The sequence below is a fragment of the Esox lucius genome, chromosome 10 (genome assembly GCF_011004845.1).
Source record: "Esox lucius isolate fEsoLuc1 chromosome 10, fEsoLuc1.pri, whole genome shotgun sequence".
NCBI classification, from domain to species: Eukaryota; Metazoa; Chordata; class Actinopteri; order Esociformes; family Esocidae; genus Esox; species Esox lucius.
The window spans coordinates 12,893,023-13,037,201 of record NC_047578.1 but is presented as its reverse complement, the minus strand read 5'-3'; the positions used below and the strand labels follow the sequence as shown (position 1 = coordinate 13,037,201).

At 42.6% G+C, this 144,179-nt stretch overlaps 3 protein-coding genes across 8 annotated transcripts; all 3 read left to right on the top strand.

Annotated features, from left to right (window-relative positions):
• Nucleotides 1-18,075: 18,075 nt before the first annotated feature.
• Nucleotides 18,076-33,009, top strand: tmem170b (transmembrane protein 170B). Its single transcript, XM_010873531.4, has 3 exons — nt 18,076-18,675; nt 23,830-24,000; nt 27,564-33,009. The coding sequence occupies exons 1-3, from the start codon at nt 18,504-18,506 to the stop codon at nt 27,692-27,694; spliced, it is 474 nt and encodes a 157-aa protein (XP_010871833.2). The 5' UTR covers nt 18,076-18,503; the 3' UTR covers nt 27,695-33,009.
• Nucleotides 33,010-56,773: 23,764 nt separating this feature from the next.
• hivep1 (HIVEP zinc finger 1) lies at nt 56,774-110,336 on the top strand. 6 transcript variants are annotated; one of them, XM_020050118.3, is made up of 10 exons: nt 56,784-56,860; nt 60,014-60,115; nt 60,205-60,369; nt 94,884-94,940; nt 98,980-104,792; nt 104,979-105,118; nt 105,235-105,410; nt 106,388-106,486; nt 107,943-108,493; nt 109,123-110,336. In XM_020050118.3, exons 3-10 carry the CDS (start codon nt 60,330-60,332, stop codon nt 110,320-110,322), a joined length of 8,076 nt encoding a protein of 2,691 aa, XP_019905677.2. In that variant the 5' UTR covers nt 56,784-56,860; nt 60,014-60,115; nt 60,205-60,329; the 3' UTR covers nt 110,323-110,336. The 6 variants fall into 6 exon arrangements, with proteins under 6 accessions (XP_010871838.2, XP_010871834.2, XP_010871837.2 ...); XM_010873536.4 differs by lacking the exon at nt 60,014-60,115 and having other exon boundaries at nt 56,774-56,860; nt 107,946-108,493; XM_010873532.4 differs by lacking the exon at nt 60,014-60,115 and having other exon boundaries at nt 56,774-56,860.
• Nucleotides 110,337-113,160: 2,824 nt separating this feature from the next.
• On the top strand, nt 113,161-118,378 carry edn1 (endothelin 1). Its single transcript, XM_010873540.4, has 7 exons — nt 113,161-113,499; nt 113,615-113,744; nt 114,014-114,465; nt 114,805-114,964; nt 115,054-115,194; nt 115,566-115,682; nt 116,295-118,378. The coding sequence occupies exons 3-7, from the start codon at nt 114,405-114,407 to the stop codon at nt 116,413-116,415; spliced, it is 600 nt and encodes a 199-aa protein (XP_010871842.1). The 5' UTR covers nt 113,161-113,499; nt 113,615-113,744; nt 114,014-114,404; the 3' UTR covers nt 116,416-118,378.
• Nucleotides 118,379-144,179: the final 25,801 nt, after the last annotated feature.

Genomic DNA, 144,179 nt, shown 5'->3' with positions numbered 1-144,179 from the left:
GTGGTCTCCGTGAGGCCACTGTGCCACATCAAACAGAAGCGACGGTGCCGTAAGCGTCTGCCTCTGGAGTGTCTCATTACCTGATGGTGTTGAGAGAGGGTGAACGTGTTTCGATGGGGCCGACGCTGGCTGGGTCTGTGTGCGTGTAGGGGTCCATTGTCTTGTGTGTGACAGAGGCTGACATGTTAAACACGGTTCTGTTAGGTCAAGAAAAGATTCCATCGTTGTTTCAGGACATGCCTATCCAAATGCTGTACAGGAATAATACAACTTTTATATATATTATTTTGAAACATTAACTATGTTTTTTTTTTACTGTGTAAGAGTTTTTTAAGGTTTTAATTGGCATATGTAAACTTTATAAGTGAAGTTTAAAAGTGAGTACACACCTCACATTTTTATAAATATTTGATAATATCTTTTCATGTGACAACACTGAAGAAATGTGAATTGCTAAAGTGTAAAGTAATGAGTCTACAGGTTGTATTCCAGTGTAACAGCTTGTATAACAGCTTTTATCTAAGTGAAAATGTCCAAATCAGGGCCCTAATTGTCAATATTTTGTGTGGCGACCATCTTCTTCCAGCACTGCCTTAACCCTCTTGGGCATGGAGTGTGTTTAGTTATTTTGACAGCAAATTTGCACTGTTATACAAGCTGTACACTCACTACTTTACATTGTAGCAAACTGTCATTTCTTCAGTGTTGAGATATACACAAATATTTACAAAAAATATTAGATAATAAGAAAAATTAGATAATAAGAAAAATATCCAACATTTATTCTAAATGTATATATAGCTTGGCATTATCGCCACATCACAACATCATCAAAGCAGCATTATACTATATTCTGGCAATTATTTTGAGATATTATCAGCATATATCTGGCCAAATGATTTAAGATGTTATTAAAATAAAGAACTACAAATTCATTGAGAAGGATGTTACAGCACCATTATCAGATTGTCTTGTTATTGGCTGAAAATGCACGGTTAAAAATTTTGTTTTCTCATTATCAATTTGGCTTAGCAGTAGCAAGCATAATCGCCTCTCGGTTGGATGCCATGAAGACAGCTACTGTGTCATCATAAGAGAAAATAAATAACCCGCAATACGTTAGTTCACCAGGCCAGGAGTGGTTGCTGCCTCTTTGCCTCTGAGGGATTGAGACAGTACAGGAAAAATATGTCCAGGACAAGACAGAACGAGAAGGAAAATGAATTCTGGTGTGAACCTCTTTGTGTGTTTCTGAATGACATCACAGAGCATGTTTACCTGTTATTTCTACAGGCGTGTGAGCGTGTCCGCGTTGTTGAGGTCAGACATGAGCAGTACAAGCGTAATCTAAAGTCTAGACACAAAGCTACAGAGAATCAAAACCACACCATTCAGCACAATGCTGTGTTCTCCCCCCAGAGGCTCTCGATTCTCCTCCGTCTCTCCTTCAGATCTTCCCAATCTCCCTCTTCTCCCCTCACCTCCAACTCTCCCCAAAACCCTCTCCTCTCCTCCAACAGACTCTAAACCCACCACCTCCCCTCTAACCCTCCCTAATCCCCCTCATCTCCTTTCACCTCCCCTCCAACCCTCCCCCAATACTCTCCTCTCTCCAACAGCCTTCACATCATCCTTTTCTCCAAATCATCCCCCACTCCCCTCACCGCCCCTCCAAACCTCCCAAATCCACTCCTTCTCCCAATTCCCCTCCCCTCCAACCCTCAATCTCCCTCCTGTCCCCCAACTCTCCTCCAATCCTCTCCAATCCTCCTCCTCTCCCCACAACTCCCCTACTCCCTTTCTAGCCTCCAACACTCAGTTTCTTAACCCTTATCTCCCACATAGCTCTTCTTCCACACAGACATGCCCTGGGGATCTGTCTCTCTGTCTCAGAAAAACAGACTGACAGCACAACATGTTCCCATAACCCCTCCAGGACCCACACCGGGCATTTTTATTTTATTTACTTTGTTAAGCTGACTGACAAAATAGGTTATCTGACTCCAAAACGGAACCCTATTTCTCAATATAGTTCATTACTTTTTAAATACTTTTTGAGGTTCTGTTCAAAGGTAGCACACTATGTAGATTAGAGGCTGCCATTTTATGACACAAATAGTTTTCTATCTGATTTGTTCTTCTGTAAAGTTCAGCAAGGTCAGGTTTCTGCAGATGTTGTCACAGTGATGAGGGGAACAAGTCTGATATGGCTGTCAGTCATATTCCGCAGCTGCACCATGTACAAGCTGTAGGTTAAGCTTAGTGTAAATTAAAAACGGTTTACAGTTGACCTGCTTACAGTGTGACATAAATATTGATTGGTAACCCTGACCAAATACCTCTCAGAAATTTTTGACAATCTGTTTCCTTTACCTTTGAAAAAATACACTAGTACAGCAGACTAGGAATCAACATTTAGGCTTGCATTCTTGCAGCTCAAGAAATCAAATAAAACTGAATGATTTGTTTGAAGATCTGCACAGACGTTTTGAACATTAGGACTCCAAAAAACAGACGATTCCTGGCTGGACACAATCTGCACAGGTATCCATTCTCTCAAACACGCCCAGGATGAGAACATGTTACCTTCATTATTCTACACCTACCTTCAGAATGCACCACTCATCTTCCGATACAGCAATTTTTCTATTTTGTATAGACGTTTGTTTCTCCAGGAGACACAACCCAGACCATTGTAATTTATGATTCGACATGGTTTGGGCTGTCCCGCTTTAGGAGATTTACTAGTTTCATTGCTCCTCTGCTTCGAGGGGACCTGTCGTTTAAGGGGATGCACTCCGAAACCCGGACAGAACCACGGGACCGGTTGAGGCCAGTGGGTCGGCATTGGAAATTGGGGGCTGATTCTATATTCAGGCTGGAATTTGAAATAAATGAGTGGAAGTAGTGTAAAAGGGAATGGCTCTTCATTGTCTTTATGTCTTCTTTTTTATTTGCTTTCATTGTCCTGAAGAGAAGTTGGAGTTGCTTAGGACCTAAGGGTTCAGCTGGGATAGGATGGGAAGAACAGGAACCAAAACCAAATTCTGGGTGTGTATTTGCGATGGTGCAAATAGGTGAATTAAGGACCGCAACAGAGATCTCTTTTATCATGTCCTCTATTTTTGTACTTCTGTTTTTTTATTCACTGTCTTGGTATTGAACACTAGATGACCGGCTGTCTTCCTCTTTGATCTAAATGTTTCTTTGGTCTCGTATCAGCCAATCATCATGAGGGTTAAGACAAACCCAGACAAAATGGTGGTCAGACAACTCGGAAACCAATTAACCAGAAGACCAACAGTTCCTGACCAGTCACAGACCACCCATGGGTCCGACTCATCTCGCTAGCTGTTTAGGAAGGATTAGCTCGCTCCCCTGCTGTGGGCGAATGTGTTTCTCATTGTCGGATTGGCCCACCTGTTTCTCTCTCACTGTGGGAACACAACCCTGGCCTGAAGTACAAGGAGGAGCAGGAGCACAGTGGCCCCGGGGAATGACTGGACTGCGGGTGGAGTGAGTGACTGGGCGGCTGGATGGGTGGATGGCAAGGGAAAAAATCTGTTTCTGTCTGTCTTCATGACACAATGGCTATCTGGGGTTCCACCTGAGCAAGCAAACCCCAGCCATTAGAATCACAGAAAGACTATCTGTCTCTGCAAGACCTTGTGAATCGCCTGTCTTAACATGGTTGACACAGACAGAGGTTTTGTCATTGCCATGTACCAGGCCGAGGACAAGTACACGGCAAAAGTCATGCTTTATCATTGGATTTCAGGCATTTCTTCCAAGTTCTGGTACAGAGATATTCATAATGGTGGCTGGGTTTAGATCTCTGTTTCACCTCTGTAGACTAGGCTAGATTTGCTCCTAATCGAACTTGGCAAGACAGTGCAGACATATGGTATGTTCCTGACATTGTCCTCTTTTGCTTGAAAATGCTAAATGCGGCTATGATATTGTTTACCTCTCCTGAAACTCCATAGTGAAAACATTTCCAGTATTCCTAAAAAACTGTCTGAATTAATCAAAGATACATAAAAATATAAATCTTTAATTATTTTTATGCTTTTTAAAAGACATATTTGTTTCATTTAAAATATAACTATGATGTTCAGGCAGTTTTTTTAAGTAAAAAATCCTCAGGTGGATTCTCACTTCTCCATAGTTCCTTCCTTTTCCTACTGGGACTAATCATGTTGACCAATCATGACAAAGGGGCACAGATGTCAGCGTAAAAAACATTGATTTGCATCAAGAAATGTTTTAATGTGGGAAAACAACTGAAAAACTGCCATGTCAACAAGCAAAAGCAAACAAAAAAAATTCCTACCGCATGTACACACCAGTTCAACTGGGAAGGATAGAAGCAGCGTTATGTACACAATCTCATACATTTTATGTGATCTTAAATGAATCGAATCGAGACAACATTTAAAGCAAGGTGAAATCCTGCATTGCAGCTACACAAGTAAAAACATTTAAGCATCTCATGCTTAAGAAAGGCAAAGAAATGTGCCTCTCTCACAACGTTCTGCTTCTTTTCCCACCAATCGTCCAACCAGAATGCTAGTCGAATGGACTTGTGTACCGTAACTTTCAATCAGACTCACTTTCACGTACCCACACCCCATCTGCATGGGGTGAAATGAGTAGAAGAAATCCCTGCCGACAATGCCTCCCCCAACCCAGGTGACACTGTCCAATATAAGCTGCCCCAGGGGACTCCTGGGCATACATTTGGCAGGTTGTACAGTTAAAGCCTAATCCTAGACTGACTCTCAATGACTCACTTCATTTCACATGTTGATTGCACATAGGAAAACGTCATTTTTCTATAATGGGTGGGTCTAGTCTAAACAATCTTAAGCTAATCTGCTAAATGCCCCAGAGAATCACATTTCATCAAGTTTACTTTCCCTAAGCCAGGCTAATGACCAGCTAATGGGCTCACCCTCTTGGTGCAAAAAACTAATTGGGTATGTATAAGGATGTGTGTGTGATCTCAGATGTTGTGGAAAACTGTCCATTCCTATTTGTTCTGAGTGGTTCCAATAGAAGCAGGGGGCGTGGGCAGCCTATTGGATTCATTGACACCGCTGTGCTTTGAATACCAGCCCACCGCACCACTGACCTAATTACAATGCTGATTTGCATTTCAAATTGGATTTTCTCTCAACTAAAGACAAATTACTTTCACATATCTCGTCCCTGCCATAAACAATTTCACATCAGCCTCCTCAGACGGCTGCATAATTACATGCTAATGACTTCATCTAAGGAAGGAAGGTTAGGAGAGGAGAAGAAACAGATTTGAGAGAAACAGGAAAACTCAACACTGGAAGCTTTAGCTGGGGTTTGATTTGCTAAACTTATCCAAAATGCCATCCTATCCTTTACATAGTGAACTACTTCTGACCAGGGCACACTGAGTACTCTGTTGGGAATAGGATGTCATTTGGGACGTTTCTTTACTCATTCAGATTAGACAAATATAGTTTCTGGGCTTTGGTCCCTTTTTGCCAAAGAAGCAGACTCCAACTGCTCATAATCCCCAGCTACACATCCTCCAGTACATTGGATGTATCTCCCAATGGATGTATCTCCCAGAGGGTTTGTTGAGGGACTGTTCTAGTTTTCCTTTCACAGCCTGGATCCAAAAACCAAAATCCAAGAAAGGTACAAATACTTAGCGGAAAAGCATTGAAAAATACAAGTGAAAAAGCAGAAGTTGGCATTCAGACTCCTTTTAGGAGTATAGGTCCTACACTATTTTAAATTGTCTTTAAACAGAGCACAGACACACAAAAGCACACAAGTACTAAGAGCTGGTGATAGGCCTTTATTGACTTTTCTCACTTCTTAGGAGCACCCCTGTAGATTCAAGACAGGAACAACTTCAATCAGTGCATAGATCCCCTGAGTCTTAAAATAAGGGTCAAATGAATCTGTTATCCCAAAGGACACGGCTAGGAAACAAGATGTGTGACTTCTGCCTTGTAAACTGACTCTCGTCTCCTGTCACTCAAGGCGCTCTCACAGAGAGAACTGGCAGGCAGACAAGAAGACAGATCAGTAGAGACAGGAAGGCAGACAGACAGGAGGACAGTCAAACCAGGATAAACTGACAAGGAGAGAGAGGCCGGCAGGCAAAAAGGAAAACAGAAGATAGTTCAGGCAAACAGGCGGCTTTAGCTCAGTAATCAGCTAGTCTGTCATTAATAAACAACTCTGTGGACGTCACTGGTGCTGCCGCTCCGCACTGATGAATGTCCTTTTTCATCCTCTGGTTTAATCCCTGAGCCTTGGACAGCATAGTCAGATTCAGAGGAACAGAATGTGCCCTGGGATTCCTGAAAACCAACCCCACAGACGGCCTTATTCTATCTCCCTCTCTCCTTCCTTCTAGGTCTGCCTCTCTCAACCTTGCTCTCTTTCTCTTTCAGTCTCTCTTCCTCCCTTTCTGTCTATCTCTTTCTCTTACTCACTCACTCAATCTCATCACCCCTCTATAATAAAATAGCCTGTGGTGCGGGCTGAATGTTTATCCAATCTCATTCCTCCTTTATCCTGCAAAGACACGCTTCCCCGCGGTGTCCAGCGTGATTTTTCCAAGAGGCGATCATTGTCGCGATGAAAGCTCTGCGGCCTGGGGTTCACGGTGTCACAAAGTGAAGTGCTTCGTCCCAATTGGCACCCCATTCACTACATAAAGTACATCGCCGCATGGGGCACCCGTCAAAAGTAGGGCACAAAATCGGGAATAGGGTACAATTTGGGAGTGAAAGAAGATTTGATGGCTAGAGTGTGGAGCAGAGGAGTGAAGTGGATCCCTCAATGCATGCTGGGAATTTGTGATGGAAACCCTGTTATTACGGGCATCTGGCTCCGAGGTGGTTCTGCTTGAAACAGATGTCATCTATGAAGTAACGGTTGGCCCTGCACCTCATCCAGCTCATCGGATGTCACTAGACCCTGAGTAAGTGATCCCTCTGGTGAAATGTAGTAGCCGCTGATGGGAAGCAATGGGTGCCTGAGTGGCCTTCAGGGTGGACAGTGGGGGGGGTCCCATACTACAGGGTCTCAATCTGTGGGGAAGCATACAGAGACACGCCAAACCTCGGCTGGGACTCTTTACCCTTTATAGTGCAATACCTTAGACCGGCCTGTAACGAGCAGCGTGTCATCTGGAGCAAAACTGTTGCATTTCTTAAAGGTTGAGTCACTAATGCCCCAAGGGGATCTGCCCCCACCCCAGATGCACCCCCCCCCATACACACACGTGTACACTTTGACAGGACACACACACCTCACCTGGGTGTCCGTGCCCTGGGATACACAGCAGGTTTAAGCCATGACCCTGGGGTCAGCTCCTGCATGCCTTCCGTCTGACTCACACCAGATCAGGAGAAAGCTCAGCATTCTGCAGGCTTGGTGGAAGGAGGCAGGCCTTCCTGTCTGCTAAACAAATCATATGAGGAGGATGGGGGAAGTCGGGAGTTTCACTCCTTGGAATGCTTCTATTCCTAAACACAAGTACACACACACACACACACACAAACACACAAACACACAAAGCATCCCCCAGTAGAAATGTTTCCAATTCTAACCTTGAACTCTTTTGATTTGTTTTTAAGATGTTTCTTTTGAGGATAGTGTTGGTGTGTTTCAATAGCAGTTGGCTTATATCAAAGCAGTGCTTGTATGCGTACACCTGATGCACCATCTTAGACTGCCTGACCATCCTACCTGACCATCCTGCCTGACCGTCCTGCCTGACCGTCCTGTCTGACCATCCTGTCTGACCATCCTGCCTGATCATCCTGTGAGACCATCCTACCTGACCATCCTACCTGATCATCCTGCATGACCATCCTACCCGACCATCCTTCCTGACCATCCTGTCTGACCGTCCTGCTTGGCCATCCTGTCTGACCGTCCTGCTTGCCCGTCCTGTCTGACCCAACTCACTTGATTAGTAGTCAGCTGAGGGTAAGGAAGGACTGTCATGTTGCAAATATGTATCCAGAACCACACAAAACACACATCTCTTTTTAGGATCAAGGAAGTGTATAAAACAAATGTGTAATAAGGAATGCATCCAAGCTTAAAAACAAAGATTTCCAACAGAATACTTAAACTGTTCAAAAACACTGCCGTGGCAAGTATGGGGTGCTGAGAGAGGTGTAGCCCCTCTAGATGAGAAGGCTAGGCAATATTTAAATTCAGCTGCCTCCGTGACTCATACTACTGATTGTCTGCTTCCGTGACTCATCCTACTACTGATTGGCTTCCTCCTTGACCCATACTACTGAGTTGTTGCCTTTGTGAGTCATGCTACCGAAACAGGTGTTTGCGTCACCCACCCCTCCTTAGATTAGCCATCAGCCAGCAGCCCCTACTGCTTCAACCAGACTGGTCAGAAAGGCAATGCATGTGTGTTTTTTGGGGCTATGGGTGGCTTAAGCCAGCTATATTGGAGTGCAGATGTGTTCAGTTCAGCTGTGGAATACAGAAAAAGAGAATGCAATAACATACAACTTAATATATTTTCTTGATCAAGCAAGATGCAAAGTCGTTCAATCAGGATCCTAAGTGAATCAAATTCAATACAAAGTCATTCAAACAAGAATAAACGTAGAATCGGTGCAATATTTTTTTTTTTTCAGGGCTTCGTTACCTACTCAATTAATCTCAACACAGAAGAATCTGTCCTTTTTTGGTAGGTATATAAACCCAAAGTACAGTCAGCTGCTCTGTCCAGGTCACCATCAGACCATCAGAGAGAGAGGCTAAGCCATGAACGCCTTTGAAGTGGAGGGAATTAGTCTGACAGATGGGTGGCGGTGTGAGTGCGGCGGTGTGATTGCGGCGGTGTGAGTGCGGCGGTGTGAGTGCGGCGGTGCACTGCGGTGTGTGTTTACACAGGAGAGAATAAGCGTACCTATCTATACCTGTGGTCTAGGACGGTCCAGAGGTCCAGAAGCCTGTACCTGCACACTTACTCCTGCAGCCACTTTCTCGGTCAATAAGGAAATACTACTGCATAGTCTATTCAAGAGTTAAAAAGGCCTCTGATTCTTCGACTCATTTCCCCCAACTAAGAAGACGGATCAGCCCCCTTACGAACAAATTCAGTTGAATTAATAACCCTTAGAACTATTCCCTTTTCCTGCAGCTTTAGGATGACATTGTGCTGCTGTAACAAACAGACTCATACTAAGCTACATCATATGATGCTTGATAACAAGGTTTTGATAAACGGCAGCTTACTCGATTTTAGCTGTTTATACCAAAATGTTGTCGCTTTGGATTAAGGTCATATTTTAGTGCTTGTCCTGGCAAGCCAGAGGAATTCCACAAATAAATGTGTAAACAAATGTATGAATTAATATCACATTATACAAACATTACCGCTGCAGATTACTATGACCCTGTGCCCTCTGTACATGAACAACTCCCCTGTAAACCAAAAACACATAGGTCATTTACCACACATCCCAGTAACATTTGCGTTATTATTACACCCTGACAGTACTGTTCGGTCATAACATTGCATCAACGCGCCAGAAATGTCAACATGCTGTTCAGTTCAGTCAAACTCAACATAGAGTGGATCATGGAAAGAACAAAGTGTTCATTACTTAGTGACAGATCTCATCAGCCACAAATGTTCTCTGTTTGTTCACGCGCAGACTGTACTCATGCCACGAGTGGCTTTGCTTTAGAGATGCCCTGTAATTTGTCAGTTAGGCTGGCACCGCCCACTATTACATAATCTCTCTCCCAGGATGCATCAAATGCTCTGGAAATGCATACTGAACGACCACCCTATTCCTTGTATGGTACACTCATTTTGATCCAAGAGCTACAAAAGCTGGTGCACTATCAAGAGAATTGGCCGTTTCTTGGGATGCAGGACATGCTTCTGTAACTCATGGAACAACACAGAAATGTAATATACATGTATGTATTCAATGAACAAAGGTAAGAAACACCCTAACCCTTTTGTGTTATGCACAATCACCGCAACCAAACACTTCCATTCATTGTTGATCTGTCTGGAACTTCGCTGTGGAAGACTTTGGAACTTTCTTCCGTGTAGAACTGCTTCTAACTCAGCAACATTTGCAGGTTTTTGAGCGTTAGCTGTCCTTTTCAGGTTGTGCAATCACATTTCAATTTTGTCTGGAATGCTCTTCTAATTTTAGGCAAACAGCATTCTGGTTCCTATTTCGGCAAAAGAGCAAGCCTCATTGGAACAAGCCTTATTAACACATACATTTTGATGAACATAGTCTAATGTGGGATTTGGCAGCACCTCTTTAGCCCAAGTCAAGTGTTGGTTTTGGGTAATTGACTTGATGCGTGCCCAGGTGGGCTTTAGATTGAATTCCTAGGCAGATTTCCTCCAATACTCTTTTAGAATTATACATACAGATATGATACAGAGAATTATTTATGAATCCTTAAATTACAGCATGTCTTCTAGTATTTTATGTAGCAAATCACCCCCAAAACATTACACCACCACCACCATACTTGACCTTTGATATCAAGTCAATATTGTGGAAAGATTAGGCCAGGTCATCCCTGGAAAATAAAAGCAATGGTTGGGTTTCTGAATAGGGACAAATCCAAGGGACTGTAAAGTCATTAGGAACATTTAACAGCAGCACTGACCTTGGTGTTGGGTCTTTACCTTAGTTAACACATAAGCGGAAAAATTACAAGAAACCATAAACCAGTGTAAATCAATGTAAACCAGTTTTAATCAATATAAACCAGTGTAAATCAACATAAACCAGGGTAAATCAATGTAAACCAGTGTTAATCAATATAAACCAGTGTAAATCAACATAAACCAGGGTAAATCAATGTAAACCAGTGGAAATCAGTGTCATTTGGTCAGTTCAGTGTCAGACATTTTGACCTTGAAATTAGTTTGCTTTAGCTAACCTGGATCCCTAATCTGTTTGTATTGTTTTGATTTCCAATAACATCATCAGTCTGATTCCTCCCCTCAGCCACAGAAACGAGGGCAAAGACTTTGCTGGTGTACAATATAGTCTTCCAATCAGGAAATGTTATGACGTTGCCCAAAATAGTTGCTGTTGTTCAGAGACCAAGACGTTTGCTGGTGTCTTTTTGCATCATTAAGACTAACAGTAGAATAGTATATCAATGGGTAGCCTGGCACAACTTCATGGTCAACAGAGCACTTTAAATAATGTTTCAGCAGCCAAGTCAGATCATTTGTTGGTTAAACCCTATTTTTCAGCAGCGTCCTAAAAGTCACAATGAATCTTTATATCCACAGGTGCAAAAACTGATAAAACAAAATGTACTATCTTCTCATTAACACGATTATTAATTTATATAAGTATAATCTCCTTCTTTGTGCTTGTTCCAATTTCCTTACAATAAGTCAAAGTTGGCTGTATTTAATTTCATGTTGGTTTCAAAGAATAAAAGTTTCAAAAGGAGTCTTTATCTCTGTTGAAGTGAAAACTTAAACCTGAGCCCGGCAGGCTTTCATTTTGATTTCTGGTCCAATTGGCTGGGCATGAAAAGAAAGTCCATCAGATCTGTAATAAAGAGTATACCTGTGTTCCAAATGGCAGCCTTTTCCCTATGTAGTGCGCTATGCAAATGGCACGCTATTCCCTGTGTAGTGCACAATGTAGGACATTGGATGCCATTTGTATCCTTAATCTGTGGATAGGAAGGCGTATGTGAGATTAGATTGTTGCGGTGATGTAGGTAACGTGTTACCGCATGGGTTCTGTGTTGATGTGTAAACACCACTGAAATCTAATACGGGAGGTGTGTGAGGGCATTCATTAACAGGCTCATAGTAACCTGGGCCCCAGGCTACGCCTATACAAGACTGGGATATCAAACATTCAGTTTTCCTTAGTGGGAATTGCGTGAAGCTGTTGCAGCTGATGACTGGATGGTAGATTAAGCTGGTTAAATTGCAGAACGTCTGGAGTTTCTCCATGTCCACCTGTATTGACGAATTATGGCCAAGTTTGAAACATCGGTCCACTAGACTTTTACTTCAAGTGTCCAATTGTGGGGTAGTTCGTTGTTTGGGAAAATTAATAGGAAAGTGCATGTGAATAGAGAAAGGCTTCATGAAATGATTTCAGTCCCACACACATTGCCTTTGTTTAGTCTGACGCTCCATCCATCCAGCTCTGGCTAGAATATGAGTCACTGTCCCTTAATGTCGTCATGCATTCAGCTGAACAACGCAAGACTCTACTTAGTCTAAATATTACTCGGATATGTTATGATTACATTCTTCTGGTTATGCATACACAACCACATACTTTACAGTAGATTAATTATAAGAGCCAGTGTGGTCACTGTTCACACAGAAAAGGTGTGTGTCATGAAATGCGTATGTGCTACATTCTGCACAACACAAGCATAGTCTGTGACAGGTTCATGCCCAAGTCGGGGAATAAACTCATTAAAAAATACAGATCAATATCTCAACCTCTGGGTATTATGTCTAAGACAAGAAGTGTTCTCTGACAGAAGGCCACTATTTGCTCTGATGAGAATCTCTCAGATATTGTCAGTGGAGGGCATCGTCTAGCTGCGGAGACAGTCAATTTACTGACAGTCAATTGACCCTGCTGCAGAAATGTTGTCCCAAATTGAACCTTAAGTCCTTAATGGTGCATTACTTTTGATCAAAGCTTATATGGCTCTGGTCAAAAGCAGTACACCCTCGAGTGAATGGGGCGTGATTTGGGACAAAGTCGGCAGGGCTTCCTACTGTATTCCCCCGTACTCCAGATGCTAGACGCTGATAGGTTATGCTGCAGGTTACAACTGGATTACCTGCTCTTTGGTGGATTACGGGAATGTTGACTCAAGGTGGAAACTTTTACGTTTCTGGGAAATCCTGCCTCCGGATGGTTTACAATCTACAGTATCTACACTCTTTTCCCGGGGTCCACTGGGACTCAAACCTCTCACACTTCACCACCATTAGGTTGGGCCAGTCAAAATGAAACAGGTCCTTCATTGGTTTCGTGTTGAGCAAGTTAACCATTAAAATAAAGTCCAAGCTTTTTAACTGATCGCTTTAAGGAATTTATTGTTGCATGTCTTAAAGGAGTCCATTACTATAAACCTATTTGTGTATGCTAAGTAAATCAATTATTACCATGTCATATGATAGAGGTTGGAGAATGAAGTCATGCTTCTTTGACATTGAATGTTACTGTACTCTTCCAGGTAGGCTCCTTTTGAAAATCTATACCCTCGGGGTGAACAATTCCCTCAGCGAAAGACTGGATTTCCCTCACATGTTGAAACTTGAAAAGCCTTGGTGCTTTGTGTTACTCAGTTGAGTCATTCTAATGTCATATAGGCCCAGGTCAACGCTTAACAGTACCTAGGGGTTTTTTTCCCTTTCACTGAAGGGAACACAGAGCCCCAAGCTACTGTGAGGACTGGAACTAAGATTCCCACATTGGACTGATGCTGTCAGAGGGTGTCTTTTTGATGTGACCTCTCACAGGAATCCCTTTAATCACAGACACACACACACACACACACCCACACACACACCCACATCCATGGAACCGATCATTTTATTCACGTCACTGTAGCTTATCTTCCTTATCATTAGCCAAAGGCAGTAAACTGTAATTGGAATTCCCATAGGAACTTTCCAGTAAAAGGTAAAGCAAAAATTAAACATTTGCCATATCCAGGTCAACAAAGGAATACATAAAGAAGAGCTAACAGGGTTTTACAGTTTTACAGAAGGGGGGCAAACAAAGGGCGAATTGTGACCTTATCCCAATAGATCCCGGGGGTATGGTGTGTTTGTCCAAGGCAGGTGTGTATGGGGGCAGGCCAACCTCTCTGAAGCAGGTGCTGATATTCATACAGAAGCCAAAGAGAGTTGAGGAGATTGAGAACTGATGTTCTTCCTCAGTAAGACATAGATAACCACATCAAACGCTCTTCAACCTCAACCAGTGATTTGCTTTGGAGGAACTCATGGACACCTGCCTTTAGAAATCATCAAACGTGAGCCGCAGTGTCTCACTGCTACTGATCCTGAGGTAGTGAGCTAGCTGGTTGGCTGTTTTACACACAAAATAAACTCTTGATTGTTTTAACTCCCTGGCTATTTGGCTTTTATTGTGCCTCTCTTAGCCTCGTCCCAGTTCTGTTTATGCAGTGCATGACAATGACCATAGCAGTTGGCAAGACGGCACAAACTCAACAGGAAACAAGCAGTGCTGTTATTACCAAAACATGAAACAATACAACCAGTTTAATGTGTTCCCTGTTGCTGGTTTTAGTACATTTCATTTGATTGTTCTTTCTGAATGTTACCAACCAAAGAGCCTTGAATAAACCGATAAACAAACCAAAAAGGACAAGAATTTAATGTATAATAGACTGAAGACACAAGTGGTTCTGTCCTAAAATGCATCCTATTCCCTACATAATTCACAGGGTGGACTACTTTTCAGCAAAGCCCTTTGGGCCCAGATCAAGAAGTAGCAGACATGTTCCCATTTGGGACACATTTTTTGACTCGTGCTCTTCAGTCAGTTGATTTGAAATAAGGCAACAAGGGATCCAGGTGAAGAGCCTCTGCCGCCAATGACTCACCTGTGCCAGTGTCATTTGTTTGCAGCGAAGGAATGAGAGAAATGCCTTCGCCCTTTACCTGAATAGGTGAATGTGAGTGAAAGCATTTTGGCTGATATGTCACCTCGCAGATTAAATTACACAGGAAAAAGAAAAGGGCTCCTATGAAAGAGATCAAAGGGGTTTTTGTGTAATAAAAGTGTCCAGAATGGGGCTGGGCTGAACTGTACCAGAGGCTGGCATTGTGGATGGAGACAATGCTATGGAGAAGCTGTCTAGGACAATACTTCTAAAATTGCCTCAAAATCCCACTAGGGAGGTTTTCTAATGGGAAAATAGACTTAGATGGGACTGGAGTTTACTCCTAATGTGTAACAATGGAAACAAGTGCTCAATATTCAAAATAAAGATGACTACTGTACTGGTGCACTGTCAAATACATTTGTTTAAACCAAAAATCTGGTCTGGGTTCACGTTTTTCGGAATCATTGATTATTTCGTTATTGTTGTTCAAGTGTCTGCTGTGTGTTTGAATGGTACAGCAAATAAATAAATCATAGACCCTCAAATGTGATTAAGGGTACAGCAAAGTAACTAGACCCCCCAAAATGATATGTGACCTCTTCGTAAATTCACATCCTAATGCAAGAATGGTTTGTCTTACTGAGCTGGAGTGTGGAAAACTACAGCAGTGAATTAGAGGAAAACTGGTATAAGACTACACCTAGTGGCAATCTCTGTTAACAGCAAAAACATGCAGTTACTAGGCACACCTTTTTCTGGAAGTTGGCCTTTAGGTCGAAGCTCATTAACTATCAACCTGACCTAGTTCTTAGAGTTCACCAGTTAACAGCAGCTTCATTAAACCATCTTTTCTAAACAAGAACATGGATCTGGCTGTTATGTTTGATATGTTAATGACTTGTTTGTTTTCTTCAAGAGATTATTCCAATATCAGCAAAACAGAGAATACATTAATGAGCTAAAAATATATAATAATTCAGATAAATATGCTGTTCTATGATCAATGCTCAATTCTAGGCTGCATTACGGAATAGTTAATGTGACTGGACCTTTTGGTTTTACCCAGATAGACCATGACCTGGTCAAAAGAAGTAAACAACTATGTGCCTTTGGTGATACACCAACAGTTTCATACAGTTGAGATATTGAAGGAATGTAGATCAGTTTAGAAGAATCACAGAGCACTTTCATCTCAAAAACTTGAACTAAATTGTCAAAAGCTATCAAGGTTAGTACTTAACTATAACCCCCGGAAATGGCTGTCCCTTAATATTCTAAATGCCCCATCCACACAAGTCACCCATCTATTCTACTCCATGTTTCACTCAACCTTACCTGGGACACTCCTATGCAGTTGACAGGTGAGAGGGAACGTCCACTTCTACTTCCTGTCACGTCTCTACTTGAATTCCTCACTACATGTTATGAGTCAGGTACACCACAATTCCAATGCCTGCTTATTTCAATAAATGCTATCACAGCCAAACAACAGGGGCACCTGTCGCTGTGTATCGGTGCTTTGTATGATCTTCCATTATGTAGCGGGATGGCAGGCTATGGATGATCTGTTACCGAGCCTAGTTCAAATACATTAATTGGTGGGGGATGATGATATGTTTACAGTAGAAGATGAAAGAGAGGCAGCTTCAAAGCAAAACCTTCCAACCACAGCAGAGAACTCAGGGTTGAAAAAGACAAAGGTGTCCGCAGCATGGCTTTGATACAGCCAAGCTTAAACTTTCTGCTACACAGCTTTTTCTATGGGGAAATATGGTGTAGATAGTGCCTCAGAGAGTGATATTATAATGTTTAAAAGCCTAAAAGATAAATGCTTTTTATTGTACCCTTTACTGTATCTTATTATGACATGTTTGGATTTCCTCCAGGAATTAAGTGGCTTACCGCTGAGCTAGAAAAGTGTTTGTATAAAAATGTTTGCACCTGTTCTTTTTGTTTTGTTATTTTGAATAAAACATTAATGGATGAGCACAAGTATACTAGAAAAGGAATATGGTCTCAAAAAGGTGAATAAATTAAAGAAAAATAAGTATTATGATTGGAATCTTTTTTTCCTCACATTGTCCTCTGGTGCTGGTTGTTTTGTGGTTTTCCTGGAGCGTGAACCCTCACATCTCCCAGATATAAAAGCAAGGGACGACACACCACTCACAGAGTATTGTGTTTGTTTTTCTTTTTTTCTTTTTTTGGTGTGAGGTTGTGTGATCGAGAGTAAAAATATGCATTAGAAAAAGAAATGAAAAGGAATAAATAGGGGGTGCAGAAATGTTGCAAATAATTCACCATTGACTTGGTTGACATAAATTACTAATCTGTGCAAAATTTATATTATTACTGGATTCTTTTTCCTCACATTGTCCTCTGAAGAGAACTGGAGCCGAAGCTCAGTAAATCTAACGCTAGGCATTAAACACTGCAGTGATCCTCTTCTGATGGACACAACCAGAAATCTCCCAAATCATATCAACGTCTTTCACCTCACTGAGAATTCCTGACAGAATGTGGAAGGTTTACTCTTGACATGTCAAAGGTCAGATATTTCTTCTTTATATTCATACCTTGTGAACTGGGACACATCTGAAAATACTTCTTCCTTAGAGATTTGTTTCAGAACATTTAGTTGCCATACCACTTTGCTCTCTCTATCTTTCTCTCTCTCCCACACACACACACGCATATATCACACTAAATCTCCCTTTTTCTTTTTGTGTCTGTCACACTTTATCTCTCTCTATTTACTCTATCCCTGTCTTTATTCCTCTCTGTCAGTCACTCTCCCTCTGTCTTTCAATTCATTCTTTCTTTGTCTCTCTTTATTCACTCTCTCCATTTCGTTCACTCATCTCTGTCACTCCCTGTCTCTAATAACTATCAGACTATGAAATGTAAACACAGGCCATACTTAACATTTGAATGAATCTTCCAAAACAAACTTTGACTTTACATGTTAACGATCTGCTAAGTTCTTAATCATCAAACGAAATGTCAAAGTTGGAATCCAACAAATAAAAAGTATCTTATATGCCTTCTCATTCACTTTCATTGTCTGGAATGTTTGCTGATAGGCCTAATGCCTTCCAGAACGACGACCATAATATTTACCGACGGTCTGATCACAGTAAGCCTAATATAGAATATGATTCGTTGCATATCTTATATTGTATTTATATTACAACATCAGATTATGATTACTCCATTGTTGTCAGGCGTTTTAAGATTGACGCCGAGATAGCGAATCAGCACTATGGACAGTACCTGCATCGACGAGACGTCACGGACAACGCCCTGCGATACCGAAACGCTTCTTTTTGTTGTACATTGCAACAAAACAGTATTTAGATTGCAAAGCAAACGCTTTGCACATGTCATATTAAACTGTTCCCCGACATATTTTCACAATTTCAGCTCTCAAAACAACCGCATGTGCCAAGTGAATACCACGTTTTCGGCGTAGGCTTATACGCTCCTGTACTAAGACCTACTCATCTTTTCTTTACTGCCATTCATATGCAGCTACAAAATCTAACGCGTCGTAGGCTGCTGTAGACTCCCCTTTAACCGGTCACTGCCCCTTTAAGGGTTACGCAGAGAAACCGGCCGATGTAGGACGACTCCTCCGTGTGTCGCTGCGCTCTCTCGCGCTGCCATCCTCATCATGGCCTCCAAACAGCCGCGGCTCCGACCGAGAATGAGCACGAGCAAACGAGCGGTTCGCCCTTTCCTTCCCCGCGAGGAGACGAACAACGTCAAGCCGAAACAGAGGCACCGGTAGAGGGGTGCGCGCCGGGGGATCAAGCCTCCGAGCTCATGCCACCCCGGTCTCCTCGATGTCTTCGTCAAAAGCCACTTACAGCCATTTGACAAAGAGTGGTGCGAACCCGGGCGGTGGCAGTGCCGGCGGCAGAAATATGAACACGAACAGGGATTATTCTATCAATCTATCGGTGCAGCAAGTGCTGAGCCTCTGGGTGCAAGGCACGACGCTGCAACATTTCACAGGTAGGCTAGGTTAAGTCAGATTATTACTAGGCTGCAGTGTACAACCCATGTTGTGTACCTGGCAGCGTTTCAACCTCTGTGTTGGCTCGGTACAACCAATTGCCTGTGTTGTAGGCTACACACAGATATGCCGTTATTTACTAGCCTTCTGGGCTGTTTGATGAAAGGGGCGACATGGGCAGCTGTGCGCGTCCATTTTTAAAGGGGAGTATATCCTCGGCACGACATAAGCAATAGCCTGTACCGGGACTCGGGAACTGCCCTAAAAGTGTGTTATCTGTCGATCTCTATACCCAGTCTACCCGTACCTCACTTTGAAGACGCATTAATCCGTCAAGGCGTTGGTTTCATCACTCTGCCGTGCTTGGAGTCATCGAACGAATACCAATCTATTGTACTGGTTAATTAGTCTTAGTGCTGGGTGAATGCACTTAGCACTGTGAAATGAGCGGTTATCGTCTCTGATGCAGACACACACAGCCCCCTTCCTTTGTCTTGCGGTCTGGTAATCATGGGTAATTAGTGTCGTCCTCTCCAACTCCTGAATAGGCTGACTGGGCTGTTTCTATAAAACACCCCAGATGGCATATCCATCCACGCCTTCATACTGTTGTGCATGATCAAGGCCCCAGCCCCTGTATCATGCCTAGCATTCTGCATGGTGCGCGGCACTGGGTAGCTTCCACGTTACTGTGAGTGTTGGGATGAAAACAGTGTTGATATTAAGGAGACAACCAGTCTCCTAGGAGACAACTTGAGTGACAGGATTATAGAAGAGTGTTTAAGAGGTCATTACGATTAGGCCCAGGTTCCATCCATGGATCTGTCTGTCGGTCTGTGTCTTTTGTCATTTATGGGATATAATATGAGCGCACTGTTACTGTACTGTGTATTGGTGATTGTGCTTGTGGTATTTTTTTTAAATGCAGCATAAGGACAATAACCCAAGAATGTCATGGAATTTGTTTTTCCTGCCAAAGAAAGCTGGACTTATATGGGCATCATAGCTGGCGTGGACAAATAACGAGAGAGAGCAGACATCCTGTGCTGAGAAACATTAAAAAAGAAGAGATACAACCTGCAGCCCAAATTGCTTCCTATTCCCTTCACAATACACGTAACTTGATAAGAATCAAACCTTCGAAGGGGATATGATGATTTTTGGACACAGCCATGGATGCTCCATCCTGCTGACTGGACAGAGAAGGGACCTGTACACAAGTGTTGCAAATGGAAAGTTGCAGCGCTGTCAACAAGTAAAGCAGAAGGGAACCAAGTTGTGACGTCCAGATGTGGTCAGCAGTGGCCGCACACCATATCCGCTCCATGGTTGATCAGTGATATGGAAAACGAGGCAGTTAGTTAAGTGAAGAGAAGTGGACAGACAACTAAATGGCCTGTCCTTCTACTCCTGAGGCATAATACTTCAACAAACGACGTAAACTGGCTTGTTCTTCTACCTAGACTTTAGAGGCACCGTGTTGTAAAATGGTGTTTCCTGTCTGCGTATTCTACCAGTGCTTTCATTTCCTTGTCAATTCTCAATAAAAAAAAAAAATGCTTCCGTTCCGCTTCTGTTCAGAATCTACAGTGTGATGAAATAACCCAGCCTAGAAATTGCACTTTGTCTTCGGACAGTTTTATTTTTGGTTTGATGGTAGGGTCCTGTGGCTGAGTTGGCAGAACATGGCTCTTGCAATGCCAAGGTTGCGCGTTTGATTCCCATGGGGGACCACTATGAAAATGTATACTGTAATACTGTCCGGATAAATGCTTAATTTGGCATTTACCAGTAAGCAGTTTTATAATATATACATTTATTTGCCAGTGTCTCATGGTTTTTCCCACTTCTGTCCCATGTTATTAGCATGTTTTTTCCAAATGTTTCACGTGTGTTTATGTTATTAGCACCTTATTACATGTGATGACAAAGTTGACATGTTTTTTGCAGTACTGTTCTTCGGCTTTTCTCTGTCATGGGGCAGTCTTTCATATGTGACCAGGTTGTAGCAGTGACCATGACATTACCTCAGGAGTCATACCCCCCAATACCTTGGAAGATAGGCCTTTCCATTTCCCCCTTAGACCCAGCGTTTGAGGGCACAGTTCCCTGCGGCCCTCTCCCTCCACACGTTTTCCTGGTTCTCCTTTATCTCTGGGTTCTGTGTCCCTGTGAACCGTAATTTTTCATTATTTTATTCCCATTCTCTCCTCCGGTTCAAAACACTGATCTCAGGGTTATGGGTGCCCGTGTTCCACCTCTCTTCTACCTCTGTGCCACGTGGGCTCTTGAACCCTCTGGCCAATCAAGGCAAAGCAGATAATTTAATCCCAAATGGCACCCTATTCCCTATACAGTGCACTACTTTTGATGAGGGACTATAGGGCTGTGGTCAAAAGTAGTGCACAATATGGGAAATATGGTGACATCAGGATGCAAATAATTCCTGGCAGCGGGTCCTTTGTAATCGAGGCTACACCGTCCAAAAGTCTGAGCCCATATCAGTGGAAGGGCCACATAATGCCTTCACCATTCAGGCTTTGTTTGCATGAGTGTTGGAGGCCATCCGGGCCCCACCCTGTGTCAGGAAAGCTGCTGACGGGGGGGACCCCCAGCTGGCGCTAGGGGATTAGTGGCATAAAACACATTTATAACACTGGTCCTGATGGAGGTGGACGGGCAGAGATGTCTGGTTGAGGTTGCATGGCTGAAGATGACACAGCATACAGCGGATGAGCTGGTCCACTCTCAACACCTCACAGGCGCTTGTACGAACACACACACACACACACACTCCTGGCGTTATTGTACACAGTGGTTCAGTGCACAGTGTTTCCCCTGAGGGATTTATGTTCCAGTGGCGTGCCGCGTGACAGACCAGAGGTGTGTGTTCTGGGGACATGTCCCCGTGTGCCCCTGTTTCTCCCCGTGGAGCGTCCCGTTCTGCCAGGCTCAGGGTCGGAGCGGCAGATGCTGGGCTGGCAGCACACCGGGTTGTGTGTGGAATCCTTATGAAGTTGGCTGACGTTGGCGTGCCTCTCTGGCCCCAGCCTGGCCTTGACCACAGCTCCTGTCCATCCGTCTGTCTGTCTCTATTTCTCTCTCCACACTACTGTCTCTGCCTCTGTCTGCCTCTGCCTCTCTACCTATTTCCATTGGTCTCTCTCTCCAGTTGTCTCTCTTTGTTTTTCTTTCTGTCTGTCTTTACAGTATCACCTAAAGGCCCGTCTGGTCCTTTCAATCTATCCATATCAATTCAATTTGAATGGCATAATCCCCTCCCCCCCTCTCCCTCACTCTCTCTCTCTTTACAGTACCTCGTCCCATCCCTGTCTTCCCCTGATATATCACGCCACTGCCAGATGGGAGATGAGCGTAGATAGGAGCTGTATTGTGGCTCGTCACAGCCACCGTGAGCTCAGCTGACAAAGGGCCCTGTGTCACCCCCTCCCCTGCAATGTCCGCCTCTGTGCCTGGCGTGACAGCTGACTGCTGGATCGATACTTTAAGAGGTGGGCGCTCAGTGGACTGTGGAACCAGGTTACGTGGATAGCCTTTACAGACCCTTAGCTCCACACTGGCCTTATTCTGATTGGGGGGATGTTACATCTCCACGATGGCAGTTATGGGTCAGATTTTGTCTTGCAGACGTTCTGGACATTCGGGTCAATGGTGGATGTGTTCCAATTATGTGATAATGTGTATCATGAATATCAACATCAACACTCTCCAATGCTTCTTTTGGCCCCCGGTCATTCTCTCCACACCACCACCCCATTTTCCACCCTGCCAGGCTGTCAGTGGAGCTGATAGTGTTTTGGCCTTCAGGTCAGGGCTCTATGCTGAGTCTGTCTCCTGGAGCACGTGGAGCAGAAAAAGAGGTCCAGGAAACGAAGGATGACGGGAGGGAGAGAATGAGAATTGGTCTCTGTAGGGACCTCAGGGGATGTCTCTGGGACATCATGGGTTAGGGTCTAATCCTCTGCAGATTCGTAATAGTCTCTTCATGTTCTTACATTCTGTCCATGTGTACCTCATCTGGTGAGAGGGTTGCGCTTGCAATGCCAGAGTTGTGGGTTCGATTCCCATGGGGAGCCAGCACGAAAATTGGTGCACTACTTTGTTGCCCTAGATAAGAGGGTGGATGAGAGGCTAAATGACTTCAATGGCCAGGCTGTCTTTGTCTTGTACTGGGAACACCAGATAGGTGATGGAACATAGGTCATTTAATCACGGTGTTGAAATGCCCCATATGTCTGGTAGAGCTCTTTGTGTAATTGGATAATTGTTATGGAATTTCTGTACAGAATGTACCATATGCGTACCATTTTAATCGCTTGTTGCTAATTCTGTGTGTCCAAGGTTTATAATAGTTAGGGTTTTCGTTTGGGTAATGTAGATTAGTATGAGTTGTGTCAACCAAAAATTTGTTGAATCCACTTTGTTTCTATTTCATTTCAGAATGTTATATCATGATGTATTTAAGTGCTTTAAAGCCTTTACTTTAATACCTTAAAATGGCCGACTACAGCCTGTTTCCCAGATTGCATTCCTTAAAGCACACTACCTTTGACTAGAAACATATTTGACCTGGTGAAAAGTAGTGCGCTACATAGGGAACGGGGTGCCATTTGGGGAAACGTAGTTAGACTGTAGCAACCCTTGGAGTCCTTTTTGATGGACCTTGGCACAATAGTTTGCTTTAATGTGTGGTGCTGCTGCTCCCGTCCATACCCAAGTCTTCCATACCCGGTTCATGATGTGTTCAACCCAAACAGGTTTCCTTGGTAGGAAGTTCTCTGTTTGTTTTTTTTAAAGTATGGGGATGCCATGCGCTCTCACACGTTGCTAGGGTTGAAAGATCAGAGGAATATGTTTTCTTTAACTGATCTGTATATTTTCCATTCAGAGTTGTCTTTCAACACTTTTTTTTGTTGAGCTGTGTCTAACCCATCGTCTATAGTGTTGTGATTGACAACTCATTAAGGTTGTCGGTTCAGACTCTTGTTTCCTACCACCCAACCAAGGTTGTTGCTTCATACTTTGATTCCAACCACCTAAATAAGACATGTTTGTTTCCACATTGGTGTAAGTTACAGAACTGTGTCCAGCCATTGACTCTGTACTCCATGCTCTCTCTCTCCCTGTCTCAGAGATGTGGTACTGGGTGTTCCTGTGGTGCCTCTTCTCCTCCCTCTTCGTCCATGGGGCGGTGGGCCTGCTCATGTTGGTTATGCTGCAGCGTCACAGGAGGGGCCGTGTTATCACCCTGGTTCTGGTCAGTGTGGGCTTCCTGGCCTCCCTGGCTGGAGGGGTCATCACCAGTGAGTCATCACCTGTTCGGTGTCTGTCTGTGTGCCTGTCTATCTGTGTCTGTCTGCGTATTGTAGGGCTGCGACAACTAAAATCAATCACGTTGATAATAAAAATAGTGGGCAACAAATTAACTTAACGTTTGCAGTATCAGTGTTAAATCGATGGGTTGCGTGTACTTGAGGAGTGGCTAGCATGCTAAGCATCCCCCAACTTCCAGCTGATGGATCATGCCATGCGTGTCATAGAAACTACAAGCAAAATGCTTCCCTAGTCAAACTCCATTTGTTTAATTATAGGGATGTTGTCTGTGTGCTTTATTATTCATTATTTATTTAAACTAATGAGTATAACAGCTTCGTGAGAACCCGTTGCTATACTATAGTGAATGCATTGAAAACATTTCTGTTTGTTTTATTACTGCTATGTGAAGTTGTCAAGATGAGGAAAAACACACATTTAACATATAAATAATATAACACCTGCATTTGTTTCGGTGTTTGTTTATCCTATTAATCAATAATCAAAATAGTTGTAGGTGCAGCCCTAGTGTCTGTCTAATGATCTGATTGTATAGATATTTTCATGTCTCTATCAGCTCTATAACATGTCCATGATATTCATCCCTGATTTCATCACAGTGGCACGTAGTACTGAATCTATCACTGTGGATCTGTCACAGTGGATCTATTACAATGCTACATAGTACTGGATCTGTCACAGTGGATCAATTACAATGCTACATAGTATTGGATCTATCACAGTGGATCTGTTAGGGTGCCACATACAGTGGATATAAAAAATTTACACAACCCTGTTAAAATGCCAGGTTTTTGTGATGTAAAAGAATGAGACAAAGATAAATCATGTCAGACCTTTTTCCACTTTTAATGTGACCTATAATGTGAACAATTCAATTGAAAAACAAACTGAAATCTTCAAGGGGGGAAAATGAAAAATAAAAACCTTACAATAACCTGGTTGTATTAGTGTGCACACCCTTTTATAACTGGGGATGTGGCTGTGTTCAGAATTAACCAATCACATTCAAACTCATGTTAAATAGAAGTCATTACACACCTGCCATCATTTAAAGTGACTCTGATTAATCACAAAGTTCAGCTGTTCTAGTAGGATTTTCCTGACATTTTCTTAGTTGCATCTCAGAGCAAAATCCATGGTCCGCAGAGAGCTTCCAAAGCATCAGAGGGATCTCATTGTTGAAAGATATCAGTCAGGAGAAGGGTACAAAATAATTTTAAAAGCATTAGATATACCATGGAACACAGGGAAGACAGTCATCATTAATTGGAGAAAATATGGCACAACAGCAACATTAAAGGAAGTGCAGGAATTGTGTGCTACATGTGACAACAATCTCCCGTATTCTTCATATGAATAGGCTATGGGGTAGGGTGGCAGGACGGATGCCTTTTCTTACAAAGAAAAACATCCAAGCCCGGCTGAAGTTTGCAAAAACAATCATCAAGTCCCCCAAAAGCATGTGGGAAAATGTGTTATGGTCTGATGAAACCTAGGTAGAACTAAAAGGTATGTTTGGCGCAAAAACAACACTGCACATCACCCAAAGAACACCATACCCACAGTGAAGCATGGTGGTGGCATCATCATGCTTTGGGGCAGTTATTCTTCAGCTAGAACCAGGGCCTCAGTCAGGGTGGAGGGAATTATGACCAGTTCCAAATACCAGGCAATTTTGGCACAAAACCTTTAGGCGTTCGTTAGAAAGCTGAAGAAGAGGAAGAAGTTCACCTTTCACCACGACAATGACCCAAAGCACACATCCAAATCCACAAAAGCATGGCTTCACAAGAAGAAGATTAACGTTTTGGAATGGACAAGCCAGAGCCCAGACCTGAATCCAATTGAACATCTGTGGGGTGATCTGAAGAGGGCTGTGCACAGGAGATGTCCTCCCAATCTGAGAGATTTGGAGCGCTTTTGCACAGAAGAGTGATGTGCAAGATGTGCGAATGCTAATAGACTCCTACCCAAAAAGAGTGCTGTAATAAAATTAAAAGTTTCTTCAACAAAGTATTAGTTTAAGGGTGTGCACACTTATGCAACCAGGTTATTGTGAGTTTTTGTATTTTTCCCCCTCAAAGATTTCAGTTTGTTTTTCAATTGAATTGTTCATGTTATAGGTCACATTAAAGGTGGAAAAAGTTTTGACATGATTTATCTTTCTCTTCTTCTTTTACATCACAAGAACCTGGCATTTTAACAGGGGTGTGTAGACATTATATCCACTGTATTACTGGATGTATCAGGGGATCTATCACAGATCTATTAGTGTGGCACATAGTTTTGGCTCTATCACAGAGGATCTTTTCCAGTGGTACATAGTACTAGTTCTATCACAGTGGATCTATTTCAGGTGCACATAGTACTGTATCAATTATCTTTGCTACGTAGTACTGGATCTCTACACTGTGTGGGAAATAGTCCGTGGCTCTGGTCAGTAGGAGTGAGCTATGTAGGGAATCGTGGACCATGTGACGATAAGCGTAGACTAGGAGCTCACGGCTGAATGACAGAACAGGAGGACATGGCTGAATGAATCACACTCAATCATACAGAGCCAAGCCAGGCCATAAATAGCTAGACCACTTTATTATTGATGTGGAAGCTCACTGAGAGAGAGTGCAGTCTATTGGCTGCTGTGCGTTGCCCCATGTGTATGGTAAAATGGCTAAAGCTAACGCTGTGTTTTGGCATCGGCGAGCAGCACTCTTCCCAGGGGGCTGGAAGGTGAGGTTACTCAGCGGTCGACTGGTAAAAGACAGACGTCAACAACTTTGAGCCAGATTATGGGAAAATCTCTTGCCTTGTTTTTTCTCTTTTGTGAATAATATTTTTTTACTCAGACAATTGTACTTCAGGGAACTTCCAAACACATGGTTTCCATGGTGATAGTAATAATGTTGCATTGTATGGGAGGTGTGACTAATGTGAAGGAAGACAGAGAGAGATTACAGACTACAGGGGGCGATTTGGCTCGCAGCCAGGAAGTAACGCTGTAGACGAGTAGATACTCAATCACCTTCCCTCTGTACATGTGGAGCCACATATTTATACATCCAGCTTTAAAAGGGTCATATTTTACTGCTTCTAAAACTGTCCAGAAGATTCCACATAGATGACTTTAGATTCAAGCCGAAAGCTTTGAGGATGACAACTAGAAGAAAGAGAAGTCGTTTGTTCATAATTGTCTCTGTGGGCCTTCATTGGTACGTTAACGCGTTCAACAATCTGGGGCTGTTTGATAAGGTTCGGCTGTCCGGTCTATGTCAGGAAGCCCATTGTGTGTATTCATATTTGCCTTCATGTCCTACGAGATGAGGGGAATAAAAGGGGTTCTTTTAAAACCTCTTTCCAAATTCTAAATTAGTTTGTTTAATTTGTAAACAAACAAATATAAATACACTTAGATGAACACACCTCATTGCTGGGGGATTCCATGTCATTTTTATCATGGGTTCTCAATGCATTTCACAACAATAATGTGTGTGTGACTGTCTGTGTGTATCTGTGTGTGTGTGTGTGTCTCCAGGTGCGGCGGTGGCGGGGGTCTACAGAGTGGCGGGGAAGGACATGGCCCCCCTGCAGGCCCTGGTGTTCGGAGTGGGTCAGACCACACTCTCCGTCATCATCTCCTTCTCACGCATACTAGCCACTCTCTGAACAGATGACCCCTTCACACAAATGGACTACCGACACACGACAGACATGAGAGGAACGGGAAAAAGGACGGTCCTACAGCGTGAGAGCGACATTCCCATCCGGCCAGTTACAGATGCAGTAATGAACAGAACCGCTAGGTGAACTGCTGCCACGGTTGAGTAGTATTTGAAGGAGAAAGATATACAGTAATTAGGGTGAAGATGATGATGATGGAACATGTTCCAGAAACGTTGAGATGCAGAAGAGTGCTCACCTGTGTCCTTTGCCTGCCACAGCTGGCCCTTTCCCAGAATTCCCTCTGCTATGACAAGTGATTTCTCCATGCAGGCGTCTCTCCTCTGTGTCCAACTGTACTCCATGAGGCTCCCCACCAGGTGGCACTGTGCTCAGCCTCCATCAAGTCAGTGAGGCCACATCTTGGAATGAGACCCATTTATTTTTCGGTCTGTTCTGCCAGTGGCTGCAGGGACCTGTGCTGTAGAGGGAGATGGTTTTGTCCCAACAGACTCTAGAAAGTTTTCTGTTGCACTTGGGAAAAGTATGGAAAACAAAAATGTACTTAATTGTAAAGTTCATAGTTCATGGTTCTTTAAGAGCCGTGGTACACCGAGGACCATTGCCAGAAGATAAGATGGACCTCTGAAGACCCTGTCTTCATATTGAGGTACCAGAAAGGTGGTTGACTGAACTAGCTTTCAGTATTAATGAACAAACCAACCACTGACCGTGGAAATCCCAATAACCATTCCTTCTTGTAATCTTTCAACTACATCAGCATTGTTTTTGGTTTAATGCACACTCCATGTGTTGTTTTCTTCAAGCGGAAGAGAGAAAATTATGAATGATTTTTACCAAATATTTTTTCATGTTCATGGAATGTTGTAGAAGGTTGTTTTGTTTCATTTGGTTTTTAGAAACTTACCACACCTGCAACAGACTTTCTTATTGCTGGTTCTGCAGCATTTCTGGTTCTGCAGGCTATAGAACAATGTGAACAGGGAACAAAGGCTCCAAAACCCCCAAAATATACCTGTATGTATATATGTATGTTTTGGGGTGTTTGGAGCCTTTGTTCCCTGTTCACATTGTATATACAATGTACAATGTACTATATGCTTATTTCCCCCAATGCTCTCCATACTGTGGTACGAGCAGTGAGAAACTCTGTTGGGGGCGCAGATAGTTTCTAGAAACCAAAAAAGTTACAACTCTAAGAACGTGTCTGGACCCCTGTTACATGCCACTTACATAAAAAAGACAGAATGAGTTAAACAATTGTGAACCAGTCTTCTAAGCTTTGCACTTTCTAAATGTTGGTGATCCTCCCTTACTGAAGAGGTGTCCGGATAGGGAAGGTAGATAACCATTATCCCTGTTAGATATTTTTCCCATGCAAGTTAGACCAGTCCAGGTTGTCCAACATGCTGATGCAATAGCGACTCTGGCCCACAACCCTGACTGGGTCAGAGATGAGATATCTTTTGCTACTTGGTTTTTACAGGGTGTTATAGAGGTAAACTTATGTATTGACCAAAGTAATAGGGAAGAATTTGACTGGGAGTAGATTCATTTCTGCTTGAGAAAGAGCTTGAGTAGGTATCTGTAGTTATGGTTTAAATGTATTAGTAAAGGGGTATTTCAGGGTTTTGGCAATGATAATTTTTATAAACTTTTACAGTCAGATGAAATTGTGAATATTATTATACATCTGCTGCAGTTTGAAAGGAGTTGCTAACTAGCACTAGCACGATTGCTAATTATCATTGCTAGCAGATGGGCTACTCTAGACTTTCAGTAATTGGGTTTACGCTAGTTAGCATTGGCCTGTGAAACTACCTCTACCTTCCTTTCAACAGGACAGAGAGAAAAAATATATATATCTGATTCTGTAGAACAAGATTGTTGCCAAAATCTTGATGTATCCCTTCAAGGTTGAGAGGTTGGAATCCTGCCGCTACTTGGCTGTTGTGGCAACAATGTTGTCTGGACCCTATAAATCTTTCTTTATAGCGCAATGCCCGGGGAAGGTCAGATACTCAGGTTGCTTCCTAAATGGCGCCACATTCTTTATATAGGGCACTACATCGATACAGGCTCAATTGGGGCTCTGGTCAGAGGTAGTCCACTATATAGTGTATGGGATGCTATTTGGGAGGTGTCCTCTGAGTCAGACGGATACTGTTTTTGCTGAGATGGCCATTTTATATGGCTCTTTGCCTGCCTGTTAGGACTTGCCAATCCACTGTGTATGTTTTATGTGGTTTGTTTAACTAAGTTTGACTTTGCATATTGCACTTACAACTATCTGCCTTTTTTTCGCAGTGTTGTTTTATGATGGTTCTGGTCCCTGGTGGGTGACCCGTAGACCCATAATGGATGTAAATCTAGCGGATAACTCATTCACCCCCCAGTGATGCCTGTGGGCAGCTACCCAAATGGCACCCTATTCCCTACATAGAGCACTAATAACTATAGCCCTGTAAGCACCAGTCCAATGTAGTGCACTACAGTGGGGTTCCAATAGGGTTCTATTCAGGATGCGGACAGGTTGTAAAAGGGCTGCTATACTTTTCCTAGTAATGTTTTGAGTAAGAGAGAAAGGGTGCAGCTTCTCTTTGAAAGACAATTTGTTTGATGATTAAAATGTGAAATGTGCTTAGTGGGGCCCCACGGCCTTAACATACCAGACACACTGAGTTATCATCTCCATGGCACCCTATTCACTACAAAAGTGAACTACTTTTCCCCATGGGTACTTTATGAAATAGGGTGCCATTTGAAAATCATTAATTCCCTCCTGGTATTTAAGGTTTGCAGCTGCCGGTGGTTTTTGGCTTGCATTTTAATTAACTTTTAAAAGCTGTCAATATCCCATCGCTTACTCACTTTCATTGGTCAGTAAATTACCATGGGCCAATCAAACAAGGTCCTTGGCTGCACCCTGGTAGACTGTGGGTGAATACCGCACCGGGCTGGATGGAAACAAAGGGTTTATTTTAATGCCAAAGGACTTTGTTCTCTCACTGGTTAGCTTTATTTATTATGGATTTCTTACTTTTTTGGTTGTTATTAATGCTGAGAAAATATGGGTTTTAATTTCAGAACTGTTATTTTTGCACAATGGTCTAAGCTGTACTAAAATCATTTTTAAATCCCAAGCCTCCCCCAAAATGTTCACATTTGCTTCATTTTTGGAAAATAATACTGTCCTTATTGTGTGAGCTAATGGAGCGATCTGACAGTGTTTTCTAGGTAAAGAAATTGCTGTTTGTTCTTTTCTTCCATATATTATTTATGTAATTGGCCCCATTAACCTTCAGTACCCAGTCAGACCACCAGAGGACACTAGTGTGCTGAGTATTCAATAAGCAACTGTACAGCAGCTAGTGTGGTAGGGTGACAGTGGATTTTGTATGGAAAATGTTTTTATATGGTTACTTCATATTGCAGTTGCATTTATCTTTATAAAGAAATGGATTGGAAACTCCTCTGTTTGATTAAAAGATAAATATTGAGATTAATTTAATAATTGTACCCTTTAAAACAATCTATATTCAGCAAATATAATTTACGGTCAAGTTCTCCCGATGTACTGTATCATTAAATACATTAGAATCTATTGGCTCTAGTTCAGGGACCTAAATGTGTGTAACCCCTGATGCCTCTACACTGCTGTCATAGCAACATAATTTAGATCAGGGATTCCCAACCAGGGGGGGTGTATGCCTGAGCTTCCTAGGGAGCCCTAGACCTTACGTAATTTGAGGTAAATAAATAACATTTACTTCAAATATGTTGACATTTTTATGCTGATATTACAATGCAAAGAATTCGGCAAAATTCCCCTTTAATGCAAACACAGTACATTTGACCAACACATCTGAAAGTTTCTGTTGGTTAACCGTTGCTAGCAACCCAGCTGACAATTCTGTTGAAGCACCCCCTGCTCCCCAACACCCCAACAAAAAACAATACAACACAACACATGGAATGAACATGGGGAGTGTAAAATAGGGGGCCTTGGTGGAAAAAGGTTGGGAACCCCCAGATCTTTCTGTTTGAGAGTATGTATATGGTGCATATGACTTGAGTGTTGTTGATGTTGTACTTGGTGTATTTCTGTGTGGTTGTTCATGTGAGTGTAATAACATGTATTCAGTTGTTTTCTTTTAATGGGGCCCGCAGTACAATAATCATTGCGGCGTCTGAAGTGATTGATTTCTGAAGTGATTGAGTCCTGAGCAAAAAAGATTGGGGCACTGCGTGTCCAGGCATGACGTCTTATGGCGGGTCACCGCGCAACGTCATGCGTAATAACGGTGGTTAAGAAGCCTTTTTGTCCATCTTATCTGCCAGGGTTTCACATCTACACTTATGTCAGTGAAGGTCCAAGCAGGACAAGGCTGGGATTTGATTGGCCAGATGTACAGGAACACCATGAATTATGCATCACTGTTAGGGGCCTGGTGTATTGGTTGGTCGTGTCACATGACCCAGAGTTTAACCTTCCCTTTTAAGCCTTTTCTGGATGTGAGAAGTACACCCCGAGGTGACTGTCTGGTGGCGGTGGACCATCTGACAAGTAGAAAAGGGTGATGTTTACTTCAAAAGAAGCTTTAAGTAAAGGTTACAAACACGCTCATGTTACATGATCAAGCAAAGAGCCCTGATTATTGTAGATAGTTTATGAAGTGTGAATTAGAGACGGGCATCATCACACACATGCCTAGTAAATTCCCCATGGACAGAACATTTTAATATCCATAACATGTGCTCGTCCATACGTTCTACTGCCCCATTTTTCAGAACTTGAATTAGTGGAAATGAGTTGGAAGATGAGGATGAGTAAGAATTGGGATATTTGCTTTTGGTTCTGTCCCTGTGTAATTATGGCCCAGATGTGGCTGGGTAATCCTGTGTACACTGCAATAACTAGAGGAGCGTTCTTCAACGGGTGATCCCCACAGTTTTAAATACCACCAACTCCCGTATGACTGTACGCCAGCCTGCTCTCTAATCTGTTTTGTCATGAGCTTACATCCAATCCTACCCCTGATCCCGTGTTGTACAAACGACCACTTACACTCCACGGACGAGTCTGTGCCCTGTTAACAACTGCACGCGAAATACCACTGGGACGCTGTGTATGTGGTCACTACATAGACAGTGGTGTGTGGAACACATGGCACGTGTAGATAATGTATATGTTCTTTTATAATTTTGTACCAGCAAACTGCTGATGTTTATAACTTATGTACAGATGCTCTCCTGTACAGAATCTGCAGTCTCTTGAAATAAAATGTTTTACAGTGAAATGTTTTGGCTGCTATTGTGACATTTCTACGTATTATTTGTCTGACTGCCTGCTTTGTTACTGGGGCCAAATGGCGCCCTATTCCCTAAACGACCCCTCTTTTTTCACCCTCCAGTTCCTCAGTATCACTCATTTTCTGCCAGCCTCCTTCTCCCAATATGTCAGTATGTGTTCCTCGACCAACCTTTCTTCTTCGTCAGTGTCACGCTTTTTCGCCCAACCTCTCCTATCCTCTTCCTCGCTATTACTCTCTGTCCTACCGTCTTTTAACCCTCCGCCCGTGCCAGTCTGTCGGCCTGTGGCCACACCGAGGCCGTGTCAGGCTGGCACTCCCGACACACAGACCCGTCATGGACCCATCATAAATCCCCACTGGGTTTCCGCATAACTCTGCCGTTACGGGTCCAGGACCAGACCTCATCGCCCATTCACCGGCTGGTCTCCCGGCGGTGCCCCTGAGAAGCCCAGGGCAGGATGTGCCTGATGTGGGTACTGATCTGAGCATATATCTGTGCTGTCACTGGCACCGCTTCAAGGGCAGCCCGGGGCAGCCGGCTGGGAACGAACGTGACGCACCACTGGATACTACTGAAACCAAGCCGGGGAGGAGGAATCCCCAGAAAGAGCTGCTGGGCCACAAACTCCACTGGCGCTACTGCTCCGACCAGACCACTGGCACCGCTCTGACCTAGCTCTGGGTGGGACGGGAGACTACCGTAGGTCGTGGCCAACTTAACTCTGTGTCTGTTTTACGGTGTAGTTGAGCGGCAACCAGCGTGGCGCGGCCTGGCCCTCTCCGATGTCAGACAGAAGGGTGTTTTAATCGAAACGTGTTGATTTCAGCATCCAAAGAATAGCCTGCATTTGCTCAGAACATTGTTCTCTGTAATTGTGGGCAGCTCACGTCTGGCCACGCCGGACGTCGCTCGGTTCCATTGTGAAAACATGGAGTTGAGTTAACTTGGCAATGAGGGATATAGCCTGGAGCCTTTCAACGGGCTGAGCTGCCTGCCCAGTGTGTAGCTAGGTTAATTACAGACAATACAGTTCAGTTAAATAATAGGTACTCTAAATACAGTATGAGAGCAGTTTTTTAACCAGGCTGTTGAGGGACGTGGTGCGGCACCTTGGGTTTGAGGAAGTTTGTTGTTTGGGCTGATATGGTTCAGCCCTTCACTAAGGACCCTTGGTACGTGATGGATCACACAGCCAGTGGAGCGGAACAATCACAAAATTCCCAGCATACTATTTGTCTCCAACTCAGGACAATAGATGGTTTAGAACCACAGACCTTTTCTGTTAATATTTTGGGCGACACGTCTTGTTGCAGGATTCAAAGCACCGTGACTCAAATCCAGGAGCTTAAGGCCTGACTTCGTTTTGTCCAGTCACAGTGGGCCCTAGTATGCCGTGCTGTACAGTAAGGACTCCCAGTTCAGTAGTCGTCTGATGTCATTTGACTGGGCACAGGCTGCACTCACACTCGATGGAATTTAATCAGCAGCTTGTAGGAGCAAAAGGGCCAAAGGTCTGAAGTCCTTATCATCAGGTTTTGTGTGTATTTTTTTAATTTTACTCCCCCGACAGTGGGACTACAGCGTTACGGTTAAGACCTTTGGTTTCAGTAATTTCCATACATGGGATTATTTCATAACCAGTAGGAGAATGGCTGACAGGAGTTGATAAGAGCTGACTGGCTGCTCTGTGGCCTCAGTCATTTACCCTGTCCCAAAGGACACCCATAGGCAGTGCATTATGTAAGGAATACGATGCCATTCCTAAAATAAAGTGTCATGTTTATTGGCACATTTTATTTGACACAGGACATAAGGTATACATATGAGATCTGTGTACAATTGGGTAACTTCTAGGTTTAGGCATTACTGATCAGGTTAAAGGTTTCAGGTAGCTTGAATTTAGGCTTAAAAGCTATTGAGTTTAAGCCTAAGGTAATGGAATGAGGTACATGTATTTCTGGGTCAGGGTTCAGTCTCACGCAAGGATAGAAAGACATGTTTGTGTGTGTGTGTGTGTGTGTGTGTGCTGTCAAGTCTACATATCATTTTTCCAAACAGGAACTCTGTTTTGTTTCTTTCCTGTTTTTCAATATTTCATAGATTGTCCTGGAATTGGAAATGTCATACCAGGTTCTATCTTCCTGAGTCCCTAATGACACCCTATCTCTCGTGTAGTGCACTTTTTGGACATGACCCCCTGGTCAGACCTAACACACTATACAGGGAACAGGGTGCCAGTTAGGACATATCCTACTTATCCTTTGTGGCCTTTGGTACATTATCTGCCTGAAAATTTCAGGAATGTATTTACCCTTTAACCTGGAACTGCTCGGGTCACAGTAGGAAGTCACCTTTCTGGGATCTACTAATAACACGCTTTTCTCTAAACCAGAGGTTTATTGTTCCTAGTATTATCTATTCTAGCCATGCGTGCCATTACACTTTTCACTGAGATGCTGGGATACAAGTAAATAAGCCCCCAATGAACCACCATGGGAAATACATAGTGTTTATGTATACCACTATATATAAAACTGTCACTGAATGCTAAAATGTGGAATTAGCTAGGAAAAGTAGTTATATTCCACACAAGAATTACACATAATTTAAAGGAAGATGAAACAGTCCATATTATACCTTCTTTTTTAGCAGGTGTCCATGAAACTATATCAATGTCCAATTACAAATTGGGCACAAAAAAAGCTGGAGAAAACCTATACAAATTTGGATATCCATGTTTTTAGCACAGAGTGAAAAATGTCATCCATCATGTGCATAAACCTGTGTGTACCACATGTTGATTGCAGTGTCCCAATGAAATGTTTAGTTTCTGTATGCTATAAAAAGCCAGATGTATTTAGCTGAAAAATCATTAGGTTGGAATCCAACCCATGGTGTATACGAGCACCAGAGACAGCAGAGTAGACTGCTGGACCTTCCTACGCCACATACACTGCAAACACATTTATGTCTTATCAAATATATTTACAACAGTAACTCATTTCATAACAGATCTACTTTTCCTCTTCAGTTCCATCGTAATGTGTTTACTGGGCCGGTTCTAGGAATAAGCAAATTAAGCGGTCCCTAGTGGCCCTGACCACTAAAAAGCCCCACAACCGCTGGAGGAAGGGGCCCCAAATCAAATTTTGGATAGGGCCCCCAAAATGCTAGAGCCGGCGCTGTGTATTATATTTCAGCATCTAAACTTGGGTCTCTCAAAGGTATAGCCTACCTCATTATCTGATAGATTAGCTTTAAATTAGACACACAGTAATTTAACCCCTTTCACAACAGTGACTAAAATAGTCATATCACTGCACTAGTCCAAACAGTCGGTTCAGTATGGACTAATTACTGGATTTGTTGTGGCTCCATAGATTAGTCTCTTTAAGCCCTCTGCCTCACCACTTGTTCCTATTGTGTTATTATTTCCTCTTCAGGAAATACTCAACATTTGAGAGCAGACAGGAGAATACATGCTGCTGGCCTTCAGAAAAAAAGATATACATCAACAATGGCTGGATACGGGCCTAATCGTTTGATCTGACATATCATCAAAAATGATTGACCCTGACTGTGAGCTTAGTGTCTCAACTGGGTCGCCGTCTTTATAAGCTACAGATAGTTTGGAAGTTGTCTTTTGTAATAAGTAGCGGCGTCTACAGTCTGGGTCACCCAGTAGGCTGGGTCAGCAGATTTTGTGCGGAAAGTCACTCCATTTATATGGACTGTCTGTTTCCGGGACGTAGCCCGTTCATCATCTTTAAAAGTTGCAGAAAGCAGACAACACTGGGTGTGGTCATGACAACTACGCCTCCAAACTTGCTGCTGATGACACAATGCACTCTGGAACAGATTTACTGTCTTCTCTGCTCTTATCTTATTAATAGTCAGGATGAAAAATTGGCTCCCTATCGGCCCATTGTTTCGGGCTTCTCCTCCAACACTGCTCAGCTCCCTCTCGAAACAATAAGGGATCCTCGTCCTGCAAACTCATCCCCTAGGAAAATGAGTGTGTTGTGTGTATGTGTGGGGGGGGGGAGTGGGGGTTGGTTCTCCCTTTGTTGTCTGTGTTCAGTACCAGAGAGGGAACCATTGTGTGGGCCATTGGCGGTCGCGTGCTGGGACACTGGGGCAGGCGTCGACCAACGCCCCTAACTTCTTGTTCTGGCACAGTCTTCTTACTGTAAGATGGTCTCAGGAGAATTAACCTCACAATGGCCATGGTGCGACTGATTGACTCCAGTCTGTCGTTGGCGGTCACTGTATGTGTCTTGATGTATCAGGAGTCTTGCTCGGGTCAGTGTCGCTGAGTACTTTATGTTCTGACTGTCGTGCAGGTGTGAGCTATCGGAATCAACTCCCTTTTCCAAGTGTATTACTATGTACAGGAATGTGAAAATGTTCAAATGCTGCCACAATAAACAGAATGTAGAGCCAGATGATAAACCAAATACGCAGACATAGTACAGACTTAAAAATGGATGGCTTGGTTTGAAATTGAATGTTTCTTTAACCTATCCCACCATTTCATAATCGAAGTGAATGCAACCATTGCACTACTCAGAGTAACATTTGTGACATCAGTACTTCCAAAATTATACAACAACTCGTACTGGCACCATAAATATATGTTCTGCCCACATGAAAAAAACATAGATTTTCTTCTGATCCAGGACATCTTATTGCAGTTCAAATGCGTGTTCACACAACTTCCACCAGAGTGCAGCAAAGTCATTTTCTACCACTGGCACTAGGCAGGCTATATTTCCTGTAGCGTTGACTAGTGTATGATGCATTCAGCGTTGCCAAATCCGCTTATAATACGCTACTTTGAGCTTTATTTTGGTGATTTTTTGAAGTCGCTTGAAACAATCACGGGTCGAGGGTTGCTACACAGCGTCATCATGAACAATTAAATTATTGTGGAACATGGAACCTGACAATTACGTAGTGAGAGTTAAGAATACATAAGCAAAAATATAGCCAGACAAAAAAAATAAAACAATGCTATGCACACAGTGGGGAGAACAAGTATTTGATACACTGCCAATTTTGCCGGTTTTCCTACTTACAAAGCATGTAGAGGTCTGTAATTTTATCATAGGTACACTTCAACTGTGAGAGACAGAATCTAAAACAAATTCCAGAAAATCACATTGTGTGATTTTTCTATAATTAATTTGCATTTTATTGCATGGCATAAGTATTTGATCACCTACCAACCAGTAAGAATTCCAGCTCTAACAGACCTATTCGTTTTTCTTTAAGAAGCCCTCCTGTTCTCCACTCATTACCTGTATTAACCCCACCTGTTTGAACGTATTACTTGTATAAAAGACACCTGTTCACACACTCAATCAAACAGACTTACCTCGTGGGGCATCAATGATCATGAGGAAGGTGAGGGATCAGCCCAGAACTACATGGCAGGACCTGGTCAATGATCTGAAGAGAGCTGGGACCACAGTCTCAAAGAAAACCATTAGTAACACACTACGCCGTCATGGATTAAAATCCTGCAGCGCACGCAAGGTCACCCTGCTTAAGTCAGCGCATGTCCAGGCCCGTCTGAAGTTTGCCAATGACCATCTGGATGATCCAGAGGAGGAATGGGAGAAGGTCATGTGGTCTGATGAGACAAAAATAGGGCTTTTTGGTCTAAACTCCACTCGCTGTGTTTGGAGGAAGAAGAAAAAGGATGAGTACAACCCCAAGAACACCATCCCAACCGTGAAGCATGGAGGTGGAAACATCATTCTTTGGGGATGCTTTTCTGCAAAGGGACAGGATGACTGCACTGTATTGAGGGGAGGATGGATGAGGCCAAGTATCGTGAGATCTTGGCCAACAACCTCCTTCCCTCAATAAGAGCATTGAAGATGGGTCGTGGCTGGGTCTTCCAGCATGACAACGACCTGAAACACACAGCCAGGGCACTAAGAGTGGCTTTTTGATTTTCTGGATTTTTGTTTTAGATTCTGTCACTCACAGTTGAAGAGTACCTATGATAAAAATTACAGATTTCTACATGCTTTGTAAGTGTGAAAACCTGCAAAATCGGCAGTGTATCAAATACTTGTTCTCCCCACAATAACACTGCACACTAGCAGCAGTTTAGTATACTGTAAACTTGCAGAAATCTGGGTATTAGCCTTTTATTGATTATAGATATGGCAAGTAAGACAGTAATATACTTAACAATGTAAACTACCAGCAATTTGGTATAATTATTGAATATTATAGATACATATGAGTGTAATTAGCTAATGAATGGTGACATAGCACACTACGTACTGAGAGTTAAGAAGGAAAATATATGCACAGCAAAAATACAGCATGAAGAGAAAGCAATAATATACACAACACTGTACACTAGCAGCAGTTTAGAAAGAGTACTGTAAACTAACAGCAATATTGGTGGTGGTATTGAAATTATAGACTGGCCAATGGCAAGTATGACAATAATATACATAACAATGTAGATTAACAGCATTTTTTGAAAGAGTAGGATGGGGGTATGAACAGTATGGTAGACATATTCAATATTATAGACACTTAGTACAGCAGTGATGAAGAGTCCTCATTCATGACATTAGATGACATAGCACTAGATACATTTCAACAAACCATGTGGTCCCAGTATGGCAAATAGTACAACAAAGACTGTGTACATCAAGTGGTCCGTGATGACAGTAATGCTCTGTGCAGATACTGCAAAGCAGAATCTATTATTACAACTAAAAACAAGCATAAAATAGCCTACTTGTATATATATCGCCAACTAATAGTAGATACATATGGTACTAAAGTATTTTACGCTCCCCCTTAATGCTCCTGTCCCCTCGTTTTCCATCTTTCCTCTCTTATTCTGACAGCAGGTGATCAGAGATGAGTGGATGGTCCTGCCCTCCATATACACATTGTGGACGTTTGATTATGTTTTGTAAAGGATTCTTCGCTTGTTGATGTTAAAATGCATGTTTGGCATTTCAAACTCTGAGTGGCTTCGGTCTAATATGTTCCAGGCTCATTCATTTACCTTCACACGCTATAACAGTGTTGGGCTTGTTTTGGGCTTGTTTTTTAAGCTGCGGTTGCTCGTTTGACTCATGAGAGTTGGCAACACTGGATGCATTTTTACAAACTACAGGGGACTGATCAAAAACAACCCAGCAGAAATTCTATCAATTGTCAACGAAGGTTCTGTCCATCCACAGGGAATCATGTTGACACCTCAGGTCTCAGTTACAGAATGAGCAGGCAGAAATCTGAAACAGTTGCATGGATGTTGGTCGCGTTATTCCACGTACTCCTTTGTTTGACACTGCTAATGTTTTATTTGTGTGTATCTAACCATTACTCGGGCGAAGTCCATTGAGAACAGCGATGTCATTTGGAGCGGAAATTGGTGTTCAACTCTCAGAGAATTCCCACAGTTAGTGAACCAGACATTTCTGTAAAGGTTAGAACGAGATCGCATCAAAGCTGGTTGTTAAAGCCTGTAGATGTGTGATTAGTTTTCACAAACCAATGAATTCAAACAATTCTTACGTTCGTGTTCACTGTTCCAGAAGTCTTGTCTTGTTTTCTCTCACAACAGAGTAAAGAACTGAGTTCTCTCTTGATCTTGTGCCTGTTTAAATGTATCATTGCCATCATCATTATTGGATGACATGATGAAAAGTTCCAGAAAAAAACCCAGTGTTTCTGAAAAAGAGTGAGTCTCCTCCAGGTTATTGTATTCCAACAGATAAAATTGAATCCTCTGAAATCTCCCTTACTGGCTCTTTCCTGCGCCTCACACCTGGTGCATGGCATTTTTGCATGAGCATTAGGGGTTTGCTAACAAGCTGTGATGCCTCGGCTTATTTAGAGCTGTGGTTGCCCTCGCCACCCCCTTGCTTTAACATGCAACATGGGAGGCCACTTTTAACCAAGTCCCAAACCAAACCCTATTCTCTATTTAGAGCACTAGTTTGGATGGGCCTGGGTTAATGTGACGCGCAAACTAGGGGACTATGATGTCAAAAGGGAAACGGCCCCAGGCATTCCTATCAGTGCCATTTCTCAGGCCCTGACCTTTCCCCTGGCGCTTGTCCACAGGCAAATGTCAATTAGCATTGTCGATTAGCATTGTTAGGCTGGGGCTGGCGTGTGTGTGCGCGCACGCGTGTGTGTGTGTCATTTTTGTATGTGGAACGGTTGTCAAGAGTGAGCTTAGTCAGCATGTTGTTTTGTACAGCGGCTCAAAGCAGGTATTGTGGGCAGGTTATGTAATTCATTGGTGCTCACTGCAGCCTCTTCAAATACAGTCGTGTTAGTGAAACCTAATTCCAATACTGCTTCCTGGCACCCAAAGTTTATTGAGTTTGAGTTTGTTACTTTGCTAGTTAGATTTTAGAATTGCCATTGTATTGCGCTGGACGCAGTATATTGAGCTTAGAAAATGATCAATATCCAGTTCATCACTTTGTGTTTACATCTGAAACAGGTAGAGAATTGCCTCAGCTGAAGATATAAATAATATAATGAAAGCAGGGTGCCGTTGACAGATGTCTAAACCAATATTTCTATCAGGGAGATATATTTCCTTTTAGAATGTTTAAAAACAAAAAAACAGAGAGTATGACTCATTGCTCTCTCAATCCCAGTCTGGGTATAAATAGACACATATTCACACACATTCTCACACAGAAACACACAAACATGCACTCCCCTCGCAGCTACCATTACATAAGCTTGGAGCGTGGGAGGTGCGATTAAAGCCCCATCAATGTGGGACTGGATCTATAGCAGCAGTCACGACCACCAAGAACACAGACATCCCCTAACAAGCACACACGCACAAACGTGCACACCGCACAGCGGATATTCCCATCTTAGTCACTACAGAGTTTTGTATTCCAGTCAAAAGACCAATGCATGACCCCTTCTCACAGTTCCTTAATATTGTGCCTTACTGATCCTCTGATATTCTGGCCTTGTTCTCTAGATGTACTTTATTACCTTGCAGTTGATGACAGGTTTGAAGTGCCAGTGGCCCCATGTTGTGGCTTGGAACCACTGCCTGAACAACTGACAGGTAGAACAGTTATATAATGACAAGTAGTAGAGGGAGTGGTGGATATTGCATGTCATTAACCTGCTGCTTCCATCCCTGCTGCAGGCTGAAAGCCATGCTACGTAAGACTGGGCATTCCATGTCTTATTGCTTCATTATAAACTGGGTGGTTCAAATCCTGAATCCTGATTGGCCCAAGGCAAATGGTTTACCAGACAGTATACCACTAGCATGACTAAACAGAACTTGTTACAGTTGTATTTTAGTTGGTAACGGGTTCATAAAAGCGAAAAGGCACCTCAGGAGTTTGTCGTGTTGATAGTCTAACATGGCTGAGGGTTATATTCTGGCGCTCTAAAACGCGACATGCCTAAGAACAGCCCATAGCCATGGGATACTGGCAAAATACCACACCCGGTGGTGCCGTTTTGATTCATATAGAAAGGAAGGAGAATCCTTCACCCTGCTTGCATGTGTTCATCTAAAAGCATGTAGAGGGTGATAGAGAGCATTCCTGTCTGTTTCAAAGTGAGGTGTAGGCAGCCAATTGACACTCATTTTTACAACTCCCAATGAATTGTGCTGGTTTCTACTGACATGTTTGTCTCTTGGCACCCAAATTAAATTTAAGGCCCTTGTTCAAACATTATATTGTCGGTGTAGTTCAAAATTCCTTCAGTAGAGTGACAGTGAAAACACATAAACATTAATTTGGTCACTTGCACGCCTGCCTTCAAATTTGATAAAGGCAAATATAAACATCTGTCCAGAATGACATATTAACACAGGTCCTGTACTCACAAAGTTGTGTGGCAGGAACCAAAACAAATCCTTCTTCTGCATTTTCCTTCAGAAATGTTATTGAGTGTGTTTGTGTGTGTCTATTAATTCCAAGTCTCCAATACATTGCCAATCTTCCCAAACCTCAATCAATATCCAGCATGTTTATCACTTTCACTGGATCTGAAGAGATGGCGTTGATCTTCAGAATACCTTGTGGGAGAGTTTCATGCCAATTGATAGAAACTGAAAGTGATTTAGAGTTAGAGAGTCAGTTTTCTATCAACAGTGAGTGCAGAAAAAAGTATACTGAAAAAGAGCACTTCAACTTCAACAAACCTAATTATTTCACTTTCAGAGGGAGCTTTTTATCTGCAGTCATTAATGTGCTTTCACTTCTTCATGATCAGGTGACAGCAACCTAAAACTATATGACCGGGAAATGAATGCAGGTTTTTTTCTCTCTTTCCTCTTTTCTTGATGGAGCGTTAGCACTCACGTCCATCAAATAGAATTAAGGCTTCATAAACTACTTTTCTAGAATGATATAAAGATCATCAAACAGAGAGTGCATATTTGTGTGTGTGTGTGTGTGAATACATACTGCGTCAATATGCATGTCTGACCATGACTGTCACGTGATAGGATGCAGATCAGTCTATTAAGGTGGCTTTGGTGTTCTGGGGCATAGAGACTATGGTGGTTGAAGAGAAACAAAGCTGCATTGCAGTATTTATACAGTAGCTGGTCATATTGACTGGCTGGTCTTATGTGTGATATTAAAACATGTGGGATTGCCACACTGGTTAAATATTGTAATTAAAAACATGACAAGGATTAAATAGTGCTCATCACTCCAGATCTGCAGAATTGATGGACGACAGAGATTACTGGTAATTAATCCTTTTGCAATGATTGGTTGTCTGTATTGGAATTACTCACGATGATCAATCCAAACACCCACATAATGTGAAAGCAGCAGGAACTGGTTTCGGCTATTAATGAAACGTGAGGCAAACCTCCTACTGCCGTCCCACGCAAGCACACACTAATAAAACATAGGAAATCACCCGCCCACTCTTTCAGACACAAGGAAACCAATCACACTCCTCTGGCGGAGCCATTTACAAGAGAGGGAAAGACAGAGAGCTCAATCAGTGATCAATAGAGTTGTATCAGAGTGGTAGGTACTGTTATCCTGCAGGCAGAACCTTCAGAGTGGTAGGTACTGTTATCCTGCGGGCAGAACCTTCAGAGTGGTAGGTATTGTTATACTGTGGGCAGAACCTTCAGAGTGGTAGGTACCTTTATCCTCTGGGCAGAACCTTCAGAGTGGTAGGTACTGTTATCCTGCGGGCAGAACCTTCAGAGTGGTAGGTACTGTTATCATGCGGGCAGAACCTTCAGAGTGGTAGGTACTGTTATCCTGCGGGCAGAACCTTCAGAGTGATAGGTACTGTTATCCTGCGGGCAGAACCTTCAGAGTGGTAGGTATTGTTATACTGTGGGCAGAACCTTCAGAGTGGTAGGTACCTTTATCCTGCAGGCAGAACCTTCAGAGTGGTAGGTATTGATATCCTGCGGGCAGAACCTTCAGAGTGGTAGGTACTGTTATCCTGTGGGCAGAACCTTCAGAGTGGTAGGTACTGTTATCCTGTGGGCAGAACCTTCAGAGTGGTAGGTACTGTTATCCTGTGGGCAGAACCTTCAGAGTGGTAGGTACTGTTATCCTGCGGGCAGAACCTTCAGAGTTCAGGCAGCTCACTCCTGCTGCCCAAATTGCACCATGTTCACTTGGGCTCTACCTCCGTCTAATGCAGAGCCCTGTATAGTTAATGAGTGGTGTACCATTTGGGCCGCATGAGGGGGATTACCAGGTGTTACAGGAAGCAACCCACAAACATAGCTTCTCAAGTGGCTTTCAAAGCATAGCCTGCCCATTATTGTCCTCGAGACATGATGCTTTTTAATTAAGTTGCATAAAATTAGAAAACATGAGTGTCAATCGTTTACTTTTCTCTACATGAATTACGTTATTTTTAGATTGTTTTATCTAGAGAAACTGCTGGAGTAATTCAGGCTTAGTGGGCTCAAGGGTACGGTGGCAGCATTTTTACCTTGTCAGCTCTGGGATTCCATCCAGCGATCTTTCAGTCACTGGGCTGACACTGTGATCACTAGGCTATCTACCCTTTGGAAAAGCAGTCACATGTTTGATGCTTTTTTTCTCAGTACAGACCATGTCCAGCCAACACGTCAACAACGAGAGCTTTCGGGGAAGAAAGGGTGGATAGGTGAAGCTCTGGGGGTTTTTCCCAGCAATTGGTCAAAAAAAGTGTAGCTGAAGTTTTTCATGACATGTATTTTCCTTGCGTGTTTTCCAGATATGTTTTTCCACGGCGCCACAATTTACTGCGGCCATTTGACTGTATATGCTTTGCTGTCTATTTTAACTGCCTTTGCTCAGCACTGTATTTTGACTTTGCTCATAGAAGAAGAGGAAATGCTGGCCCAATGTTTTCTTGTAACCAAGACTACAGCGTAAACATTAGTATTGTTGTGTCTGTGACTTTAAATAAAAATGATGGAATAACACAATAACACAACATTTTTGCTTTCCTCAGCTCTCAGCTAGATTAACAAGAGGTGTCCATTATATCTACCGGGGCATAGTTAGGATCTTTTCTACATATCATTTTTTAATTATAGGTTAAAGGGATAGTGTGACCTAAAATCATGTTTAATTTTAGGTTGAACTATCCCTTTAATAATGTCCTGCATAGCCATAGATTTCTAAAGAAACATATACAGTGGGGAGAACAAGTATTTGATACACTGCTGATTTTGCAGGTGTTCCCACTTATAAAGCATGTAGAAGTGTGTACTTTTTATCATAGGTACTCTTTGATCTCTGTAATTGCAAACAAAGGTTTCTGTACTAAATATTAAGTTCTGCTTTTCTGATGTATCAAATACTTATGATATGCAATAAAATGCTAATTAATTATTTAAAAATCATACAATGGGATTTTCTGGATTTTTGTTTTAGATTCTGTCTCTCACAGTTGAAATGTACCCATGATGTTTTGTAAGTAGGAAAACTTGTAAAATCGGCAGTGTATCAAATACTTTTTGTAAATGCCTCATGAGTTTAGTTCAACTTTGGTACCTCAACAGAACCCACAAAATGCGTTTGTTTACCTATAATATTTGTGGACATTGTAAATAAACACTTTGTAGCCCCAAAACATGGTTCACTATAATTGTGATATATTGGAAGATAAGGCTTTGCTTTCATAGCTATATGCATTTCAAGAGTTCAATTTATTCAGACCCATCCCTCAGTTTTTTTTTTTTACCAAAACACAGATGTCGTTGCAGCTTTGTTATTGTTCAAATTAAGGATCCCAGCTTTAATATAGAACACATCTTGGGGACTTGCCTTACCAACAACCCAAGCAGTTTTTTCCCCTTAAGTAATGTCACTGGAAATGTTGACACAGTGTTATTCTCCTCCTGAAACACACCAGGCATCCAGGATTCCAGTCTCCTCATCCTCGCCCTCCACCCCCACACCCCAACGGAACGTTGCCGAAGCGTTGTCACAGCGTTGCCATAACGTCGGCCCGGTGTCGTGCTCTGCAGGCCTGGCAGGTCCACGGTTGGACCGCCGCTGCAAAAAAATGGAAACACCACATAAAGGTGGCAATCCACTGGCACGGCGACCAGCATGCCGACCCTTTAAGCGGTCCCAAAAAGGGGCCCTTCCCAATAAATCTGCCCCCATTGAAGGAAGCGACCTTAAAAATGTAGCTTTTCTCTTAATCCCCTCCTTACATGGGGGATAGTCAAATAGGGGATTTATTTACCCGTAAGGCTGGTTTAGTGGCGAAGGCATACTCCGAGTTGGATCCAGACAGCCTCTGGGTTGAATAGGACAAAATCAGGGTTTACCACAGCCAGGCAAAAATGCAAGCTTTTCCGAGAAGCATTTTGCTTAAAGCTGATGCTGGGATCATTGTTAGGGCATGATAATGTTTTTAGATTCTTTTTAGATTCTTTTTAGATTCTTTTTAGTTTATTTCATTAACGTTCTTTATCATGGCGACCTGCCCAAGTTTGCATTAAAGGCTGAGTTTAAACACTGACGGATTTACAGCCGCAGAGAACTGAACATTTGAGAATGCCCATGCCACACACGGAGTAGAAATGCCTTATCTTTATTTCACCATCCTGTTGATACATGAATGTTTCTACAGAGTAGGAAATGCATACTAGTCGTGTATTTTAAATAGACAAACGCCTCTAGAGTAATTGTAATTTCCCTTAAACAACGCCAACTTGATTTTGAGTAATGGAAATGACTCTACAGCCACCTTGCCATTTAACACTTACTATGTTTACTGTTTGTATTGTCTATCAGCACTGACCTTTCGCTGATAACCAATTAATTGAGTAGAATATAGTAACTAATTCTGAATTGCGGTTGTTTCAACTACCTTCTTAAAGTGCCCATATTATGACTGCTTTTCAACAAGTTAAAATAGGTCTATAAGGAGTTTTCGAACAGCTCACCCAGAGACTGAAGACCGAGGACATTTAGAAATCCATATCTCACTCGAAACAGCATGGATGTTTTTTTTTCAAAGTTTGTATGCGTGTGGAAGCACCAGAGACACAAAAGAACACCCCAAAACCCAGAAAAAGAGATTTTTTCCATAATATGGGCACTTTAAAATAAATGCACTGTTTGTCTCAAGGTATCAGTGTTGGGTAAATGAGCAAAACATTTACATTTCCCAAAAACAACAAAATAATAATCCACATAACATTTCTAATTGCTGCATAATTACTTTCATGCTGTGGGAAACTGCCAGAGAATAGAACACATCTTTTGTATGGTAAGGATGTGGTGATACAGATGCTTTATTAAAAGAGGACTCCAAACACGTCCCAATGGCAGCAGCAAAGACAGCAGAACCTCTCAGTTGTGTCATCATTAATTAACTGTGGAATCTTTCCCTGCATGATAGGTCCTGCGTGGGTTCCATCTAGCTGTTCCCTCACCCATCAAGTCTTCAAGTAAACACTTTTAATCCTTGATGGGAATACCTGCTACTTTGTGGCTCTGTGTTATTTTGATTTTTGCCTGTCACAATGCCCCTCAGGAAGAGAATGTGAGTCACAATTTCTTTGGGCAAAGTGCTTTTGAAATTGCCTTTTTGGTGGTTTTATAAAACGGCAATCACGCATACACACAACATCCCATCCAGTATGACAAATGTAGAGCATGAAGGCACCACAACTCTCTTTTTGTCTGTCTAACACAGACCTCCCAAAGTATTGGGTTTTCAAATTCCCAAATTGCTATCAAGGACGCGGGAGACAGCACTGGCATCAATAATATCCAAGTAAATAGTTGATTGCTCTCTTCAAGAAAACATTTAGAGAGTAAAATGGCACAGGATTATTTAACTGAGAGACAAACAAACAAAAAGCCTTGCCGATTGAATAGAGGGTAGCGGCTGCTTATTTCAGAGACAGGCAGATGGTTAGGACAGCACTGAGACTCACTGATGGACCCTAGAATCCGAAGAGACAGCAGTAGTCCCAAATGGCTCACTGTGTCCTAAACACAACATTCCTATTGACCAGAGTCCTATGAGTCTACTATACAGGGAAAAGGGTCCCATTTGAGACAAACTGCTTTTTCTACGGGGATGCATTGGGGCTGTTATTTTGTGGATCAGGAGAGCCGCTGTACCTGTGATCTTGAGTCCATCATCTTATCTGGGGGGGGGGGGGGGCGGGGATTGTACACACAAAGTAACGAGCATTGACAGACATTGTTACCAGTGATGATGTGTTTGTGACTTGAGCAGGAAAACACCTCCTCACTTTCCTCTCAAAGGTTAGGCCACACAGAGGCAAGGTTTTTGTGCTACATGTGTTTAAAATGCGATACTTAGGATATTGGCCTACATTGGCAGAAATGTCACAGAACTATGGTTCCTGCTGATGACATGTTTTTTTCTTTATTATGCAGAAGCATGGGGAAACATTTATTCTTGGTGATTCCCTAATCATTACTGGTTGATGGATTAATAACACGTCCATAGAGATCATCCAAAATTACTAGATGAGAGATTATTTCTTAAACCTTAACAGTTCCAAAATGGGATAGAATGGCAGTAATTCTGGACAGAGATAAATCCACTCCAGTCCAACTGTAATTACTTTTTTTTCTTTTTTTACTACAGTACAGTTTACACACATTTTGTACACATTTTCAGTTTTAACAGCCTCTAAAATATGTGTAAATCGACCATCAATTTTAACCCTTTTTCCTTGGAAAGCTGTGATTGCAATTATTTCATACATTGTCAGCACTTTAGGACACGACAATCAAAGAGAGATTCCAGCCAGTGTATGGCAGTTGTAGGATTGTTATGAATGGTTTCTTTCATGGAATCTTGACATATATACACAATGAATGGAATAATTTCTCTCAGAACTGGCTCGCTATTGCAGAAAACAAAAAGACACTAACATATAATATAGACAAGTCTTTGAATTAATTGTTTCACACAATACCACATAACACTGGAAATTCATGGTTGACTAACTCCCTGACTTATGATCCCAGTTCAACAAAGTGTAATATGAATAACAATCCCTGCTCTTCCTTCCACACCACCAGCGTGCATTGGTGCCATATGCTGTATTACAACACGGTCCAAACACATGGCTCTGGAGTGACCCGTCCAACGACACAAGATGCATTCAAACCTAGAGGTGACTGTCCCAGGGTTACTTCATGAGTAACGTGTCCAGGCCGCCCCTCCAAAAAAAACTCAACAAAACTGTCAGCTGATCATCTTGTTACATACCGTGTGCTGTATTTATCAGTGAGCACTATTTAATCAGTCAGTCAGCCAGTCATGTGGCCCCTAGCCTAAGCAGAGGGGCCTGTGGAGTGGAGTCAGCGTTGCCTGGGCAACAGCCTTAGTTATGTAACATTGCATGGCGTGGAGTAAACAAAGCTCCCCAGCAGCTTCAGTGTTTGTTGTGGAGAACGCATGGAATTAGACAGTTCAATCATGTTCACTCGTGTACATACACGCGTGACTGCGCCGCAGTGCAGTGACACAACAAAAAGAAAATCTGCCGACACAACTGACAGGTCACGGTGGTGGACATTAAGGCTGTCTTAATTTACAATAACAGGAGGCTTTTAATGGTTGTGCATGCCGGCCCTAATGGAAACGGATGAGATACATTTAGCATAAGACGCTAACTGCGGTTTGTTCTCAGGCTTCAGATATGTATGATGACAATAAAACAAAAAACTGTGTGAGATGTGAATTACAGCAATTATAAGCTCACTGCAGTAAAAGAAAAATGTAATGTATGTTCCCGTGTTCAAATGGCAAATGGTCTAGAGTATTGCATTTGGGGATGTGTCTGGGAAAAGAATGAAACACTTTAACCTATATACATGAATAAGGATTTAAATCTATTCCCCATGTGAGAGAAAAAGGAATTGTTGTAGACTATAGTCTTCTTTGGTATGCAAGCATGAAGAGCGAATACCCTAAGAGGATGAGTTGCTGCATATAGGCTAACACTCACCTGTGAATTCTTGGTTCATTTCAAGGTTTTGGGAGAAAATAGTACCAGACAATAGAAACTCCCCCGAAAGTAAAGCAAACTCTTCCCAAATGGCACTCTATTCCCTACATAGTCCATAAGGTTCTGATCAAAAGAAGAGCACCATGTAGGGAATAAGGGTCCATTTGGAGACAAAAGGTACAGGGGACTGAAGCTCAAAACCCATAGCACCAGTCACCTTCTTAGCCTGTTCACATATAAGAGGCCATTGTTCAGCAGGACAGTTCTGGAGGACAGATGGGCTTATGTGCTGAACCCACTTCAAGTTATTAATAGCCATTTGCTGCTGCAGCAGATGAGTGTTGTGGAGGAAGCTGAATAAGTTCCCTACTTTTAATAGATCCAAAATTTGCATTTTATTGGAACATTGTCACAAGTTGAGGTGGCATCGGCCAAGCGTAGGAGTGCTGGGGCTTCAGGAATTGAGACAGGGTAACGTAGCCTTTTGGAAGAGATAGGAGGAATGACCCAAATGGCACCTTGTTCACTCTCTGGTCAGACTTAGTGCATTACATAGAGAACAGTGTCCTTGCATCTAATGAGTGACTGTAGCTTGTAAGCTGACACTCAGGAGGCGTTTGCAGGGACTTACCGATCACTTCCCAGAGTGCAAAAACCAAGACTATTCTTGAAACAACTTACAGGTTCTTTAATAGGTGCTAAAGTCTTCAACTACCGGACAATGCTCTGTCTCCTCAAACCGATCCGCGGCTTGTCCTAACGGATTAAAAAGCAGTTACATAAAATAATTCATGTCAACCCGGCCTCTCTCCCTTTCATAATAAAGCATCTCAGTCTGTGGGCGGGGAGACTGTGGTGGATGCAAATGAGGCTAGGTCTTTTTGAGAAGACGAGACTCAGACATGTGGGAGAGTGCCCTTTAGATCAGATCTGTTCTGCATTACTATTTGTTCTGTTGGCTGGTAAAATTGAACTCCTACTCATCATTTTTTTTTTTTTAAACATTAAATAGTGATGCAGATGAGAGATTTGTTCTTCATTATTTCCTTTAATCACTATTCGTCTGCTCAACATGGTGGGGAAACAAATGAAAACGCACAGGCATACTAAATGCGTTCTTCAATATATTCACGCCCAACTAAGCTCTAGTCAGTAAACAGATAACGTTATATATTTCCTAAACTTATCTTTGTCACAAGGCATCCTCATTAGGCTGTGTTGATGCCCTTCTGTAGCAGTGTGCAGTGGAAAAAGGTGAATCATAACCATGGAGGAGTGGGATGGAAGTACCACTACAGTAGACTGAGATGTAACGGGGGAGGCCAAAGACCACAAGAAGATACCTAAAAACTGCATATTTTCTGATCACATTGGTCGATAACGACATGGTCATAACGGTCATATTGCGTCAATCCCTCGCATTTGAAGGCAGGCCATCTATTTGTTTGAGTTTTTTTGGACAAAACTTAAATCCAATAGGGTAGGAGGAGAAAAGTTAAGCAAAAGTGTGATGATCTTGTGGCACAATTAACCAAAGAAAGATCTGTTTGGCTTACAACTGTTATTTATTATTCGCATTAGCTGACATGTTGGCCAGCTGGTTCGCAATCAAATGTGGGGCAAAACCAATGCCGCTTATATGTTATGTTAACATTTTATATTGCAATGGACCTTTCAATGAAAGATTGACCACTGTCTGAAAAGGTTAAAGGTAACAAATGTTCAAAGGGCCCATTCACAAATTTTGATGAAAAATACTTTCCCCAAAACTTTCAAAACAATGTCCTTCTGCAAGCAATAATTTCACCGATCATTGCATTTACATCAGCAGATTGTATGTTCAGATGAGCAGCAAATGCAGATGGGCTGTGTTTCCACATGATGAAAAGGGTAATGCCCTCATAGGTTTTGGGGAAATGTCTGTACAACCGTCAGAGTAAATTGTGAGATCGGACTTAAAATCTCTTAGTTCTTGGAACCTAAAATAGCATTTCAGTTTTTTCAGAGTATGAAAGTTAAAAAAATTTATGTCTGTCATCCAATCTCTTATGTCTGAAACACAGGATTCCAGGGTAGGCAATTTTGGAGCCTTGCCATTTTTCATTGAACTGTACAACTGTGAGCAGCCAGAATTGAGATTGTGTTTCAGAATGACCAAAAGTCCCAAAATGGTCCCAAAACAGAGCCTTGAGGAACACCAAAGCATACTTTGATTTGACAGATGACAGACCATCCACACATCCACCATCCAACAAACTGATAACTGTATGATAGATAGGATGTAAACCAGGCATAAACCTCATCAATCACTTCAAAAGAAGGAAGTAAATAATAGTGTTGTAGGTGGCACTAAGGTCAAGAAGCATGAGAACCGACACAAAACCTTTGTCTGATGCCATTAAAAGGCTATACACAAACACACGCACATCCAACATTTATAAATATGTATGTGTGTTGCTGTGTGAGGAATCTGTTCTAATGAGAAACCCCACTAACTTCATTTCTGTTGACAAAAATATACCAGCATTCACATTAGGTGATGTGTCATAGCCAAACACACAGTGGTAGCAGTCATGTTATGAGGAGCAGAGGCCTGGGTTTAATATAACCTTATACTGCATCATCTGATGAATTCATAGGTACCGTATCATCCTGAGCACCATGCAGGCAATGGGGTGCTGTGGCTCAATTTATTGCAGCAGCATTCTATGTTGAAGATAAAAGTCCCATTAGGTAAAAGTCCCATTAGATAAAAGTCCCATTAGTAGGCATAGCTTATCTTGTTGAAAATAGTTGAACAAGGCTGCTGAATGATTAATCAAATAGCTACCCAGTCTATATGCATTGTGCTTTGTTGTGCACTAACCCTGTTAGTTCTGACTACATCCACACACACTAGCTGGACATACACATACAGTACTAAACACACACACGTTCTGGTCACTCACAGACATTTGCTTTCTTTCTAGGTGAGATGTGACTTAGGCGTCAGAACTGTTGTAGTTTTGCATCGAGTTTTAAGTTCTGAGTTTTGATTTTAGCCAAACATCCGTTGACCTTTTCTCTGTGTTGAAATGGCACGATCATTTTAAGTTTCTAAATACACTGCCATTCAAAAGTTTGGGGTCATCAAGAAATGTCCTTGTTTTCAAAAGAAAAGCAATATATTTCCTTTAAAATAACAATAACAGTTTGTCTTCAGCAAACTGTTTGCAGGCTTTCTTGTGCATCATCTTTAGAAGTGGCTTCTTTCTGGGACGACAGCCATGCAGACCAATTTGATGCAATGTGCAGTGTATGGTCTGAGCACTGACAGGCTGACCCCCCACCCCTACAACCTCTGCAGCAATGCTGGCAGCACTCATACGTCTATTTCCCAAAGACAACCTCTCGATATGACGCTGAGCACATGCACTCAACTTCTTTGGTTGACCATGGCGAGGCCTGTTCTGAGTGGAACCTGTCGTGTTAAACCGCTGAATGGTCTTGGCCACCATACTGCAGCTCAGTTTCAGGTTCTTGGCAAACTTTTTATAGCCTATGCCATCTTTATGTAGAGCAACAATATTTTTTTTCAGATCCTCAGAGAGTTCTTTGCCATGAGGTGCCATGTTGAACTTCCATTGACCAGTATGAGGGAGTGTGAGAGCGATGACACCAAAGGCTGACACCAGCCTTCGCTCCCTATGTGCATTAATGAGCCTTGGTCGCCCATGACCCTGTCGCCGGTTCACCACTTTTCTGTCCATGGACCACTTTTGATAGGTACTAACCACTGCAGACCAGGAATCTTCACAAGGGCTGCAGTTTTGGAGATGCTCTGACCCAGTCGTCTAGCCATAATATTTTGGTCCTTGTCAAAGTCGCTCAGATCCTTATGCTTGACCATTTTTCCTGCTTCTACCACATCAACTTTGAGGACAGAATGTTCACTTGCTGCCTAATATATCCCACCCACTGACAGGTGCCATGATAACGAGATTATCAGTGTTATTCACTTCACCTGTCAGTGGTCATAATGTTATGGCTGATCGGTATATATATGTATAGATATTTATGGCATTCGTTGTCTTACACATGCACAGTTTCTACACATTTTTACAGCAATTATAGTTACCTTCCTTACAAAACGTACACAGCAAATGTTGTGTACGTTTTACAGCAGCACAATGTTCCAGCGACTCCAGTGAGTATCACTGATTTTCATTTAATATTCATGTAGCTCTAGCCATTAGCCCCAGGCTTTTGTTTTTGTGACTAGACAACTTGGGAAGCCCTATGCAATGCAATACATGAATGGCTAGGGATTCAAATTTGCCAGACAGACACAGTTAAAAAATACAAAAACACACACTTAGGTATTTATTACAGAACTTGATGACACCCCTAAGGTTTGAGGCAAAACAATTAACCTATTTCAAATAGCCTGTTCTTCTAAACCTTCTTCAAATCTTCTTCTAAACATTAATTTGCCTTTTCTGCACCTTGCTATATTCATTCAATCATTGAAATCTTTAATCCAATGTTGTTTCATCTTTGAATTGTGTGAAACCGATAACAGGGAAATATTGCCTCATGCATAAGCCTATACACCAGATCAATATTCAATGGTGGTTTTTGGCCAGCTTCATAGTTATCAATGTGAATGAGAATAGTATCAGACATATCACATTAAAGATTATGGTAAGGGAGGACTTTTTCTGTCTAAATTGAAATTTACTTTGGTAAACACACACCCCGAGTAGGCGTATAGTTTCTTACGATGAATCAACATCAGAAAGTGATCATGCAGTCTAAAATATTCCCCATTCAAGCTAATACATTAAATGGGGAACATGCTTTCTATGTTTTTAAAACAAGGCAAACCATAAAATCAAATTCTACTTTGCTGGTTCCTGCTTGACCATGCTTGAGAGACAATAGAAAATGATCCACGTGCTAGGTTGAGGTAGTAACAGTATTCCTCCAAGCGTATACAGGAACACATTTAGAAACATAAGGTCATCAACTGCTTTCCCGTTGTTCATATGGATGTGAATTTATCATTGTTGGGAGATTCCACTTAGAATGCAACCCTTGAAATCCTTTTGGAATATAATGAATGTTTAACCATGTCTATTTAAAACCGTGTCTAAAGCAACTCCAGATGCAATACACAATGCCAACTAAATACAGGTTGAGATCACAGATACAGCTGTTTAGGTGACATTACAAATGTCCAAAGAAAAACACTACCTCCAGGAAGTGACTGAAAAAAAACAATATGTGTAGATAATCCTTACTTCTACCACACACATCAATTTGGTACTAGCCCTCCTTTGAAGTTTGTTATTCATTGTGGATAAAGTAAATTACTTCTTTACTATGACCCATCTTTATTTTGCATTTATTTATAACTTTTCTTCAACTAAAATAATGCATTATTTTTAAAAGGAACATGAATATGTATTTTACTGTTTTTCTACAACTGATTACAAAAACTATGACAAATCCAATTTAATGTGGACATCAAATAGCAAACACATTTTATTGGGCAGAGGAAAATGTATAGGTCTGTAGAACGTTTAGGTTCCTACTGTAATGTCACAATCCACAAAAATAAAAGGTTTAAAATTAGTATTTGTCGACATATATACAGAATACATTATATGTCAATTTTTGCATGCCCAATTCCAACCCAATTTTATTACAATAAAAACATTTCTATGATTCCGAACAACAAAACCAATTGCAATCTCATCAGGCAACATGGTGTATGCAGATTTGAACTACGGTCTGTAGTTAATATAGCAGCAAAATTCAAATCAGCCTCTGTAGCTCGGGGAAGGCAAAGTCTATTAAGGTTTGCTACAGTGTTAGCAACTGCTATGGATCTGCATGGGAAAGCCCAGTCGGCACAGTGGAGGGGCATAACGTGACCTGACAACAAGGAACCTCCGGGAAAACCGTCAGCCCTAAACTATGTGAATGGGGATACCTTCAGGGGGGTGTGCGACAAACGACACTTCAAATAAAAACGAACATTTCAGACGAATATGTTTTTAATTATAAATATGATCAAAACGTACTTTATATACGTTGTAAATTATTTCCTTTAAAATACAGTCAAAAGTAAGATGTCGGATAGATTGCTTTTAATAATTTATTCGATCGTAGTTCGATCGTCGTATACCTCCCTGAAAGACATCCTGTGGCTGGGAGGCGGAGACGGGACCCCCGTTGACGTCAGTGGGCCTGTCTGTTTCCTGCAATAGAAAGTGAGAGAGACAGAAGGAGCAGAGAAAAAAGCAGACCTTTCCCCTTATGGTTGAGGTGTGTTAAACCAGAAATCCCTGGCAATTATTAAGCCCGTTCGTGTAAGTATATATTCAGTCTGTAGATATTTGTTTGTCGTGGTTGCCACTTTAGGCTGCATGCCGTGGTGTTCTGGGGCAGTGTTTTTACGGGGCTGGTGTAGCTACAACTCCTGATGATGGGGACGTTCTAGCTTGTTCGGCTAGTTATTTTCTTAACGTCTTTACTCGTTTATTTTGTTCAGCATATGCATGTCTTTTTTTTGGGAAAAGATAATAGCAAATTTTACCATAAAAGAAGACTGTACAGTACAGCCTTCCGTTACTTACCATAGCAGAGTTTTTGTCTAGACGTCTGCAGCATTCTAGTGTAACAGCTATATGTGCATGTTGCTAAGTTATCTTGCTTGAAACCCAACGTGCTAAAACAGAATGTTCATTTTTCGTGCCCATAGGTATGTCTTATATACTGCCATGTTTCTGATACATTTGCCAGTATTTACATGTTACGTAACACATGACAAATAAAGTGTAGAAAATGTCGCAAAGGCCCTATTTCTTGAATTAGAGAACTGCGGTTGTAGTGTTGCAGGGAGCGAGGGGTTTTCCCTGACTCCTCCCTCAGTTACGGCGCGTTCATGTTCTGCTAGTGCTACAGTACATATTGTACCCCAATCCCAAGCATTTTTATTTTTTTTATTAAGACTGCATTCCATCACAAAACATCCAAATGTTATGTAACATGAGTTGTTGAAGCACCTTTATGAATAGCTACAAGGTAACATTGATGTTGTTTACCTGTTTAATATGTCACTTGTAGCTATCGGTTGTATAGATACGAGGACGCTGCCTGTCACTTGGATTGGATATTATATATTCATATTTTATCATGCAGGAAATCGTGTTACCGACGTTGTTTAACTTGTGGTTACAGTGTTGGTGTAAAATTCCGCAAGGTTGCTGGATAGTGCCTGGAATCCTCCTAAATGTGTTGCATGGGGCGTGAGTCAGGCGTCAGGGACTCAGGGATAGCGTTCCTTACAGTTTTAGGACTACTGCAACATTTCCTCGGCAGCTTGTGGCATCCTCATGAAGCTGTCAGTTTTGGGGTGTTTCCTCAAATATTTATCAGCTGACGCGCGCCCCACACGCACGTCTCCGTTTCCTTGGCTATAGAATCGTCTGAAGCATCAAGCATTCGACCTGTCCTTCGTCTTCTCAGGGAGGCAGGTGGGAGCTTATAAACGTTTGATTGTATGACTTCCATTGTCGTCCTAACATTCTGTCTTTGACCTCGTGCATGCGCTGTGTAGTCTAGATTACTGTCGATATATATTTAAGTGCGAGATGAATGATGTCATTGCTGTTGCCGCGCACATGTAACCGTTTGGGTGAAACATCCTACAGTTGTAGTGACTGTTATGTAATATTTGCAAACTGAACAAAGACTGTATGGTGAAACGACGGGATTGATTGTCATGTCATGTCGACTGCCTTATTTCAGTATGGTCATGTAGGGAATTATCTATAAACATGCAGAATAGACTATTTAAAAGCTTTTGTCATGTTCATGTATAGATTATGTATATAGACTGGAGCAGTGTATGGGAGTGACAGAGAGAGAGAGAGAGAGAGAGAGAGAGCTGTTTCATGATCATTCCGTTTGTGTTCTGCTTTTGTGGGTTTTGAAAGATACAGGTCTGGTACCATTTAGCTTCCACATCAACCACTGACTGATGTTTTCATTTGCAGACCTCATATTGACATAAGACTAAAATTAGTACCTGACCATCCTCTACAAAAAGGGCGTCAATAGCAGCATAGCAAACATGTTAATCACAACCGCGAGAACACACTGCCCTTTAGGTGTTTGTGTGGGTCTAATGGGGATGCAGCAATCTATAGTGTTCAGTTTCACTATAAGATCCTCTGATAGTGTATCCGTGTACACCAACTGCCCAAGCCGCCTGGAGCAGTGACTGCCTGCCAGACACAGAACCTTTTTGTTGTCTCCATTTGTCAACCAAAACGGGCTAACGTCAAAGAGATGGGCATGGCATTGTGTCTGATATGTACTTGTCAATCTGTCATTTAACCGAGACAACAGCCCCTATCCTGTGTGACCTGGAGGCTCTCTGACTAGGGTGTTGATACCCCAGAGCTTTTATATTTCTACGGAGTAATTACTTATCATTCAGCTCAGTGTCTGTCCACAACTCACCTGATGTTGGTTGAAGGCGGAACATGTCAATAGTGCTCCATTCGATGTTACGCCATGATATCAAACTAAGGTGTTTAGACAGTGTATGTTTGGACTACAGTAAAAATGTAGAACATGTATGCTTGGGTTGGAATAAGAATTTGGACCCTGCATGTTTCAACTGGAATTTGAATTCTGACCATGCATGTTTTGACTGGAATAAGAATTTTGACATTGCATGTTTGTACTGGAATAAAAATTTAGACCATTCATGTTTGGATTGGAGTACCAATTTAGACCATTCATGTTTGGATTGGAATAAGAATTTAGACCCTTCATGTTTGGATTGGAATAGAAATTTAGACCATTCATGTTTGGATTGGAATAAGAATTTAGACCATCTATGTTTGGATTGGAATAAGAATTTTGACCATGCATGTTTGGACTGGAATACGAATTTTGACCATGCATGTTTGGACTGGAATAAGAATTTAGACCATTCATGTTTGGATTGGAGTACCAATTTAGACCATTCATGTTTGGATTGGAATAAGAATTTAGACCCTTCATGTTTGGATTGGAATAGAAATTTAGACCATTCATGTTTGGATTGGAATAAGAATTTAGACCATCTATGTTTGGATTGGAATAAGAATTTTGACCATGCATGTTTGGACTGGAATACGAATTTTGACCATGCATGTTTGGACTGGAATAAGAATTTAGACCATTCGTGTTTGGATTGGAATAGGAATTTAAGCCATTCATGTTTGGATTGGAATAGGAATTTAGGCCATTCATGTTTGGATTGGAATAAGAATTCAGACCATTCATGTTTGGATTGGAATAAGAATTTTGACCATGCATGTTTGGACTGGAATAAGAATTTTGACCATACTTGTTTGGACTGGAATAATAATTTAGACAATGCATGTTTGGACTGGAATAAGAATTTGAACCATGCTTGTTTGGACTGGAATATTAATTTAGACCATGTGTGTTTGGATTGGAATAAGAATTTGGACAGGGACACGTCAGACTGACAGACGCAACAACAGCAGTGTTCTCTTTGAAGCCTGCCAAGTGACAGGATGGAAGACTAAACAACACACCGCACAGTTAAGATGACTGCAAGGGCTGCTTAGTGTTTATTGATCTTCGGTGTGTTAAGCTCAAACTGACACTGTGTGTATGTGTGCTTTCGTAGATGAACTCGGAGGGTTTCCCTGACGGTGTGAATCGGGAGTCAGCTGTCCTCGAGGTCCACCTTCAGTAGAAACCCCTCCACTTTTCACAAGATGTGTCATTGAACCCAGTAAACGGAGCAAAACGATGCCGCGCACAAAACAGAACAACCCGAAGAACCTTAAAGGTAAGACTCCCACTTAAAATGGCGCCTGTACCAGGCATTTATTATTTTCTAATATATTCTAATGCATAGTCTATAAGAGTGATAACTTCCTAAGTCATACTTCCATCTTCACTGCCCCAGTCTTTCTTAGAATTGTCTGTCATTTTTTTACTGATTGTTTCCAGCAAGTGCTTGAAAGATAGACATGCATTATGGTAGGAGTGGAAGTTCATGTGTTTAATAAAAACATAGGTGGCATTTTCGGCTTTGTGATTCTTCTTAAGTGAAATGTGATGTAAACTGGCATATGGTGAGTTCACTTGGAAATCATGTGCACCTTTTAATATATCATATACAGCCGTGTTTTCATATATTTCATTATGCAGGTTTGAAACCTATTCATACAAAATGAGGATCCAGCTAACAGTCCATAGGGTATTCTATTCCATTGTATTTGGGTCAGGTCACTTGACGTTCAACCTTACATTTTCAAAAGCAATGGATGAAGGGAGAAACCCTGTCTCATGCCCTCATCTGTGTCCCAAACTGCCTTACACACTGCTGTCAATCAATCATACTTATTTTATCAAGCCCTTTTTACATCAGCAGTTGTTCCAAAATGCTTACAATGTCACCCATCCTAAAACTCTAAAGGGCAGGCAATAACATTTTGGGGCACATTGATCCCCCACCTTAGACATTTCAGAAACTAGGAAGAAATCTAGAGAGGAGCCAGTCCGTTAAACACATCTCTTTCTACACTCGCTGACTAAATGTCTGTAGAATGTGCTGAGGCTCCTGATCCACTTCCTTTTTGCTCATTTCTTGGCTTTGTCATGTTTTGCACAATCTGTTTACAAGTACTGTCTTCGTTGGCTATGTTTAGTGGAGCGCCTAGTCTGTTGAACAGAATCCATTGTGTTATTCCATGGTGGAACCACTCTTTACGTTGTTGGAGTCCGTGGCTATGTTAGTAGGCTATATCGGCTTATGTTTACAACTGCACGCCTGTTACTCAAGAACAGAGCTCTTATTCCACTGCATGAATTGCCTTTGATCTTTACCAATGGCTGTCGTATGCTAATTATCTGACGATTATGGGATGTCTTCAAGGCGGAATATTTGACAGAACCCAAGGCATCGTAGGCCTACACTAGTAATGGATTTATTTAGATGTTAGCATGTGTGGTCTATATCGGTGTTTTTGTGTGTGTGTTTCTGTTACAAAGTCCACAAAAAACTTTGCCAGTGTCTGCCAGCAGAGACCCACATTATAGGCTACTGTTTGTTTATCATGTATCTATCCCGTGCATGTTTATTGCTTTACACTTACTTGGCCTAACAACATTAATAATTTAGTTTATTTATAGGAGGACCATGGAATAGTAAATTTTGACAGCCATATTAGCCCAGTTAGGCTACTGTTTTAGAGTCCTAACCACCTGCCTGATTTCAAGTACTTATGTAGCAGAAGATTTCAAAAATAAAGATACAAAAAGTGGTGCTGTCTTTTTATATGACTTATGCAGTGTAGTATGTTATGTAACTTTAGGAGTGTACCAGATGTCCATGTGGTCTCCATGGTGACCTCATTGTTTGGGCTGTCATCATTTTGATGAGTTTAAAGGGAACAAATGTCTGTCATCCAAAGGCAAGGACGTATTTAAGGAATTTACATTTCTTGGTATTTTCAGTTACTTTGGTAAAGTAGGGATATTAGTTTGTTGCACAAGCAAGTACTGCAGTGTAAAGAAAAAACCTATTCTCTCTGACGTATTTCTCTGCTTCTCTTCACCCACAATGCCCCTCTTTACTCTCTGCAGTTTAACATTCAAGGATATGAGACTATCAGATAAAATTAAAAGGATAGTGCAGTGTTTGTGCTGTACATATTATCACATTCAGCTCCTGGTACTATTCAGTGAATAGAAATGGGATAGCTTCCTGCTTCTAGTAGTGCACATTTAGTGGGATATCTTACTGCCTCTGTATTGTTTTGACCTTTGACCTGTTTCTTCATATCCTCCTCCTTTTGTGATGGAGGTTGATTAGTCAGACAGGAAATCTTTTGCTACTCAGTGAGTGGCATGCTATCACATGCTCAATCACATTCTAGAACTGTGTGTAACACAACTCAGATCTTGTTAACGTTCTTCTTTGGAACTCTAAGCACCCTCCTCCCCAAACTGCCTCTGGCATATGGTGATGCTGCTGAGACCTCAATGCAAAATGACTGTATCATGTGTCCTGTCAGAATTGATAAAATAAGCTAGCTTTTGTTGCAGTGTGTGAAATGCAGTGTATATAATAGAAAAAAATAACTAACTTAATAGTATTGTAATTAAGAAAACAGTTATCAGCCCCTTTAAAGTCATTAGACCAAGTTATGGAGGTGCAATCCATGAATTAGGGGAAAACATCTTCTGAAATGTCCATGTTTTTAAATGTATATCCAACAGTCATACACAGGGAATATAAACAGTGTATGAGACATACATGGAAGGGTGTAGGGTGTATATATATTGTTTTTACGTGTATGGAGCCAGTGGCTACCAAGCCACTTATTTCTGGCAGTTTTACGAAGGCTTCGAAGTTCATGTGTCCACCAGACCTTCAGCGGATTTTGGCGGAAGTGTCTAGGAATGAGATTAGATTTACAGCAACTGCCTTGGGAGTAGATATGGGGGAGGAGATTTATTTGCTTCTAATTGGAAGCTAGGGATGATTAGATGGCCATGATGGTATGTACTCTAACTTGCCACAGGACCTTTGCTAACCTCAGTGTCAGAACGCCCATTTTATGTCCCACCCAGAACATGGCACTCTTTGCTGGGCAATGTCCCCTTCAATGCCCTGGGGCGTTGGCATTTGGTATACAGACCAGCAGGAAGAGTGCACCCTATTGGCCTGCAGCATGCAGCATCTGGCTCGTGTGTCATCAGGACAGGAATGCCGTGACGCAATTTGCGGGTAGAAAGGCAGAAAATCAGGAACTCTGGCCCCCCCCCATCCAGGTCTTCTGTTTACTTCAGTCAAACAGCTGGTTTCCAAGCAGCTTTGGCTGGCTTGGAGGAGGGTGGGTCATAACAGTTGTTTCGCTTGGACTGCCGCTCACTCTCCCATCACAGACTGATAGATTTAAACCCTATGAACATCATACCCAGAAGCTGAAAGGTAAAGCTGCATTGGGGAATATTATTATTGTTCATAAATGTATCACTTTTGTCAATTGCTTTTTTCTGTTATTCCTATTGTGCTGCATTGTCAGGAAGGAACCTGTAATTAAACATTTTGTTTGCGCTGTTTGCCTTGTGTAAAAAAAAAATCTATATGAGAAATTTAACATATGACAGTCATTCTTGAGAGATTTTTGTGCTCATTTGTTTACCATTGAAGCTACAACAGCTTTAAGGAATATCTTCATTTTGGTTGAAAGAAAAAAATTCCACATGCTATGTTTTATGAAATTGTAATTAACCTTTTATAACAAGTGTCTTAAGGCATTTTGAAGGAGTATTCTTTGTGTTACTTAATTTATTCCAGTGTTCTTCAGGTTATGGGCAGGTATTTTGTCATTTTGGATATTTAACCTGCACCTCAGCAAACCCTATCCTTGCCCATATACATACCTCCTCACAAAAATGTCCGGTCTGGTTAGCCACACGTCTTATTATAACAGTGAATTTCAACCTGGTTGAAATTCAGAACCTTCTCACCTAGGTTCTGGAAGCCCACTAAAACTACTTAGTAGTTCTGGAAGCCCACTAAGTAGGAAAACACAATCTGTAAAACAGAGAAAAATGTTTACCCCTTTAAAGGGAAAATAAATTGAATTGCCCTCAATTCCATTGAAAACACAACCTTGTTCTGATGGCTCTGTATAGGCCAATTGCATAGGTGACAGCTTTTGTATATGAATGCCACTTGTTATGGTATGTGTGCGTGACAGCTGTTAGCCAGTAGAATATTTCACCAATGGTGTAGTTTCTGGCCATATCATCATCACTGTGAATGCATCCCAATTGTCAACCTATAACCTACCAATGATAGTAAGCTACGAGCCCTGCCTGAAAATAGTGCACTAGATGGGGAATAATTAGCAAATTTGGAAACCAGAGCTGTTAATAATCAACCATAGGTCTGTTATCACTGACTTAATTCCTTCCATTTGTTTCCATAGAGATCATAATAATACTCAAAATCCCAACTTTGTTTGTTACTTGGTTACATATTTTTTGGGTCAGAGGTACAGCAACTTTTCTTTGACCCTAATAACCCTGTAAGCTAACTAACAGAGGAAATAATTTTTAATGCTAATCCAACCCTATATTCCATGTTGGAAAATCCTAGAGCTCCGACTTTCCGACCTGAAGATCACTGACGTCATTAATAGACCTTGTACTTTTCCCAGTCCTGAAACTTTTAGTGAACGCTTTTTTCCAGGACTAACCCAGGTGCAGTGCCTTGTTCAAGAGCACAACAACATATTTTTCAACTTGTTGTCTCAGATGTAAACCAGTGACCTTTCAGTTAAAGGCTACACATTTACTTCCTCAACCAAGAACTAGGAATCACTTTGAGAGGGAAATAACGACCAATGACATCTCATGGCACTGTTCTGCTTGTTCTCCTGACACTCCTCAGGGTGGGCAAGAGGTTAAGTGTGTTCTGTGCTTCTGGTCGGGCTCTTCACTGTCAGCTCCAGGTAATTCTAAGCCTCAGCTGACTACTCCCCTGGCCTGATTCCTTGGGAATTCCTAGCCCAGCTCAGGGTCAATGAAGGGTCAGCGGCTGAGAAGTGACTGTTTGATCCACTCACCCGCCACATACTTAAGTCATCCTTTGGTCAACCTCCACCGTGGTACCACATGAAGATTTCTAACCACATTATCGTCGGCTGAATTAGCTTTGCAACGCTGTAATTCAGCCAGTAGTGAAACTTCAACATCTGTCTATATATGGTACCTTGGCTGAGTGCCAGTCTATGGTGCAGAGGAAGAGTTAACTCTAGGCCTTCTGTGCAGGTTTATGCATGTTGTGACATGTTTATAGGCAGACAAACCGGTCCATCTCCATACTGCACAGTACCTACTTCCCCTTCAAATTAGTGTGTGTGTGTGTGTGTGTGTTGAGGGGGGACAATGACCAGGGAGTCGGAAGTGGATTTATTTATAAAATTATATACCCTACCACTCGAGCAGTAGTCAGTGTTGGGACAATGGCTTGTAGCTATGATGCGCCAAAGCCCATCAGTTGCACTGGATTCAGGCTTTACACTTACACTTCAAAGACAATATACTATAGAAGAGGAACTGAAATGCCTCTGGGATGCTGAGATAACATTTTCAGATTGAACATGATCTTGGAGAAGTGGTTCTGCCGGAGTGGAGCATGGTACTGTTGCCTGCTAATCGGCACTGTAGATTTCATCAGGATCTATAATTCAGTCATTACCGTAGCCAGCCAAATACTTCAGACTGCTTTTAATCAAACTGCTAGTATTTTGGTCACTTGGGGCTTAATAATTCACCTGAATTCACTTAATCATAGTTGGCTAACATACAGTGGATATAAAAAGTCTACACACCCCTGTTAAAATGCCAGGTTCTTGTGATGTAAAAGAATGAGACAAAGATAAATCATGTCAGTACTTTTTCCACCTTTTAATGTGACCTATAACGTGAACAATTCAATTGAAAAACAAACTGAAATCTTTGAAGGGGAAAAATAAAAAACTCACAATAACCTGGTTGCATAAGTGGGCATACCCTTAAACTAATTATTTGTTGAAGCACATTTTGATTTTATTACAGCACTCAGTCTTTTTGGGTAGGAGTCTATTAGCATGGCACATCTTAACGTGGCAATATTTGCCCACTCTTCTTTGCAAAAGCGCTCCAAATCTGTCAGATAGCGAGAACATCTCCTGTGCACAGCCCACTTCAGATCACCCCACAGATGTTCAATTGGATTCAGTTTTGGGCTCTGGCTGGGCCGTTCCAAAACGTTAATCTTCTTCTGGTGAAGCCATGCTTTTGTGGATTTGGATGTGTGCTTTGGGTTGTTATCGTGGTGAAAGGTGAACTTCCTCCTCATCTTCAGCTTTCTAATGGACGCCTGAAGGTTTTGTGCCAAAATTGCCTGGTATTTGGAACTGTTCATAATTCCCTCCACCCTGACTAAGGCCCCGGTTCCAGCTGAAGAAAAACTGCCCCAAAGCATGATGCTGCCACCACCATGCTTCACTGTGTGTATGGTGTTCTTTGGGTGATGTGCAGTGTTGTTTTTGCGCCAAACGTGTCTTTTGGAATTATGGCCAGAAAGTTCAACCTTGGTTTCATCAGACCATAACACATTTTCCCACATGCTTTTGGGGGACTTGGTGTTTGTTTTTGCAAACTTCAGCCATGCTTGGATGTTTTTCTTTTTAAGAAAAGGCATCTGTCTTGCCATGCTTCATATGCCATCATTCATATGAAGAATACGGGAGATTGTTGTCACGTAGCACACAGCCTGTACTTGCCAAAATTTCCTGCAGTTCCTTTAATGTTGCTGTAGGCCTCTTGGAAGCCTCCCTGACCAGTTTTCTTCTCGTCTTTTCATCAATTTTGGAGGGATGTCCAGTTCTTGGTGTCTCTGTTGTGCCATATTTTCTTCAATTGATGATAACTGTCTTCACTGTGTTCCATGGTATATCTAATCTATATGTATATCTAATGTATATCTATCTAATGCTTTGGAAATTATTTTGTTCCCTTCTCCTGACTGATATCTTTCAACAATGAGATCCCGCTGATGCTTTGGAAGCTCTCTGCGGACCATGGCTATTGCTCTGAGATGCAACTAAGAAAATGTCAGGAATATCTTACTAGAACAGTTTAACTTTATTTGTGATTAATCAGAGTCACTTTAAATGATGGCAGGTGTGTAATTAATTCTATTTAACATGAGTTTGAATTTGATTGGTTAATTCTGAACACTGCCATACCCCCAGTTACAAAAGGGTGTGCAACCAGGTTATTGTAAGGTTTTTATTTTTCATTTTCCCCCCTTGAAGATTTCAGTTTGTTTTTCTATTAAATTTATCACATTATAGGTCACATTAAAAGTGGAAAAAGTTCTGACATGATTTATCTTTGTCTCATTCTGTTACATCACAATAAAACCTTGCATGTGGGGTGTGTAGACTTTTTATATCCACTGTATCTAGCTAACAAATTCTCCGCCCTGCCTCAAAATACATTGCTGTGTTTACATACGTACACTTGCAGTTATGATGCATTTCAAATTCCATCACACAGATAAGATGAGACAGCACAGAAGCTAAATATTATGCAGCTATTTTGATATGCAAACGCAATGCTTACAAGTTATTAGCTGGCTTGGAAGCTAGCTAGCAAGCTATTGCAAATGACGCTTAGCTAACATTAGCTGTAACTTATCTGCTTTTTTAAGAGCGATCCAAACCTTCTACCTGAATATCCTTCATTGAAATGTAGCCATCTCCAAAGGGTCTCGTTCTTCACAAAGCGAGGAGAAGAGCCTGTGATACAGATTTTTAGCCTTAAATGTCATTCCAACATGGCAGTGAGCTACATGTTTCAAGACCATATTTAATTTTCTTGCATAAATGAATACATTTTTTCGTGTTTTCATATTATTAAACTTTTATCACAATATGACATTAGTTAGTTATTTTGTTTGATTTCCACTTTAACACAAAGGGATCTTTTGCCCAGGGTTTTAGCAACAGTAACCACAACAAACAGGCTGGGACAGGTTGGTGTCTATACCTCAGCGGTAACCTCTGGGGACAGGAAAAGGCTTTCACTTTGAGAGAAAAGAGGGAGGGAGTAGGGGAGGTATTGAGGAATTTTTATGACCATATTTTGTCTCAATGAAATTGAATACATTGAAAACACACTCACCCGACTGCTGACTCTGTTACCGGTAATGTGAGTTTAAGTTCCAACCTGTCTTTTTTACTGGAGGGGAACTGCAGTGTGTTTTAGTGCTCTGTGCATTTTTACTTTCACTGGAAGCCGCTGCAGAGACCGTAGCCAATGCGATACATTTACTTTCAACAACGGAAAAGTAGGCCTATGATTTCCAATAAGTAGCTTAACCGTCACTCTTAACAACATTAGAATACCTTGAGCTGTTTTCCTCCTTCATTTTAGCTTGCATTCAAAGTCAAACAAAACTCTAAAATATATATTTCTTCCTGATTTGTAGTGTGTCCATTGTGAGTGTCTCAGCTGTTGCCAAGAGCATTTTTTTGTTATTTTGGGAGGGCGGGGGTCATTTTTCCCCTTAAGAGATAGGAAGTTCAGCAATAACTCACATAGCCCAGAGAAGAGAATAGTTCTTGGTCTGCTCTGAGGACCTCTACTGGAACCTGTCAACGTCTGTTTTTGAGGTAGAACTTACCCCACTGTCCAATTTGCAACAGTCGTCAGGGGCAGCAGTCCATTCAGGTCATTACATCCACAGTATTTGGATGTGAATTTCCAATGAATTAGGCTAGAACTCATTGACGGCCACTTGAATAGGAACCTGGGCTACTTGACTCACTATAGACTCTGGGCCCTGGATCTGCATTGGTGAAGACTTCATATTTTTCAGTCTGTGTGATTGGATTGCTTGTGTTCTTCATTCTTCCTCCCTCTGTCCTATTTATTCATTTCCTTTTCCCCTCTGTTTCCTCCTCTGTCTTTCTTTCTAGTTTTCTTTCTTTATCACTTTGCCTCTTTCTCTCTGTGTGAGGCCTACTTTTCTTCGCCTCACCTCCTTTCAAATCGTGCAGTGTATTTAGTCAGGTTCGTTTTGGTGTCTGTCATACATACTGCAGTGTGACTAATACCAGGACGATCACCACCCACCTGCGTATTCAGAGAAGGTTGTGTGTGTCTGTATGTGTCTATCTGTGTGTCTGTGCGTTCGTGTGTGTTTCTCTCTGTGTGTGTTCATGTGTGTCTGTCTTTTTTTAGTATGCACTGACTTTTTCCCCTTGATACCTGGGATACATTTATTTTTGTATCTGAAACAAGTTGGTCAGTACTTTGTAGTGTATGGCTTAGCCTTCATGATTTTCATTAACTTACCTCTGACAGCATATACCTGTCATTGTTAAAGTGTGACTTCCTGTTCTTAGCCAAACCTGAGGTTTGCATTCCTTTATACCGCCTGGCTTCTCTCAACTTAAGTCAGCCACCCACTCTGCCATTTGCACAGAAACCCTCATGCCAACCTCCTGACTGTCCCTTTAGTGTCTGTGTGTGTGTGTGTGTGTGTGTGTGTGTTTTGTGTTTTCTTTGGTTTCTGTGTAGCCTAGTAATGGTGACAATTTCCCAATTTGTCAAGACGTTGGACTGAATCGTTGAGGGTTTCATTGTTTACTCACTTTTAACTGAAGTGCAGAGCAGGCTAACTGTGTCATCCCAATTTCACAACATATACGTATATATACACACACAAACACACACACACACCTACTTTTACTAACCCTAATCTCAACCTAACCCTTACATTATACTCAATAACCTTAGGTATAAGATTTATATCTAAACACGCACTTCTTGCTAAACAGGTGAGCTCAACAGTCTAGAGAGCCAACACCACATCCTGGAACCTTGGTGAAGCGGCGTTGATGTTGGCAAAATTAGAAAAGGGCACATTGGTGTGCCACTGACCGAGACTGAAGAGGGGGAAACCCGCTGGTAGTTACCGAGTCTCCTATAACTTGTCTCCTTTTCCGCGTCAGCATCAGAAACCTGGAACTCTGGGAAGGGTTTCTTTGCGGTCACTGAAGCGCCTGATGGAAATGAGAGAATCGTGACACAGAGTGGGAGTGGAGAGCCTCTGTGAATGTGATCCACTTTAAAGAATGTGTCATTCCCAGAGAAATGCCCCTTGAAGATAAACACTACTCCTCTGTGTGAAGTAAACGCACTGCTTGCTGTTTTCCCCCAGGCATGGTTTATGAGGGAGGAAAATGTGATGTGCTAATTCACCAGAATTTAAACAGAGGAATGTTTTGGAAAAACAGCTTTGGATTAAAAAGAGAAAGCAGGAAAACGGACGTATGCCAGCCGGAAACCCATTAAAGGGAACTTGCGTGGGGCTGCATTTGTGAGTGAATATCTGTGTGTCTGTGTGTCTCTGTCTGTCGGTGTGTGTCTGTCTGTATGTGTGTGTGTGTGTGTCTGTGTGTGCGTGTGTGTGTGTGTGTGTGTGTGTGTGTGTGTGCTGGCAATACCTAATGGTTTGCACCAGCAAAGCCCAAATGTAGCGGTTGCCAAGGCAACAGAACAGCATGTGTCTTAGTGTGCAGGTGCTGTTCCTAGCCCTTTTGCTGGAGCCTCCTACAATAAGGGAGGGAGTTGGAGAGGGAGAATAAGAAAGGGGAGAGAGATGGAGCGGGAGAAAGATAGTGGGAGCTCTGACAACAGTGCAGGAAAGACAGATACAATTAGAATGGGTTTGATTGAGGTAGTGAAGGACCGAATGTATGTGTAATGTGTGCGGGATTGAGATGGTGAGTGATTTAAGAAAGACAGTTATGATACTAAATGGGGACAAAATACACATGAGGGAGGGGCTTAAACAGAAGCAAACAGAAGAGTGTAGAAGGCAAGAGCACAAGAAAGGACACCAGAGTCCTTTGACGACTGTTCTAGACCTCACCTGACCCTTGTAGCCAAAGGGCCTCATGACCAAAGTCAACGGGGGGGGGGGGGGTGGGGGGGGGGGCTGGGCCCACCAGATGTCGAGAGAGTTACAGGGGCTTGTAGGCGGACAGAAGGGTGATGTTAGCTGAAGGTTGTGTGTGGGGGCTGGTTTAAGGTGGTACTATAATGCTGAAGGTTGTGTGAAGGTCGTGGTACTCTCGCAAGGCCATGCCTCCATATCTCGTCACGCTGCCTTGTAGATCTGAAAACTATTGTTTTTCAAAATACAGCCGACTAGCGCTAAGATTTCTGTCGGATGACACATTTCAAGAAAGCTCACCTTTCACCCTCACGCTTAGGGAAAGGAGTTTTTCAACACGGTTTTCCTTTCCTATATAAAATATATTCAAGTGACTTATTACTTCCATATGGTAGTTTTAAACAATTTTCCTGGTTTCAAACCAAATTTCTGAATCTGTAAGAAAACATTGTGTAAAATGAACATGTAAATGTGGTATTCGCTGCATGTATTGTGCTGCATGTATTCGCTGCATGTATTGTGCTGCATGTATACAATGTAGTCAGCAAAGCCATTACAAGTCATTGGTTTAAACCATATTGAAGAAAAGGTTTTGGCTTCTGCAGACTTTTGTGAATAGTGTTCCCCGTGTATTGGCTACCATTAACGACCAGGGTACATTACTTTTTGCGACTCAACTATTGTTGACAATGGTTGCTCCAAACAATGTGCTAATGTGTCCCATTGGAATGGCTTTGGACAAGTCAATCTGGTTGAGTGGTGAGTTCTAAATGTCATTTTCCCATAGGCAAATTTGACTATACATAGCTACTTCCCTCAGAGTACTGTAGACAGCAGTGGTGTAGTGGTGTAGCTTCCACCGGCGACTTCCTCCACCAAAGTCTTTGCATACCCAGTGGAAAGCAAGATACACCAGTGATGCTCTGGTCATTCCTTCCAGCATGTCTGTAGATCCATGGGAATCCACGCGTTAGCAAACAGGCATTTCACTATGACAGTATAATAGTCTGAGTCCAGTGTAAGAGCTTGACATCACTTTGACACAAGCTGTTTAAACGCTTAATGACCATATAACCTGAGCACCTTTTGGAGCCCCACCCAAGCCATGCATTTGATTTGCTTGATGTGTTGTGAGGTGTTACTTATTCAAACTAGGTTTCACCTCTTTAATACACGTCAGCTTGATTTGACCAGTTCTAAGAGGCTCGGGTGGGGGTTTAAGGTGCTACTGGATGGGGGAAGGCAGCATTAATCTCTAGAAATGTGGCTGTGGGTTAAGGATTGGTGTTGTCCGGACAGCCTATAACCACTCCCTGGTTCCCAGGTCTCCTAGCTGTCCACTCCTCATAGACTTGTGGTGCGGTGTGGGCATGAGAAATTCCCCCAAAAATGGGTTCCCATGAAATGATGGTTGCAGAATTGTGTGTGTGTGTGTGAGTGAGTGACTGTTGAGCAATTGAAAGAAATTGAAAAAAGCTGAAAGATTTCAGAAGAAAGCCCCTGGATATTGAGGGTGTGAAAGAGATCATGAAAGAGTCGGTCATGAGATGCGGGAGGAAATGGCAGTTAGTGTTGAGGGACAGCATATCGGGGGAGGGTTACTGTCCCAGCAGAAAAGGTTTAAACACAAGTACCATGGGAAGAAAAGCTGTAGCGTCATCCTGCTGCAACGGGCTTCCCATTGGACAGTTATACTGTTACAGTGGAATTGCCTAATCATGTTTTGACTGAAACCTCTTCATTTTAAACAAGGCCAAACCTAATCCAATGACTGCGAAGTTAAACACATCAAACAGCTCTATCAAAAACACTTAATAAAAACATTTTATACAACCATGCCATGTAGTAACATAATGACAGCTCAGAGTACACAGTCTTTCTGCTAACACATTTTCCCAGCATTGTCATCTTACTGTGGAATTGCTAGAATACTAAGAGACAATTTACCCAGAATACCCCGGTGTCTGTTAGTGATTATCCAATTGCCTCGCCTCATTGGCTCTACGGGGATGAGGTCAAACTTTTTCAGGGTCTAATTGACTCAAGTGAAGGGTCTTCAGTTAATTTGGAAACAGTTAAACTGATATGATTCTTTTAGAAATGCTCTAAAGAAACAGCTGCTTTGTGTGCCATGTTTGATGTGGTTCAGGAAACGTTTGGCTGTCTCCTGGTTTGGTAAGGATGACAACTGGTGCAGCATGTCTGAAGTCCCAAGTTAAAGATGCTAGTAGCTACCACTCTTAAGAGCTATTCTCTTAGCCCTGTGTTTTCATTTCCTGTTTCATAGGATAGGATGCACTCTGTACACCCTTGAGACACACACACACACACACACACAGAAATAGAAATAGACACACAGGCTGCTCTTGTTACTGGGCGAGGGCCAACCGCTTCTATCTGGCAGCAGTCGAAAATACCCTGAATAAAGGAATGACCAAACCAGCGTGGGACTCAATGTGGTTGTTTTACTGGAAACTGTAGCCACTCCTCTCCTCATAACAGTAGTCTCTCCTCTCCTCAGAACAGTAGCCTCTCCACTCCTCAGAACTGTAGTCTCTCCTCTCCTCAGAACAGGAGCCTCTCCTCTCCTCAGAACAGTAGCCTCTCCTCTCCTCAGAACTATAGTCTCTCCTCAGAACTGTAGTCTCTCCTCCTCTCAGAACAGAAGCTTCTCCTCTCCTCAGACAGCAAAAAGTTTTATTTTCCTTTTCTTTCAGAGGGTCTTTGCCGCTTCATGGATTCATTCACCCAAATTAGAGTTTTAAAAAAAATGTTAACCAGTGCCGTTGCTTGCTTGGACCGTCAGTCTGTGTTTGTTTGTGTTTGTTTGTGTGTGTTTGTGTGTGTGTGTGTGTGTGTGTGTGTACGTACTACTGTACTTGTCAGGTCCAGACAAGTATAGTAGTATACTATATACTAACCCATTGTTTACTAACCCATTGCAAATCCTGTTTGTGGATGTCAGGATGGTCGATCCATGTTTGATGGGCTTCTGCGGCTGGTTTGAATCATAGGGAATGTGAGTGGGGTCAGCGTGGTTGGGTCAGACGTGTCAATATAACACACAGACACACACACAAGGGAGGCATGATTTGTTCGGAAGAAGAACAACTTCCAAAATGGGAGAACGGTTTGAATTAGAGAAATTGAATTACTGATTCAAATACAAAGTGACAGTCAGCGTGCTCCAAATGCAAACTAACAGCCAATCTGACTGCGAGGAGGAAATTCGCCACTTCACAGACAAGTGCTGGACTTTGTGTGTCTGGAAAGCAGTTGCCAAAGAAGAAAAAATAAACTGTAAATTATAAAAACAGACATTACACAAATTGATAGGACCTCATGATGTTTCCAAACATTGCATGCTCTTGCAGAAATCTTGCAGATTTCAACAACGTGATTTCACTGCCAGCTGAATGCTGCCCTGTTACCAGCACGATGACCCACCCAGGACCTTACTGCCATTTTCAATAAAAGTCAGAAGTTGGTTCAACACACTGTTAAAACGTATTTTTATTAAATGTTTTCTTACACCCGTGTTTAGGTCCAAACCAAATGCCATGCCTCCCACCGCCAGCACGGCGTCTAGAGAGACACTGAACGGATACAAACTCAGTGACAGAGAAACCGTTCAGGAGATGAACACAGACCTGATTAATGGAGAAATGGTAGAGGGCCTGAAACACGTTGGGCCCTAGATACTGGCCGAATGAAGGGCTATTGAATTATGGACAGAATTAAAATGGGTGTGTGGGAAGGTAAAGGGAGGCCGTTCAGGAGAAAGACTGGTGAGGGAGGAGAAGGAGGACTGCCTGCTGGCAGCAACTCCATCCTGTTGCGTAACATGTGGGGCGTCTCTTCCTGGAGCCGCTGTTGCCATGGCAAGGTGGTTTCTGAGGAGGGGCAGACTGGGGATTTCTAAGCTGCCTGCCTGCGACTCTCCTCCCTCCTCCCTCCCTGCGACAGACCTCCCTCCCTCATAACCTGACTTATTCTCCTGTCTTTCTCTTCCTCTCCGTGTGTGTGTGTGTGTCTCACAATTTGCGTGGAAGTGTGTCCTTGTTTAGCAAGATTAGCAGTGATGGGCATCGTGTGTGTGTGTGTGTGTGGACATCGTGTGTGTGTGTGGGCATCGTGTGTGTGTGTGTGTGTGTGTGTGTGTGGGCATCATGTGTGTGTGTGTGGGCATCATGTGTGTGTGTGTGGGCATCGTGTTTGTATGTGGACATCGTGTGTGTGTGTGTGGACATCGTGTGTGTGTGTGTGTGACATAGACAGACAGAGAGACAGACAGACAGGAGAAATCTGTAGCAGCACCCTGCAAAAAGAGCACAGCTGAGACCAAGTTGCAGGTACAAGTGAATCACACAGCCATCCACTGCCACAGTGCACTTAGTTCAGCACGTACTCCTGTCAACCAGACTTCCTGCACTCTACGTGTGTGCAAGAATGTTTGCATGTGTCTGTTTTTTTTGTTGCTTTCATTGTGATTAGTTCTTGCCTTTCAATGTGTGTTCTATTTTCTCTGTTTGTTTGTGTGTGTGTGTGTGTGTGTGTGTGTGCAGCGGCAATGTGAAAGCTTCTGTTCCTGCAGCAGATCGATGGACAGGACAGATCGATGTGTATTTATAGATGCTGTGGGGGCGTGGCATGTTGTTGTATACCACAAGTGGGTTAGTGGCCAACCTGTTGTTCTATCCGTGTGAATGTGTTAATGTGAGTCTGTGTTTATGTGAATGTGCGTCTGTGTTAATGTGAGTCTGTGTTTATGTGAATGTGCGTCTGTGTTAATGTGAGTCTGTGTTTATGTGCGTCTGTGTTTATGTGAATGTGCGTCTGTGTTAATGTGAGTCTGTGTTTATGTGCATCTGTGTTAATGTGAATGTGTGTCTGTGTTAATGTGAGTCTGTGTTTATGTGCGTCTGTGTTAATGTGAGTCTGTGTTTATGTGCGTCTGTGTTAATGTGAATGTGTGTCTGTGTTAATGTGAGTCTGTGTTTATGTGCGTCTGTGTTAATGTGAGTCTGTGTTTATGTGCGTCTGTGTTAATGTGAATGTGTGTCTGTGTTAATGTGTGTCTGTGTTAATGTGTGTCTGTGTGTCTCACACATGAAGAGGAATTAAGCACCAGATCTTTTTTTAGCTCGTGTACCCTGCTTTGTTTTGATTTTTTTCTGAGAGAAACCCATGGAGGGAAACAGGGAGAGCATTGCTCTGGCAGGGGAAGTCAGCACACTGGCAGGCAGGGCTTTCCCTGATTTAGAGCAGGGATTAAATTAAACAGGACATGAGAGAGAGAGAGAGAGAGAGAGAGAGAGAGAGAGAGAGAGGAGGCAGAACAGGCAGAGGACGAGGAGCACAAAGAAGCGTGTCTGCACGTTAGCTGGTGCTCCGGCAGGTGAAGAGCAGGGCAGAAGTGAGAATCGAAACTCTCTCTTTTCGTTTTGCTCAGTGGAGCCTTTAGGGAGTTCTCTGACAGACAGAAAGACAGACAGACTTTTTGCTCTGCGCTCTGCTCCGCTGTGGCATTTCTGGAGTGGAGGAGGGGGCAGGAAGGAATTTCAGCCGGTTATTGGTCTGGAGGAGAGCTTCTGTTTGACTGGGAAGGAATGTCAGGTGTTTCCCACTAAGCTACGTGCTCTCTAACCGAGCAGAGAAGAGAGGAGCAGAAGAGACTTCGGATCGTAGGGCAGAACATAGTTATCTGACTAGTTCACAGGTATGACAATGTGTGCCAGTGACTATTTGTCTTACAGAGAAAGAGAATGTTTTTGTGTCTCTTTATGGTTGTGTAGTGATTTCAACAGGACTGTGTATACCGTGCTGCTTATAACCTAGGAGTTCATTAGTTTCCTTCTCTTTCTCTCTAGGTCTTTCTTCATGTGCTTTGTGTTTGTTAATGTCAATACGAGCAGTGCTGTTTCACTGACTAGTGTTTTCATGAGGCATTGTGACCTCTGAAGTGCTATCCCATCTGGTTGAGGTAGGGTCAAGGTGTTGCTTCTGTCTAAGTGTCATTACTAATACTGTTAAACACACATTTCCCAAGGTTTGAAGGCTGTGTCTTTACACTGTGTGTAACCTCTTAAACCAAGGGCCACACCTCCAGGGCCCGGGGCCAGTCTTCAACGGGGTACGAAGGGCTACATGATAAGTCGTGGTCAGCATGTATTATTAAATCGTCTAGGATTCTTCTAGCCCGTTATTAGCTCAATGGAAACAGTCAGTGATCTCTATGAATGTAGTAGAAATATGACTAAACTAGGCTAACCGCGTTACCTCGGCCCCTTCAGTGAGTGACTCCTTGAGCAGGGCTTACTTCACTGTCTGTGGCGTGTCTCCACGGGCTGAGTGACGTATGCCTGAGAAGCACAGAAGGGATGAGCTGCTGGATGACAGTTTACATAACAGTGACAGCCAAGTAATGCGGATGAGGAGTGTATTTGCTTATGTGAGCGTGCGCGTGCGTGTGCGCGTGCGTTTGCGCCTGGTACACCATTCAGCTAAAACAGGAACATGCCTTAATCCCCTCTGATGTCTCCATCCCAAATGCATCCTGTTCCTTTTGTCGGTCACTGCCGTGAACCAGGGTTCATGTAGAAAGTAGGGGGCCATTTGGGACTCGGCTCTAGTTTGGCTTCAGAGGATGAGCCGTTGCGATCCCCTTATTGTCTCTCCCCGGTGGATGTCATCATTGACAATTATGAAATTAAATGGTGGAGAAAACAAGCTTACAGGATTGTCGCGATCTCATTACTGGCTTGGTACGGTGAAACGGCCTTACCGGGTGGGATACCAACTCGCCGACATGATGTTCACTGAAGCCCTTTTGTTCTGTTATGCGGTAGAACGAACCCGGGGTGGCGAGAAAACGGGACGGGAACAGGCAGGAGTAGGGGTGGTTCAAGGAAAAAAAAGATGGGTGTGGGGGAGAACAGCGTTCCTCAACCCTACGTGGTGTTCTGCTGAGCTAAATATGATTCTGTAATGTCAGATCCATAGCAGCTCTATCATCTATAGATCTATTAAACCATAGATCTGTTAAACTAGATAGAGTATGTTGTTTTAAGTGCCATGGCACTGGGTTCAGCTATAGCCTAGAATAGACTTGTCGTCATGAACGTATCCCAGTATCCTCAGTTGACTTTAGCTATCTTTGTTTAACTTGATGTTACTCGCTTCTCTGATCCATAAGCTGCTAAGCTATTTAGAGTGTTTCATTTCTCCCATGCCTGGGTGTAAATATGTAGCGGTGATGACAGGGTGTAAATATGTAGCGGTGATGACAGGGGAAACCCGAGGTATGATTACATCAGGGTGTGCAGTAGCAGGACCAACACCTGTCCACTGGATGTTTCTGGTGCCCTGTGTCTTGACAGTGGAACGGCAGGAGATGCCAGAGGTTGGTTGGACTTCCGCTACAGTAACCAGCTTCATTTTGTCCACGTTCAGTCAACTCACGTTGTCCTCATTCTCATCCCGTGTTTCCTGTTTTGCAGAGGATAAGAAATTAGCGCTCACTTGTTATAAAGACAGGCTAACTGGTGTTCATATTCGATGAAGGTCTTGGTGGAGTGGTTCGTTTCAGGTGCATAAAGGAGCATTTGAATGTGGCCTTTATGACCGATTGATGCAGCTCTGATGGCAAGTGTGTTTGACACACACGCTGCGGCGCGGAGCAAAGACTCTGGTTGAAACGCCTCTGAAAGGGAACGGTAATAAAGGACAGTCAAGCTTCTTGAATACAGTCTTTTTTCCATCTGTTCCTTTGTCACCATGGATTGCTTTCAGGTTTACATGCAGAGAGGGAGGGAGAGGGACAGAGGGACAGGGGGGACAACCGGAGAGGGAGGGGAATGTCTTACCTTCTCTAAAAGTTCATCCTAAATCCTCTCCTCCATTTTGCAATAACCTGTCAGACGTCCCCTTATAATGATATAAACTGCCCCCTTGGTGTAGTACGGGAAGACAATTTGAATCAATCCCTGTACGTTTACAGCTTAATATGGTTCAGGCAAAGAAACCTTTCACCTTGTCAATGCGTGACAAATCGGGGGAAGAAAGTACATTTTCATGCAAAATGTCAAAATTGTTGTTACAAAATCACACATTTTAGCCCGTAGATATCACAAACAGAATCCTCTGCAGAATCCTGGAGGAACTGATTTGTCTCTATTCAGCATGGATCAAAGCAGTGTATTTAAGGCAGTAGAGTCTTGTAGTTACAGTGGGGAGAACAAGTATTTGATACACTGCCAAATTTGCAGGTTTTCCTACTTACAAAGCATGTAGAAGTCTGTAATTTTTTATCATAGGTACTCTTCAACTTCAAAAAACCAGAACATCACATTGTATGGTTTTTAAGTAATTCATTGGCATTTTATTGCATGACATAAGTATTTGATACAGAAACCTTTGTTTGCAATTACAGAGATCATACATTTCCTGTAGTTCTTGACCAGGTTTGCACACACTGCAGCAGGGATTTTGGCCCACTCCTCCATACAGACCTTCTCCAGATCCTTCAGGTTTCGGGGCTGTTGCTGGGCAATACGGAATTTCAGCTCCCTCCAAAGATTTTCTATTGGGTTCAGTTCTACTGGCTAGGCCACTCCAAGACCTTGATGTGCTTCTTATGGATCTACTCCTTAGTTGCCCTGGCTGTGTGTTTCGGGTCGTTGTCATGCTGGAAGACCCAGCCACGACCCATCTTCAATGCTCTTACTGAGGGAAGGAGGTTGTTGGCCAAGATCTCGCGATACTTGGCCCCATCCATCCTCCCCTCAATATGGTGCAGTCGTCCAGTCTCCTCTGCAGAAAAGTATCCCCAAAGAATGATGTTTCCACCTTCATGCTTCACGGTTGGGATGGTGTTCTTGGGGTTGTACTCATCCTTCTTCCTCCAAACACAGCGAGTGGAGTTTAGACCAAAAAGCTCTATTTTTGTCTCATCAGACCACATGACCTTCTCCCATTCCTCCTCTGGATCATCCAGATGGTCATTTGCAAACTTCAGACGGGCCTGAACATGCGCTGGCTTGAGCAGGGGAACATTGCGTGTGTTGCAGGATTTTAATCCATGACGGCGTAGTGTGTTACCAATGGTTTTCTAATGGTTTTCTTTGAGACTGTGGTCCCAGCTCTCTTCAGGTCATTGACCAGGTCCTGCCGTGTAGTTCTGGGCTGATCCCTCACCTTCCTCATGATCATTGATGCCCCACGAGGTGAGATCTTGCAGACCGAGGGAGATTGACCGTCATCTTGAACTTCAACCATTGTCTAATAATTGCGCCAGCAGTTGTTGCCTTCTCACCAAGCTGCTTGCCTATTGTTCTGTAGCCCATCCCAGCCTTGTGCAGGTCTAGAATTTTATCCCTGATGTCCTTACACAGCTCTCTGGTCTTGGCCATTGTGTAGAGGTTGGAGGCTGTTAGATTGAGTGTTAGGACAGGTGTCTTTTGGACAGGTGTCTTTTATACAGGTAACAAGTTCAAACAGGTGCAGTTAATTCAGGTAATGAGTGGAGAACAGGAGGGCTTCTTAAAGAAAAACTAACAGGTCTGTGAGAGCTGGAATTCTTACTGGTTGGTAGGTGATCAAATACTTATGTCATGCAATAAAATGCAAATTAATTATAAAAAAATCATACAATGTGATTTTCTGGATTTTTGTTTTAGATTCTGTATCTCACAGTTGAAGAGTACCTATGATAAAAAATTACAGACTTCTACATGCTTTGTAAGTAGGAAGACCTGCAAAATCGGCAGTGTATCAAATACTTGTTCTCCCCACTGTCTGTATGTTTGTGTGTCTTTAAAAAAGGAACTCAAGTATATAGGATTGGAGCCTAGCAGCTAGATTTGTTAATTGAGGCTAAGTTACATCATCACCAGCTCAGCCAGACACACATACATACACCTCTTTGTTGTCTACAGGCATTACCCTTATTTGTGACTAAATGCAACAGTCCATTTCTTCCAGATTATCCCTGTGTTCCCTGTTAGGTTTGTTTTCACTGAGGGGCAACACCTATTTATTTGACACCACATCACAGTGAAGTTGCAAAAATGTAAACCGTGTATTCACAGGTTGGAACTGATTTAAGGAACAGAACCGGGAACTGAAAAAAACCCAAAACAAAACTTTTTGAGGAATGGAAACTTAACCACAAACTAAAGAGATGTCTAATGTACTGGAACAACCAATATTTAAACACCAGTTAATCCAATAATATATTTCTGTTACTTGGTACCAATATGATCAGCCTTAAACTTTTGTCAATATAATAAAAAATGTAATGCTGTTGCCACATGCTTTTTCTTCGCTCTGCGGATAGCTAGCAAATATTTTGAGTCAAACACATTAATAACACAACATTTAAAAGAAATTGCAATATATACTGCTGGAGTTGCTTAACAGAGACTGAGCTTGTACATATTACTTTGTAGATTTTGGAGGGTAAATAAAGAAGGCAAATGAACTATTTGAACTGATAGCTTACTCATTTGGTGGTTTGAACAGGTTGATAACTTAATTTTGTGGTAAGAACATAGGAACAGACCGGTAAAAATAAGTGTTTGTTTTGGAATAGAACGATTGGAAAATGCTTTTGGTACCAACCCCTGACTGTAAGGGGTTGTGTAGAGGGTTGTGGTCAAATGTATTGCAGTGTACAAAGAACACTACCATTTAGGATGCACCCTGTGTGTTCCTGGCCTCGGTAAATATTTCTCTAACTGGGTAAAGCCACATGTTTAGGTTGGCTGTTCATTTCAGCCTTCAGGTTTTACCCGAATGTCGTCCAGGGAAGTTCCAAGGTTTTTATATAGCATTTTATTTCATGACAGTGTGTGTCACTCAGCCATTAAAAGCCATTACTTCACGTCTTTGCTGCTGAGATATGTAGATAATTTAATGTAGGCCGTAGCCGTGGTTTAACTATGCGTAAGCTACATCATTTTCTGCACCCATGCCTTCGTTTTCTCACCTTCTTCTGTGGTCCAGTGTAGTCACTTTTCTCAGGGAATAAAGGTTTTTAAGTAGCACCCAGTGCAAAGAGTAATTGAATACATCTTAAGTGGTCTATTTAAATGTAATTAGTTCCACATTAACTTGTTTATTTAATTACTCAAGATGCTCTTGGAAGACGCCATATTAATCGTGTATGCCCAGCGTTGGATTCTTCCACTCTGTTGCCTCTCAATGGGTCTACGGGTAATGACTTCACAGGCAGCCTCCCACTCCGAACTACCTCCTCTCTGCCGGCTTCCTCCCTCCCTCCCTCCCCCCGTTGCCTCTTGCAGTCCAGTTGAATTAACTCAGTTGCTGCACAAATCGAGTTTAATGTTCGCTCACAGGTTCAGATGATTTATTTCACTTTGTTTAGATATTAGTCTAATGTTATCTTATTTGCCACTTGCTTTGGCAATGTACACCGATGTGAGGAGAGCGCGAGAGGGAGAGAAACGAGAGAAGGAGCGAGCAAGAGAAATAGTAGGAACCCCTCGAGGTGCCAGAGCCAGTTGAAGTGACGTCATCTTGCTCCACCATTGTGTGTCTGGGCTGGTCTTGGCCCCTCCCCCCTCTACCCTGACAGGAATTCCCCTCCTCGTCACGTTGTTCTGAGGAAACCGACGGCAACGCCCAGTTACTGCGGTAATGCTGCAGCTCCACAGCTGATTGGGCGGAAATTGTGACTTGTGACTGTGTTTTCTGACTTTCGGAGGAGTATGTTGGCCCAGACAGCAGTCTGCTTGTTTCTATTTCATTGTTACAAGAAAAGGCCTGTGTGTTAGTTTAATGTGACATATCAGGACACTAAGAAGGGAACATGCTGCTGTAGCATTTTTCGGTGGTCAATGTTGGGTCAAAGGCTTGGTCCTGTTGTGTGTGTGTGTGTGTTCAGACCATAAACAAGACATGTTCTGTGTGTGTGTGTGTGTGTGTGTGTGTGTTCAGACCATAAACATGACGTGTTCTCTGTGTGTGGGAGTGTGTGTCTGTGTGTGTATATGCGGGGCTGTATTTGTGTGTGTGAGGCTGTGTGGGTGGACTGCTCTGCTGTCAGACAGGCTCCCCAGGGTTAGAGGGGCAGTTCAGGGTTGACTGCTGCTAACTGCCTTGGGTTTGATGAGAGCACAGGGGACAGGGAGCAGCCAGGCTGCTGTCACTCATCAACACACTGTAACAACAACAGGAAAACATGGAAAATGGACAGTCATACGGTTAAGGGCCAGGAAGAACGGACTGTTGTATGTTTAAGGACCAAGGCTGGGAGGATTGAAGATCCTAGAATTACTCTAGCTTTCGGTCTTCAGGTCAGGCATCTGCTGTTGTCTGTTTTTAGTTGACCAGACCCTTGGAGAGCCCTCTGTCTCACTCCTCCTGGCTAATTACAGTATTTGATCATTCCACGATAACAGAATCACTCTATGACTCAGATTTTTCACTATAAAAGTTTTTTTGGTCAAATAAGTCCAAGGATTGCAACACTAACCAAACCCAATTATCATACAAGGACACGCACGCACGCATGCAGGCACACACACACACACACACACACACACACATGTTCTGAACTTCCACACCCTATACATTATTTCCAACTTTATTAGGGTTAGGTTTAGGGCTAGGGGATATGGACAAGTCCCCACAGTGATTCAAACCCAAACGTGCGGGCCTGTCAGAACTAACATCTAGACTACTTCTGGAGGTTCCGCTGGAGAGACTTCAGGGACAGGCGGCTCGAATGATGTCAGCGTTGAACCAGGCAACCGGGCTGTGGGGCCCGAAGGCACGTTTTGTTAGATTCACGGAGGAAAACAACTAAAAACGCAGTCACATATAGTCACGGAAACACAGCACTGTCCTCCCTCAGATCCACCTTCATTCTGTTTCAGAAGAACCCAAGCTAGGTAGGTTGACCCGATCGAGTTAGCCGTGTGGCCTGTTTTATTTCCTGTTGTAGGCTTTTAAGCATTTGGGAAAAAATGTGAGTGTATGTATTTGTGTATGTGCGTGCCTATGTGCGTGCGTGTGTGTGTACGTGCCACTCCGTACTAGTTTCTCTTCCCTGTCAAATGGAGTCAGGCTTGTTAAGTGACAACTGGCTTTAGGAAATGGGCACTGATTTCGATCATAACCTTAACTCCATGAATGTCCATTAAATCAAATCTGATTTGTGTAATTCCTTAACTTTGTGTCTATTTACATCAGACCAGTTTCATTCAGTAAGTTGTCTTATACTTTTACAACCTGATTCCCATCCAGATAATATTCACCTGAAATATCAACAATGTGTATGAAATAGCAATTAGGTGAAATAATATAAATATATGTTAAGAGTTATAAATAAATGTCAAAATGTTCTGTTAGGCGTTCTGAAAATGCAAGAATAATTCACTATTTGGAAAAACAAAGGTATGGGACGTGCCAATTCAAAGAAATATTATCAGCCAGAAATGCTACGGAGTTGTGGATATTTTTTAGACTCTAAGTCTGAATCACTGTTGGGTTTATTTCAGCATCATAATCACACCTTCCCTGATCGGAACTGAGAAAGAAACAAATGTTCATTTAGCTCCTCTTGGCTGTGCGTTGGGCGCTTTGGCAGTATAGCTTCTAGTCACACGCCAGATTTTTTTGTATAGCTAAATATGTCTTGTCTAATGGAGATGGAAGTCACACACACACACACACACCACTCTCCATCTGGCTGCTATAGCTGTTCTAGCAGTGTTTCGCAAGAGATTCCCATGTCGGCCAAACAATCAGTATCCTGTCTGCTGCCACTCACCAACACAACCAGTGTGTATTGTATATGCACACCTGTGTACTTGTACAGGTTTGTGAACTTGTGTATATTTGAAATGAAACATATAGGCCTAGACTCCCATTCAAAAGCTTGGGGTCACTTAGAAATGTCCTTGTGTTTTTTTTAATTTCACATACACGTGAATATCTTGAAATTCATGCAGCCCGACTGATCATTTCAAGGGCCAGAAGATAAATAAATGATTATTATTATATATAATGGTAAAAGAATGTATTGGCTCAGTTCAAATCGCTCTTTTTTTCACTGTCATGCATGTGACTTGAATTCAACTTGCTTCCCCTTGTACAGCCTATTCATTACTAAGCACAGCCCCGGGCCAAGTGTAATGTTGCAGTACTTTCCAAGGCATCAGGTCTGTGTCATTGCCATGCCTATGTATACACATGCACATGGGCCCACACCTTGACTTAACCAGAAACCTTCTTTGGTGTTTCCTGTTTGAATATTTCTCCACAGTGAGACTCACAAGATCACCAGTATCTTGTCAATGTAGGCTTCTAAATAAGATCCAGATTTTCTTCTGTACTTTTAACATTTGTAACTGTAATAATCATGTGAGACCAATTACGTAAAGCGCGCGCGCGCGCGCGCGCACGCACACACACACACACACACACACACACACACACACACACACACACACACACACACACACACACCCATCCAACCCAATGGAGCGAGATGCATCCTGCCCCAACAGGGAATGCTGCCCTATCCGACCACCGTGTCCCCCACTTCCTTGCCCCCTCCCCCTCCACTTCCATCCCTCCCCCTCTCCCCTCCCTCTGAACAGAGTGCAGTACTCAGAAGCCTATCCCATAACTGCAGATATGGATAGAGACAGGAAGAGAAGAGATGGAGAGATGGAACGGGTTTCGCCTGAGTGCTTTGATTACGCCGGGCCGTGGTGCAGAGCCTAACCTTCTCAGACGTCTGGGAGAATTGCAGCCCTCAGCAGTGCTGGTCTGTTCCCCAGTTATATCATTCTTACACTCTCTCTGTCTATCCTCAATCTGTTTTCTCTCTCCTTTGTCTTTCTCTGTTCTCATTCACTCCCCGATCTGTCTCTCCGCTGTCGTACGCATCTCTCTTCCGGTCTCTCTTCTCCGTGATTCTCCTCGGGCATCTGTTTCTTCTCCCTCCCCCGTCTCTCTCTTCTCTATCTCCTCTATCATCTCAGTCTCTCTCACCATCCCTCCCTGTCCATTAGGGTGTCTCCAGAGAGTGGGCTGGTGATGGGGTAGTCACAAGCAGTGTTCACCAGACTGTAAGCCTGCTGATGGTGATAGACTGCTGGCTAATGGGACAGTGTAGTCACTGGTCTGTAGATGGGGATTCCTTCCTCTTTTGAGGCTGTATGCATGCGTCACTGGAGGCAGTAGAGGTGAGGATGGTCCGTAATAATGACTGGAATAGAGTGTTTGGAATGGTACTAAAACTTTAGAAATGATCTTTTTGATGTCTTCATCCCGTTCGTGCCATTGCTTTAGGCCATCCTCTGCAATAAACTGGTCAATAGCCACCTGAGGAGTGGTTCTTAGTGTGTCACCCACTGACTGTTATCATGACAGTCATACGAGTTCACTGTACTTCCTGGAAAACCAGGCATATGTTGATGTCTATGTCCATCTGTTTTCACACCTGTGGCTTGTTGTTTCTCCTTGTGTGCCCATGGAAGGTTAGGTATTTTATTTTTATGTTATGACCATCAGCCTTGGGGTCAATTTTTTAATTGCAGTTATTGTAAATTCCAAATAATTATTGTATTGTTTTGAATTAGTCACAGGAAAATAAATGTTAGTAGAATTTATTTTTTGGTATATTGGTATTTGCTATGATTGATTTGCTGCTAAAGCACGGAGTTGACATGCTATTTGAAATATTAGTTTGATTTCGGTATATTAATTGTTTGATACAATGCATTTCATATTGTTTCTAAAAATGTATCTTAGAATATTCCCAGTCCCCTGTAGTTGTTTGAATTGTTTAAGGAAATTAGTTTAAGTCAAATGTTTGAAAATAATATTGGTAAATGTGCATGATGTCAAAATAAACATAACAATGGTGATGTGTTTAAAATTAATATTATATTTGTAATTATACTTCCCTCAATTCAAATTGCTTGTCCTGTGGGTTGTGGCCAATTGATATGATATAAGAAAGCAATTTGAATTAAACAGCAATTTGCAACTCGATTTGGAATTAACCCCAACAGTGTGACCATAAACAAGTGTGTGAGAGAACGCTGCAGAAATAAGCAACGTCTCATTAGCAAACAATGGGAAAGTGGTTATTTGCCAGTTTTCACACATGATCCGCTTGAAATTTGACATGAGTATTCAACCCATCCCCTCTGCATTGTGGTAATGCAGAGTGCTGCAACGTTGTCCCGCGGGGCGCAATTACAGCTGCCTGCTCAGCGACACAATGACAGATCTTTCACCTTGCTGGCCTTGAGATTCGATCTAGGAACTTTTTGATTACTTGTCGGATGCTCTTAGAGCTGGGATACCTGCCACCCCCGGAGCAGTGGGACAATGTTCATAGCAATCATTAGCCTTTTGTGTGCGGTAGTGGGTGTTTTTGTGTCTGGTAGTGGGTGTTTTTGTGTCTGGTAGTGGGTGTTTTTGTGTGCAGTAGTGGGTGTTTTTGTGTCTGGTAGTGGGTGTTTTTGTGTCTGGTAATGGGTGTTTTTGTGTGCGGTATTGGCTGTTTTTGTGTGCGGTAGTGGGTGTTTTTGTGTGTGGTAGTGGGTGTTTTTGTGTGTGGTAGGGGCTGTTTTTGTGTCTGGTAGTGGGTGTTTTTGTGTGCGTTAGTGGGTGTTTTTGTGTGCGGCAGTGGCTGTTTTTGTGTGCGGTAGTGGCTGTTTTTGTGTGCGGTAGTGGCTGTTTTTGTGTGCAGTAGTGGCTGTTTTTGTGTGCGGTAGTGGCTGTTTTTGTGTGCGGTAGTGGCTGTTTTTGTGTTTGGATGCTGTTGAGTGATTTCAGTTAGATGGAGTTGTGAACTGTCCCAGCGTATGATATGGTCAAGGAGCAGTGCCATCGTCTCCTTTCCCAATGGATGATTAGTGTTCCCTCCTCCGCTTCAGTAGATCTGGTCTCTCTTTAAGAACTCTCAAACTTGACACTGTCGCCACTAAAAACGCACTGTCTGTGTGGTGGAACGCACCGTTCATTTCTCAAAAAATGCCCTCCACGTCTTCCACTAATTTGTGCACTTTCATTTAAGAACGCATTACATGGCCTGTGCACAAATGAATGTCTATAAAAGCATGTGGGATGTTTAATAGAAGGCTAGGATAATTATATGAACTGCCTTCCAGAGCTGGAGCCTTTCTGAAAGGCATTTTTCATTGCCTTGCGCACAGCTGTGTTTTATATCCACAGCAATGGAGAATAATAGCCTACATCTTTCCAATTCCTTTACACCAATCTCATATAAGCCTAACCACCACTCCTTGTATGGAAAAAACGTTTCTGATCACGAACAATTTCTGGAGTATCTCCAGAAATTGTTATAAAATAGGCTACCTGAACACATCTCCCTTGCCAAAATATCCTTCCGGAGTTTATTACCACAATATGCTCAAACCAGACAAGAGGCAGACATGCAGAGAAGAGATGCTTTTCATGAATTGATTGCAATACAACAATAACTGACTATAGTCACATGAATTACTTAATCAATCCTAATAATATTGAAAATTACTGCAGTATTGGGTAATTCTTTTAGGCAAGTCAAAAGCTAATATGAGCCGCCCTGAATTTGGACCAAAAACATTCTAGAATCAATTTCTGATAATTGATAAGACGAATTCTATAGATTATTTGACATACAACATATAACAACAAGCTGCATTTCTTAAGTTTGGCAGTTATGAGAGGTAACATATTAACATATGATGTAGCTGAGCCAGTTAGTCAAACTTTGACATGAGTATTCAACTAACAGATACAATTTTCGTGTAAACTAATGAAATCATCATAGTTTAAATAGGCAACTAGCCGCCTGCTTTTCTATGTTACCCAAGATGGCAAGACATTGATAGCATAACCCATGTTGTCATCATCCGTACCGATTTGCAAGTCGGCACAGAGCATATTAATGTTCCAGTATGTAGTGTGAGTAAGTGTGTAGGGAGGGTTGCCTTGTGGAGGTAGCTCGTTGAGTTACATAATCTCCATCTCCCTCCCTTGTTATGACAGTGAAGCAGGGGCCAGGGCAACTGTCTGCTCCTATCTCATCTGTTTTAGTGAGCTCTCGCTCCTCTTTCTCCCTCTCTCTCCTTAGTTCCGATGAGCCGCTGTACTGTAACGGCTCTGTCATCAGTACAACATTGAGCTGAGGCAGCCATTAACCAATCCTCCTCTGCCCTTAAGACATCACCCTGCTGCTAGCCGGTGAAAAGAATAGAAAGCAGTTGAATAAATTGCGTTTGAATATAATAAAATATAATGAAACCCATTTGATTTGAAAAGAATGGCCGCTGTTCTGGTACACTCCCCTCTGTGGACACAATAAGTCTCAACCTGATCCATCACATTCTTCTTTAAGGTTACGCCCCACCAGGCAGATTACTTTAACCTTTACCCACCTGTGATGCTGCTCGGTTTCATAACGCCACGTTCAAGTACATTAAACATAACGTGATGAACAGCGCCCGGTGGAGCCAGCTAATGGGGCGATCCCCCTGCTACCCTAATCCCCGCACTGTGCCTCATAAGCACGCTACGGAGGCTATAGGCCCGCATTTAGGATGCGTGTGATAATAAACCCATCTGTCATGCTGTAAGCTCTGCTGTCTACCCCAGGCCTTGTGCTCCATTGTTGAACTCATCACACTCACGGAGCACATGGACTTACTGCACTTGTTAGGGTGGGCGTGGCAGAGACGCCGACCCAGAGGCGCAGGGCAGGCCGTTGAGATTCAAAGGATTGATTGAGTTATTTCTTGGGCAAGAAGATGCTCAGCGGGGCAACCCCAAGGGACCAAGCACGCGCTACGCCCACGGCTCCCGTGCCTCGCCGCCATTCACACAGGCTCCCGTGTTTTGGCCATATTTCGCATGTGATCCCCTCCTGGCCGGTTCCACTGATGATGCCCTATGTGTGGTTGGGCTTCAGCTCCATGAGCTGTACAGGCAACATGCTCTGGGTCAGAGGTCAAACATATGTTTTTACTTCAAAATATATCCACTGTTTCATGTCAATCAAATGTGTGTTTACCAGCTCTCTCTGATATTTGCGGGTTCTGTTTAGCAGCGACAAATTCAAGAGGTTTCTGGAACTCCCTGCTGTGTAGACGTGGTCACGTGCCCATTGCAACCTGGGTGGGGGTAAGATTCCTGGTTGTCATGGTAGCACCGACGAGAACACTAATTCCGACCCCGCGGCTTTGTATAGATAATTGACATGAACTCGCCCATAACAGCCCCTCCCGACAGTGATCTGATCCTGAGATATAATCACACTGATCCTGTGATATAATCGCACTGATCCTGTGATATAATCGCACTGATCCTGAGATATAATCGCACTGATCCTGAGATATAATCGCACTGATCCTGTGATATAATCGCACTGATCCTGAGATATAATCGCACTGATCCTGAGATATAATCGCACTGATCCTGTGATATAATCGCACTGATCCTGTAATATAATCGCACTGATCCTGTGATATAATCGAACTGATCCTGAGATATAATCAAACTGATCCTGAGATATAATCGCACTGATCCTGTGATATAATCGCACTGATCCTGTGATATAATCGCACTGATCCTGTGATATAACCGCACTGATCCTGTGATATAACCGCACTGATCCTGAGATATAATCGCACTGATCCTGAGATATAACCGCACTGATCCTGAGATATAATCGCACTGATCCTGAGATATAACCGCACTGATCCTGAGATATAATCGCTCTGATCCTGAGATATAATCGCACTGATCCTGTGATATAATCGCACTGATCCTGAGATATAATCGCACTGATCCTGAGATATAACCGCACTGATCCTGAGATATAACCGCACTGATCCTGAGATATAATCGCACTGATCCTGAGATATAATTGCACTGATCCTGAGTCATTGTTGGACGTGATGCACCTTTACCTGGAGACTGAAACCTGTTTCTTATCTACAGTACATTGAAGTGTGCTATTTTTCACCAGAGCTGTACGGGTCCTGGTCATATGTAATTCACTAAATAGGGAATATCTCCAGTGACCTTTACTGAGCACATGGACCTTGACCTTGTCCAGGACTAGACTTAATCCATGTCCAGGAAACCAGCGCACAGTGTACATACATTAAACTGGAATTAATAACCCAGTTATACTGCCTGAATACATTGTGAAATCAGATTTCTAGATAATTCAAATGAATGCATCTGTAAAAGGAGAACCAGGTTATTGCATCTTCCGTCAGAGTGAAAAGTGTTGCCTACTTTTACACACCACTCTTTCTAGGTTTGTGCAGGGCATTGTGTCAAATGGCAAATTACTGCATTTACTGAATTACTGATTTCTAGTCTGTGCTTTATAGAACATTTTAAAGATACAAAAAAAAATATATTCTCTAATATATTCCTTAAGCCTGCAATGTTCTCTCACTGGCAACCACATAAACCTGATGAGTACCCTAAAACAATGCTGACCCTCCCTCCCTTCATATTATTATCACACACCCTATTCACACACCCTATTCACCATCTAGTGCACTCTTTTGTTCCGTTAGGGCTCAGGTTAAGGAATAGGACACCATTTGAGACACTCCAAATGTTACAGATGCCTGTGTTCTGTTGATTGTCAATAGCAACCTTCCGTTGCCTGTTTATTTGTAAAATGTTCTGTTTTTTTTTTTTATGTTCTCCCCGGATCAACTGACAATTAAAAATGCATGTAAAAACTGCATGATGAATGTCCCTCGTGAAACCCGTCTGTCCCCTGACCATAATCTCGCATCACATAGTAAAAATGCTCTTCAGAATGTCTGGCCCAGTGCCTTTAATAATGAGCACGCGCACACACACACACACACACACACAGTAATAACAACAGCAGCCATGCAGCATAATGAGTGCAAAAGGAATAACCCTATAATCATTCCCTGCTGTCTTAATAAGTCCGTGCATTTTGGTGGAATATTTTGAATTTCACCCTCTTGTGTGTCCCAAATGGCACCCTCTTCCCTTTACTCCCACTTTTGTGGTCCTGTCCGTACAAATGTAGTGCACTATAGGTAATAGGCTACTATTTGGGATCCCACCGGTCCCTGTCTCATACCGTAAGTATGTTGTCCTGCTCTCCACGATTTAGACGCTGTGTTTTCTCAGTATGGTACTGGGCGTAGCAGCTCTGTCTTTCAGCAAGAGGTTTGTTACGTAAGGTGAAGAGCAGGGGTCTTGTTGGTGGTTTGTTATGTAAGGTGTGTGTGTGTGTGCATGCGTGTGTGCGTGTGTGTGTGTACCCGATATTGCCATTCACAGGGTTTGGTTGGGTAGTGATAATTTAAATGAGATTGCCAGAGGCGTCTAACTCGCAGCATACTTGTGTGGATCAGCATAGCAGTAAGAGGTTTACTGTGCGCTTGCGTGTGTGTGTGTGTGTGTGTGTGTGTGTGTGTGTGTGTATGTATGTATATGGGTTTAAAAGTGAATGTGTTTCAGTGGGACATTGGACACATTTCCTGACATTACTTCCTGACTTTATTGTCACATTTTCCTGGTAAAACCGAAAATATCATAAAGTTCCATGTGTATTGGTGCCTGTAGGTTGTTGCTGTTGTCCAATCGCAGCGTCCCCCAACCAGTGACGTTCCTCTCGTGTTTCCTCCTGCTAACATTACAGCATTGTTCAGGTATTGTCATGGTACTGATAATTGGGACCTGTTAGCGTTAGTTGTGGGGTACCTTTTTGATGAAAGAGAAAAAGACAATGTTCTTCCGTTTTCTTCACATCAAAAAGTCTGTACCCTCACAACCTCCTGGTTCCACAGCGAACCCCCATATGACAGGAGATACCGACAGACTGCATATTCTGTCCGGGTTGGTGTGCCTCCACTGTCCGAAGTGACTGAATGCACGCATTCATGCATACATACACACACACACACACACACACACACACACAGTGCGTCTGGGTTCCTGTGCTTTCTAGGGGCGAGTGCCTTTGTTTTCCTCAACTTGAGAGTGAGAGCGAGAGTAGCCAGTGAGAGAGAGGCTGTAATACTGTAACACACAGAGGATGTATCAGTCTAATGACCTTAGCTGTTGCCAGGTCGGGATCTCCCTCCGCTGAGTTTTCCCGGCAACAACACCAAACCACAGAACATCCTCTTTCACCCCTCACTTTGCATTTGCGCAATTTATGACCAATAGTTACCAGAGGTCCTTGAGGGCTGTTGTGGCAATTCTCTTTTTAAATGTGGAGGAACAGGAATTGAGCTGTTGATCATTGGTTACCAAGGGCAGGGGCAGAAACAAGAGCACTGTTCTAGTTTCTGTTTGTGTTTTCAAGATTGCGTCCTACTGTCCCTTGTTTAGCCTGTGCAGAAAGGGTGGGCGCTCTGTCTCCCACATTTTCTATTTCTCTGGTGCTCTCTCTCGTTCTCGGTCTCTCTGTCTCGGTCTCTCGTTCTCCCTTAGTACGCCCCCACCCCCTGCGGGGCACATTAGTCCCGCTTACATAATTACTATTGATTACAGTAACATATAGTAAGTGCCCACATGGAACGCCCTCCCACAAATCTGGAAGTTGTGTATTAAATTGATAACAGGCTGTGTTCCAAATGCCACCCTATTTATTTCTTTGGTTTATTTTATAGGAATAATGATGCCATTTGGGTCACAGCCATTCAGGATGGCTGTGATCTAGTTGGATGTATTGATGGGTACTAATCCCTATGGGTTGTATTGTGACGCAGCTTAGGTCAATATTTATCCACGGTGTCTGAGTTTAATATAAATAAATTACTTTTAAATGTTAAAATAAATCATGCAGTCTAAATTTAAACAAGCAACCCTGGGGGGAAGTTTGGCAAAATTATAATGAGCAGGACTTTTCCGTAATTTATGTAACCCTTGGTTTCTCCAACAAGGACTGTATTATGTTGGAATATATTTTGGTGATGAACCGGTTGCTGGGCAACAGACAGATGCGCTAGTGAATAGAGAGCACGGACTCCCGATTGAAGTTATTCAAATAGCTAGCCAACTTCCTTGCCAGTGTCAATAAATGTAAATATACGGTATATGATGAACAGTCAGTTAAGGTTCACTGTGGGGTCAGATTTGTTTTTGTAAATTCTCAGAATGAGAGAAGATCAACTATTATCAACTGGCTTCCTCTTTCTTCATGTTGTATTTCCTGGTAGGTAGCATATATATTCAAAAAGGGTATATTGAAACAATAAGGCAACAATAAATGGGGCATGTGGTATATGGCAGATACACCAGGTTAAGGGCTGTTCGTTACTCAGAGTGCCTGAATTCAGCCCTTGCCCATGGCATATTAGCAATATAATGATAGCCTTATTATGCTGATAGTTATGTCAACACTTTCTTTACTAACTAAATACAGACCTTATGTCTGTTCCCAACACTCGCCTAGAAAGTGGGAATACTGTTTGTTTATACAGTACACTGTAGTTTTCTTATCTACTGTCATAGCATTTTTTTGTTTTTGTTCCTGATCAGTTCAGAAACACTGACCAAAATGGGGCTTGAACTATATAGGGAATGGGGTGCTTTTTTTGGGACATGGAAAAGTGTTTACCTCACACTGATGTTTTCCATAATTCTTTGGTGTCCTCCAAACACAGAAATGTCAGATTTTCATTAGATTACAAAAACCCTGTACCCAAACACCAATGTGAGGAGCACCCCCAGGAATGCCTCTGGCCTGTAGAAAGCCCTGCATTTCTGTTGTTTATTCTCTCTCTGCCAAAACCAACGGTTATTCTTTATTTCTCTTGCTGTAGATAAAATTGAAGAAGCACAGAAAGAACTGAAAGATCCTAAAGCCGGCGGACAGAAAGGTAAGATTTCTTATCATTGAGTTAAGTTCAAAGGGAGTAAACGGAATGCTTTTGAGCAGGCTTGAAGTGGTTGATGGGGGATTTATTTTCATACTGACAGTAACCCTGTGTTGGGTAAAGAATGTACTGCACCATTTCACTTCATTCATTAGCCTGAATATGTTGGTGTTTGGTGTGAAGTGCCAGGTTTTTTTAAATTCTTCATTTTAAAAGCTCTTAATAGGGAAAGGTATTTGTCTCTACTGCAGTCTGTCAGTCAAGTCTATTCATTATTATGATTTTATTTTTGATGGGGAAGGAGAAACTGCCTGTTTTCACAGCGTTTCATTGAACTTTGTCAGAAATTATTGTCCGATACTGATATTTATTCACACCACAATTGTACGATATCAATGTTTTGTCATTTCTGTACCTGTGTAGCCTGGCGTAAATAACATTTAAAAAATTGCTTCTGATGATGCTTATTATTTCAACTAATTTAAATTCAATCATACAAAAAAAGGAACTCACAATCAATCTGAAATAACGGGCAAATATAAAGAAACACTGATTGTTGGCCGATACCTTTGCATCCCTACTAATATTATTTGAAACGGCACACTTTTCAGTGAACTACATTATCTATCAATCAATCAATCAAATGTATTTATAAAGCTTTTTTTTACAACAGCAGTTGTCACAAAGTGCTTTTACAAAACACCTGGCCTTAAACCCCAAGAAGAAAACAACAGTGGTGTTGAATTTCAGTGGCTCGGAAAAACTCCCTAAGAATGCCAACATTTTGGACGAAACCTAGAGAGGACCCAGGCTCAGGGGGATGACCAGTCCTCTTCTGGCTGTGCCGGGTGAACATATTAAGATTACAAATGGAATAATTAATAAATGCATGCGGGCTGAGTTTAGAGACTATTTAAACTAAGTCCAGGTCTAAAGCATGACCACATGGACAATGAAAGGGACAACACGGGGGAGGGGGAGGTGTCAGCACAGTAGCAGCTGAAATCGTCAGGTCTTGATCATCTTGATCTGCAACATAACCAGGAGGACTTTGGACAGGGACAGCAGCAAGTCTTTCAAGCCAGGTACTCCGCAGGTGTGGGCCAGGACCTCATGTCCTCCTAAGTTCTTAACGGGAGGAGATAGAAAATTCTGAAAATGCATTCCTCATATCAACAAGGATTTATAGTGGAGAAGGAGAACTGACCCTACTCCCCCAGCACAATAATATAGCAGCGTAAGACCTTGGGACTGATACAGGGGGGTCCGGCGACACTGTGGCCCTATCTGGGGGGAGGCCCAGATACTGCAAGATTTATTAACTGTTGAAGGATTTACTTGTTGTTGAAGTAAAACTAAATGTACCCTAATGAAAAAGTATCATATATGTGTAATTCCCATTTCCTGTTGATACAGGATTATTTTATATGTGATTGTTCTCATTTAATGTGGTCTAAATGTCGGAGAATAGTTGCAAACTGTCAGACAATCCTATGATCGAGGTCACCAGAAAAATTAGGTATAAGCTGGCACACTATTCCCTATGTAGTGCGCTACTTTTGACCACTGTGCCCTGGTCAAATGTAGTGCCCTCGTAGTCATTTGGGATACAGCCATAGTCTTAATCCAGTCCTGTACAGTATGTTCTCCGGTCTGTACGTGTGTAAGGCTGTACTCCCTAGCTAGGAAGATTAGTATTAGTATGCCGAGGAGATTAGACCTGCAGGATTCCGGTGTTTCCCACTATCCCATTATGTTCCCCTGCTCGATGTGCTCAGGGTTTGGGATTTTCCCAGCAGTCCCAAATGGATCCCTCTTCCCTTTTTATAGTGGATTACTTCATACCCATATTTTGCCTTTTGGAACACATACAAGTACATTCGTTTTCCAGGTTTTACCATAGATTGTAGGGGATTGCTTTTTTTGTGTTGGAAATAGCCCAGATAGGGAGAGCCGAAAAAAAAGAAAAAGGAAGAGAGAGTATAGAGATTGAGGGAGGTAGAGGGAGAGAGGGTTAGGAAGAGCTATATTCTGACCTGCTAATTGCATGTTCTGTGATGTAACAGTTCCTGTAAAGGAGATGACGTGATGGAGGACAGGGTTAGCTCTGAACTCAACACTCAGCTGCACCCTGAGAATTACTGGAGGAAGAGACAATCATCCTAACCTCATCTTCACAATCTTCTCATTCATCCTGCAAAAATGTACTCTGCCGGCCAACTTGTAACCTACAAGCATGCACTCACTGGTCTGGCTTTTTTGTATAAGGTTGGGTGGGTCTATGTTTTGGGGCAAGATTCAGAACTATCAGTATATTGAATCCCTAATTTCTTCCTTCAAATTCAGCAAGTGGTCATGTCACCAGGACTATCAATCACAGGTTGATCCAGATGGACAAACCGTTAAAAGTAGTCAGGTTTTTTCCAACAACAGGTGCAGGCATACTTGCCTGGGACAAACTTTTCTCAATTTCCGAATGGAAAAAGATTTTCCTTGCATTTGAGTAATGTTTCCAAAGTGAACTAAGAGCTAAAGCCTTGCCTTGTAATGCATGTTCTAGAGTGGGTTGTTTTAGTGCTAAAATGAGTATGCTACAAAAGAAAAAAGGGGTAATTGACTAATGCTTATTAATAGGGCCAATATCTATGTCTTGACTTGTGGGAATCTTGACATCATCTTATCGGTCATTTGCGATATACCTTAAAACAGCCAGGAAAATATGACAGCTCCTGAGACCCAAATGTGTACCCCTTTTCCTACGTAGTGTGCTACTTTTGACCAGAGCTTTATTGTTAGTGGGCTTTATGGGGAGTGCCATTCTGGGTAAAGTTAACCTTATGTAATGGGCCAGTAAAACCCCACAGTTAAAGCTCTCTTTCAAGGCAAGGTTTAAGAGGTAGGGGACTGCACCCAATAAGTGGGTCTGATTTAAAAAGCAGATCTTTGATTTTGGGTTGGGTAACCTACTAACAGCACACCCAAAGGATAAAAGCAGAACTGTGACCAAATTATGGGGTTACATTGTCATTATAGTCACCTGTTGTTTCTGTAATTATCTGACAATGTAATAACTTGCTGTAGTAGCACAGATTTCTAGATAACAGTATCGCAGGGCACTTCCTTACTGAACATGTTTGCATACAATACCAACACTTATGCACTATCTATGGAATGTATACTGAATGCTATGTATTTACTAAACCATTACATGAAGATAAACACAGAGAACAATGCTTTTGATTTATCTATTTTCGACAAATCTCCATTCAGATTATGAAAGTGAAAACAGTAAAGGAGGGTTTGAAAAGGAGTAGGATTGAGAGGGAGAGAGGGAGAGAGAGAGGGAGAGAGAGAGAGAGGGACAGAGCGAGAGAGAGAGAGAGCGAGAGAGAGAGAGCGAGAGAGAGAGAAAGGGAGAGGGAGCCAGAGGGAGGGAGTGAGGACAGGGTGGGTTTTATACATACTGTAGTGATGCGTGGGCCTCAGTGGCTTCAGTCACACAGCCATTGCAGCTGAAGAGAACTTCCAGAGCCCAAAACACGAAGGCTCATTTGAGCGGTTTTAGACAAAAGGCAACGAGCGATAACGGTTCACTTGTGTTCGGATTGAGGACGGGGGTTTTATTGACTAACCGGCAGACACAGTAATTAGCTGCTTGAATTTAAAAAAGCCTCCAGCACAGGTAGAGTACCGACATTTATCTTTGGTCGAACTATGGTTATGTAAACATTGCTGTAGTGGTGGTAGTGATGATGAGGGTTATTTTATATATGTAAAATATTGTTAGAGTGAAAATGAGATGAAACTGTTTATTTTATCATTAACGGATTATTGCATAACTCCACTTTAAATTGATCAACAAAACTGATGTTTTGTAACAGCTTGCAGGGTACTTTCTTCTAATACAAACAAACATATCCATGCATGAACTATGTTGATTTGTCATAGGATTTTGTCTGTTTATTTGCTGCATAAACTATATTCATGCTTTCAATTGTATTAGTGACATTTAATGCTATTTTCACGTTTGATTGCTTAACAGGGGTCACTGAGGGAGGTCGAAGAAGTGCAGATAATATAAAGGGTCTAAAGCGGAAAAAGGTTGTGGCAGAAAACCAGCTGAAAAAAATACCCAAATCTCCTGTGAAGCAGCCCTCACAGTCCAAGACTTCCGTGGCAACACTCCAAGGCGCCTCGTCCAAAGAAGCTGCACCCTCCTGCTCATACCCCGACAGCCCCTCTGGAAACCTTGCCTGTTCCCCCAGCCGAAATCGAGATACAGAGTATGTCCAGCCTGTTGTTGAATACATTGAAGGTTCGTCTATTGACAATGATGGGATAAAGCCAAAGGAAGCGCCTTCCCAAAAGCCACAGTCTCCAATCAGTGGTAAAGTGGAGTCTTCATCTGTTGTTGGAGAGTCTCCGCAAGCCAAGGACAGTAAGACAATCAATCCAAGCTTTGAAGGTGACTCTCCTTTCCAGATCAGTGCTCCCCTTGAAGTCTTGCTCAAGGCAATGGAACCAGACTTTAGCTCCTTGGCAGAAAGAAAAAACTCCTATCCAGTAACAGGTGTTACAAAACCATGCCAAACTATTATGGCCCGTGGTGGTAGTGATTTAAGTGCTATGCCTGCTGTACATTTTGGATTGCAGTCTCAAACTTGTTTTGTGAATAAACAAGAGAACTCAAACACAATGCAGTCCTCCCTCCAGACTGCTTCTTTGCAGCATGCTGCACAGCAGTTCAGCAGCCGGGGGGAAAAGCCTGGCCTGCAGATGAACTTCAGGGCGGGACCCTCCGCCACCCTTACTCATGCACCTGTTCCCCTACGTTCCAATTCCTTGCCCCAGAGTCAGCCACCGGTGGTGCACACGTGCCAGTCGCTCTCCGCCAGTGTCCCAAGCACTATTCAAGTACCTGTGACACCCGGATACAACCCAGTCCAGATGGCCACGGTCGTGAACTTTGGCCTTGAACCGATGTGTAGCATCTCAACAAAAGACCAGAAGCCTAAGAAGCAAGGGAAGTACGTTTGTGAATACTGCAGCCGGGCATGTGCAAAGCCCAGTGTGCTTCTGAAGCACATCAGGTCTCACACAGGTGAACGACCCTACCCATGTGTTACCTGTGGCTTCTCGTTTAAGACCAAGAGCAATCTGTACAAGCATAAGAAATCACATGCTCATGCAATAAAACTGGGGCTTGTGGCACGATCTGACTCTGGAACGGGGTCCCTCTCAGTAGAGTCTGACAAAGCCCTTGGAACGCATTCGGATGTAGAGGAAAGTGGGGACAGCGACGAGGAAAGTAGCACTGCAGACCTGGATCCTGACTCGTCGCAAAGCAGCGTTGCTGCGTTCTCTGAGAGCAGTTTGCAGAGTATAGGCACAACACAAGGCAACCATGGGGACGCAGGGGACCCATCAGCTGTTTATGAAATGCTTAAACCGACGACCAGCCAAAGGGGCTATGACTCCAAAGGGACAGCCAACCTTCCAAAAGTGGTTGTCTACCCAGTCAATGTCTCCCCTCTGCGTGCAGACAGTCCAAGAGTTTCAGACTCCACCCCCGAGCAGGCTACTGCCCAGCGGCAAAGGGACTTCCAGACTGCACATATCAGATCCAGCATCACTGTCCTGTCATCCTTAAAAGAGGTGGATTGCACGAGTCCCCTGCAGGATGCAGTAAGTGAGGACGAGGATCAGCAGTGCAGGTCCCCACCAGGAGGCGGACATGGTCAGCTTCAGAGGCAGCAGGCCACAGACTTTTCTCAGCAGCAACAGGGCAAGTGTCTGCTAAGTCCCCGCAGTTTGGGCAGCACCGACTCTGGGTATTTCTCACGTTCTGAAAGTGCTGATCAGGCCATGAGTCCTCCTAGTCCTTTTGTCAAAATAACCCCACCAACAGACATGGATGTCACCAAAAATGTACTTCCAAATCTTCCTGCAGGTGTTGCCACTGTCATGCATGTTGCTTCTGTGGAGAAATCACATGTTGTGCAGGGACAAATGCGTCCACCATTAGAAACAAAAGCACTCTCTCTCGAGGAGAGAATCTCAAAATTAATATCTGACAATGAGGCAGTGGTTGATGACAAACAGCTGGACAGTGTCAAACCAAGAAGGACTTCACTTTCCAGGAGAGGTAGCATAGACTCCCCAAAATCATACATATTTAAAGACTCTTTTCAGTTTGACCTTAAACCTATGGCAAGAAGGTCAAGTTCCAGCTCAGACATACCCAAGTCCCCTTTCACACCGACAGAAAAAAATAAGCCAGTATTTCTTCTTTCTGTACCTAATCAGTTTTCACCTATGGACTGTTTACCAATCACAAGAAGTAATTCCATGCCCACAACTCCGGGACACACAGGTTTCCCACCAACAATTACCCAACAACCCCACCCACTAAGGAGTTGCCAGTCTTTTGATGACAAAGTTGGTTCTTTAAATGATGATGTGTTTTCATCTGCCCCCTCTACCCCAAATCCAGCAATACATTCTCGTACCCTTGTACGACAAGTAGCAGTGGAGGATTTCTCCACAAGTGAAGGACTTACCTCAGTCCGTTCCATGGATGAAGGTTACCAGGGGTCTAGGGTTTCCACTGAAATAATCCAAAGGAGCAGGTCATTTGAGCATGCACAAGACCGAAACCGGAAGCCACAGCAGAGCAAAGGTACAATGTATGAGTGTGAAACCTGTCGTAACCGGTACAGAAAACTGGAAAACTTTGAAAATCACAAGAAATTCTATTGCTCAGAGCTTCATGGTCCAAAAAACCTTAAGCCAGTATCTGCCAGAGAGACTGAGCAAGATGTTTTTACTCTTGGCATGGTACATCCTTTTATCCCCAGAATAACTAGTATTTCAGGCATAATGGACCAACAACAATCCATTCGAAAAAGACGAAAAATGAAGAGTGTTGGTGATGATGATGACCAATCCCCAACTGACACCAACCCACCATGCTCTGTCAGTTTTGATTCTTGCCAACTATCAACAGCCAATTCAGGTCGGTCATTTTCTCAGCATTCTGGCGTGGTTGACCTACAGCCTAAAAGCAACCCACCACAAATACCTCAAATTCCGCTTGTAGCTAGAGGCACAGACGTAACAGAATCAAGACTCTCACCAATTAGAGAAACCCATGTTAACACTTGCAGTAAAGAGAGAAGTGACCTACAGAGGCAAAGCAGCGGTACTTCAGTAATCAAACACACTAACTCTCTAAGCAGGCCTAATTCCTTTGAGACCTCTGAATCTATTGACAGAGCCTCTCCAATTGATTACATGGACAAAGATAGCCATAGAACAGGAAAGTCTAAGGCAGATGCCACAGCAAATCTTTCACTAGAGCGCTACCATGAAAAAATGTCCATACCTAAATGTGCTGAACAGGGAAAACAAGGGATGGAAAACTGTGTTGACCGCACATTACCAACAGTTGCTGACAGCTGTGCTCCTGTCCAACAGTCTCGTCTGGTTCGCCAAAACAACATTCCTGAAATCCTGGTCACAGAGGAACCGGATCGGGAGCATGACAGTCAGAGCACTGAGCAAGTGGAAAAGCCTGCAGATACATTCAATTGGCCCCAGAGGAGTGAAAGCCTGTCCAAGCTACCCACAGAAAAGCTTCCACCCAAGAAAAAGAGAATTCGTCTGGCTCAGATGGAGCAATCCTCTGGAGATTCCAGCTTTGAGTCCTCGTTATCTCGCAGTCTCAGCAGGGACAGTAGTCTCTCAAGATGTTCCAGCATCTCAGCCTCCTTTGACAGGGACGAGCCATCCAGGTCAGAAAGTCCCTCCAGAGGGGAATGTGTCAACAAAATTGCTGAGCCTCAAGGCCTACCATTAGTCTTCAACACCCTGGGAGTCCCTGGCATAATGAGACGTGCTGCATCAGAACAGATCAGTTGCACTCAACCCTCAGTCGAGATCTCGTGTGACTATCGCAGCAAGTCATTTGACTGTGGCGTGTCTTCAATTAGGTCTATGTCACCCAACAGGTCAATGTCCCCAATGGATCTGCCAAAGAGTGCTCAAGTTTCTCCATCTGTACATGTACCTCTTATTGAAAGACGAAGGGGACCCTTGGTTCGCCAAATGTCTTTAAAGATTGGGCCAGAGAGTCAGCAAAATATTGGGAAGCATGCTATGCCTCTCCAGAGGCTCCCGGCTGTATTCTCAACATCTCAGCAGATTCAACAGATTGCCAACAAGCCCCCAAATGCCCAACCTTTTATTCTGCATTCTAGAGAAACTCTCCTTCAGAAAAATGAAAAAATGGTGCAGAGCATTAACTTGGGAAGCCAAAGTCAACAGCCTCAAGTTCATGGCCTTCCACATCCTTGGCACCAAACATCTAGGGTTCAGACATGCCAAAAGCTACAGCAACCTCTGGTTAATGTCATGGTCAACCAGGAAGAGGCTGCTCAAAACAAGTCTGCTGACTCTCAAGACAAGAAAAGTTTTGTGCCCAAGTACCAAATGCCATGTTCAGTTGTGAGATTAAGCCAAACATACACTTTCTCTAGCACACAAGCTACTCAGACAATTTTGCCAGTCCTAACAATACCTATTGCCAACCAGATTCAAAGTGTTTCAAAGCCTTCTGATTGTCTCCACAATGTGTATGTTGCACAACAGTGTCAACAAACTGTAGAGAATAAGACGCATCCAATAGTATTGCCTATAGGCCTACAAAACCACCCACCTTCTCAAACCCAACCAGGTGCTCCTCGACTGCCGCAGATCTTGATAACCCATGAGCAGATGCACCCTTCCCACTCTGTAGCCAGTACAGACAGCCTCTCCAATCTTCACGTTGTAGATACTGACTCAAAGGCTTCTCCAGATATGAACAAGGACAGGCCTTCTGCATCTGCTGGTCTTCAAGTGAAACATTGTTTAGTTTCCAATACCCAGAACCCTACTTGTGAAACTCAAAGGGCTTCCTCACTGGGATCCTTACACTGTACCCAGAAAATGGCAGCTGTAACTCTTTGCCCACAGCCGGAGCCAATTGCCTCAAGTAAAAGAATGCTCTCCCCTGCCAACAGCTTAGACATCGCTATGGAAAAACATCAAAAACGGGCAAAGGATGAGCATGGTGCTGCATGCCTCACTGATGGTAGGTCAGTCAACTACCTAAATTCCCAGATGGCAGAGGTGACCAGGCAACGGAAGCTGATGCTAGTTAGGCAGGTTTGCACCACTGAACCAGTGGACAGTCCTATTGAAACGGAGGCACCACAATTGGAACACGATAAGCCTGAAGGTGGAAAAGACTCCCAGACTCCTGAAAACTGCAAAACTAAAACACCTGAACGCACAAGACAGGATGAACAATATACTACAGTTCCTCAAGAACAGCCTAGCTCTGGATTGAACACCAATCAAGGAAGTCACGTGTCTTCTGTGTCGCCAAGCGCCACATTAAAACCTCAAGACAAGACAGAGGAACAGAGATTGGCCCCAACCAAGTCTCCTATTAGACCCTTGACTTTCCACGGACAGGTGAAACTAGCATCATCTGTATCTGTTGTCAATACAAGAGACAGCCACCGCCTGTCTTTCCCTAGCCTAAAAACTGCTACTACATTTACTTGGTGTTACCTGATGAAGAGGAAGCCTCTCCATGTTCCCCAGACAGACCAGAAGATCTCTGCTTACTCCACCTGGGCAGTGAGCCTCAAAAACCCCAATCCTCTAGGTCTGCCCACCAAGGTGGCAATGTCTCTCTTTGACTCAAAGCAGAAGTCCAAAACAATACACTACACCGAGGCCATAACAACGAGTATGAAATCGGACATCTTGGCCTATTCAAGCAAGCTGAAAGATGTAATGCCTAAGGTAAAAATAAAACGTGGTTATGCCAAGAGTACTAGTATATTGCATTTCACACTTTTATATGTAGTTTTATCCCGGTTTCTTTTTGTATAATTCAATCATTTGACAAAGATATTTCTGAATGGCAGTTTATCACATTGTCCTTACTTTGTATACTTAGCTTATTTTTCACATCAACTTTTTTCCTAGGTCCTAAAGCCTCAGAAGTCTTTAACAACTGAAAATAACAGCAAAGTGCAACCTGAGACTCAGACAAACAGCGAGTCAGACAAGGATGTGCCTCCCTCATCCAAACTAGAACCACGGAGAGTTAAAATATTTGATGGCGGGTAGGTGTCTCAACTCTAAATGGATTCTGCATATTACTTTTTTCCCTCCAAATTTGAGTAATTACTAATTATTCTAAGGGTTTTGCTTATGCACCGATTATGTCTCAACTGCGCAGATTCAAATCTAATGAGGACTATGTGTATGTGCGGGGACGTGGTCGTGGTAAATACATCTGTGAGGAGTGCGGTATTCGCTGTAAGAAGCCCAGCATGCTGCGCAAACACATCCGCACCCACTCTGATGTCCGGCCCTATCACTGCACCCACTGCAACTTCTCCTTTAAGACTAAAGGTCAGTGTTGAAGGCAGTGGCAGCGTGGTTTGGTATATATTAAAGCAATCAATTTGTTATAATTTTCTATGAATTATTATTTATAAACAATCGATAAACTACATTAATCACAATTGCGAATAATATTAACTATTTATAAACAAATACCTATTTTACAATTATTGTTACTGTATGTGAATGACAACTCCTTATCCATTTATAATGCTTAACATTCTATTATTTGTTTGCTTTTTATATATCTAGCATTAACTAATGGCAAAAGGATGATGTTGTTTTGCTGTATTATGAAATATTCAAAACAGTCATATCAGGATAGTTTGAGAAATAAGATTTAGGTAGGCAAATATTGATTTCCATCCAGATGTTGCACTTTATTCCTAAAATGTTTTACTTAAACTTTAGTTAAGTAGCACACATCCTTGTTTTTCCTCTTAGAAGCACAGATCTTTTTCCTTTTTGAAGACTAGATAATTTTGAACACGTTGTTTCTCTCTATCAGTTAAAAAAGGCAGCATGATTCACCATTCTCAAACCTATCTACCCACGCCACACTGCAGAACAAGTACTCCGTGTCAGTGCATCGTCCCACGTTCCTTTAAAAACATTTCTTTATCAGTTACTCACCCATTACATGGAGCCTGCCCGGAGACAGTAGTTTAGTCCTAAATGGCACCCTATTCGCTACAGAGTACTCTACTCTTGGTCTAAGCCCTCTGGGCCCTGTTCACAAGCAGCACACTTTGTTGGGTTTAAGGTGCCATTTGGGACATGTGGTACTCTCCGTCTTATGTAAACTCCTCCTGTGGCTCCTGCTACCCTAACAACCTTGCGACCTTTCATTAAAAAAGTCTGCCCCCACCCCCCACCCCCCAAAGAAAACAATGGTATGATTGTGTGGTTATTCTGTTAACATAATTGGTGTTTTTATTTCTGAATTGCCCTCCACCTGTAAAGAGTATGTCTTTAATCTCCTACAGGAAATCTGACCAAGCACATGAAGTCCAAGGCCCACAGTAAAAAGTGTCTAGAGATGGGGGTGTCAGTGGGTCTAGAGGACCAGGATGCGGAGGACTCAGGTACTTCCTTGACCCAGTGTGATGCATGAAGTCATACAGACACTGGGCTCTAGTCCCTGGAAAGACACAGTAACACACACCTAAGGCCTAATTACATATATTCTGTGTATGGGATGACATAGTTATTCTATCTGCTGTTATGTGGTATGTTCTCGGTCAGTGGTGACCGTTGTTCTACCTGTAATTATGTTCATTAATCACAGCTCTGAAATAGAGCAATACACACATCCCAAAGGCATGAAACAGGTCAAAGGCGTAAAAAAGAGATCTGTAAGAATATTTGATCCATTTTCATTTTTGTGAGTTCACTCAATCCACATGAATCCCTCAGCCTCACTGGGATGCCAGCATTACCACTCGGCTCAAAGCCTGTGTTCATTCCGCATTATACAACATTTGTATTTGATTATTTATAAAACAGCTTTTGATTACGAGGTGGCTGCCACACTTAATGTCTCCCCATCATTTTGATTTGAATCAAAAGACAGAGTGGGTTTCAGACTACCACAGTATTTATAATAGGTTACAGCACACAAAGATGCATTCATGCACTAACCCAATATGTCATTGTCATGAAAACATCCAGCACTTCCCTGCCGATGTTCACAGTAGTTTCCTTTGGATTTTAACAACCACATCGGCCTGCATTTAGATTCTTTTAATTGTTTTCCTGGTAATGAGTTAACACACAAATATGAAATGCTGTCTTTCCTTGCCTGCGTTGTGTAGCCACAGTGATCCGTAACCACGTTACCACAGCTGGGGTCCTAATTAGACGTTCTTAATGCTGCTTCTCCTCCAGTTAACGGGGAGCGCATTTGGGTGGCGTACAGCGGCGGGCGCCGCTTAAAGAGGGGAAATTGCAGCATCTAATTTTAGAAAGGGAAAAAAGGAAGAGAGTGAGGCTAAAATGCTTTCGATGGCCCCATCCACTAAGGGGATATTCGTTTTTTTATTGCCATTCTGCAGGTATACGCTGTAGTGAAAGTGATTGGAAACTCATTTTACATTGTCACACATGGCAACCTATTAGTTGTGTTGCTTAGACTAAAGCCCTATTGAGTGATGTACTTTATAGTGAATAGGTTGCCATTTTGGGCACACCCATTGTGCACTCAATCTTAATGATATTCATTGGTAAATTATGGGAGAGGATATCACATACTTGTTTTTAAGATTGAGATTAAGGCATTTATGCTTTGATTAAGGCAGTGGGAAAGATCTCTACCTACTCCACCTGAAGGACTGAGTTTTTACTGAAAGATCAGTGGGCCAGTTTCAGATCCAGGCTCCAGCAGTACACATGCTCTGGAGGCGGCAGCACAGCCCACTGGACCATCCTAGGCCACAGGGATATCGGATTCCTAAACCCCAATGTGGCTTTGTCTGTATTGGTTAATATCCGTACACATTTCCACTGATGTAGATACTAAGAGTCCTGTATCTCTCTGTCCAGGAGATCGTAGCCAGGTGGGCAGTGCTGACCATCCGGATTCAGATGGAGAAGACTCAGAAGGCGCAGACGATGACAACGAGGACGACAACGATGAAGAGGAAGAGGACAGCCTGTCGGGCCTGTCAACCAACCCCTCGGTCTCGGCCAGCCCGCTGCACATCCCATCCTCCCTCCAGACGGAGCTCCCTCCCAGCTCCCTGCTGGCTCAGATGTCCATCCATCACCACCACCAAGCAGCTCCACTGCCCCACCCTCAGGCCTCCGAATCCCAAGCCCACCACGCTGCCGTGGACACTGAGTCGGTGCCTATGCTCAGCCCCGTCTCCCTGGTCAAGCAGATGTCCATCTCGGGAAGCTGCACCAGCCCCGGCCCCATGCCCTACTCCCCGCCCCCGCACGCCCTCACTTCTGACCACCACGCCTCTGACACAGAGTCTGTTCACATGATGAGCCCTGTCTCGCCTTGCAGGCAGATGTCCATCGACTACCCCGACTTTGACGTGCCATCTAGTCCCCCCACACCAGGCAAGGGCTGCTCCAAGCTCGGCCAGGTAACCTTTTATTCCAAACTCACATTCTCCATCCCTCCCTCTGTCCATTTCCATAACCTCTCCATTTCTTCTTTGTGAGCCATTCAGTTGTACCTTTACATGTGTATTTTGGATGACTGTCCTTTTTCAAGATCCCTTTTTGGTTTGGCTTTAACTTTTTGACTGGTGGCCTCAAGAATTCTCTGGTACAATATGAAATTCATGGTTGACTCAACAATGGCAAGTTGGCAGCAAAGCAGCCCCAAACCCTAATGTGTCTGCTTCCTTGCTTTATTGTTGGTATGGGGCTCTTCTGTTCAAAGGGAGTGTTTTGTTTTTGCCCAAACATCAGGCATTGTGGCCAAATAACTCCGCCTTTGACTCATCTGTCCAGAGCACATTGTTCCAGTAGTTTTGGGCTTTACCCAGGTGTTGTCTGGCAAAGTCATTCTCTTGATATTATTTTTAAGAGCAGAACATGCTTCCTGATGTCCCATGTAGGCCAAGAATGTGGTTAGAATTTAGCTGAAATATGTCTAAGTATGCACAAAAAAGGACTACTTTCCAAGGGGTATATTTTTACATGTTACTGTACCTCTTTATTTAAATGTTATTATAGCTAATATGTTGGCATTTTTGCTCTCTCCCAGGATGGCTCTTTAACTCTTCACCCTATGCCAGTAAGCGAGCCATGTGTCCCTGTCGGGACAGACGTCAGCACGCAGACTGCCTCCTTGGCCCCCCAGACCTCCTCTTACGGCCCCTTGGACTTTCCCTCCCGGGGCCTGACCCAAGGACCAGGGTCCACTCAGGGTGGACACACACACCTTTTCAGCCACCTTCCTCTACACTCCCAGCAACCCTCACAATCCCCCTACAGCATGGTCCCCGTGGGGGGCATCCAGCTTGTTCCCGCTGGCCTGGCAGCTTACTCCACCTTTGTGCCCATCCAGGCTGGCCCTGTCCAGCTCACCATCCCTGCTGTGAGCGTCATCCACCGGAATACCAGCCCCCTCCCGTTCCCCAGTTCCCCACAGCCTGAGGGCTCCAGCTCATCCCCCACCACCCAGCCCCTGGTAGTTCAGGAGTCCATCAGCAATGTCATGCCCTGCTTTCCCCTGAGACAGGTCACGGGGCTTCAGGCCGTTGGCGCCTCCCACCAGACCCTGCAGTCCATAGGTCTGGAGACCCTTAATGTCATGGGTCTGGCTAGCTCTGGAGGCCTGTCCTCCACCCAGCTCCTGTCCCAACACGGGCTGACACTCAATGCTACCCTGGGGCTGCAGGTCTTGGCTACGAGTCCCACCTCCCAGAGCAGCACAGGCCCTCACCACACACACATCCCCGGCCTGCAGATCCTCAACATTGCCCTCAGCCCCGCACTCATCCCCGCTCTCAGCCCTGTCGCTGGTCCCACTGAGAGGGAGGCCAGCCCTGAGGCACCAGGGGCCCTCCAGCATGCCTCTCGGACCGAACCAGGCCCCTCGGTCAGCTGTCCGTCTGCTGCATCCTCCCCTACCTCTACCACTACCACCGTTACGGGAAGTCCTGCGCAGGAAGTGACACCATCAGGCCGCTTGGGGCCCAGGAGCTCCGTAGGATCTGATCAGACTGCAGAGGAGGAAGTGCGGGCTACAACATCGCTACAACCATCCCCGTCAGGGCCCCCTCCTGCTCCCGGTGTTGGTGTTGAGGGGGCTAAAAATCCTCCAACAGGGGGAGCCAGTGAGCCTGTCAGAGGCGGTGCGCCTCAGAGGCAGTCCATGGTTTCTCGGCAGAAAGGGACACAAGACTACAGTGATGAGTCAGCGTCCAGTGATGACGAAGGCAGACTGGTCATCGCCACCTGAACCCCCCCCCCCCCCCCCCCCCCATTGACGTAGCTTGTTTGAACCAGTTTGAATATTGAGATTACAATAGTGATCACAGCGTTCAACCTGTGTTACCAGGCTACTTATCAAAAAAGCTCTTTATTCTCTTTTTGTAATGCTTGTCACTTTCTAAGACTGAAAACACTTCAAGGCGCATTTGTTTCTCTGGCAAAACGCCTTTCAAAGCACAGTTTCTGATATTCATATTGTATGTGCAATCATGAATGATGATGATAATGAAGACCAATTGTTTTTCTTTTAACTTTTTTGTCAGCTCCAGACAATTTCTTTTTTTGTATATGTTGTATAGACAATTGTGCCTTTTTGGAGTTACTTGTTTTAGGAACCTGTAAATAGTACCTTACAAATTCAGTAGTTGCTTGTGTTCATTTCGATTAATGGAAGTTAAAAGAAAAGAAAATACCAGTGAATACCAGTTTTTATTTTGGAAAGTTTTATGTAAATCGTAAATTTATGGAAAAAGTAAATGTGTTGTACTGGTATATGTACATTTCTATGGATTTGGGGCATTGTTTTAGTGTACAGATGTTGTGTTCGGCTATTTATTATATTCCATGTAGTGCCCATGATGATTCATAAGACCATAGGTATGTGTAATATGGTAGCTTTACATTGCTGTATCAATATTATTATCAACTGTATCAGTAAAACTTTGTTTACAAACGTACAAGCGGTATTCAAGTTCATTTCTTGTCTGAGATGCACTTTGCATGTTGAAATGCACACGAACAAATGAATAACTTTGAATGATAAATGATATTCAGAGGATAAATAAGCAGATGACATTTAATGCTTTATTTTAATAGACACAGTGGTCAAAGATTGAGTTTTGGTTGAAAGAGCAGTGGGTCAGATTCAGACTCATGGTACTGCAGTACACCTGTACATGCTGGACCATCCCGGACCATCCCAGACCACAGTAAATATCATCTTAACTGAAGACCGTCTCAAGCAATTCCACCCAGTTTTCAACTTCATTTCCCAACCTGCCGAAAATGACACCTTAAGGGACACTTTATTGCTTGATGGAAAAGTGTAATTTTCTCCAGGAATGACAACTCTTTGAGGCCACCGGCAAAATACGTATGAACCAGAGTGGTGTCATGGCCATAAATGAGGATTACATTACATATCTGGTTCGGGCTCGTTGCGCAGGCTGTGATAACTTGCATCTCCGTTAAGGCTGCCTCCTTGAAATAGTACGCTTTCTCCCTCTGCCTGTCCGTTGGTTAGTGTTGTTGGGGGGGGGGGGAATGGAGGATCCTGAGTTGAGCCAACAGAGACGCCTAGGGGACAACAAGCTTTACTGCTTAAGCTGTAGGTGGAGTTTATATTTCTTCTCTAGATGGAGCACAGCTATGGACAGAAGTGATTTTACATGGTTGCCGGGGTACCCAAACTTCTAACTCTGGCCAAACTCTGTGCCGCAAGGAGTCTGGATCTGAGTACCTCCGAGTACAAGGTTTCTAGTTCCCAAAAATCATGTCAATGTTCTGAGAGATCTCAGAATTTGTTGCGTTCTGTCTAATATGTCCCAGAAACTGATGGGTTCGGTCAAAGTCAAAACATGCAGGTAAAGTGAACTAGAAAATGTGTGATTTCTTCTCTGATTGATTGGAGATAAGCGAATAAGTGTGTTTTACTGAAGTACATGATGACCTGGTTATAGACAGTGTGTTGTACTGAGGTTCATGTTGACCTGGTTATAGACTGTGTTGTATTGAGGTACATGATGACCTGGTTATAGACAGTGTGTTGTATTGAGGTACATGTTGACCTGGTTATAGACAGTGTGTTGTATTGAGGTACATGTTGACCTGGTTATAGACAGTGTGTTGTATTGAGGTACATGTTGACCTGGTTATAGACAGTGTGTTGTATTGAGGTACATGTTGACCTGGTTATAGACAGTGTGTTGTACTGAGGTACATGATGACCTGGTTATAGACAGTGTGTTGTACTGAGGTACATGATGACCTGGTTATAGACAGTGTGTTGTATTGAGGTACATGTTGACCTGGTTATAGGTCATCATGTGGAAGGTCATCAGCGGAAGACATCGATATGAGTCCTGAGGCAAAACGAACACAGCAAGTCAGGAGAATTAATGGAACCGTTCAGGAGAAATAGGTTACAGTTAGGGGGCAATGGTTGCCCCCAACATGAGGCAGCAGGGGAAGCCTAGAGGTTGAAAAGGGTTGGCCCAGAAAAAGTAAAGGTTCCTGGATCTAATCAATGAGCTGACAAGGTCCCTCAGCAAGACACTTAACCCAAATTGTCGTGAATAAGAATATGTTGTTAGCACCAGAGAAACAGCTAGACTATTGTAGTCGGACCTTTGTCGCCCCTACATCCGTGGTGCCTTAGCGCTAACTTAGTGTGGCCACATCCAGTATAGCAGTGTCTATGAAGACTGGAGTGTGGAGCAGAGTCATACAGTTGTCATGCCTAGGAAACTAAGGCTGAGGCTTGCTTCATCACAGGCTGATGTCCCGACTGGAAAAAGGCCAGACGTGCCCTCCTGTACAGCTGCCAGAAGCGGAAGGGACCTGTCCCTACTGCCACTTATTCCCTTTATAGTATATGACTGTTAACCAGGGCCATATGGCTCTGCTCTTAAGTATCGCAGTATAAAGGACATAGGCTGCCATTTGGAATTTACACAAGAAGTTCCCTGTCCAATGGAAACTGCCGGTAACACCACGCCAATGGTTGGGTGTTTCAGAGCTCTGTCCGGATGTCCAACTATGTTTTTCCACTTAATTCTGCTTTGTAGGCTACCATCAAATCACTGTAGTGTCATTGGTGAATTTGTTAGTTCTCCATCCAATGGGGTACATCGGTAAAATCAGGAACTAAATAATCTATGGTTAATGGTTCGGCTGTTGTAATCCTGGAAACAGAGTCAAGGAATGGCGATGCTGTGATGAGATAATGTATAATGATTTATCATTGGAACCCACATTTGACTGAGGTCGATTGTCATTTTAACTTTAACTTTTAATCACCACAAACGAACATGCACAAACTGGATAACATAAAAAGAAACCGGTACATTTGAAGATGTCCTCCGCCTCTTTGGCAGCGGTCACCGTTGAAACTGCTGCCTCTCCTGAAAAGGGCAGGACAGACTGGGTGGGTTTGGGGCTCGTTTCATTGTGAATATGCTTACTTTTATGGAATTATGTACTGTAGTGTGGGCCTGCAACCAGACTGGGCGAATTTTGATGAACGCTGTTTTCCATTATAGGAGTAAAGCCATGGTCAAAGTGACTGGTTCAGCCCAACTTCCACTTTACCTTTTCACACCCATAGGTCTGGCAGAGAGGAAATGCATGTACATTGCTCCATTTTTGCCAAAGTGTCAGTTTTTATAAAAGGTAAGTTGCTCTGGTTGCAAATGCAATTACATATTTTATTGACGTTTGCTACTTTTAGGTACAGTAGAGGAAACTAAAGTTCACCATCCATCCGTTAAACCTAGCCTGCTTGTTTCTATGGTATAAATAATTATACGGAACATGTCCAGGCACTAGTGATTTATGTTTACGGTCGTAAAAGGCTGGTGATGTGAAGCAGATTTATCGATACTAGGGCGCCATCTACCGTACAATCAGGGCATTTAATTCTTCAAATATTCCCTTTTCAGAAGTTGGCTCGCACCGCCGCCCGCCACCCGGCGTCTCCATCCCTCTCTCGGAATTTCTAAATTCTTATCTTGGTCTGCACGTTGCTTGTCGGTGACTATTAACAAACAGCATTGTCTGCGAATAAGTCAAAGGACATAACTGTTTACACGCGACAACAGGGGGAGAGGGGCGAGGTGGTGAGTATATAAAGTACATGCGGTGCACATGTGGAGCCACTGACAGAACGGAGCGAATGGAATGCTTTTGCGCTCTTTTGTGAACGTACCTTGTAGCCAAACGTACGCAGTTGACACTGCTTCTCTTTTTGCAGTCTTTGAGCTTTTTTTATGAACAGTAACATTTCATTTTGTGAACAAGGTTATTTTAACTAAACTGAAGTAATATCAAAATATGGATTTAAGAATACTTCTCTCCGTGTTGTCAGTGATGTACGTCGGAATTGTATATACAGGTAAGATCTTGCAAAGAGCCTCATGTTTTAGCGAATGTTTTAAAGCTTATTTAAACGTACGTCAATACTTGTTTTTTACAAAATGGTCACAGTATATATACATATACTGTATTACCTATAATAGCCTATATTTCTGTAATATGTACGCGTATTGTTATGAAGAAAAAAGTTCGATTATCAACGTTTTACGCATACAACTATGCAAGACTCTTGGTTTTGCGTGTCATGTTTACTCCATGGCAATAGCATCTTGCAGAATTCCTTTCTATTTAAGTATATATATATTATATATAATCATATGAAACATAAGCCAACATCTCAATAATGTCTCCTTCACAGTCTCATCGGCCCCTATGGGAGAGAAGACAGCGTCTACCCCAAAAGCTACCCCTGGCCCAGTGCACCACATCAGGAACAAGCGATGCTCCTGCGCGACGTTCATGGACAGGGAGTGCGTCTACTTCTGTCACCTGGACATAATATGGGTCAACACGCCTGAGTAAGTCAATCATATTGATTGCATTGACTCTATTGTTTTATTTATTGAATGAAACTGTTTGAGTAAAATTATTTTGTTTATTTCTTTAGGCGCGTGGTTTCTTACGGTCTGGGAAACGCGTCTAGAAAAAAGCGGGCCATCAGGGATTCCAAGCAAGACCCTCGCTGCAAGTGCGTCCGTGAAGATGACGGAACATGTGCTAACTTCTGTCAAATCGAAAATCACCCAAGGTAAAAACGTACACATTACAAATGATTTCAGGCTTGTTTAAACTTTCCAGAAGCTTCTTATAGAATGTTATTTGTCTAATGTTTGGTGGTCATTACGTGAGTAAATTATCCCAATGTAAGCTTAATGGCAACACAAACATGTACACAATAAAAATAAAAAAACACAGCCTTCGGTGCTCGGTATTACAAAAGTCCTCTATTCATTTTGATGGTCTATTTTCAATTCACATTCAAGCTGCCAACAAAGCAAATATCCGAAACCTGTGTGAACAAGTTTGCACGTGAACGTGTTTTTCCCCGTTATATGTTTAAAAACCACGGGATTACTGGCAACCCAACTCTATTCATGTATACTTTCGCTATTTCTTCAGATACGGGGCAACTGGTGCGCTAGACACCGCGATCCTCCGCCCTGCCCAGGGCGATGACTGTGTTGAGGGGCGCCAGTGCAAACACAAGCTGGCTGCCAAGACGAGCAGGATTAAAAGGTAAGAGAAACCAGCGCTCCGACTGAATCCAGACCAATACCACAGGTCTCTTCGGCAGACACTCTGCCATAGGAATGACAATTATAATTAGAAATTCACGCGAGCTATTGCTTGTTGTGAGTAAAAAGGATCTGTGATGTTAATTGATGTATACGCGCACTGCTTTATACCTGAGGCGAAATTTAAAGAGAGTATTTGAAGGTGTGTGACCGTGGAACAATGTAGATATTATTGAGGGAAAGCCAAATAAGAATGTCAGAATATGAAAGTCAAGACGTCTCAAATAGTTATATTTCCATAATGTATTCATGTGAAGGAATGTCTACAGTCACACCCTGCTATGATGGCACATGTCCCTAGCATACGTGTCATAGTGGTGCCTTAATATAGGCAACCCCTGGCAGAGCTCTAACTTATCATTGTGTTTAGAAACCTTCCTAAAAAACCTGGGAGTCTGGCTGAGCATGTGGATTTAACTGCAGATGACAGGATGGGCTAATCTTGAGGTTTTAGTCAGTTGGTTGAAACGAATGCAAATCACTGTCAACGTTGTACTGTATGCTTTCTGTTCGGCTATTGTCCTCCAACAAAGTCTCTTCTCTTTTTCCTCAGGGTGAAACACAAAGAGCAAAAAGCCAAAGTACCTTCGGCTCTAAGGGCTACAGTGAAGGCTCGCCTGCGGCTCGAGAAGTGGAGGGTGAGACAAAGACGCCGGGCGAGAGAAGAGCGATGAGAAGGTTGATTTCCACGTACTCTGTCTCACATGAATAGAAGGGAGGGTCTTGTCTCTCCCTGTCCACCCGCCTTTGGGGACTCGTGAGCCGTGGTCCCACGAGAGGCACCGGAAACCCAGCACGCAGCCTGCCACCGGACCCCCTTTTTTGAAACTTTCGGGGTGTGGGTCATTTAGAAGGGTGGATGGCTTGCTGGCGTGTGCACATTTGTCTTGCCCTGGACCCCTCACAGAGACGCAGACAGTTTGTGATGGCCACAGGAGCAAATCAGACGGACAGGAGATATCAACTTCTATTGACAACACTCGACAAGACGAGGACTGACGCTCGATTGTCCCCGCATGCTCTCTGAAGGCGTTTCTTTGGGCTTCAGTAGCAACCCTTAAACAAAAACTCAGATAACACACTTCAAAACCAAGTGTTTAGGATGAAAACACTTGACTGAACATGTTTCTATAATCCTTTTTAAACACATCGGGTCATTTGAAATTTCAACGATATGTGTCACAGTGTGTACAGGGGCATCCGATGTTATAGTGGTTAAGAGCTTTGGGCAGGTTATCAGCATTTTAGATTGAATCCCTGATCATACAACTGTGAAAACAAATCTGTCATTCTGCCTTTGAGCAAAGCAGCTCCAGTGTCTGTGAAATAGGACAAATGAAAGCCAACACCTGATATTGTCATTGTAATATATAAATACCAGAGCACGTTTGTTTGCTGTGACAATTTTTCAACATATAAACACGTTTATCCAGCACCCAAGGTGTTTGGGTTCTCAACAATGGGGGTGTGGTTGTAAGAGTGTAGGGCGTAAAGCCATATTTGCATGTTTCCTCGCATGCCTTTTGAGTGAATGTGAGCTACCCACCCATGAACGTGTGACAGACATGTTGTTGTTGCATTCCTTTTCTTCATTCCTGAAGCCTTCGTGGAGTGTCTGGTTCACTGAACGTGTTTACAAAAAAAATGACATATTTCGTAACATTTGTGTTATGGCCGAGTTGTTCTCACTGTTGTCTAAAACACTTTGCTGGAGGTGTCTTGTTGGACATGGGAGTCGCCATGTGCTAGTTTGTGAAGTGACTTGTGGTTCATTTGAGAATCCAACTAGGGGTGATTTTATCACACACAACCTGCACTCAGAATGACACCTGTCATCAAGGATACAGCAGCAACACTAAACGGGATGATGGGAAAGTGAACATTAGTTCTAATGTCTGAGAACTTAAAGGATGTAGGTGTTCTCTTGGTAGAAAACTGACTGTTAAAGAGATGACCGCCATGTTTAATCATGCACGCTGAACGCATGTGTTTCAGACAAGGACACATTAGGAATATCTAAATGCCTAATTTTTACATTTTAAACACTTGGGTTTGGGTTATAAACGTGTCACCCGTTTCATGGTTTCACACTGTAGCTAATGATTTTAATGGCTGATACATTTCTCTATGCATTCTTGTGGCTGTGGCCGGAGGGGAAAACTCATAGCAGCATCAGTAGCTCACCCGCTGCTATCCTGTCCAGATTTCTTGTTTCTGCTGTATTCAGCTTGACAGTGGATTCAAGAAAGATCATAAGCTAATATGCTTATTGATTTGATTCAATGGCTTGGCATAGGTTAAACAATTAATTTATTCCTGGCCTTATCACAGTTCAATTGAGGTTTACTACTTGAGACAACAGACCTGACCTTTCCAAATAACCTTGTTGCTATTAGTAGTTGTGAGTTTTTTGCCGATATTTGGTTCTGTCTATTGTTGTCTAGAATTGTTCTATACACATTGTATAATAATTCCAACTATATGTTTAATGCACATTGTTCTGCCCCTTTTTTATTTATTCAACTTATTTATAGCAATTTTGGCCCTGTGTGATATGTCATTTCTGTGAAATGCTTTTTTCGTCAAGATACCTTTGGCAAGCTTAGGGAAATAAATTGTCACATTTATTTAAAATCACTTTATCTCTCCTGGTATTTCTTTCCTGTTACACAGTCACATACAGCACATTGGAGTATTTTTATTCAGACTGATAAATCTTTATTGCCCCTAAAGAGCAATTTGGTTACAGCAAAATCACGAAGCACAAAATGTCCAATCTAAATGGCAGCGATATACATATTGTACAGATGCATAGAAATACCTGCTGATGAAATTATATAGTACAGCTGATTTCAGATCAGGGATCTATCGCCACTGATGTCAGACGAGTGATTTCCTTTTTGTTGTGGATCACAGAGTAGAACGAGGGCGCAGCACTGGGGATGGGATCTGTTTTCACCAAGCTGTTTTACTACACCCTCCGCTGAACAGTGTACTGCTACAGATGAGAATCATTCAGGTACTAGCAAACACAGCCTCAGTAGGTTGGGTCTGCCTCCCAAATGACACCATGTCTCCAAGGGCACTGAGTTTCATGTGTTTATATCATTATACACTGAACAAAATTATAAACGCAACACTTTTGTTTTGGCCCCCTTTATCATGAGCTGAACTCAAAGATCTAAGACTTTCTTTTTGAACACAAAAGGTCGGTTTCTATCGAATGTTGTTCACAAATCTGTCTAAATCTGTGTTAGTGAGCACTTCTCCTTTGCCGAGATAATCCATCCACCTCACAGGTGTGGCATATCAAGATGCTGATTAGACAACATGATTATTGCACAGGTGTAACTTAGGCTGGCCACAATAAAAGGCCACTCTAAAATGTGCAATTTCACTGTATTGGGGGAGTCCGGGGGGGGGGGTCCGAAAACCAGTCAGTACCTATTGTGACCACCATTTGCCTCAACACATCTCCTTCGCATAGGGTTGATCCGGTTGTTAAATGTGGCCTCAGGGATGTTGGTACACTCCTCTTCAATAGCTGTGCGAAGTTGCTGGATATTGGCAGGACCTGGAACACAATGTCGTATACGCCGATCCAGAGCATCCCAAACATGCTCAATGGGTGACATGTCCAGTGAGTATGCTGACCATGCAAGAACTGGGATGTTTTCAGCTTCCAGGAATTGTGTACAGATCCTTGCAACATGGGGCCTCCATTATCATGCTGCAACATGAGGTGATGGTCGTGGATGAATGGCACAACAATGGGCCTCAGGATCTCGTCACGGTATCTCTGTGCATTCAAAATGCCCTCAATAAAATGCACCTGTGTTCGTTGTCCATAACAGAGACCTGCCCATAACACACGCCTGCCCAAACCATAACCCCACCGCCACCATTGGCCACTTGATCCACAACGTTGACATCAGCAAACTGTTCACCCACACAACGCCATACACGCTGTCTGCCAACTGCCCTGTACAGTGAAAACCGGGATTCATCCACGAAGAGAACACCTCTCAAAAGTGCCAGACACCATCAAATGTGTGCATTTGTCCACTCAAGTTGGTTACGATGACGAACTGCAGTCAGGTCGAGACCCCGATGAGGATGATGAGCATGCAGATGAACTTCCCTGACAGTTTATGCAGAAAGTCTTTGGTTATGCAAACCGATTGTTGCAGCAGCTGTCCGGGTGGCTGGTCTCAGATTATCTTGGAGGTGAAGATGCTGGATGTAGAGGTCCTGGGCTGGTGTGGTTACACGTGGTCTGTGGTTGTGAGGCCGGTTGGATGTACAGTAAACCCCCAGCTATCCGTGGTTCCACATTCACAAACTCAAGTATCCGTGAAAATGTTTCAAGAAGTCCGAAATTCTAAAAACGCACTAATTTCAGCCATCCAAGCGTCGATCCGGTTAATTGCATTGCACGTTTTTCTATAAAAAAACATAAAAACACATTGTTTTATGTATATTTAATGTATTTATAAGTGTTTTATATCTTCTATATGCTAATCAAAAAAGTAATAAAGTGAAAAATATGGTGGACATTCCTGCAGTCAGCATACCAATTGCACGCTCCCTCAAAACTTGCGACATCGGTGGCATTGTGTTGTGTGATGGAACTGCAAATTTTTGAGTGGCTTTTTATTGTGGCCAGCCTAAGGCACACCTGTGCAATAATCATGCTGTCTAATCAGCATCTTGATTTGCCACACCTATGAGGTGGATGGATTATCTTGGCAAATGAGAAGTGCTCACTAACACAGATTTAGACAGATTTGTGATCAATATTTGAGAGAAATAGGCCTTTTGTGTACATAGAGAAAGTCTTAGATCTTTGAGTTCATCTCATGATAAATGGGGGCAAAAACCGTTTATAATTTTGTTCAGTGTAAATACTCTGCCATTTAGGAAGAATAACCCAGACTGCTTGAGCTCTGATATGCGAAAGTGCTGTATTGACTGAAGAGAGATCATTTGGAAGTTAATACCCTTAACTTCATACTTTAATCAGTTTGCCAAGCCAATAGAGGCAATTCATCAGAGAGCGGCAAAGGAATACTTGTGTGTAAAGTGTGACAAAACTGCGTTACTTAACATACTCCTTTATTTCAGCTAGTCAGGGGCTTTCCTCTCTTTATTTCAATCATGCCTGAGCGTTAAGGAGATATACAATTGCATTGCAATTTAATTCCTGGTACAGTTACTGGAAAAGGGGCAGAATTCATCCGCTGAAGCTAATAAAGTCTAAGTCACTCTGCAGCCATTAAATAACTCCAGCTTTGAACTAAGATAACCTAAGTAGGTTAACAGACTACTAATTTTTATTAAATTCCATCAATCATTCTGAAGTCATAGCCCTTCCTTAATCCCTAACTAGCAATTTGTATTAAGGTAAGATATTTAATTGCTTCAACATAGAGATATCATGAATCATTTCTCAATTTGAAATGGAGATTTAGTATCCGTGTACACATGGCCCCAAAATTACATAATGAACATTAGTTGAAATTACAGTGAAAAAGCCCAATGAGGTAAAACACCAATGTAACATGGTTAAACAGGGAGTCATGCATGTTTTTGGAAAATAGTTTTGTAGTGCAGATCTTATAAGATCTAATACATTTTATTAATTTTTTGACTGTTAAGGGCTTTCAAATATTTTTTATACCAAATTGTAACTTTCAATCAAACCTTGTGGACGTTGTACAGAAATACACTACTGGATCTAAAGAGTGTAACTATGAGTTTGTAGCACCAGTTATTATATCCTATAGTGTTTGATTTATGAAAAACATTTATCAGTAAAACAATCGCTAAGAACTCTGACCAAATTGGTATGTACTGCAGCTTCAGCTGTGAAAACCCTAGCCATAAACTGCCAAGACCAGCATGTTCCTCATACTTTCTCATTTCAGAAGATGTAGTTTGCTCATAGCCCTTACGACTGTGGGATTATAGACATTTACGTAACCTCTCTCTTCCTGAACTATTTACTCTGGTAAAACAAAGCAAACAGGACCTTGTGTAATTCAACACATGAATCAATTTTATAAACGAATTCACCAGGCACAGTAATAAAGAATGTTTCTACCACAAACAGACAAAGCTATGTAGGCAATAACAGATTGTCATGACGTCATCCTGTTTTCAGGTGAGACAGCTGGCTTTGGATCCTCAACCTCAGAGTTATCTACGGGCAAGGTAATCCTGCCAATTGTAGCCAGTAAAAGATTAGCTTAAGTTTCTAATGGCAGTTTAAAGAAAACAGATCCCTGGGGAATCATCTAACATTAAGTTGAAAAAAGGGCCAATCCCCATTAAGAACGGAGAAATTAACTCTGCATGCCAGCCTATGATAGCCTAGAACGTGGAGCCTAAATGTGGATAGCTTTTTAATTTAATTTTCAGCTCCTCAAGTGCTTTTTAATTTTTTTTGATGAAGCAGAGATTACGCTGAGGAAGTTTTCCTTGCCAGTTTGCCCGCCTTACACATGATGCATGTTACATTACATGCAATTGGTCTGATCGAATACAAATGTATTATTGAGGAAAGAGAATATACTAGTATAGTTTAATGTAGTTATTTCCTTGTTCTCTGCTATGCATTTCTATATCAAGGCCTGCAGCGACTGGTGTTGGCAAATCTTGATGCAAAAAGAAAGAAAATCTGTGTTACCTAATCAGCCTATTTAACAAAACGAAAAAAAACTGTGCCTCTGGCCTGTTCAGAATACTTTTCTCCAATTCTTCCCTATGAATGCATAGTTCAATAAAACAATGACTGTGTTTTGTAATCATTCCCTGTTTACCACATGAAACAGGTTCATCAGAGATCAATCTGCTGATATTCACACGCTCATGTGGAAGCAAAGGAATCTGATGTAGAGGTAAGGCTGATGTAGAGGTAAAGCTGATGTAGAGGTAAAGCTGAGGTAGAAATAAGGCTGAGGTAGAGGTAAAGCTGATGTAGAGGTAAGGCTGATGTAGAGGTAAGGCTGATGTAGAGGTAAAGCTTATGTAGAGGTAAAGCTGATGTAGAGGTAAGGCTGAGGTAGAGGTAAGGCTGATGTAGAGGTAAAGCTGAGTTAGAGGTAAGGCTGAGTTAGAGGTAAGGCTGATGTAGAGGTAAGGCTGATGTAGAGGTAAGGCTGATGTAAAGGTAAGGCTGAGGTAGAGGTAAGGCTGATGTAGAGGTAAGGCTGATGTAGAGGTAAGGCTGAGGTAGAGGTAAGGCTGAGGTAGAGGTAAGGCTGATGTAGAGGTAAGGCTGATGTAGAGGTAAGACTGAGGTAGAGGTAAGGCTGAGGTAGAGGTAAGGCTGATGTAGAGGTAAGGCTGTGGTATTTCTGTCATGAATGCCAGACACTCTAATGGCCAGTGACAACAATCACAATACTAATTGGAGGTGCCCAATATAATTGCATCATCACCATTTGAACATCAACAAAAGCCCCACAGCTCCTGAACTCAGACAACTAATTTTAAAAGGTACCATGTCTCTGGGGTTGTATTCTATTCATTTCCCATACCCTGGATCTGATCATTCAAGACAGAGAGTATGACCTTTCACAACGCCACTGTACACAGCTCATGTCAACTCCCTGATACGTTCTCTAAAGCATTGCTGTGTTGCAGTGGAGAGCAATTTGTTCCTCAGTTTACCTCAATGCTGAAAAGGTTAACAGCTCGTGGACAGGTCCAGGGCTGCTGCGCCCTACAGACAATAGTCCTCACCCTCTGAGCTATGCATGTTCTATGCACGGGACTCCCCAGAGACATTGCACTTTGGCGTAACTCATTAGGGTTTTGAATAGGTCTAGCTTCTAACATAATAGTCCATTACACCGCAAGGAATCTCCTTGACTGGACAGGAATTTGCGAGTCGATGAGGCAAACAATGGGACTGTGTCCTAGATACGTCAGGGAGGTGTAGCCAGGCCTTAGCCTCTGACGTCTCACCCTGCACCGCCACTTGATACCTCCACACGCCCTGTTATCCAACCCCCGGTGCTGCCAGTACCAACGGATCTCATGAGACCTGCTCAGCCACTAGGAAAACACAGATTCACCCTGGCTATTCCCCAAATGGCACCCCATTCACTATACAGTGGTTCTATTTTTGTCTTTGGGCCCTGACCCGAAAGCAGCCCTTAGGTGTAAATAGGGTGGCATTTGGAGCGCAGCCTCTCAAAGACCAGCTGGGCGAGGGAGGCCAGACCAGATGGAAGCCTGTCAGGAAAGCCAACCCGGGCTTCACTGCTCTGAGTCAGTGGATGTGATACTGTCTCTGCACCTGGGGGGGCGATGAAACACTTTCCAGACTGTTTGATTGTGGGAATCTACACCGCTATAATTCAGCCGTTAGCTACAGTAATCCTTCACTATGTCTCCAAGTATCTTTGTCTCGCTTTCTGTGTCTCGTTCTTTCTGTCTCGCTTTCTGTCTCTTTCTGACTCACTTTCTGTATCTCTGTCTTTCCATCTCTCATTCTGTCTCGCTTTCTGTGTCTTGGTCTTTCTGTCTCGCTTTCTGTTTCTTTCGGTCTCAATTTCTGTGCCTCGACCTATCTTTCTTTCTGTCTCTCTGTCTCCTCAAGAGGAAAACATGCCCAGCCACTCACTATCTGCCTCCAGGTATTTCAGCTAAGAGCACAACAACCGCAGGCCAAGTGTATTGAATGTCCCTAGGACTTTTTCATAATTCTTAGATGACAGAGAGAAATGTCATCCACAGTCCCAGTGCTGCAGTGGTGCCAGTTATGTTAACTTGTTTGCTTTTCGAAGAATGTGAGAGCAGAGTCAAAAGGGGGTTGAATACTTTTGAGAGCCATGGGACATTTTAGTTATTAAGCATTGTATGTTTTGCAACTTTTGTTTACCTACTAAACTTTTGAAATGTAAAGAACGAACTGCAGGATAACCCTAGTCGTGTGCTGAAAACAAAAATGGATCGCGAATGGATAATTGATCTCGCTTTTCACATCCATAAGAAACTGCCCTGAAATGTTTTAAATATGGACAGATTGTGTTCATGAAAACGTCCAGACTACATAACCCTCAACTTCAGACAAGATAAAGGCTCTAAGCCTGTAATTCAGAGAGAGATACATCTGCTGTACCTTCCTACCAACCTGCCAATCTCTCAGCCAAAGCCCCAAACAGAAGACTTAGCTGCAGGAAGTCATATTTTAAATATGGAGCGTCAAACTATAAAATGCTAATGCCTTGTAGGGCGGTGTCACCTGTGTCAAAAACCAGGCTGAGGGTAAAGTGTTCTGTCATGGCAACAGTGTTATGACACAGTGCTTTTACAAAGTATTTAGATCACTTTTTTTCACATTTTGTTGTGTTACGGGCTAATTTTAAACATAAATATATATTTTTTGCCATCACTCTACACTGCACAATGACAAAGCAAAAACAAATCATAAGCAATGTTTGCCAACTTAGTGAAAATATCTCATGTACATTGTGAGGTTCTGTTCAGTTTGGTTTAACTTTTGGTTTTTGAATGTAGCCTGTTATGTTTGGCTTTTGTCTTTTGTTCTTACACGCAGCCTGTCCTTGTCCTTATTGTTTCCACCTGTGCCTTGTTTGCTCCCTCGTTGTGTCCCTATTTAAGTTCCTCCTGCCTCAGTGTTTCTTGTTGGTCGTTTTGGGTGTTTGCCTTTGCCTGTTCCTGCTGTTTGTGCCTTTTGTTTCTCAGTGATGCTCATTAAACTACGTTTGATGACAACTTCTGTGCTTGTGTCCTGCCTCCATGCCAAACCGTGACATACATAACTATTCAGACCATTTGCCGGATCTCCAGGCGGGCCTCTTAAAGTCAACAAACAATATTGTACATATAGAAAATCACCTGCATTATATCTAGTTACATTTTCACAGTCAGTGAAACAAAGATTCACATTCAAATAGTCTGTTTTACTTACATATTTCAAAATTTTACGTAGCAATGGTATGTTCCACAGCAAAGCTAGGGGCAGTAGTACACCCATGCATCTTTAAATGGAGTCATGAGATCACTTTGGGATCTCGGGAAGGTCATTAAAAAGTTGCTAAAGCATTGAAAGTACCCAGGAGCCCAGTGAGCTCCATAATTATGACATGAGAGAAGTAGGAACCCCGAAGACCCTTCCCACAGCTGATCGTCTGTCCAAACCAAGTAGCCAGGCCATATGGGCCCAATGGCCCCTTAAAACTGCACAGATGAGAGAACCTGCCAGAAGAACAACCATCTCTCCGGATATTCATCAATCAGGCCATTATGGCAGAGCGACTAGACGGTAGCGCCTCCTGAGTAAAAGGCATTTGACATGCTGAAGGACCCTGAGAGCATGAGTAAAAAGACTGTCTGATCTGATCAGACCAAAATTAATTAACTATTAAGCATGAATGTCAAGCTCTACATCTGGCAAAAACAGGGTACTGCTCATCACCTGGCTAACACCATCCCTACAATGAAGCATGGGGATGGGAGCTTGATGCTATAGGGTTGATCTCTTCAGCTGATCAGGATTGAGGGAAGGATGACCAGTGGAAAATGTTTTCACTTTGCCACTATGGGGTATTGTGTGTAGATTGATGGCAAAATATGCACAGAAATGATCGGTTCATTCAATAACACCACAAAGTGATGGGATCTGAATACTTTCTAAAGGGATAGTAGAGAGGTGGAAAGAGAGAAGAGAGACAACATTAAGGAAAGACAAGAGACATTGAAAGAGAGAGTGAGCGAGAGGACCTGGGAATACTGCTTGACCTGTGTCATGTCCGTCAATATTAGTCAGATAAGCGTATTTAAATAAAGGGCACAAAGAATGTCAACCTTGCCAGCTAATTGATTTTTTTTGGGGATTACTTTGCCAAAAATAATAAGGTGAAAATATTTAGAGAACTGCGGCTGGCAGCAGTGTAGCAAGCACGTCAACACTTAGGCTTTCTCTGTAAGGGCACACAATGTGTCCCCAGTGACATCCTTTTCCCGTACCAGAGGCCTATGCTGCTGGTAAAAAAGAAAAAAGTGCACTGTGAAGCGAATAGGGTGCCATTTGGGATACACAACTGGGTGGTAAAAGCTGCATAGTTGATGTTTGCTTTGCCATCCTTTGTGAGTCTGTTTGTTTACACTGCTAGGCAGGTGAAGATTAAGCTTGCCCTCTCCTTCATTCCCTATATCTTGCTTTCAGTCTCGCCTCTCTTCTCTCACACACCCTTTCTCTGAAATTCCCCCTGACACTATCTTTAGAGCATGGTATGAATTTCAAAATGCAGGAGTTGAAATGCTGGAGAAAATATTAAAAGGTTAATTCTGTACGTAAAGTGACAGGACAATTCACACTATGCCAGATCCTCCCCTTCACTTGGACTTCTGTACCATGTAGATATCTGTTGATTAAAAAGTACTTGACACACTAGATACACACCCTGTGTAGACAGGAGCAACCATTATGTGGAAAGCGTAATTAACATGACAACATGTCAGTCTATACTTTTTCACCCGCTACTTTTCACTTCAGTGTGCTGTATGATTCATATTACATTTAGAGGTGAATAACCTCATCCTCAGGCTATATTCTCAAACAGGGACGGCTGGGTTGACTAGATTAGTATAGGTGGTGGATACAGTTTGTTTTCAAATTAGCTAGTTATGTCAGTAACCTATAAATTATGCCAAATGTGGCACAATTCACATCTTATTATAATTACATTGATTTCTGACTCGCCTAGTTGCATTGGTGACAACCGCGTCATCTCAAGCTTTTCCTTAAACAATAATTTCTTACAGCTCAGGAATTCATTTTTTTCCCTGCACAAATATTTTTCTTGGTACTAAAGAAATAATGTGATAAACTTCAGTAATGTTTTTCCCCCCAAAAAAGAATTGTGTGAAAAGGTCTTTCTTGTTTAATCCTAACATTATATTTTTCAAATACAGTATGTAATACAAATCTCTTTTTTTGTTATATAAAATATGCCGTAGCTACTTAAATTAGCATTTCAGCATATTTCTCTAGATTCAGAATATAAAAAAAACACTTACAAAGCAACTATTATCCCTAAGGTCTTATACAACACATTCTTCAGTAGTTTAGTAATTTGTTGCAAAATATTGATTAAAATATATTTTCAAAATACTGACAAAAAATATATCTCCAAGGGGTGAGCCATCTGTGATGAATATTTAAAACCAACAAATAATGTGACATACCTAAATTTTCATGAAGAAAAAAAATCCATGCAAGACAAGGATTGTACAGATTCCTTTAAATCACTGAGCTGCAAAATAATAAATCTAAACAAAACATTGGTACTTAAATCAAGAAACTCTGAACTACCAAACTTAATAAATGCTTACAATATTCAAACTGAGCAAATGCAATAATACAAACAACCAGGTCAGGGAGGATGAAACATTGACCCAAGATAAACCTAATTTGTGTTCCAAACTGCATCCTATTCCACATATTACTCCACTTTCCACAGAGCCTTAATAGCCCTGGTAATAGGCTGCAGGGTTCCTGTAAAATCTAGTAACCTATAGGTATTAGTGTGCCAGACTGCCATTTAGGACACAGCCCGAGGCCTGTAATCAGGGCATGGACGAGGCACACGTCAGAGTCCCCTCTATCATTCTGCCAGCAGCAGGCCGCCCAGCCGGGGACAACACAAGAACCCTGGGTTGTTATGACAGGACGGCTGCCAAGTGATAAACTGGTATTGCAGACTCATTGTGTACGTATGGTGCTACTCGCTCTTTCTTTCTCTCCTCCGTCTTCTTTTGTGAGTCCTCCATTGTCTTGGTTCATGTCAAGGCGTGCTGCCTAAATAACTCCCTAGGGCCTAGTTCAGTTTGGACCCTGTCATAAGCAGTGAACTACATAAGGAAAAGGGTGGTAATTCGGACACACAACGTCAATGTCTGACTGTAGGGTTTGAATGTAAAGTCCTGGCCTGCTGGTGTTGGTCTTCCATCGTCCCAACCAGGGGTGTAGAATCAGGGGGGGGGTCATGACCGTTTGAACGTGGTAGAAGAGCAAGATGCAAGTCATGGCTTACATGAACCGTGATGTAGTCTACTTTTTATGAGAGTTGTCTGCAACCAGGCAGTGCTCAGGTAGACTGATCCATGCAGCTCGAGATTATTTGAATGACAGCAGGTTGCCTAGTAGTTGAGCATCAGTCCTGTTTCAGAAGTGACCTTTCTTTACCGTCTAAAGACTTGGCAGTAATCTAACCTCTGACCGCTAACTAACTTACCTCATGCTGTGTTTTGTTGACCCACGGCTGGTGATCGATCATTCACGAAAAAACGCCTCTTTTTGAAAGGCTGTTTTTGATTAACTTTGGGAACCGAATAGTATTGGTGAAAGATGACGTTCATTTGGCTCCTTATTTCCCTGTTTTTTTTAAGATTAAATAACTATTATTTGGAGAATCAATAAATAGTGGGGAGAGCAGCTTTGTACCATGCACATTCTTCCAGTAGGTTTTGTCAGTTCAATAAAAAAGTAGACGTTGTAATAATTAGGGCAGGTAAGTTATAGCCAATTTGAAAGTGAATCATTTTAGCCTATTTTTTCCACCTGAGAGATTTGCACTTTTTCATTGTTTGGGTTTATTTTTAAGCATTTTAACCAAAGAGCCGCTCGGGAGCCAATTTAGATGTCTCTTTCAAGTGCACAGAGCCAGGAGACAGATCATCAAAGACTTGGAATGCCCATGGCCATGCCTTGGCACTTAACGTTTCATCTTGTTGAATCGCTAGTCACAAGACACCAGTTCTGAGCCTCAGAGAAGTTACTAACTACATGCTATAGGAGTTGACTACTGTAATCTTATCCGCATTGTATTAAGTCCTTTTTCGTCACCTGAGCTAGATAGCCATTGTTATTGGAGCTAATGCTAGCCAAAGTAATTATAAGCTGGCTCATAACCCGAAACTTCTGTAGGTTTCAGTGAAATTAGAATACTAAAATAACATTCCCCCATGACAATAACACTGTCATAGATGTGGAGTTGCTAGCTATTAGCTTCATCTTGCAACTAAAAGTATATCTAGACATTAGAATGTTATTTTGTCTGACAGAAAAGTTAATAACATCAACTTGCGTTAAGGCTCAGCAAAAACAGGTTTCTCGTCTACCAAGGCGTGTGTCATCTATATGTTCTGTACTTAACATCCGGGTGTTCGAATGTGTTCCTCGCCATCAACAAAGTTGTGGAAAATTTTTTTTCAACATGAATATAATTATTTTTAACATGAAAAAATCATGTAGCTACATTACTTAGCAAATCCAATCACTTGGGTTGGTGAGGCAAGCCAATATTAGTCAAGTGTTATATTAAATGGTTATTTGTCACTGGCAGACTCTGGACGTTATACTCATTGTGTTTGACTCACTGAGATTTCCCTGACAGATAGTGGTATACGACCAGAAAAAGGCCTTTAAATCTGAAACAAAGAAGTCACAAGTACAAGCAAGAAATCATCAAAGAAGGTAATTGTTAATTAGCTACATTCCAAAATGTTATAGCAAATTACTGGGATAATAATATCCTTGCTTGGTCCTGTAACACCAAATGAGATTGGGATCAGAGGAAGGTCACAGGTTTGTGACACTCAGGTCCAGAGAAAGACGAGGAGGGAAATATGGAAGCAACAACAATACGGGAGCTGGCTTGGAATGGGATCTATAAATAAGGGGTCCCTACAGGAATGATGGGCGCGTTGACATGTAAGCACTGGTACAATGTCGATGCACCTGGGATGTCAACATCAAACCACTTTGATCTGATTTGTGCAGGCCGAAGATGGAAGCTCTGCGGGCCTATTACTACAGGTCTGTACAAACGAGTGTGTAAGCAGGAAAGAGTTTAGCAATTTTCAGAATGTTTTTTTACTTAGAACTTATTTCCTTGGTGGTTTTCTATCTAAGATATCCTGATGCCTCGCTTCCTTGAAGGTATTTGTATGGAAGAACTGACATGCTTATAGATGAAGATGATGTTCACTACAGCCATGAAAAACCTGTTTAACATTTTATTGTTTCCATGTTGATATTTTATTTAGATTTAGTGATGATCTATTGGTTCCAAGCCTCCAGTGTGTTTGCATGGCAAATGTTTGCTCTGACACAGCTATTTCTGATCAGTGAGTTTGACGGCATCCTGGCACGCAAAGGGAAGGTCTCTGGGCACTCTGTTGACACTGTCTCAATGACAGGTAATGTAATAGACATTAAAGGTCTAGTTAACGCACACACACACACACACACACACACACTCGTAATAAACACTGGAGTGGTAACACTGCTGTTTGTGTGTGGAATAGACCTGTAGCAATCTTGGGTCACATATTTTTCGGACATGCTGTGTCCAGTATGGATCCGTTAGATGGGCATTTGATTTCCATTGAAGGTCATGCGAGAGACCACCAATGTGTGCAGGAGACCACCAATGTGTGCAGGAGACCACCAATGTGTGCAGGAGACCACCAATGTGTGCAGGAGACCACCAATGTGTGCAGGAGACCACCAATGTGTGCGGGAGTCCACCAATGTATGCAGGAGACCACCAATGTGTGCGGGAGTCCACCAATGTATGCAGGAAACCACCAATGTGTGCAGGAGTCCACCAATGTATGCAGGAAACCACCAATGTGTGCGGGAGTCCACCAATGTGTGCAGGAGTCCACCAATGTGTGCGGGAGTCCACCAATGTGTGCAGGAGACCACCAATGTGTGCGGGAGACTACCAATGTGTGCGGGAGACCACCAATGTGTGCGGGAGACCACCAATGTGTGCAGGTACATGTGGGTTAATTTAAATGCTAAAAAGGTACAGTATTCCTGTCAAAAGTGAACACGACCAGTCCCTGTATTTTTATCTGGGCACGTTAAAACTCTTCTAAGTCCTTGAACCCAATGGTGGAACCAGCATCTCTCTGAGTCCCGGCCTATTTTCAGATAACATCTGAAACCCTAACTTTTCCAAGAGTACCAAAAATATCTCCACAGCCACATCCACTGAAGCCTTTGTGAACCAATGCCACCATCTTTCCAAATCTTCCTTATTCCATGTTTTGTATTTATTAACTTCCAGATTTGCTCCAGACCACGTCCATGTGAATCTTTATTCGTCAACAGCAGACATTTTTTTTAAAGATATTAATCTGAAAACGATTGTGTTGAGCGACTTCTGTCCAATGGTGCTGCATAAACGTGTTTACACATTTTGTAAATGTCAGATCTCTAATGCAAGAGAAACCATTCACCCATATTTCAATATCAGGCCAAGTGGCGTTTGAGACATTGCGTGTGATATACACACTCAAACATGCCAGGCATCATGGAGACTGAGCCACAGTGCCCTCCCTGATTTAATTGTTGGGGACAGCAACAGTTGTTTTTGAGCATTACTAATACCCACCACAGACCGTCAATAAAAATACTCTTTAAATGACTTTGCATTCCTTTCCTCTAAATTCTAGAGGCCCTGTTCTATTCATTCTATATCAATGCCTTTTTCCTCTGTAAAAGGCTTCATCCGAGTGGATAACCTATGAACAAACATTATCTGTTCTTAATCTGTCCCTCAATATGATTTGTTGCAGTATATAGGACTGAACCGTACAGGGAGGCAGACATGATGTGTTGTTAATGTTCCAGCACAATCTCGTAAGATCTGCGTCCCATATGCACGCACATGCAAGCTACCACCGCGTCAATGCGTGAACGCATAAGCCAACACATTTTGATGCTGCTAGAGTGGACTTGGAGGGGGCGATGCTGGCACTGACCTGAGCGAGACCCTTGACCCCAGCTTTTCACACATTTTCCCTCAACCCCAACCAAAACGAATTCACCCTCTTGTTTACGTGATGTGTTTGAAATATAGAGCTTCTGTATTAAGGTTAATATAGCAGCGTACATCTACTGGGTTTTAAATCATTCATCCTGACTGTGTTTCAAGAATGACAAAGAAAATATTGTGCTTTTTAATAAATGTGAATAAATAATAATAAATGTTTTAAACAATGTCATAGGCCTATAAAATCAAGTGGACGAACTCCTAATTTAGTCAGAATAACTAAGAAATGGTCCCGGCAAATGGAATTGAATGTATTGAACTGGGCATCAGTGTCATGTTTTGGTTAAGCAGGACTCCAGGAGTTTAGGGACAAAAAAAAGGGTTTAATAAGGAAACTGAGGCAGGTAAAAACAAAAAAACTGCAAAAACACAGACCGATGGCAGGCAAGAGAAGACTCAATATCTCTTGGTCAAACTAAATAGGGTGCTAATGAGTGCTAAACAACAAACAGGTAAAAGCAATCAGAACAAAAATGACAGGCTATGTTTAAGAACAAAGGGGAAAAAACAAACAGAACAGGCTACACTCAGGGACAACAGCAAAAACAAAATGGAACAAAACAGAACCTTACAGTCAGATGTACGGACACATTTCTTGTTGCATCAGGATAACTATGAAAAGGTCCTGTAAACTGAATTAAATGTATTGACTAGGGCCTTGGATAACTGGCACATTGCCCCCATGCTATTGCGTCACAATATGGCATAACTCGATGAGATTATATAGCACGATCAATCATTAGGGTTGGTCAGAATGGATTTCTTGTTTATGTTCATTCAATTAGTTAAATTTTGTTAACGCAAATCTAAATTATTGTCATGATCAAAATGTTGCCAATGTTCTATTTTTACCATCATGCACAGATGGTCAGTCACATGTTAGTACAGCCAATGAACATAGCACAAAAATGTACATGCCTCATGCTTGCTGGTTGAACCTGTGGGTGGACTCAAAATAATTACCCTTCTGTGTAACAACCCTCCACCTCCCCACTGCCTCCAGTTATAACAACCCTCCACCTTCCCACTGCCTTCATTTATAACAACCCTCCACCTTCCCACTGCCTTCAGTTATAACAACCCTTCACCTTCCCACTGCCTCCAGTTATAACAACCCTCCACCTTCCCACTGCCTTCATTTATAACAACCCTCCACATTCCCACTGCCTCCAGTTATAACAACCCTCCACCTTCCCACTGCCTTCAGCTATAACAACCCTCCACCTTCCCACTGCCTCTAGTTATAACAACCCTCCACCTTCCCACTGCCTCTAGTTATAACAACCCTCCACCTTACCACTGCCTTCAGTTATACCAACCCTCCACCTCCCCACTGCCTTCAGTTATAACAACCCTCCACCTCCCCACTGCCTTCAGTTATAACAACCCTCCACCTTCCCACTGCCTCCAGTTATACCAACCCTCCACCTTCCCACTGCCTCCAGTTATAACAACCCTCCACCTCCCCACTGCCTTCAGTTATAACAACTATCCACCTTCCCACTGCCTTCAGTTATAACAACACTCCACCTTCCCACTGCCTTCAGTTATAACAACCCTCCACCTTCCCACTGCCTTCAGTTATAACAACCCTCCACCTTCCCACTGCCTCCAGTTATAACAACCCTCCACCTTCCCACTGCCTCCAGTTATAACAACCCTCCACCTTCCCACTGCCTTCAGTTATAACAACGATCCACCTTCCCACTGCCTCCAGTTATAACAACCCTCCACCTCCCCACTGCCTCCAGTTATAACAACCCTCCACCTCCCCACTGCCTCCAGTTATAACAACCCTCCAACTCCCCACTGCCTCCAGTTATAACAACCCTCCACCTCCCCACTGCCTTCGGTTATACCAAACCCTCTACCTTCCCACTGCCTCCAGTTATACCAAACCCTCCACCTTCCCACTGCCTCCAGTTATAACAACCCTCCACCTTCCCACTGCCTCCAGTTATAACAACATTCCACCTCCCCACTGCCTCTAGTTATAACAACCCTTCACCTTCCCACTGCCTTCAGTTATAACAACCCTCCACCTTCCCACTGCCTTCAGTTATAACAACCCTCCACCTTCCCACTGCCTTCAGCTATAACAACTCTGCACCTCCTCACTGCCTTCAGTTATAACAACCCTCCACCTTCCCACTGCCTTCTGTCATAACAATCCTCCACCTTCCCACTGCCTTCTGTTATAACAACCCTCCACCTCCCCACTGCCTTCAGTTATAACAACCCTCCACCTCCCCACTGCCTCCAGTTATAACAATCCTCCACCTTCCCACTGCCTTCTGTTATAACAACCCTCCACCTCCCCACTGCATTCAGCTATAACAACTCTCCACCTCCTCACCATCTCCTGTTATAACAACCCTCCACCTCCCCACTGCCTTCAGTTATAACAACCCTCCACCTCCCCACTGCCTTCAGTTATAACAACTCTCCACCTCCTCACCATCTCCTGTTATAACAACCCTCCACCTCCCCACTGCCTTCTGTTATAACAACCCTCCACCTCCTCACCATCTCCTGTTATAACAACCCTCCACCTCCCCACTGCCTTCTGTCATAACAACCCTCCACCACTCCATCCCCTCCAGGTATACCAACCTCTACCTGTCCACCACCTCCAGCTATAACAAATCCTGTCATGCGCCAAGCTTATGTTTAAAAACGATTTACACTCTGCTAAAACATTCAAATATACTCAGTCTGCTTAACCCTGCCTGGAGTTGCACGTGGGCAGGAACTTGAACTTTCAACGCTTTGTATCAGTTCCACTGCAAGAGGCAAGCTCCAGCAAGCACGGCTACTGTGGCATTTGCTATGATTCGAAAATGCTTTCTGTATGGAGGTCTTTGAGGCCCAAAACATTGTTAATCGGTACTACCTCTTCCCAAACCAAGTGAGGGAAACCCCAGTGCCACCACATGGTATTTACACCAGGTAGTTCCATATTAGAGTTATGATGTCATAGACGACGTTTTGTCTAAAGAGCTGCTCGGGTGGCTTTTGTACAGTTTCTCACCCCCTTCTTTTCCTCTCCACTTTCCCTGTCTTGCTATTCATCCTCCGTGTGTTACTTGAAAGGGAGTAATGGTATTTTCCAAATGAGAGGTAACACATTCCTGGCTGTTTTCTTTTCCCAGGACGTTGCGTCTTTCCAAACCTTGCTGTCAGTCTCCCTGCTTCCCCTGCCCACTTGACACTGCATACTATGCTCACAGACAGACACAAAACAAGAATGAGACCATGTGTCCCATTTGCTTTCACACCTCTAACATGAACACCACAGCCAAATAATTGAAAACATTTTATTTGTCAGATGTATAATAAGAGTTTGTGTGGAGTGAAAGTCGAGTCGCGAGAGATTCCCACTGTCTGCATGTCTTGTTACAGTTACACTTAAGTCTCCCCCTCACTGGTTCCAGGGAATCTGTCTGGCTAGGGAACGAAAACAAGATTGTCTGCACCTGCACCATGTTGCAGTATATGGAGGAAAAAGTCCCCAAATAAAGAACACACATTGTCAACAGCAATGGGTCATATGATGACCAGACCAACGCTCATTTCTGTCACACTGGAAACCCAAACAACAAGCAAGAACACCATAACCATAAAACACATTTTGTGGTGCTTTATATAGAATATCTATTGTGAATGTATACTGTAATTAAGCACATGTAGTACATACCACTACATTTTAAGACTTTTCAGATTTGGAGCTGAAGAGCAGAGATTACCAGAGCAGAGAGTGGGAGAGATAAGGAGAGAGTGAGATTAAGAGATAGAAACAGGAGAGAGAAGAAAGAGGAAATGAGAGAGAGACAGAAGAGAAAAGAGAGAGAGAGAGACCTGAAATTAGAAACCCAGATTAATGCATGCAGAGCAGATTTAGGACTATACCCACCAATGACCAAGAAGAAATCTGTTTAATTTCACCATTAAGGAAAGTAACACTCGAACCTTCTATTACAAAGCCCTTATCTACAGACAGATGTACCTAAAGAAGAGGCTACTAAGCCAACTGGTCTTGGGGCTCTGCTCACAATCTGGGGCCATAGGATAACAACACATTTATACCCAACCAGTTCATTAGAAATACAAAAAAGAAAGCTGTTTCACTCACTGGAAAGAATCAACCATAAAACAGTGAAAAGAACAGACCACTTTGACTCACCCCAAACTAAGAAGAACCTTGATTATGCATAAAGACGCTGCTATACAGCTATGGATGCAGGCTCTATAGCAAAGACATGACATGCACTTACTCATTTTGTGGAAACAGAGCTGCACTTCCGAATCAGCTGCCAAATTGACTACCTTAGAGAGACATATTTCACACTGATCATACAGATCCCCAAAGTTTCTTTTGATTTCTTCCTTCACATTCCTTTAAAAAGTAAACACATTTCCCATAAAGTGAAAGAGAGGGGGAGAGAAACCAACAGATATTAAAAGATAGTGACAAAGAGAGGGTTTTAGGGGAAGAAAGTAAAGAGACATTAACATGACCATTATGTTGATTTCCTTAAGATGTTCATTTCTGTGGACACTTTGGCAACATGTACCCTGTTCTGTAACTCTAGCGGAGCTATTTGAATTGAACCAACAGATACGGAAAGAGAGAACCAGAGGGAGCCAGAGAGAGAGTCTTTTCTTTTCTCTCTCCACCAGTCTGTTGGCGTTGGGTGGTGTAATTGAGCGGAAAACGACAGCATGGCCACCTGTTTTCTTTGTTCTGGCGAGTTGACTGATGGAAGACAAGAGTGCCAGAACGTACACATGTACACACACACAAACACACACAATGCCCCCTCTTCCCCAACCCACTCGCTACTCCTTTTGTGTCCAGACCTGAGCCATCTCGTCTCAACCTCTCCGTGCACTGGCCCCGATACTACAACTCCCTGGTCCATTCAGGGGCCCTGACCCTGTCTTTTATAAGGGGGCTATTTGGCATGCCATTCATGGCATGATGACCTTCCTTCTCTGGGAAACTTTGACAGTCTCCTAAATTACACCCGTATCCCATAAAGAGTCCCATGGCCCAGGTCAAAGTGGTCAAAAGTAGTGAATTATATAGGGAATAGTGTTCCATTTGGGACACCCACCTTAGGGTTGAGAGAGGGTCTGGGGAGGGACGGAGGCCAATGAAGTCGTTGTTATCCTACTCCCCCTTTTCTGCTGCCGATATTCCACAGCTTGAAGATGTCCCGCTGAGAAATGTGGCCAGTTGACACACTGAATGGACACTGGGGGGGTTTCAATTGTTCCATAGACCTGCCACGTAAAACAAGTGAATGCATTTAGAGACTTAAATCATTAAGTCTCTCAAGGATGAACAGACATTGTCTTTGTCATTTGTTCAAGTGCCTGGGCTAATTGTATGACCCCTATTTATACCTGTGGCATGTGTGTTTGGCCTGGATTGCCCAATCAGTTACAATCTCCAGAGTTTTCCAGGCGTTTCAGGTAATTTCCTCAATATGCCATTACACCCAAGTCCTTGAAATACAGAAATCATTAACCTACCCTAAATAAGTCACAAGAGCTTAACTTAAGACATGTTGTCCCTAATGTTTGGGTATTTAATCAAACAAAATAAAAGGGAGTATTTGTTATTCTCCTCTTTCTTAGAATCAGTGAACAGCCTGTACCATAATATTTAACCTTATTGTTTGAAAACCTACCTTCTCCCCATCCAACACAGACCTGTGGTGCTCTCTCGTGGAAGCCTAACGATCCACAAAGACAAAAATGAAAAGGCTACATAAGTAGTCAGTGCCTCTAGTTCAGTCAATTCCTGGTCAGTGTATTCCGGTTCAAACAAGTAAGGCTCTACCCACCAAAATACCTACCTTCCTCCTTGTAGTCAGAGTCAGAAAACCACTGTTTTCTTTTGTCTCCCAGCCACATGTAAGCGTTGATGTTTACAAAGTAAAGCAAATAGACTCTTCTCCTTGGAGACAGGAAACAGACACAAATTGATATAATTTCTGAATAAAACTGACAAGAAAAGAAATCAGTGCAGGTGACAATATAAGACTTTAAGTGCAAAAAGGGGTTGGTTCAGGCAAACAACATTACCATAGTTAGTTTAACATATTTTCAAGGAAATGCTTGCAATGCACTTTTTGCTAAAGCCATTGCATGGTTTTAATTGTTCTGATTAGACAAAGCTAATTAAGCTAACTCCTGACTGGGATATGGGTAGACACTGGGTTACTGTGGATTATGACACCATGGGCCTTTAGATACAACCTAAGGTAAGGGGAATTTAACACAACTATGATTTTTCAACTAACTAACTCTTTGAGATGTTAAAATGAACCTTATGTTTGTGCATTTAGATGAAGAGCAGATTTGGCTTAATCTCAACGGGGGGTTTATTATTGTCTGTCTATCAATCTGTCTGTGTCTATCTGCCTATCTGTGTGTTTTTCTGTCTGCCTGTCTGTTTGTGTGTTTTTCTGTTCATAGTTTGTTTTTCTGAGTGCCAGTCAGTCATTGTTTTTCCAGACCATAACATCTGTAGACTGCAAGAACAGCTGTTAATGAAGAAGTGTATTTCATTCATTGTAAATTAGTTCATTTAAATCTTCTGGACAAGTAAACAGACATTCATAATTTCTGCTATAGGCAATCAATGGGTATTGTTTGCCAGAAACCAAAAACAATGTACAGGGGCATGACATCAAGACAGTATACTTTAGGTCTAATTTTGTTAAGTGTTATGTTTTGGTTATAAACCATTCATGTCCTCCTTCAAATCTGTCAATAATTTTTCTTCATCTAGAAAAGGAAATACTTTAGCTTTTAGAATTGTACATTTAAGCTCTAGCTGATCTGTAGTCAACGATTGCTACTTAACCGTTAACCACAGGTAAGCACTCTGAAATTCATTGTCCCAAGTGAAGTTGCTGAACACATACATCTCTTCAGCATTTCCTCCTCTACTCAGCTCTCCCAGAACAGAGCTTTTTGGAGATGCATGATCCACTAAGCGCTGAAAGGAATACACTGGTATGTCACGCCCTACAGAGACTTTTCTGTGTCCTAATTGCCTCCTGGTTCAGTGGAGTGAACTTGATGGGCTCTGGTCAGAAGTAGTGCAGTGAACTGGCAATTCTAGAAAGCCTACATGGGTGACAAGGTACTGTAAATGCCCGCAGTCAACATACAGTAAATTCAGTCACACCTTTATTTTAAAAACTCTTCTGTTTTCCAATGTAATCCAACAATGAATCTCAATTGTGGACAGATAAGTAAATGAGTATTTGAACAAATTATGCAATATTTTAGTTTTCTAGATTGGAAAATCAGATTGGATTGCTATATACCAACAAATTATTGCTTATCAAGACCAGTGGTAACTTGGTATTCCAAGTGCATTGTTTGAGTCAGGTGATAAGAAGGTCTTGGATTTGCTCATATAATCTGGGGTAAACATAGGTTTTATAATTCTGTGGAATCCCACAAATGTTTCTTTGGAAGATAAGGACGTAGATAAAGAACCTTAATGTTAAAGGTTTAATGAGTTCTTTGGCCATCTCTATGGGCATCATTGATTTAACCAGACACTTTTGTTTGACTTGAGGAGGAAATGTTATGTATGTATTTACTGTGTAAAGGTCTTCAGAACAACCAATAGGTACTATGGTGACATGAGTAGTGCCAAATGATTTAATTCAACTGTCTTATTTGACATAACCCCAATAAAATTACACTTACAACCTCACACAATGAGACTGCTGTGGTCTTGTGTTTCAGCCCGGTAATGTTTCAGCAAAACACTCCTCTAATCTTTCCTAGTGTCTCTCTTCAAATACTATAGCACATAATGTCCCCCATAAAAACAACAACAACACAAGGACCAAGAGAACATTCTACATGGTATCTTATGGTAGCAGTTCAAGTATAAGTTTCGCCTAGAATGCAATGAATGGGCAATGTAGCAGATGTCCTTATCCAGAACCACTCAAATTAGAGGATACATGATCATACTTTTCCTTCCTGGTCCCCCACAAGAATCACACCCTTGTTGCAAATGTCATGCCCTACCAACTGAGCTACACAGGACCACTGCTAAGCAATACTATATCAGTACTACCTCAGTACTATATTAGTACTATCTGAGAGTGCCATTGTGTTCAGTTGTCCGTTAGCGTTTCTGTTTTTGTTAAGATTTGGGCCAAATGTGTTATTAGCTCCTACTGCTGACTGCTGCAGATATATAGGTAAGTTTCCATATTGAAGGAGTTTCCGAATGACACCGACTTGTGTACAGCTGCTTGATTGTAGCATACCAAATTGGCTCTAAACTTTTTTGGGTTGGTGTCTGTAAAAGTTGCCTTGCAATGCTGTGCTCTTGCAACTCCTTGTGTTGATTGGGTGCTTGCTAGCTCAATTGAGGCTATTGGCCAGGGAACGTGATCATCTTCAAGCTGTCGTTTTGGTGAGTACTTCCTGGTTGAGTGTTAGAAGCAGACTGGCCTGGCAAGACATGCATCAAAGGGATGTCTGCCATGGATTACTGTGAGGAAATGAGGACAATTTGATAAAATAACAAATTAAAATATTTTTTTACATCTAAAATAATACCTACAATGCATATGTTAGGTACTGTGTGGAGACTATTTTTAAGTATAAGCTTGTATATCTTTGAGATATTCAGCTTGTATTTGTTTGAGATATTAAGCTGATATTATCTGAGATGTTATCATACTATATTGCATACCAGAAGACATCTTAACCAATGCACAGATATACTTCTTAAACGTGTTTTGTTCCATAGATATAATGATAACACTTTCATACGGAAGCCAGACCACTATTGTGTTTCAATGTGAATGTGTTTGAAAACCAGTGGTATTATTTATTTACATAATAAGAAAAACAATTGTAAGCCAATGTGTCATTGTTTGTCTGAAGTCCGTAAGAATGAAACACATCAGTTCAGTTGTACTTCAGACTGGGAAACTGCTCACTTAGGAATTTGAAGATTGTCCATGCAGGACAGACTGTCCCTAACACAGTGAGCTGGAAGTGGATAGTGAAGTTCTGACACATTTATCAGAGCACATGTCTTATTTGTTTAACAGAGTGTATCCTGTCTCAACACAGCGCCCACATTCAGCCGTCTTCTCTTATATCCTTTCCCGTCTACAGACTGAAAGGCCCAATTAGGGGTGACCATTGACAGAATTTTGCCTTGGAATTTTGAGGACACCAGCTTGTATTTTCCCTTGAGGTCCCCTGTATTAGTCAAATCATGTTTATTCTGCACCAAAGTAATACGGTTGAGACAGGCCCACTGGGCTATAAATATTTTCCAGCCTTTCTGGAATTTACCAGAACTGCCCTATGGCCATTCCTTGTCTGGTGAAATGCAAGCTGCGGTCTTTATCTCCTAAGTAAAAACACTTAATATCAATGTAGTGTAGTGGCTGGTCAGTGGAATGCAGGCATTCAGATACATCCCACTGAATATCCGCTTGCCCGCTGCATTACCCATAAGGCACAGTGGAAAGAATACCAAGTCTGACAGGGTGTTATGTATCTCTCTCTCTTACCCTCCTTTTTCTCTCTCACTCTGCTCTCTTGGCTGTCTCTCCCTCTCTTCTTCTCTCTGTCCCTCCCTTCTATCTCTTGCTTTCTCCCATTAACATAGAATATGCTGTATACTGTGTGTATGTATATATATATATATATATATATATATACACTCACCTAAAGGATTATTAGGAACACCATACTAATACTGTGTTTGAACCCCTTTCGCCTTCAGAACTGCCTTAATTCTACGTGGCATTGATTCAACATGGTGCTGAAAGCATTCTTTAGAAATGTTGGCCCATATTGATAGGATAGCATTTTGCAGTTGATGGAGATTTGCACATCCAGGGCACGAAGCTCCCGTTCCACCACATCCCAAAGATGCTCTATTGGGTTGAGATCTGGTGACTGTGGGGGCCATTTCAGTACAGCGAACTCATTGTCATGTTCAAGAAACCAATTTGAAATGATTCGAGCTTTGTGACATGGTGCATTATCCTGCTGGAAGTAGCCATCAGAGGATGGGTACATGGTGGTCATAAAGGGATGGACATGGTCAGAAACAATGCTCAGGTAGGCCGTGGAATTTAAACGATGCCCAATTGGCACTAAGGGGCCTAAAGTGTGCCAAGAAAACATCCCCCACACCATTACACCACCACCACCAGCCTGCACAGTGGTAACAAGGCATGATGGATCCATGTTCTCATTCTGTTTACGCCAAATTCTGACTCTACAATCTGAATGTCTCAACAGAAATCGAGACTCATCAGACCAGGCAACATTCTTCCAGTCTTCAACTGTTCAATTTTGGTGAGCTCGTGCAAATTGTAGCCTCTTTTTCCTATTTGTAGTGGAGATGAGTGGTACCCGGTGGGGTCTTCTGCTGTTGTAGCCCATCCGCCTCAAGGTTGTGCGTGTTGTGGCTTCACAAATGCTTTGCTGCATACCTCGGTTGTAACGAGTGGTTATTTCAGTCAAAGTTGCTCTTCTATCCGCTTGAATCAGTCGGCCCATTCTCCTCTGACCTCTAGCATCAACAAGGCATTTTCGCCCACAGGACTGCCGCATACTGGATGTTTTTCTCTTTTCACACCATTCTTTGTAAACCCTAGAAATGGTTGTGCGTGAAAATCCCAGTAACTGACCAGATTGTGAAATACTCAGACCGGCCCGTCTGGCACCAACAACCATGCCACGCTCAAAATTGCTTAAATCACCTACTCTTTCCCATTCTGACATTCAGTTTGGAGTTGACCAGGAACACACCCCTAAATGCATTAAAGCATTGAGGAACAGAAGCATTCAATTTGCATTAATTTTAACCCTTCTCTTCCTCACCCAAAACCTTCCTTAGCGACTTTTTTAGAAAGGAAAGAAAAAGGTGCAGTGGTCTCTTAATTTTTTCCAGAGCTGTAAATATATATATATACATTTATACACATTATTAAACAGCTACGATCAAATTAGTGAACAATAAACGAGTAACCTTGAGATTTTTCAATAAAATCTTATTAAAAAAAATTACACTTCATAATTATTGTTCATTTTATATTTATTAATTGTTGGTGACATTTGAAGAACCACTGACACTGTCATATTTTTCCCTTGGTTTCTTCAGCGGGATTAAGCCACCGACTCACCAAGGAAACAAACTGAAAACCCTCAATGAGGAAAAGTTCCCGCTCTCTCCAGCTAAAATACTTAAGACTCGTCCCATTGTATCCTTTTCCCTGTTAGGCACTGAACTGGAAATGCGTACCTTTAAGAGGGAGCGAAGAGCACAGACAACAGGAACAAAGAGAGGAAGAGAGAGAGACACAGGGGAGAGGATAGGAGAGGTCTCTATAGTGAACGGGCAGTGGTGTTAAGTGACAGCCTGGAGGTGTAGAATAAGGCTTAGTGGAGATCCGGTGAGGTAGGCCGGCCTGTCTCTGCTCATTATGATTCAATGGGAATGGTACAAACCACAGACATCGCTGCCTGTTCCCTTT

Coding starts and splice junctions, on each gene's coding strand:
- tmem170b (XM_010873531.4), top strand. CDS start 18,504: ATGTCTTCGTCAAAAGCCACTTACAGCCATTTGACAAAGAGTGGTGCG. Junction 18,676..23,829: donor GACGCTGCAACATTTCACAG/GTAGGCTAGGTT, acceptor TCCCTGTCTCAG/AGATGTGGTACTGGGTGTTC. Junction 24,001..27,563: donor GGCTGGAGGGGTCATCACCA/GTGAGTCATCAC, acceptor GTGTGTCTCCAG/GTGCGGCGGTGGCGGGGGTC.
- hivep1 (XM_010873532.4), top strand. CDS start 60,330: ATGCCGCGCACAAAACAGAACAACCCGAAGAACCTTAAAG. Junction 105,119..105,234: donor GTTAAAATATTTGATGGCGG/GTAGGTGTCTCA, acceptor TCAACTGCGCAG/ATTCAAATCTAATGAGGACT. Junction 105,411..106,387: donor CTTCTCCTTTAAGACTAAAG/GTCAGTGTTGAA, acceptor AATCTCCTACAG/GAAATCTGACCAAGCACATG.
- edn1 (XM_010873540.4), top strand. CDS start 114,405: ATGGATTTAAGAATACTTCTCTCCGTGTTGTCAGTGATGTACGTCGGA. Junction 115,195..115,565: donor CAAATCGAAAATCACCCAAG/GTAAAAACGTAC, acceptor CTATTTCTTCAG/ATACGGGGCAACTGGTGCGC. Junction 115,683..116,294: donor AAGACGAGCAGGATTAAAAG/GTAAGAGAAACC, acceptor CTTTTTCCTCAG/GGTGAAACACAAAGAGCAAA.